The 144,179-nt window shown below is 45.0% G+C and overlaps 3 long non-coding RNA genes and 1 pseudogene across 3 annotated transcripts; 2 read left to right on the top strand and 2 right to left on the bottom strand.

Moving 5' to 3' along the window:
* The first annotated feature begins 49,825 nt into the window (after positions 1-49,825).
* Positions 49,826-50,707, top strand: LOC129146399 (uncharacterized). The gene is made up of 3 exons (XR_008553070.1): positions 49,826-49,905; positions 50,035-50,079; positions 50,245-50,707. It is a non-coding gene; the product is annotated as an uncharacterized LOC129146399 (long non-coding RNA).
* A 2,589-nt stretch (positions 50,708-53,296) lies between these two features.
* Positions 53,297-56,506, bottom strand: LOC119251988 (patr class I histocompatibility antigen, A-126 alpha chain-like; annotated as a pseudogene).
* A 27,715-nt stretch (positions 56,507-84,221) lies between these two features.
* On the top strand, positions 84,222-109,502 carry LOC119251990 (uncharacterized). Its single transcript, XR_005126679.1, has 3 exons — positions 84,222-84,373; positions 93,166-93,276; positions 109,299-109,502. It is a non-coding gene; the product is annotated as an uncharacterized LOC119251990 (long non-coding RNA).
* A 14,343-nt stretch (positions 109,503-123,845) lies between these two features.
* On the bottom strand, positions 123,846-134,330 carry LOC119251989 (uncharacterized). Its single transcript, XR_005126678.2, has 4 exons — positions 133,983-134,330; positions 131,192-131,241; positions 131,028-131,094; positions 123,846-123,970 (listed from the first exon to the last, which is right to left on the bottom strand). It is a non-coding gene; the product is annotated as an uncharacterized LOC119251989 (long non-coding RNA).
* Between the last annotated feature and the right edge of the window lie 9,849 nt (positions 134,331-144,179).

Raw genomic sequence — 144,179 nt, 5'->3', positions numbered from 1 at the left:
ATCAAAAAATGAGCAGAAGAACAAAATAGACACTTCTCCAATTAAGACATACAGATGGCTAACAGACACAGAGGAAAAATGTGGAGGAGTGAGGGTGCCTAGTGGTGGGTGTGGTGTGGTAAAATATACCTAAAGAGGTGTAAACCTATACCTCTGAATCATAGACAGTGTTGTGAGCCAATGTTATTTCAGTGGAAAACTAAACATTGGTTTTTGTTCCCATTCAGTGAAAATACAAAAATGATAGCAGAAGAAGACATCAAAGGAAAAGAATATTCATTGTCACTTATCATCAGGAAAATGCAAATCAAAACTGTAATAAAAAGTTCTTGGAATTATCATTGGATTACAATACCATATAGATTTTTTGAACAATTTTCCACACCTTGATATGAAGATGCCTCACCATACCCACTAACAAAGTTCTAGAGCAAGTCTAAATAATTTGAGTCTATAAATATTTCTAAAACATTTTTAAGAGACTATTTTCTCAGTACCTTCTATTGTATACTTAAAAAAAGGAATTTTTATGAAATAAATTTAAGACAAAACAGTGCTACCTTGCCTAACAAAAGTAGTTATCTTGTGTTCATTTGATTACTTTCTAAATAGTGACCACTTTGGCAACAGCAATAGTCATCTGCTCGAGAACAAATATTATCCACATGTATGAGCATGAATCTCAAACACATATTGCAGCATATCTCTGATGACTCACTTCATTTGTGTTTCACAAACATCTTAAAATGCTTCTGAGGTCATTAGCTTCTGGGTGAAGTCAAACTACATGGACAGTTCATTTACTGCATCCAGCTGTAAGGCAACAAACTGAATTTCAGCTATGAGATCTTTCAGTACAAGGAGTACGATGTTTTTTATGAGATTCTATTTCTACTTTAATTAACTCATGTGAAGAAAAGTTGATTAATTATTACCAGTCTGTAGGAGTTGGAAATAGACTTAATATTACGTTGACACTAAAGTATAATTAAGGAATATTTTTCCCTTTAGCAGATATTATAAATACTAGCATTTGTCCTAAGCATTAATTTTGAAAAAAATTTACAAATTGCAATAACATTTCCTTTTTGTATAGGAGTGAATAAATGATTTAACTTAATTTCACTTTGACTTGGATTTCAAATCCTTCTTACGTGCTTTCATTAAATGACTTAATTTTATCCAAATGAGAACTAGTTCTTCTAACTCCATCTTTGTATCCCTCATAAGCATGTGTTCTTTTGTTAGGCCTACTTAGCCACCTGGTCCTGAATATTTAACTGGAAAAGAATCTCCAGCATTTGTCATTAACTGTTAGTCTCTCTGCATCTGGTTTAGCTATGATCTTTGTATATTTATGTATAGTCTTTTAAGCAGACATTTTAAAAAGAAAAAAAAAAAAGTAGGACAAACTAGGAAAAAAGAATGAGGGAAATTAAGCAAAAATCTTGTACTGTAGCAGAATTTTTATAGTGTCTGGTAAAAAAAAGGGTTTCAAATTAAATTGATAATTACAGAGTTTCTCTAAACTAAAATATATTTTGAATGTTTCTATAACTTTTTGAGGGAACATTGATTTACAACACTGTATATAATTTAGGGATATAGGTTCATGCCTCAAAAGCTTTATGTTTCCTCACCATGCCTACCACACATGTATACCCAGAATCCTCTCCATAGACCACTGAGCCTCCTTCCCACTCATCCCTCTCTAGCCTCTATTCTGCAGCCATATTTCTAGAGTTTGTTTTTATTAGTTTTGTCTGTTCCTTTTGTTTATTTCTCTGTATTTCATATATGAATCAAATCATCCAGTATTTGTCTTTCTTCTTCTCAGTTCCTTAGCATAATCCCCTCCAGTTCTATGCATGTTGTTCTGGCAAATTTTCATGTTTTTAAACTGAATAATATTCACTGTACATATATGCCACAATTTCTTTACCCACTCATCTATCCTTGGGCACTGAGGTTATTTCTATAACCAATGCAAATAGTGCTGTAGCAAACATAGGAGTGCAAATATCCCTTTGAATTAGTCTTTTTGTAATTCTTCTAGGGCATACCTAAGTAACTTCAGATAGATACCTAGGAATGCTGGATCAACCATCAGATCTGTTTTTAATATTTTGAGCAAACTCCATACTGTTTTCTCTAAGGGCTAGCCCTGTCTGCATCCCACCAATATCCTCCCCAACACTTGTTCTGGTCTTATCAATATGGGTCATTCTCACAATGTAAGGTGGTAACCCATTGTGGTTTTGATTCACATATGATGAAAAGTGATGATGAACATTTTTTCATGTTCCTTCTGGTCATCTATATGTTTTCTATGGAGAAGTGTTGATTTTATTGGATAATTTTTGTTGTTGAATTTTGTAGATCTTTTATATTAGTCCCCTGTAAGATATATGATATACAAATATTTTCTTCCACTCAGTGGGGCATCTTTTTGTTTTAATGATAGTTTATTTCACTGTGCAAAAACTTTTCAGTTGGGTGTCATCCCATTTGTTTATTTTTGCTTCTGGTTACCTTGCCGTTGGAGTCAATTCCCCAAATACATCCCTGAAGTCAATGTGGTAGAGTGTTCTGCTTATGTTTTCTTCTATGTATTTTTTACGATTTCAGATCTTACATCCACATCTCTATTCCATTTTGAGTTAACTTTTGTATGTGGTATGAGACAGTGGTCTAGTTTCATTTTTCTGCACGTGACTGTCCAGTTTTCCTAGTACCATTTGTTGAAAAAATTTTCCTTTCTCTAATGTATACTTTTAGCTCCTTTGTCATAGATTAATTGTCCATATAAGTATGGGTTTATTTCTGTAGTCTCTAAACAATGTATGTTAGAATTCAGTGTGATAGATAATATTTTGTTATTTTATAAAGAATATGGAAAGTTGGGCTACTTATCTACTTTGGGTTATGTTCCCCCCACATTCAATCTGATGTTAAGCAGACAACTTAGTAGTTTGTTTTGGAATCTTTATGGAGCAGATAAATTTAAAGATTTGGGGATGTTGATCCATAGTAAAGTAAATAAGTATAACTCCACGTCTTACCTACCTGTGAAAGATGAAATAATTGAATTTACACAACTATGAAATATTAAGACAAGAGACAGTTTTCCTACTATGTAAAACAATGAAAGGACATTCTTCACCACATTCTTCACCACTTCCTGAAAGCACAACAGGAAGTTAATTGAGTAATTAAAACTAAATTAATCATAATGGAAATGGAAGTGCTATAGTTTATACTTATTAAAAATCTGAAAGGTTACAATTTGCTATAGAATTGAGTCAAAATTGAGAACTATCTATTAACTTAAAATATTCCATGTAATGGTAAAATTACAAGTACTTATGACAATTGAAACTAACAGTAGCATCATTCCAGAAATTAGCTTTTGCATTTTAAAAATTGCCACAATATTACCCTTTGTCACAATAGTTGATAAATAATTTTATGGATATGGCAATCCTTATTTCATATGATCATTATAAAGTTTACATGAGTAAATTCATATAAAGCATATGTCAAATACAACAGTTCACGTATTGAAAATTTTCAATAAATTATAAACTAATTATTAATTGCTACCTATTTCAAATTACCAAATAAGTAAATATCCAAATTGTGATGCAGTCTTCCCATTGATGATGGCCTTGATCTTCCACTAGATAATCCATCCATTGTTGGATAACTCTAATGCTGAGAAAGAAAACTTGTATATTATATTCCAGCCTTCAACTTTTGCTGTCAATTTTGTTCATTGGACAACACAGACCAGCTTCTCTGTTTTCCACATGACAACTTTTCATACATTTCTATACAGCTACATCCTCTTCCTTCAGACCTATCCCTTGACAGTCATCTTTAGAAAACTGAACCTAGAAATGACTACTGTAGTCCACCCTAGTATAATCAAGGCAGAGCTTAGATTTAGTACTTTATTAGTACTACCTAGAGATTTAATACTTTATTATTATTTCACCCTTATTCCAGACACTATGTTGGAGGTCAAGTTTAAATATTATTACTGACATTTTGTGTTGCAAATGACAGAAACTTGATTAGCTTGAGTTAAAAGGGAATTTCTAGATTCTGTCAGGTTATTACAGAATGTAATGACACTAAGTAGAATGATACTAAGAGATAAAGATGCACCTCAGCCACAGAAGCAACTGACCCAAAACTAAAATTAGAAACTAAAATTAGAAGAAGCCTCTCCTGTTCCTGTCTATACAGATCAGATCCCTGTGTTGCCCCCATAGTGGAGACATGGCTACATGCCAACCCAAGGTTTTACCTCTTAGACCCCAGACTTCCTAAAAGGGACTGTCTTACCATTCTCAGATATGATTTTGGAATCCTCAGAAACAGATTCTCTTTCTTGGGTCAAGTGTCCACTTCTGGTCTTATCACCTACGTCATGTTGTATGTTAAGTGCTTATGTGGCTACCATTCGGTTTAGGTAGACGGTTAATTTCTAGAAAAGATGTGCTGGAAGGACAGCCCTGCCAGTGTTCACTAGAGAACACATTGTTTTAGATTTCATTTTTTTTTGAATAGCGATTAGTTTAACCCACTTTAACATTTATATTTAAACCTCAGTTTAGTCTCACATGTCCTACTCTATTGTTGTGATTATGACATCAAGTTCTAACTGAACTTCAGAACACCTTTGCAGCCTATATCCGTTGCTTTTGTATTCTAATTATCCAGAGTCTGACTTTCACATCTTGGTGAGTGAATGACAAAGTGTACAGAGTTAACAGATAGAATATTGTTGCAGCCCATTAGAAATTTCTTTGGAGGTCCACAAGGATCCATTAATCAATACCTTTTGGTTACAATCATTCAAACAACCACTATGTCTTAGAAGTGAATCTTTGCAGGAGCTCATGGATGTAAATATCAGAGACATTGAGGTTAGAACACTCAACATCTCCTCATCCCACAGGTAAAAACTATTTGAAGAGCAATGTTCCTGCTACACCAAAAAAAAAAATCTTTTTTTTAATTAATATTTTATTTTATATAATTCTTATATCATTTTTCATTTTTGCACAATGTATGGATTTTCATTTTGGTTATATTCCCCATACAATTGCACCCCCCCCCCTTATTTTGACCTGAGTCCTTCCTTTCCCTGCCTCTTCCCCCACAGTGTGTTTCTGGTTTATAGTTGCTTGTTGATTTTGATTTTTACTTTGTATTAATTAGTCTTTTTCCTGGTCCCTTATTTAGGTTTTCTAACTTCCTGCTATGAGTGAGACCACTTGGTATTTTCCTTTTTCTTTCTGACTTATTTCGCTAAGCATGATCCCATCTAGCTCCATCCAAATTGCTGCAAACTGCATGTGTTTATCTTTTTTGATTGCTGAGTAATAGTCCGTTGTGTATATGTACCACATCTTCTTGATCCAGTCATTTATTTTTGGGCATTTGTGTTGTTTCCATAGCTTAGCTACTGTAAATAGTGCTGCTATAAACATAGGCCCGCAGGTTCCCTTTGGAATTAATGTTTCTGTTTCATTTGGGTAAATACCTAGGAGTGGAATTGCTGGATCATATGGAAGCTCTATGTTTAGTAGGTCCAGAAATCTCCAAACAGCTCTCCATAGTGGTTGGACCAGTTTGCACTTCCACAAGCAATGCAGGACAGTTCCTTTTTCTCCACAACCTCGCCAAAATTTGTTGTTGCTAGTTTTTTTCATATGTGCCGTTCTCACTGGTGTAAGATGGTATCTCATGGTAGTTTTGATTTGCATTTCCCTGATTACAAGTGATGTTGAACATTTTTTGATATGCCTGTTGGCCATTTGCATTTCCTCTTTGAAGAAGTTTCTTTTTAGCTCTTCTGCCCATTTTTTGACTGGATTATTTTCTTTGTTTTTATTGAGTCTCATCAGCTCTTTGTAGATTTTTGTGATCAGTCCTTTATCATTAGTGTTGTGTGCAAAATTTTTCTCCCAGTCAGTGGGGTTTCTCTTTGTTTTTGTTATTGTCTCTTTTGCTGTGCAGAAGCTTTTTAATTTGATGTAGTCCCAGCTGTTTATCTTTGCCTTCACTATCACTGCTTTGGGTGATGCGTCCGTAAAGATGTCTTTGAGGTGCATGTCATGCAGTGTTTCGCCTGTATTTTCTGCTATGTATTTTATGGTTTCAGGTCTTATGTCTAGTTCTTTAATCCATTTTCAGTAGGTTTTTGTGCATGGTGTGAGGTAGTAGTCAGCTTCATTCTTTTGCATATAGTGACCCAGTTTTCCCAGCACCATTTATTGAACAAACTTTCTTTGCTCCAGTGCATATTCTTTGCTCCTTTGTCAAAGATTAGTTGACCATAAATCTGTGGGTTTATTTCTGGGTTTTCTATTTGGTTCCAGTGGTCCGTGTGTCTGTTCTTGTTCCAATACCATGCAGTTCTGATAATTATGGCCTTGTAGTATAGTTTGAAGTCTGAGAGTGTGATGCCTCCATTCCCTTTTTTTTTTTTCAGGAGAGCTTTGGCTATTCGGGGTTTTTGGTGCTTCCATATGAATTTTATCAATAATTGTTCTATTTCTTTGGAGAATGTCATTGAAATTTTTATTGGAATAACATTGAACCTGTAAATTGCTTTTGGTAGGATGGTCATTTTAATAATGTTAATTCTTCCAATCCATGAGCAGGGGATGTCTTTTTTTATTTCAAGATGGGCTTTTCTCATAGGCATGAAGTGGTATCTCATTGTTGTTTTACTTTAAAATTGTTTTTCTCCACTAAAGAGAAAGGCATTATTTAAAAATGAAATCCAAATCAGAGGAAAAATAATTTTTCTACCAATTTTCCCTTGGAAGCAAATTCACTTCCTGATTATATTTCATTCCTTCACTGTTCTGTGTGCTCACTGAGGAACTCATTAGCCACCTCCTGTCTTCCCCCCTTTCTTTCTCAACATCCCCCCCACCCCCACTGCTTTTCTAGGCCTGCTAAGTTGTGGTAGCCAACAAAGGTAAAGCAGGTCCCCACAAGAAATTATTAACAATCTGCCCAGTAATGCCAAATGAAAACAGCGAAAGCAGTCATCACAGATGGCCTACTTGAATAAGCAAGAGCAGGACCCCTGCAAGAATCTCTCCAGGGAGGGAGAGCAATGAATCAGTTTCTCAGCTACCTGGGGTTTCCTCATGCAGGCATGTCTTCCACCAGCAGCCCCATGACACATTCATTATTGAGGAATCCCAATGCCAATCCTTCAGAGGAGTGATATTTTAGGAGTCTTAAAAGGTGAAGCAGATGTTTCTCTAGTGAAGAAGGCAGCGAAAGATGATCCAGGCAAAGGGACTGACATATACTAAGGGACAGAGAAGGCCTGGAAAAGAACGACATTTAGGAAGCGTCTAGAGGTCAGCTAAATTAGAGGGTTCCCAGGTAGGGCACTGCAGGGCATGATGGGAACACACTGCATGGAGGGCCAGGTCAGGTCCAGATGTGAAAAGTGAAGAAATCCCTTTGTTACAGGGCAGGATGGGGGGTACCCCAGGACCCCCAAACCTGTCTGCCCTAAATAGGTTCTGCCACCCATCACATCAAGACAAAACATATTCTAGTGCATAAAAGCTTCAATGGAAAACAACCTTAATACAATTAGTGTGCAATAAAGAGAAGAAAAACAGGAAGAATACAGTTTCCAAATCAAGCACTGAAAGTTACCCATCCGCTTGTGGGTAAATGCCCAGACAAACAGAGATACCTCAAAGCAGGACCTGAGTCCAAGGCATTTCCTGATGGGGCCCATAGGATAGGGGTAAGAGGGGCCAGGAAAGTCTAGAAGGAAAATAACAAAATCAGGGCCTCCCCATGGCACAGTGGTCTGAGCGCAGGGCTGTGAAGCTGTCCGCAGCCTCTGCAGTGTGGGTTTGATTCCCAGCCAGCCAGGGAGATACCCACATGGCGCAGCAAACCTCTCTTGCCTTGCCCACTGCTCCCCTCAGCAAAGTTTGGTCTGTCTGCATGTTCTGCTCCCCACTCTGTCTCTGGTGAATTCTCTCACCCTCCTGCACACCTGGCCTGTACCCCAGCTCTTGCATAAAAATAAAACAAAAAATTATAATATAAATAAATAAATAAATAAAAAGAAAAAGCAAAATCAAAACCCAAATCAATATACAGGCTGCCAGTGTCAGACTCCCCACAGGTCTCTTCCCCACATCTACGTCTCTTTCAATTGTCTCCTTCAGTTGTACTCAGCGTCGACAAGTGCAGCCCCCAAGGACACACAGCCAGCCGATGCAAGAACACAAAGGAGTTTATTTCAGGCTCAAGTCTGGGCTCACGACACACACCGACAAAGCGGCAGAGATCGAGAGCGCTGAACAAAGGGAACAGGGATCTTTTATAGAGTTACAAGCAAATTTAAAAATTAAATCATGTTGGCAACCCTTCATTGGTTATACGGGTGCATTTCCTAACAATGATGGGTGCACGGTTTCAGGTTTTTTGGGGCTGATTGGTCACACCGAGATGCAGCTCTATTTTATGGCTGGTTTGACCCCATTAGTGGTCCGAATTGCTTGGCTCCGCTGTGGCTGACCGTCCGAGATAAGACCAGTGTGGGGTGAGGGTCAAAACCTTCTCTGGAATGCAGGCTATTTAGACTTGAGTAAGCAAAACTTGAAATTCTAAAATGGTGGTTATACACAAGATGGAGGAACAGTGGCTAAGTCTCACACTTCCATGTCTCCCAAGTTCTGGTACAAGCCCAAGGCCAAGGAGCAAGTACAGCTTCTTCACATGTCTCTCTGCTCACTGTCTCCTCCAGGTGGTGCTCTTGGTATCTCCTTCCTTGCTTCTCCTGCCTTCTCTTGCTCCCCGTCCTTGCTCAGCTCCACACTTCCATGACAGGGCAAAAGGAACCTGGAAACTCCCCTTTCCTGGGGGATTGCCTTGTTACACCTTCAGCTCTAAAATCATTCTGTGTATTGGCAGCAAGGTAATTTCTCCCTATTTGGATAATATTAAGTATTCACCTGCAGGAAGGTGGGGGAAGAACTTTCAACAATGCTTAAAGGAAACCCATACCTTGACAATTCACTCTGCTATCTGATGAGCACTAAATTAATTTCCATATGAATGCATGATGTGGAGATAAGACACAGAAACACGAATTACAAGAGACACAGCCGGCTCTTATTAAATTTCCCAGAAATACAGTGTGTGCATTAGTCTAAAGCACCTGGAACCTAATGCAAGAGACATGTGAAGAAGCTCTGCTTGATTTTTGGTTCTGGACGGGCTGAAACAGATGTGGGTGAGAGACCAATGGCAGCATTGATCTTGATTTTGATTTTGCACTTTTCCTCCAGACTTGGATGGCTGTTTCTGACCCTTTTCTATGGGTCCCCACCAGAAGGTGCTTTAGACTTGTGGCAGACTTTTGGGCCTCAGTGGCCCTGCTTTGGTTCAACCCTGTTTGGCTGGGCATTCACCCATGAGGGGATGGGTAACTTTAGGTGCTTGATTTGGAAACTACATCCTTTGTCTTTTCTGTATTGCACACTAATTGTATTAAAGTTACTTTCCATTAAAGGTCTTATATGTTTTGTCTTTGTGTGGCAGACAGCAGAACCTGTTTAGAACGGGCAGGTTTGGGGGTTCTGGGGTGTCCCTCTCTTGCCCTGTAACACTTCAGTGAAGACCTTAATGTCCAGGGTTGGAAAGCGTCACCAGGAAAAATTGCCTCAAATTGCATAAAGCTGTATAGCAGAGTCCCAATGGTGCTCCTCAGTTCCTCCTGAATAAGCAGCCTTCCTGCTAAGCCCCTTCATGGAGTCAGCTTCCGAGAAAGCCCAGCCTGTCAAGGTCACTCCATAGAGTTGTACAGTTTGAGCCTCTGACTGCACGTCCCCCCAGCCTTCCTCCCTCATTGTAGAGGAAATGAAGTCTCAGATAATGACTTGCCAAGTTCATTCTGTAAGCAGGGCTGGGACTAAGTCTTCAGTTTCCTGCATCTCAACCAAGTCCTCCTATCATTCCTCACTGACTTCCCCAACTTAAACCACTTTTCTTCGCATATGGAGAGAGAGAGACGTGTAGGCAGAGAGATAAATAGATTCATCCATCCATCTCCTCTGCGAGGAAGAATAATAAGCAAATGCATGCATTCATGAGCTCATTGCCTCTACTTTATATAAATAAACCATTGGTTTTTGTTTGAGGGAATTTATGTCCTTGAGAAGCCATATCACATAAAGACAATAAGCTGTGGATCAGGAACCAGGAAAAGCTTCTTATTCTCTGTTCCTCATTCTTGTGCTGCAAATATGCTGCCATTTGAGTTTAGGATTTTTTCAGTTTCCCAGACTGATGGCTGGGGGATAAGAGTGGGGAAGGAGTAATCATGTTATGAAATGATGGTTCCACAAAGATCGATGTCACTGGGGAAAGTGTTAAGGAGAAATAGGAAACTTCTGTATACACACAGACATATATTTGTATATATTTATATACATACATTTTTATATACACATTTATATATATTTTTATATATGTATTTTTGACAATATCTTGTGGTCAAAATTATTTCATAAAAATTTGATAACAATAATAATAATAATAACTCTCAATGGTTTCATTTATTCTCACAAAGAGTGGATGACTTGAGGGAAGGGGGAGGGATGCGCAAGATACAGAGCATACTCACAGCACCTGAGTGCAAAGCTAGTGTATTTTGAGTGCCACTCAGTGAGGTAGAGGTGATGAAACTTGTTGCACCAGGCATGTTTTCAAAAAACATGCTCTCTAAGAAAAAGCCAAGGGACAGGCATTCAATTCTTTAAACCAAAGCCCTGAACACTGTCTGCTACAGCACCTGTTTTCCTGTTTGGGTTAAATCTCTCCAGGTAAGTCTCACCAGCAACGTGGGTGTCATCCACTAAGTCAGACCAGCTCCTTCATTTAACACGTGAACAAAAACAGAAACCCTGAGAAGAAAACAGCTTTTGCAGGTCGGCCAAAAGAGTGACTGATTTAACAAAAGCAAACAATCCCATATTGGAAATACATACCTGGTCCGTGGTCTGGAGAGCATCCTCTTCTGTTTCAAGAGCCCAGGGTGCATGGGTGGGGGAGGAGAGCTAAAGTCAGCTACAATGAGACTCCCCGCCACCTGCACTGGCATCGGGACTGCCCCATGCGGGCTGCAGGCTCCAGCCAAGAGTGGCCTGCAGCATGGTCAGCAGGTTGTCCAAGGACGGTCATGGAAGTCACGTGCTAAGAAAGGAGCCAGAAAGCAAGAGCTGTGCACAAATCACTCAAGAATTAAGCATTTCCAGTTTTGTAACTAAATAGCATTCCAAGGCACTATCAACTATAAACCAAATGTGATGTTAAAAAGGAAAAGAAGCGAATCACCTAAACGGAAAAAAAACTGCCTCCTATCAAAATATCTTGCAATTAAATATCCATTTCTTCTCTAAGTTCTAATTTTCTCTTAGAAGAAGTCAATGTTTTTGCAGTGACAGTCCAAAGTCATGAGGAGAACAGTGTGAGGTTTTATCCCTGACACTGAACATTTTAAAGGCATGAATTTTTAGTAACTTTTTAAACTGAAATATATCTTATTTATAATCAAGTGCATGAAAATTGGTTTTTACTTTTTATAAAACTGATAACCACTGCCCCGCTGACCAAGACCAAGAGGACATTTCCTGCTCCCTAGAAGCTTCCTGGAGTGCTTAGATAGCTACATAACATTTAAATAAATATTATGAAAATTGAAGCTTCCACCATCCCTGTGGCTAGCTCATCCCAAACCTGGCATTTATCCTAAAGACAGGCCTCCTAAGACATTCAGGGACCCTAGCTCAGAACGCCCCACCCACTGCCTTCTCAAAACAGGACCATGTCTTGAGAACATCTTATTGACAAGGTAAAGGAGGGCTAAGGCTTAGGGTAAGGCCAAACTTTATTCTTTGCTCCCTCTAAGGAGCCATGTGGAATGGGGGATGGTGAGAACCTGAGGTTTAAGGAAAACCCGGAGTTTGGGGATGACCTGACAGTTTGACTTATAAGTTATGGTTTTCAGGAAAGAATATTGAACTTAAAAGAGTGTTCATAAGTTTGTTTAATCGCCACGGGGTGGTAGAAGCATCCATCTTGCAGTTAAAAAAAAGATGCTTCTGGTGTGTTTAAGTCTCTGAACTGATGTTTGCAGGAAGTTTGCCTTTTCTTTCTTCTGGATTGTAGAATCAAGTGCCGGGTATCAACATTCATTCCAATTTTTTTCCCCAGTGGGAAATTTTCTTCAATTCTCAAGTCAGGATTTAATAATATTTGAAGCTGCTGTCACCTGATGATTTTGGAACTGATTTCACCAACCTTCTTCATTCTAATACATATTTCAAAATTCTTAATACTTAGAATCTTCACCCAGAAGATTTCCTCCATGAAGGGTATGAAATAGAAAGTTGCGGGCCTCCCTGGTGGTGCAGTGGGTGGAGCACTGCCTTGTGAAGCTGTCCGCAGCCTCTACAGTGTGGGTTTGATTCCCGGCCGCCCAGGGAGAAACCCACATGGCACGGCAGACCTCTCCTGCCTTGCCTGCTGCTCCCCTCAGCAGTGTCTGGTCCATCAGCCTGTTCTGCTCCCTGCTCTGTCTCTGGTGAATTCTTTCACCCTCCTATGCCTCCAGTTCTATATAAAATACTCCAGTTCTATATAAATAAAAAAATCTTTAAAAAGAAATAGAAAGTTGCCTATATTTTCCAAAATTCAAATCCTAGTTCATAAAAGGGGTTCAATCACTTCCCCCACCTCTCAAAAACACTGTCTCATTTCCTTCCCACTGCACGTTCTGGTTAGGAACTGAACCAAGCTATATTAAGGACAATTATAAAGAAAAGACTTGAAACTGTGGATCAGAGGGAGGGATAGTGGAGGAAAGAAAATTCTAAATAGATGGCATCATTCCTCATAGGGCCCAAATCAGCCTTTGGAACACATAAGCCAATTTAAATCCTCTTGTTATCTCTCATAAGTGAGAATTTTGAGGAAACACCAAATGCCTAAGAGTTTAGGACATATTTTTTTCTTTTTTTTCCAAGTGGGAGTTGGAGTTATCTGATTTCAGCAAGGTTGGAGGATGGTGTGTGTCTCCCGCAGTGGGGCTGTTTTGATCCTGTCTCCTGGAGGCAGCGTCAAGTTGGGTTTTGTTTTTTGGTACAACCAGTCACTCTGTGTCTTGTTCTTTGGTGAGTTCAATTCATTTCCATAAAGGATGATGACATGATGACTTACTACTGTGCTTTTGTCTTTAGTCAAATCCAGCCAAGAAATGTGTGGTATCTGGAGCGGGTGGTGCGGGCTCCAGGGTCACTGCCTCCTTGGTCCCTGGTCAGTTTGGAGGATGGTGTCGGTCCAGAGGCCCAGACATTAGCCAGGTGGCTGGGGTTCTGAGCTGGGCACTGCCATAACCCCTCAGTCTCCATGTCCTTGTTTCTGAGAGGGTGTGGGGGAGGGGTGTCAGGACAGTATCACTTCCCAGTTCACAGAGTGCTGGGGAGGGATCTCCAAGGTCACACGGAGAAAGTCACTGCTGAGGTCAGGTAGTTGGCCTTTCATCATCTCCCTGAGCGACTTCTGTTCCTGTGCCCACATCTGGCTTTCAAGACCTAGCTCCCATGTCCCCTTCCTGCTGAGGAAGGAACCTCCCTGGCTCTGCCCTTGGCCCCCTCTGAGGCAGCTACTGCAGCCCTTCTCTCCTCACACACCCCAGGCTGCAGGGCCTCCTGGGTGGGGTCATGTGGTTCTCTGTGACCTTAACACCCTGTGGAGTATGTTCTTGGGCACCAGCATGCATTGGGTTAGGGTACCCCAAATGTCCACTGCAGGTCTATGTCAGCAGAGTCACCTGGGATGTGTTTAGAGAGAAGTTCCCAAGCCCATCCCCAGAGGCAGAGAGTGGGCTCTGGCTGCCCAGGGCTGGGGAGGGGAAAGTGGGGGTGGTGCCCATGGGCCCAGGCCCAGGAAACAAGGTTGTTGTGGTGATGGAGATGTTCTCAAGGTAGAGTATGAGATGATAGCTCTGCTCTGCACTTACCAAAAGGACATGACAGGTGAGCCTTCAACAAATGACTCAATGGCCAAAAGTTATCTCTCAATAGATTTGCTTTAAAAACATTAAAAAATGGGTCTACAAGTTGCCTGGTGTCTTTCCTCCACTGTGTCCTCATCGGGGGCTTATGAGAAAACTGCCGTAGCCCATGAGGAGCTGAACACAGATGGCTTCCCTGCACAGATGCTCTCAAGGAGCCTCCTCTGCGTGGTCCTGAATCAGGCGATGAGATGCTGACATCACGCTGCTTCTGCGATGGGAGAGACTTTTAGGGGCCTTGGGTGGGAGGCAGCTTATTTTTTCATGTGGACAGAAAGGGAGTAATAAGTGTCCACACGGTCTTCTGTGTTGGTTTTTGATTTTCCACCAACTCTGTGATAAAAATGAGAGCAGACAACTCCCCCCCCCCCGCCCCGTGAGTGTGTCTGACTCCCTGGCTCTTCCTCGTGAGGAGAATGAAGCAGAAGGGACGCGCCACGTCACAGAGTCAGGCTCACAGGGGCTGAGACTTCCCGCCTGGGCTCCCCGGTCCCTCTCTGGGGTGACTCCCTGCACACGGTGGACCCTCAGCTAAGGGGACGCCCACAGGACAAGGACCTGAGGGTTTTCTCCAGGAGCCACATGCAGGAGCTCTGAGGCAGGTCCTTCCACGCTGATCACGGCCGTTCAGATCCGCCAACATCTTGTCCCCATCACAGCCTCGTGGGACCCAGAGCTGGAGCCTCTGAGGGAGGCCCCTCCTGCCGCCTCCCCCTCAAAGACTGTGGAGACGCCAGATCTTTGTTTTAGGTGCAAAGTAGGAAGAGATTTGGTACAAACCAGTAAAATATTCAGGCGATAAAGTGATCAGTGGCTGTTTTCTCACAAGAAACAGTGGAGGCCAGAGTAGCTCACGTGACGGTCAAGGTCCTGATTGCAATGAGCTGTCAGACAAGGAATCCACGTCCTCTGAAGTGTCCTTCAAAATATGTGATTTTTAAAAATCAGTTCTACCGCTTTTAGATTCCCATTTAATTTTGCTGTTTTGTTTCTTTATACTATTCCCAGAGCGGTGTCTGCAGGGTCACGGCACAGAGGGGCTGTCAGCAGCCTGGAGCTGTGAGCAGGGCTGACTCTGACCTGCCTGCAGGGAGTGGAGCCCTGGAGCCCCAGAATCAGCCACTAGGGCTGGCCCTCCAGGGCAGCACAGGCCTTTCTCCTCTTGATTCCCTGAATCACCTCCTCTTCATTGCAGGAATCTCCCTGCCACCCCAGCATTGGGGAGTTGGGGAGGATGTTGTGGCTCAGGAAATGGGGGCCTCCTCCTAACCATCTGTCCTCTCCTCCTCTCTCTCCTTCATCAGCCTGAGTGTGCGTGTTTGAGTCACACCAGCCCTGCACGGACAGGAGAAGCCCCACCCTTCCTGGTGCCCCCACCACTCCTTTTGGGCCCCATCCCCTAGTCCCCATTTTCATCCTCTTCTCCATTTCCAGGAGCCTCCCTGTCTTCCTAGTCATGCCCTGGGGGCTCTCCTCAACCTCCCCTCATTCAGGGATGGAAAATTTTTAAAAGATGTATATTTATTTATTTATTTCCTTACAGCGTGGGTCATCTTTCTATAGTTATTGTTCCTCTTAGGTGCGGCCCTTCCACCAATGATCTACCCACACACCACCACCAGCTCCCTGGGTCTCTCCCCGGCTCTGATCACTCCTGCTCCCCCCTGCTCAAAGACGTGGATGGGTGATAGGCCCACGGGTCTTGGCCTTATTCTGGAACCTTGTCCTTTTCTTGGGCGAGGACCTGGGCTCCTGGGTAGAATTGAATGTTAATTCCCAGGAAGCAGAAGCAAAAACAAAGTACAGAGACTCTGGAGTGCAAGGATCCATCCGAGACCGAAGGAACCTCTATATCTGGGGATCAGCCCATAATCTGGGAATCAGCTATTAGGACCTGGAAACCTGCTTTTGTCCTTTGTCCATAGGACTAAGAAAATTGGAGGACTTCTGACCTGACACAGCACTTGGGCGCCCCCTTGTGTGCAGATCCCTGTCCTGCCGCTGGGGGCCCAGGGAGCCTGGGGAGGGCCTGGCTGAGCAGGAGAAAGGGCGGCTCTGGGCTCCTGTGCTCAGCCCTGTGGCCACACGGGGGCGCTGCCGCGCTGCTCCGGATTCTGGTGGAGCCGCCAGGACGGGGCGGGGGCTGAGGTGGGCACAGCTGGGGATGCTGGAGGTTGGCGACCTGGGGGTGAGATGCTCTGTGAGGAGTCAGAGCAGCAGGGCTCAGAGGAGAGGAGACTCCGGAGCCTGCCCTTTGTGTGAGGTTTCCAGCTTTTCTCCCAGAACCCCTCTCTCCAGTCCCTGGATGATGATACCTGGGGAAACTGGAAAAGAAAAAAAAAAATTTCCTTCTATAACCTATTAATTATTGACAGTACTTTAAAAAATAACATTTAAAGAATACTGTTCGAGGGCCTCCCCGGTGGCGCAGCGGTTGAGCGCTGGGTTGCGAAGCTGCCCGCGGCCTCTGCGGCGCCCGTTCGATCCCCTGCTGCTCCCCGGCCACCAGAGGAGGGTCCCACATGGCGCGCAGACCTCTCCTGCTGCCCGCTGCTCCCCTCAGCAGTGTACTTTGGTCCCTCTGCCTGCTCTGCTCCCCGCTCTGGCTCTGGTGAATTCTCTCACCCTCCCGTGCTTCTGACTGTACCCAGTGCATGTATAAACAAAACAAACAAACAAACCAGCAAACAAATAAATAAAGCATGCCTCTATAAAAAAAAAAAAAAGTAAAAAAAAAAGAATACTGTTCGATTTACAGAAAAGTTGCAAAGGCAGTACAGGTCTTGTTTATCCCACACCATTTCCATTTTGTTAACATCCTACAGGAATACAGATTTTTTTTACCACTAATGCAGCAATGTTGACATAATAACTAAACGCCATACTTTAATTCGGTTTTGCTAATGTCCATTTTATGCCCAATAATCCCATCCAGTTTGCCTGGATGACAGTTTCTCAGACTTTCCTTGTTTCCTTGGGAGAGGTGTTGGGGTCACAGATGGGGGTTCTTGGGTCACCTCTAAGAAAAACTTCACCAGAGTCCTCCTATCAGTGGGGTGAAGGCACACACACACACACACACAAAGGAAAGGAAAGAAGTCGATGCTTGCACAGACACAAATTGGCAGGAGGACCTGATCCTGGAGGGGGCGGGGGGTGTTGGGGAAGCCTGTTAGTGGAGGCTCATTAGAACTCTGTTGGTGTGTGTGGTGTAGAATTACACATTTTAATAGGTGTGAAGCTGTACTCCAAAAATGTATAGTGTTATAAACTAGTGTAACACAGGCATATATATATTAATTATTGCTTTTGGGTATTTTGCTTACATAACTGCTAAAAGCCATGATCCATTACGGAGGTCTTACTATGTGGGCCTCTTAGTTGAATCATAGTCTCTGGTATACCATCAGCTTTCCAATCCTCAGATATGGAGGAAATTTCTAATTCCGTTTATACCACATCTAGGTCATGGGAAAGAAAATGTTTGCTCCTCAGTTGATCTATGTAGCCAACATCTGCATCAGTAATATAGAAAATCCTTGAATTTCCTCAAATTATGTCTTGGAAAATGTTACTCAAATTTTGTCCCCTGCAGTTATTTCATTGTTTTCCTTTCCTTTCCAGTCTGATTTGGCTAATTTTAATGCCATTCCAATAGGGAACAGTGGTAGAGAAAGAAATAGATGAGATAGTAATACATCACTCCTTAATTCTTGTAGCCCTAGGAAAATCAAGTGTTCTCTATGGTGGTGAAAAGAGGAGATTATTTCCTGATGCAGGAGCACTCACAATGTAATGGAAATGCAGGGTTGTATTGCCATGGTTTCGATCACTAGCACATTTTGGAATAGGGCCCATGTCCTGTTTCATAAACCTAAATAACAAACCTGGACCCAGGTTCCAAGGAGGACCATGGATTTGTGGCTCACGGGTGCACACTTCTCTGCCCCACGGGGGGCATATTGTGGCACCACCCTTGTAGAGACTTTGGGCCCAAGACCTGTTTCCTGTTGTTTCCTGAGGGGAGGTTCCCCAAACTGTGTTTGCATGAAAAGGCTGTGAGCCATCTACAAACTTCCATAATGGAGTTTCCCTTCATATATTTAAGTTGTATTCTGTTGTATAGTGATTTGTGGACCAGACAATGTAGCAGAAGTACACTGAAGCAAGTCGATTAAGAGTTGATAAATGGGGGCTCCTGGGTGGTGCAGCGGTTGAGCGCTGGGTTGCGAAGCTGCCCGCAGCCTCTGCAGCACCGGTTCGATCCCCGGCTGCTCCCCGGCCACCAGAGGAGGGTCCCACATGGCGCGCAGACCTCTCCTGCTGCCCGCTGCTCCCCTCAGCAGTGTACTTTGGTCCTTCTGCCTGCTCTGCTCCCCGCACTGGCTCTGGTGAATTCTCTCACCCTCCCGTGCTTCTGACTGTACCCAGTGCATGTATAAACAAAACAAACAAAAAAACAAACAAATATATAAATAAAAACATGCCTCTATAAAAAATAAAAATAATAAAAAAAGAGTTGATAAATGAATGTAATGTAACAGAATTAGCTGACTACTTTATTCTCAAAATGTTTATAATTCAGTTAGTTTATGTTTTAGTTTGAATTACCATGTTAATCCCTTCATCATATTGCTCTGTACTATTCTCATATAGTTTCTCATTAAAGTCTTTTCTCCTTGATCTGCTTTGCAGACTTTCCAAACAAAGACTGCCACCTTTTTCCAATGTATTTTTTTAAGCATAGAAGAACTGGGGTGTAGACCAGAGGTGCAGTGGTTGAGAGGATTCACCAGAGAGAGTGGGGAGCAGAACAGGCAGATGTACTGAAATACACTGCTCCAGGGAGCAGCAGGCATGACATGAGAAGGCTGCTGCACCCTATGTGGCTTAGCTCCCTCGTGGGGAATTGAACTCAGGCCACAGCAGTTACAGAGCTGAGACTTACTCCCTAAGCCACCAGCAAGGCCCCTTTCCCAATAATTTCTCACTGCAGTATTGGCCATATAGAATTTAATATAAAATGAATGTGTCTTTACTGATCAATGAATCATGTCACAGGCAAGTTTTAGATTTAAATTAATTGGTATGCATGTGTAAGGACTATACACTACATGGTTGATATGAACACCTTTTCTGGTTTTTAAGTGACTCTGAAATTGAAAAGAGTCTTTTTGGTAAATGTCAAAGTAAAAACTAATATGAAAATATTTAACCTTTCATTCTTATTATAACAAAATGGAAAATAACAAATGGCAGGGTTTCGCATGGTAGCCCTGAAGGATAATGCTTTTCAGATCCCTTTTATCCATCTCTTTTAATAAATAGCCCTTCATTACCTTTTTATGTTACAAGTTTGCATACTGAACCAGATTGCAATGAAATAACAGTCTAATGAAAAACACTATGTTTGAAATAGATGTAGGTCATTCTGTGCCCATAAGTTTTTAAGTAGTTGATTAAAAATTGGTCTCTCTAAGTAAGAGATTTTTGTTTTATTTTCAAGTTAGGCTATGGTTTTGGATCTGTGGACAAACCATTTACTCTCCCTGGTATTATCTTTCTTCTAACTAATTCTGTGAGTCATAGTCTCTTCCGGTACCATTGATATTATTGCAAATAGCAAGATTTAATCCGCTGGGGTTTTTTAGTAGCTGAGTAGTATTCGTGTGTTGTGCACCGTATCTTCGTAACCAACTCATCTGTTGTTGTACCCTTAGGTTGCTTCCATCACTTTGGTATTGAAATACCAAATGAACATAAGAGCGCACATATCCCTTCATATTAGTGGTTTTGTATACTTCAGAGAGATATCTAAGAATGGGATTGCTGGATCATCAGGTAGAACTATTTTTAGTATTTTCAGAAATATCTATCCTACTTTTCTAGGAAGGGAAACAGTCTACATTTCCACCAACAGTGGAGTAAAGACATGGATATAAGTTCTGAAATCACAAAATACACAGAAAAACAAAAATGACTGAGTTCCTTAATCAGCCTTAGAGATGACTTTGTCAATCGGATTACATTGGCAAAGGAAACAAAAGCAAATATAAACAAATGGGACAATATTGAACTAAAAAGTGTCTATAGAGTGAAAGAAACCACCATTAAAAAAGCTAATGATTTGGAGAAAATGCTTATATATGTCAGACAAGGGCTTAATATAGAAATTTTATAAAAAAACTCATTAAACTTGTCACCAAAAGAACAAATGTCCCCATTAAAAAGTGGACAGAGATGTTGAAGAGCGACTTGTCCACAGGAGACAGAGATGGCAGCAGGCCCATGAACGTGTGTTCCTCCTCTCCTATTCAGAAAGCAAATCAGAAGCAAAATGAGCTATCGTCTCCTATCTGTTTAGAGGGTTATTATCAAAATAGACAAGAAACAAGTGATGGTAAAGTTGTGGAGAGAAAAAAATCTTTGTAGATTGTTGTTACGAATTTAAACTGTTCCAATCATGGAAATAGTGTGGCAATCCCTCAACAAAATTAAGAATAGAAATATCACATGACCCAGCTAGCTGACTTCTCTTTAGTTGTCAAGCTTTACCACAAAAATATACAAACTTAAATTCAAAGAGATATATGGAACACCATGTTCATCATAACATTATTCACAACACTCAAGACAGAGAAACAAACTCAGAGCCCACTGATAGATGATAAAAAAAAAAAAAAACATGTGATTTATATATACAGTGGGATACTACTCAGCTATAAAGAAGATGAAATCCTGCCGTTTGCAACAACATGGATTGACCTAGAGTATCTATATTTTGCTATCTAAAATAAGTGAGAGGGATAATAAAAGCACCATACGATTTTGTTACAGGGCAAGGAGAGGGGCAGCCCAGATACCACAAACCTACCTGCTCTAAATAGGTTCTGCCATCCGCTGCATCAACACAAAACATACGAGACTTTACTGGGAAGGAACTTCAATACAATTAGGAAACAATACAGGAAAGGCAAAGATTACAGTTTCTTTTTTTTTAATATTTATTTTATATAATTCTTACATAATTTTTCATCTTTGCACAATGTATGCATTTTCGTTTTGCTTATATTCCCAAAACAATTGCACCCCCCCCATTTTGACTCTAGTCCTTCCTCTCCCTGGCCCTCCCTCCCCCCCGCCCCCCCAGCAGTGTGTCTCTATAGTTTCTAAATAAAGTACCCAAAGTTACCAGTCCCCTCATGGGTAAAAGTCCATCCAAAAGGGATTGGCCCAGAATAAGGTCCCAAAGCCTGCCACAGGTCTAAGGCATCTTCCAGTGGGGACCCACAGAAAAGGATCAGAAACCACCAGACAAGTCTGGAAGGAAAAGAGTAAATTATCAAAAGGAAGACAAAAACCGCCATTGCCACCTCCCCACGGGCTCTCGCCCACATCTGTGTCATCCAGTCCACGACCAAAAGGCAAGCGTGGTTTCTTCACGCGTCTCTCTGCTCCACATGCCTCCTCCGGGTATCCTTCTGGCTCCATCCTGCTTCCTTCCTTCTTCAGTTTCCTCTGCAGCTTCTCCTTTCCCTGCTCAGCTCCACCCTCCCTTGGGTGGGGTGGGAACCTGGAACCTCCCCCTTTCCTGGGGACCACCCTGTTACAATTTCACTCCTATATAGATGATAAAGAAACAAAACAAATGAACAAACAAAACAAACCAAAAACAACATCTCAGTCTGTAAGAACCAAATATTTGCTGCCAGAGGGAAACAGGAGAAGGGGCTGAGGAATTTGGGTAGAGGAGTTCTTGTATGGTGAAGAATAGAAACTGTTTATTCAAATGTTAATTTTTAATGTACACCAAAACCTATCACTATATAATGGTACAAACCAGTGGAACTTCAGTAAAAATTAAAAGAAAATGAAGTGAAACACAAAGATGTTTATTAGAGCTCATGAAATTTGTGATAATTCCGAAGCTCCATTTGTATATATATGTAAAAAAGTAAAAGCTATTCTGAGATATTTTGACTTGCTCTCTTAGACGCAATCCTCATACTTTTCCTTTTTTAAATTTTTTCTCCCTCAGCAGTTAATTTTTAAAAACAATGGAATCAACTGATGGCCTATGAAGGGACATTTCAAGGTCTTAATTTCAGAGGACATTTATTGTGATTGCTGTGTGTTCTTTACAGTTTTTGCTCTAATACATGGGAGTCAGAATCTCCAAGATGGATGAGGGTTGCTCAAAGACCCACATTTTGATGCAAATTTCCTAAGTCATCCTAAATTCCAGCCACTTCAAAATTCATGGAGCAAACCCAAAGATGTAGAATTGTGGAGAAAAGGGAAATGATTTCCTTAGAACAAGGAAATGACAACCCTAAGGCTAAGTTCAAACTTGTAAATACAATGAAAAAAAGGCCAATTCATTTGTTAATTGCCCTTGGCTATCTCCTTGCTATAGTGCAGATTTTAGCAGTTGCAATAGAAACTACAATGTATGGTAAGTACAGTTTGAAATTTTAATCCTTGACACTTTAGAAAAAAAAAAAGAGAGAGAGAGAAATTTGTCAATCCATGTTCTACAGTCATGACTTGTAAACATTCAAGTGCAGCTTTTCTGGCATAGAGTGTGAAGAAAGATCTGAACCTGAGTGTACTTCTTCTCTTATCAGGTCTCTCAATCTGCAGAAACTAAGGGAACTTTTTAGAGTTTGAAAATCAGTGAATTTATCTTCAATTGCCCAATCAATATTAGCTTGCTAATGCTGTTAATAACATTTATATCAGAAATAATAATAATTCAGGGTCAGTGATATAAGCAATGATTGGATATTTCGTTAAGTTGAACAAACATTATTAAGCAGTCTTTGTGTGGAACCATAGCTGAGGGAGGCGTGAGGTATGGGGGTGTAAGAGTGCAGCAGAGATGGAGTAGAGAACAGAAAAGGAGGATTTACTAAAATACCCTTCAAGGGAACAGGGGGCAAGAGGGAACAATATACCTGTGTGTGAAGGATTTGAGACTTTTACACTAGGGTTCCATAGGGTTTCTTACTTGGGGAGCCAGTTTGCATGGGTTATCGGCTGGGTGTCTGCTCTTGGGTACAGACCCTTGACACAGACACATGTGCAGGCCCTGCCTCTGCATTCCTGGAGCTGGGCAGGTTTATCTGCCATGGTGGTCAGTCTAGTGGCCCAGTTCCCGTGGCAGCCTTATTGATGCCCTTCTCTGCTCAAGTCTCTCAAACATGACTATGGGGTAAGAGTGAGAGTTTCGTTTTTAACCTTATGAAATGATACCCTGACACCTGTTTTGTGCCAGATGTATACTGCAGGAGTGACAACATAATCCTTTCTCTGGAAATCACAGTATTTTCTTTCTTTTTTCCAGGATTTATACTATTTTTGCTGATTTTGTTACAGGGCAACTCCGATATAAAACGGGTTGCTTGACTGTGGGTCCTCACCCACGCACTTAAAAGGGACTTATTTTACTGAACTCAGGCACACACAAAAGGCTAATAAAAGGTTTATTTACAAGGGAAAGGGAAATGAGGAAATGTACAGCTCAGGGAGAAAATAGGGAGATAAAATCGTAAATGCGTCCTACCCGTTCCACCGACCTAGAATCCCAATGGCACGCTGAGAGCTGGTCGCGAACCATGAAGCCAAGAAGGAGGCCCCCAAGACCCACGTGTCTGCTTTTATATCAAATCTAGCTGCTTAACTCCACCCATAGGTCCCAGCAACCTTCCCTTTGGTGGTGATGGGATTTGTCTTTCCCAATGTCCTGATGGCTTTGGTCTGGAGTGGGGGTGGAGTCCACAAAGCCTGCATGGAATTAGCTCAGGACATCCTTTCTCCCCAACAATCCCCCCTTTCACTTTTTGCCACCATTTCCATGGTGATGAAGATCAAATATATGGATGCTGGGATACAGTCTCAGATGAAAATATTCCAGTGTTCCAGTGTGACGGAAAACCAGTCTCTCCAGGTATTGTCCATTGTGGAAAGCAAAAGTCCTCCATTCCTGGAAAAAAAAATTTCACTGGAGGCATTAGCCAAAACGACAGCAAATATGTCAAAATCACAGGGAAAAAAATCTTAAAATTTGTTGAACTTATGTAAAAAACAAGTTCTTTCAACCTTTATCCCAAATAGTTTCAACAGCATAGCAAAAGTTTGCAAACTAAATCTACTTTTAAACCATATTACCCTTTTTTGCATGAAATCAAAGGGCAGAATAACTAAACAGCAATTTTAGCTGGCTTTGTTGGATACTCCATATAGGATCAGCACAAACTCTTGACATCCGGTCCATGTAGGCTTTAAGAACAAAGTTGGTCCACCTGGGCTTTCCTCCTCTCGAGGGTACCAGGACTTTTTCATTTGCCAGGTTGTCCAGTCCTGCCAATGGAGGCAGCTTCCTCACCTTCTTTGAGGTCCCTGGAACCATTCAAACAAAGCAACAGGTTCTCCTCTACTTAGTTCAGCTTATTTCAATTTCCTGGAAGAACTCCACTCAAAGCTACACAATGAAACTCATGTCCAATTTCTTTAGTTTAAGCAGACAAAATCCCTATGGAAGTTATGCAAAAGCAGACTCTAAGATAAGTAGTAAATATTACTACCACTATTTTATGCCATGTTGGTATCAAGGGGAGAGAAAATGCAAGCAAAAATTAGCTTTGCTGAAAAAAAAATGCAACCTTGCTGCAGATCCCGGTCAGTCAAAACAAGAAAACTTTGTGAATTCAGAACAAAATGCAAAAAAATTACCAGTATTATGTCAAAACGTAGTAAAAATCAGCTGACTCTCCAGGTCTATTCAGTCCTTTGTAGGAAATTTTTACTCTCAACTGTTCCATGAATAGGAATCTGTGGAGGCCTTTTCCCCTATTTTCTCCAGAAACAACTTCTATCAATAAACAATTGAAGTGTACAATATTACAAGGCGACAATCACCATTGACAATGTACATACATATCAGGTCAAGGTGTTACCCATTTTCCCAAGTGACAAAGCTTCCCTTCTAGGTTTACTCCAAACTTCCCTTCTAGTTTTAAGCCAAATAGAACAAATTCATGTAATGCCTTTCCCAGGAGGAAAGGGAGAAACTTTGTGGAGTGTCTCAGAAGCTCTACTGAGGTTCCACAAAATTTCCTTGCATCAGCCAAATGACAGGCTACCAAATTTGTACTTGAATTTAGATTTCTGGGAAGCTTTGCCATAAATATCAGAAAAATAACAGAAACAATATTCAATCTCTATGAAGGCACCGGCTTAGTTCAGTAGTACAATGTTAACAATCAAACCATAACCTTTAGTTTTTTTTTTTTCTCATAACAGGAGACTCTTCTTTTTCTCCCCAATGTCTATGGGCACCATGTACACCAATTTGTCAACCACTAGAGGCCAAGACAAGGACACAGGAAAGGACATACAGACATACAACATATAGATACAGAGAGCTCTTTAGTTGCCATGTATCACACGTGGTTTATCTCATACAACTGCAGTTTCACTCATAGGCCAAAGTAACAAAAACAAGCAGGAAAAAACTCGAAGTTACAGAAAAAAACCACAAAAAGTTAAAAGGAAATACCAAAATCAAGATTAAAAGCATTTCTGTGTAAAAAAAAAAAATACTGCCAGCATATGTGTGATTCTAGATGTTATTTCATGTCTCCTAGACTTTGAAAGGAAGAAGGCTGGTTAGAACATGTTAGTCTTCTCAGGGTTTCTTCAGCAAAGTGAATCCTTGGACATCCTGTAACAATAACTGGAAAAGAGTCAGTAACATTCAATTTCTTGTCTTTTTCTTAAATAAACATCTTCAAGTCCTCAATGGGTTCACAAGACCAGTGGGACTTTGTCTCTGGGTCAGTTCCTCCTGGGGCTTTCTTAACTCTGGAATGATGTACCCAGGGTTTTATGCCTGCAAGTTTCAGAGAAGTATGTGTGCTCAGCAAAACATCATAAGGACCAGTCCATTTTTCTGACAGCTGGTTATGGGCATCCCCACTGCCAGGTCTTCAGTAAGACCTGATCTCAAGGTCTGAAGGGATACAATGGTTGATCAGGAGGCATAGAGATCCTCGAGGTTGCAAAATTGTGGATTACTGCCAGAACCTCCTGGATATGTTTCACATATTGTGTGATCCGGCAATCTTGTGCTATATCCGGACTGGCTTACAGAACTGAGGCCTGGAAGGGTCTTCCGAACACAATTTCAAAGGGGCTTAATTGTAGCCCACTTCTAGGTGCCACTCTTATCCAAAGGAGGGCAAGGGATTGTACCTGGTCCCAATGAAGGTGTGTTTCTTGGCGCAGATTTGCCAAGGTTTTCTTTAAGGTGTGGTTCATTTTTTCTGTCTGTCCAGAAGACTGTGGTCTCCGTGCAGCAATTTCCAGTTGATCTGTAACACACTGCTTACTGCATGAGTAATGTCAGAGAAAAATGCTGGCCCATTATCACTCTGGACAGAGTCGGGCAACCCAAAGCAAGGGATTATCTCCTTCAGTAGCTGTTTTGCCATCTCGGAAGCTTTTTCCGTCTTTGTGGGAAATGCTTCCACCCATCCCAGGAATGTGTCCACAAAAACCAGTAGGTATTTGAAATTGCCTGTTGTTCTAGTCATTTGTGTAAAGTCCACCTGCCAGTCCTCAAAAGGGCACTTGCCCCGATATTGAACCCCAAAGGCTTTAGAGTGGGAGTCAGTCTTGGGGTTATTCCTGGCACATAGTTGACAACCTCGGGTGATCCGTTGTGCTATTTTATGTAAACATGGGTCCTTCAAATATGGGCGCACTGTTTCTAATAAGGCATCTCTCCCATAGTGAGATCCTTCGTAAAGATGTTTTAGCATCGGATATACCAGGGCCTCCGGGAGGAGTATCATCCCATGGGAGTTTACTTTCCAAGTGGAGCTGGTGTCAAACTCAGTGAATCCCCATGCATGAGCTCTCTCCTCATCCTGCTGGGTGTATTCAGGAGCATACTGAGTCAGGTCCACAAGAGGGATGAGTGCATCCTGGAGGGCAGAATGGGCAGTGGCCTTAGCCACCCGATCAGCTGCCCTGTTGCCCTTTGCCATGTCAGACCCCCTCTTTTTGTGGCCAGGACAATGCATCATGGCAACAGCTGATGGTAAAGCTACTGGCTTTAACAAGGCCAGGATTTCTAATGGGTGTTTGACGTCCTTGTTACTGGCAGTAAGAAGTCCCCGCTCCTTCCAAATGGCCCCGTGCATGTGAAGAATCATAAAAGAGTACTTTGAGTCAGTAAATTTATTGACTCTTTTACCTTTTGAGAGTTCCAACACACGGGTCAGGGCTATTAATTCGGCTTTCTGCGCTGATGTACCTGCCGGAAGGGCCTTGGCTTCCACGGTGTTCTGGAGCATCACCACTACGTATCCCATGCATCAACGGCCTTCGTCCATGAAGCTGTTGCCATCTGTAAATAGCTCCCACTCTGGATGTGGCAGAGGCTGGCATACACTGTGTCTATGGTGTAGAAGGTCACAAGTGGCAGCCACAGCACGCAAACATGGAGGCCATCCCTTAGTGGTGTGGTCCAATTGTTTGGACAGACATGCAACAGGCTGCATGTCTGGCCCCCAAAATTGGATTAGCACTCCTAGGCCAACCCCTTGTCTCTCATGTACATAAAGTCTGAATGGCTTCCTAAGAACTGGAAGCCCTAATGCTGGTACTGAGATCAACCTTACTTTTGTTTCATCAAAGTCCTTTTGACATTCTGGAGTCCAAAACAAAGGTTCAGAGTCCAGGCCTTTGGGAGCATCATATAAAGGTTTTGCTATTAATCCAAAGTTGGGAATCCAAATCCTACAAAACCCAGGCATACCTAAAATCCACACAACTGTGGCCGGTTTGCTGGGGACTTAACCTGTTTTCTTTCCGTCATCAGGATCCGTCTGCCTTTCTTAATTTCAAACCCCAAATACATTACAATTTGTTTACATATTTGTGCCTTGTTAGGTGACACCTTATAGCCACATTCTGCCAGGTGGTTCACTATGGTACCACTATACCACTTATGGTATTTTCCAGACAAGATTCATAGTCTGGACGTGCAATCAATAAATCATCTACATATTGCAATAAGACACCCTGGTTTAATTGAACCTTCCTGAGATCCCTGGCCAGTATTTCCCCAAAAATAGTTGGGGAGTTCTTAAACCCCAGTGGAAGAACAGTCCAGCAATACTGGAGAGTGCTCTTGGACTTAGGGTCCTGCCACTCAAAGGCAAAAAGCAGTTGATCCTGGACATCTATTGGGATACAGAAAAAGGCATCCTTCAGGTCATACAGAAAACCAACCAAAGTCACCAGGTATGGCAGTTAATAAGGTATAGGGATTAGGCACGGTAGGATGTAAATCCTGAACAATGGCATTAATGGCCCTTAAATCTTGGACAAAATGGTACTGGCAGGATGGGGTTTCTTCACTGGCAGAATCGGAGTGTTGTACAGTGAGCAGCAGGACCGAATGAGTCCAGATTGAAGGAACCTTCTCAATACTGGCTCAATTCCCCTCAAGGCCTCCTCCTTTAAGGGGTATTGCTTTCTCCTTGGGGTTCTTCTCCCCTCTATCACTTCTGTCTTTACAGGCTCTGTATTTATCACACGTCCTGGGGTGCCATCAGCCCATACCCATTTACTTACTCATTCAACAATTTCTGAAGGCAAAAGTTCACCTTTCGGTTGGAACATCTTGAATAAGTAACATCTGGAATTGCAGAACATGCAGTAGGTGAAGCGTTGAGCTTACTTAAAAGTTCACGACCAAGTAGAGGGATTGGACATCCTTCCATGGACAGGAAGTTGTGCTGGAGCTGTGTGGTGCCCAGCCAGCACTCCAGAGGTTGAAAGAAGGCTTTCTGTTGTAGCTTTCCTGTAATCCCGGTGACTGCTACAGTCTCTTTGCTCACTCCAGTCAATTTAGTATTCAAAACCGAATATGTCGCTCCAGTGTGCACCAAGAAATCAATCAGATGATCCCCCACAGCGAGCGTTACCCAGGGCTCTGAGGGGGTTATTCTAATGGGCTTCTTCAGATCTAATGGAGCCCCAGGAACCCCTATTCTTCTTCTGAACCTTCTCCATGAACTATCATTTGTCTCCTTTCCTCTGCACTTGACTCTAAATTCCTTCTACTCTGTCTATATTCCCTCCTGTCTTCACCTGAGCCTCTACTCTGTGCTAACATTTGTCTTCTTTCCTCTCTCCTTCGTTCCTGATTCTGTGTACTCCTTCTACATTCCCTCCTGTAACCCCTGCATGGATCATAATATGGTGGTGTCCTCAGTCTTCTATCCTGCCTTCTGTAATTATTGTGTCTGTCGCTTCCCTGTAATGTGGGACAGCCGTACTTCCAATGTCCCTCTTCCCTGCAGAAAACACACTGATTTCTTCCTAGGGGTTCAAGTCTCAGCCCATTACTGTTTCCCTGAAATCCTTTCCTGTACTCTCTTTTTACGAAAGCAGTAGCAAGTTTCAGTCTCCTGTCCACTCTATTATTATAAACCCTAAATGCTAAGTCCACTACCTGGGACGGACTCATCTCTGTGATGCCGCCCACCTTTGCTAACTTTTTCTTTATGTCTGTGGCACTATGTGTGATGAACGCCATAGTGATTAGATGAGAATTTTCTGTGACATTGGGTTTATATCCATGTGGCTGGTGTACGTCTGAATAATTCTTTCAAGGAACCCTGATGGATCCTCATTAGCTCCTTGTTCAAGTTGTAATATTTTATTAAAATTTCCCTGTTGCATTCCTACCAATAAATATTTTTTATACAGTTTTAACATTGTCATTCCTCCATTGTTGGGGTCCCATTCAGGATCTACCACTGGGACAACCATCTCTGGCTCTGGAGATTCTCTATCCTATTGGTGTTGATGGTCAGCCTCCTCCCAGGCTTTCCTGAAAACCATTCTCTGCTCATCCAGAGTTAGTGAAGTATGTAACATTGACTGTATGTCTGCCCAGTTAGGGCGGTGGGAGACAAAGATAGAGGCAACCAAGTTTGCCATCCTCTTAGGAACCTGCCGGTACAAGGTGACAGAGCTCCTCCAATTTAGGAGGTCCGCGGTGCTAAAAGGATGGTGCAACCAAAAGTACCCAACAGGTCGCCCATGTTCATTCAAGCCACCAATCAGCATCTGATGAAGAGGAAACTGTCTTGCCTCAGGGTGACCCTTTCTGCCAAAATGAGTGGCATGTCTAGTGTGGGGAGGAGACGCCATTTTAGTTTCCTCCCCAGAGGGCAGTGGAGGCTGTGAAGCCTCAGGAGTCTGCATGGGAGGGGCCTTGTCACATAGAGAAGGACTTTGTCCTGATATATTTAAGGTATTTAACATATGATGCTCCTCCTCTTCTAACTCTGCCCTCTGGCAGTCCTCATGGGAAGGGGAAGGTTTTCCTCTTCTCGGTGCCATCAGCCAAGCCTCCGCCATATCCAATTTATGGAGGGCAGCCTGTATCTGGTTCTGCATACTTTTAAAAGCTTGATCCTGCATGCTTTTAAAAGCTGACTCAAAAATGTTACGGTTTTCATCCCTCATACTCTTAATAGTTAAATCAAGAGCCTGAATTTGTTGTTGCACATTCTCAGTATGTGAAGTATAACATCTACCTCTCATAGAACAAAGAACATAGCAAATAACACTTACAAACATTACCAAAAAAACACCCAGAAGCACGGACTGTAAAGGAATGGCTTGTAAACCACCCATGTATGTATATAGAAGTCAAATCATGTGCCATACACCAGGTTTTATCAAATTATTTACATTTATAAAACTGATAGTAATATTTAACGAAAAAAGGCTACTTAAACTCAAGGCCTGAAAAAACTGAAAGAACTCAAGCTAGGGATAAAACTGTGTAAGCTCATGGTTGAGGCCATGTTTGGGTCAAAAACACACCCACAAGAGCTGTACGCATGGGAAAAAAAAGCAGACTTTTCAAGACTTGAGACAAAGATTACACTGTGAGTCCTGTAGACCTACTCCACTTTTGGTGACCAATGCAAGGAAAATTAGTTTGGGCTGGTCAACCACTGGTGTAGCTTGGAAACCACATTGGGTGCCAAACTGTGCGCCCCAATATAAAATGTGTTGCCTGACTGTGGAGTCCTCACCCATGCGCTTAAAAAGGACTTATCAATGCTCTACTGCAGGCACACACAAAAGGTTAATAAAAGGTTTATTTACAAGGGAAGGGGAAATGAGGAAATGTACAGCTCAGGGAGAAAAGAGGGAAATAAAGTCTGAAATGTGTCCTACCCTTTCCGCTGCCCTGGAATCCCAATGGCACGCTGAGAGCTGGTCGCGAGCCATGAGCAGTGAAGCCAAGAGGAGAGAGAGACCCCAAGGCCCATGTGTCTGGTTTTTATACCCAACTTGGCTGCTTAACTCCACCCTCAGTTCCCAGCCACCTTCCCTTTGGTGGTGATGGGATTTGTCTTTCCCAGTGTCTTCATGGCTTTGGTCTGGAGTAGGAGGTGGAGTCCACAAAGCCTGTATGGAATTAGCTCAGGACATCCTTTCCCCCTAACAATAGGATTTCTCTCACCCCCACTTTGTAACTTCAGGATCCTCTGGTTTATTGAATTTTGTTTTCTAGCTGTCAATGTTTGATAATTTTTTTTATTAAATCTATTCATTTGTTTTCTTACATCATTTTAAAATTTTGTATAATATTTGATTTCTCTTTCAGATGTAGTCCTTACAGTTCTCACCATTATAGCACCCATTATCCATCACTACACCATTGTATTTGGAACCATCTCTCTCCTTTCCCCCTGCTGTAGGCCTCAGATCTATGATCAGGTTGCAAGTTGTCTGAGCAGGATCTGTGATCATAGGGACTCAGACCCCACCTGGGCCTGTCCTGTTTCCAGGATGTGGGTGGAGGCTGCATGTGGCTGGATCGGCCTAGCCTCAGGCCAGGGCTGGGTCTTCAGGTCTCATAGTTTATCTTTTATTCTTTGTGCTTTACTGGAGCACACCTGTTCTTTCTCATGTTTAAAGATCAAGATTCATGTTTTCTGGGAGTCCCTGTCTCTGACAGCAGCAGGAGGTGTTATAGGGCAGGGAGAGGGGCACCCCAGACCCTGCAAATCTGTCTGCTCTAAATAGGTTCTGCCATCCGCCTCATCAACACAAAACATATGAGACTTTAATGAAAAGGAACTTTAATACAATTAGTAAACAACACAGGAAAGGCAAAGAATATAGTTTCTAAATCAAGCACCCAGAGTCACCCATCCCCTCATGGGTAAAAGTCCACACAAGTGGGATTGGCCCAGAGCAAGGCCCCAAAGCCTGTCACAAGTCTAAAGCACCTTCCAGTGGGGACCCACTGAAAGGATCAGAAATAGTCAGACAAGTGTGGAAGGAAAGAGCAAAACCAACATCAAGATAAAAGTTACCATTGTCACCTCCACATGGGTCTCTCACCCACATCTGTGTCACCCAGTCCACGACAAAAAGCCAAGCGCAGTTTCTTTGTGTGTCTCTCTGCTCCTTGTGCCTCCTCCAGGTCTCCTTCTGGCTCCATCCTGCTTCCTTCCTTCTCAATCTCCTCTCCAGTTTCTTCTCTCTCCTGCTCAGCTCCACCCTCCTTTGGTTGGGGCAGGAAACCTAGAACTAACCCCTTTCCTGGGGACCACCCTGTTACAAAGGCATCTGTCATTGTCCCCACAAGGCCCAGCGTGGACCCTGCTCACACAAGCATCTGGTCAGAGAAGAATTTTCAGATTCATCCAGTTTTTGGTAAGAACGGTGGGGAAAGTGACCCAGAGTGCGTGTGTGGGGACAGGTAAGATGGCTATTTCCTGAGTGATCAGCGTGGGCCTAAGAAGGTGACCTTTGAGAAGAGACTTGATGGACACTACGTGCCCATGAAGATGTGTGGGGATGTCCAGGCATGGCGACCTCCAGCCCAGACACAGCAGGACAGAAATGTCTGTGTGTCTGAGATGAGGCTGTGCACCTACATCATGTAGGTCTTGATATTGGAAGGGTTTTGCCTCTTTGCTGAGTAAGATGCGGGGCTACACGACCTTTCTGGACACAGACTCAGCTATGAAACATCCACTTGGGAGCATCAGTCATAAGACACAGGCTTGTTGGAGGAGAGAGCACTTGGAGAGAGGCCACGGGGACGACACAGGAGAGGGCATGTGGAGAAGCCCCCTTTCTGGTGTGTGTATGTGCATGTGTATATATATATATATATATATATATATATATATATATATATATATGTACAGCTGTGAGAACATGTCACATTTTGTTATTCCATTCATCTGCCCTCCATCACCTGGGGTGTTCTATACTTTGACGATTGTAAATAGTGCTATAGTGAAAACAGGGGGCTTGTCTCATTTTGAATCTGTGTTTTCATATTCTTCATATAAATGCCAAAATGTGGAATTACTAGATAACCTGGAAATTCTATTTTATTTTTTTGAACCCACCTTATTATTTCCCAAAATGGTGGCACCAATTACATTCTCACCAATAGTGCACAAGGGTCCTTTATACCCTGATCCTCAGTAACATTTATTATTTTGTGACTTATTCATAATAGATGTTCTAGCTTGTATGAGCAGAAATCTCACTGATTGATTTTAAAGTGTGGAAACGGCAGACCAGTCTATCCTGCCAATCCCACTCTGGGCCCCTTTCAACTGGGGCCTTGTGTTGCTGGGATAAATCCCACTTGATAATGGTGTGTGATCCTTTTCATGTATTTTTTAATTTAGTTTGTAAGATAGCGTTGATTTTTGTGTTTATGTTCATTAGGGATATTGTTCTCTTTGGTGATGTCTTTCTTTTTGTTGGTATCAAGATAGTGTTGGCCTCATAAAATGTATGGGGAAGGATTCCCTCGGCCGCCATTTTTTTTTTTTTTTTTTTTTTTTTTAAGATTTATTTATTTATTTATACAAGCACGGGGTACAGTCAGAAGCGCGGGAGGGTGAGAGAACTCACCAGAGCCAGAGCGGGGAGCAGAGCAGGCAGAAGGACCGAAGCACACTGCTGAGGGGAGCAGAGGAGAGGTCTGCGCACCATGTGGGAAGCAATCGTTCGTCAACCGCTGCTCCTTTTTTTTTTAAGAGTTGAGAACAGGCGATGGCTGGGCAGAACTCATTAGTGAAAATGTCTGCTCCTGGGCTTAGTTTTTTGGGGAATTTTTTGATTACTATTTCAATGTCCTTACTTGGAATTGGTCTGTTCAGGTTTTCTATTTCTTTCTGATTCAGCCTCACCAGGTTATGTACTTCTAAGACTGGGGACTCTCCTGGATGGGGAGGGTTGGAGGGGTGGGGGAGATTCTTTCATCCTTGAAAACCCAAGCAGGAACAAGTTACAGGGACATTGGAGTCCAAGTTTCCATCCCAAGAGAGAGACTGAGGGAACCTGTATATTTGGGCATCTGGGATTCCCAGAACCGAAGAACCAGCTGTTTTGCCTGAAGGCCTGGTTGTGTCCCAAGTCCAAAGTCACTCAATGGAAACCCAAAATGAGGACCCTGAAACTGACGCAGACTTGGGCGCCCCCTTGTGTGCAGATCCCTGTCCTGCCGCTGGGGGCCCAGGGAGCCTGGGGAGGGCCTGGCTGAGCAGGAGAAAGGGCGGCTCTGGGCGCCTGTGCTCAGCCCTGTGGCCACACGGGGGCGCTGCCGCGCTGCTCCGGATTCTGGTGGAACCGCCAGGACGGGGCGGGGGCTGAGGTGGGCAGAGTTGGGGGTCCTGGAGGGCGGCATCCTGGGGTGAGATGCTCTGTGAGGAGCCAGAGCAGCAGGGCTCAGAGGAGAGGAGACTCCGGAGCCTGCCCTGGGTGTGAGGTTTCCAGCTTTTCTCCCAGAACCCTTCTCTCCAGTCCCTAGATTACAAACCTTGGGAAAACTGGAAAGTAGATTATTTTTTCCTTCTACAACCTATTAATTATTGAGAGCATTTAAACAATAACATTTAAAAACAATGTTACATTTACAGATATGTTGCAAAGGTAGTAGAAGTCTTGTTACCCCACACCATTTCCACTTGGGTAATATCTTACACAACTAACATATTTTTTACAGGTCATGAAGCAATGTTCACACAACTGCTAAACCCCATAGTTAATTCATGACTTCTTCCTAATGCCATTTTATGGTGAACCCCATGCAGGTGCCTGCTCAGTTCCCAGCATGTCCCCTCACCTCTCTGGCTGATGCTCCTCTCACCATCGCCATTGCTGAGAAGTCATGCTGTTTTGGAAAGGGGTTGGGTTCAGGGGTGTTGGGCCACCTCAGAGTAAAGTCTCATGAGAGCTTCCCTTTCAGTTGCACGTAGTGGGTTACCACATGAGCCAGAGATCTTTAGTTATAGCCAAAAGTACAGGTTTATAACTGAAAAAAAAAAGGGGGGGGGAAGAAGATGCTTGCACAGACACCAGCAGGCAGGAGGAGCTGCCCCTGGAGAGGGCGGGTGTGTGAGGAGAAGCCTGCAGGCCCCAGGTGGAGCCATGGGAGCAGAGCTGCCTCTTCCCGGTGCAGAAGGGGCACTGAGGTAGTGCTCTAGTTGGGAGGGCTCATTCCTTTGTGGGACTGTATCTATCATTAACTACTTCTATGGTGTGACTGGGTTCATTTGTAAGGACAGGTGAGTCTTCTCAGTGGCCTCCACCCCCATACCCCACCTGTGGTCTGAGCCACCAGATACTTTCTCTAGCGGTTGGTGCTCATTCTTGCTATAGCAGTTGATGCCTAAGGATTTTTTCAAATTTCTATAGCTGCCTTAACAAGAATGTTCATCATTTCTACACCACCTCCAGGTTCTGGTCTTGTGACCTCTCCATCCTATATTTTGTGCTCTTAGCCTTCATCAAGGAGTACTCTCAGATATATTGTCCCTCAGGTTCAGATTTTTTTTTTTGAATGGGACTGTGGGATTGGGAAAGAAGACCACAGAGGTGAGTGACAGTCTCCATTCAGCACATCAAGTGCACGTAATGTCTATTGTGGGAGAAAATCAGGGTAAGGCTGGAGGCACTGAGGTGAAAGATTTCACCAGAGACAGAGTGGAGAACAGACAGGGGGATTTATTGAAATTCACTGCTAAGGGGAGCAGGGGGAGACAGGAGAGGTCTGCATGTGAAGGAGGATTTGAGACTCTCTTCTATACCCTGTGTGTGCGGGCTAACTTGGGGTGCACTTTGCACCAGCTGTCTGCTGGGATGTCTGGGCGGGCATTGGTCTTTAACACAGAATGAATCCTGCCTCTGTGTTTGCCTTCCTGGAGCTGGGCTGGTTTTTCTGGCCATGGTGGACAGTTTTATGGCCTATCCCCAAGGCAGCCTTATCCATTCCCTCACCTATCCCCGCCTCTGACACCTCCCTGCTGGGCCAGGAGCAGGGACTTGGCTTTTAACCTTACTGAACTGTACCTGACAATGTCCACCTGATGGATCACTGATGGTGTTGGCCTTCCACTACCTAAAGTGGAGTTTCCCAGATTTCTCACTGCTAACATTGGTTTGGAGAGCTGTTGGGTTCAGATAGTGGGGCCCGTGGGTTACCTCTGAGCAAGTTTCCTCAGATTTCCCCTTTCAGTGGCACAGGAGGAGTTTCCCCAGGAGGCAGCGCCATTTAGTTCTATTCAAAAGGGCAGGTTTATTACAGAAGGGAAGGAGAGGACACTTGCACAGATACTCGCGGGCAGAAGGAGCAACCCGTAAGGGACAGGTTTGCTGAGGGAGGCCTGCGGGGTCACAGGGGGGCGGCATTGAGGAGAGCTGCTCCTGCTGAGAGGTCAGTGAGGAGAAGCTCTGGCAGGTGCAGGTCACAGGCAGGCAGGAGGCTGCTGCCCTGAGGGGGGAGAGAGAGGGTGAAAAGCCTTACCTGCATAGGCACAGGTGGGCAGAGGGAGGGCTGCCTCTTGCCAGTGCAGAGACTGCGCTCATCTAGTCTTCTCTTTGGGAGGGCTCACTCCTTTGTGGAGTTATCTTAGCTTTTTAAAATTTGAATAACTAGGAGGAATTTGAAAGAACCTGAGATTCTTTAATTGTTCAGTCCCCATTCCCCGCCTGCAATCTTTGTTTCCCCTCCTCTGATCTGTTTCCCCTCCTCCTATCTGGGCTTTGAAATTACAGCAGTCTGGCACTTGCTATCAGTAGGAGCTTTAGAGATTTCTTCAGTTGGTTCGCCTAAGCGGATGGCTTTGGGATTTATAGCAGTCTGAAGTTGGCTATCAGTTGGCAACTAAAGAATTTCTTTAATTGGCTTTACTGAGTGGATTGGAAAAGATAGGAGATTTTATTTTTTTACAATGGCCCTCAATTTTCATATCCCTTCCCACAATCTGTGCTCTGGATATTATCTATTGCTAGTTTACCAACTCTGTTGATCACTTTTACCCCCACCTCTAGCTTTTGGCCGTGTGTGATCCAGTTTCTGGTCTTGTGATGCCTCCTTTCCAAATTTTCTACTCTTAGCCTCCATCATTATCATCATGTATCATCAGGAAAATGCCAATTAAATCCACAATGAGATACCCTGTCATACTGGGACAATGGCTTCTATCAAAAAGACCAGAAACAAAAGGTATTGCAAGGGTGTGGGAAAAAGGACTCTGCTGCATTATGGTGGGAATAGAGACTGGTCCTGTGACCCGTGGCTGACAAGCAAGACTGTTACAGGTGCTGGTGAGGATGGGTGGCCCAGGCACAATGCATACCAAGTATGGGTGGGGGTGGAGACTCTGATAAGGAACATCAGGGACTGCAGAAGCAGCCCTGGGCAGTCAGTGTTCCAGGACAACAACTGGGATTTCAGTGTTCTTGGATCATTAGCTATTCTAGGGTCAGTGATTTCTGCTCCCACATATCGATCATCCAGAAGTCTCTGAAGAATGTTGGAGAAGCTTTCTGCAGCCAACCTCAGAGAGGAAATATTTGGAGGCTTTGCAAGTAGCCAAGTGACTGAAACTATTCCTGGTTTTGCTGCTGTTGCAGCCTGGCAGGGAAGGAGAGGCCTGAAGCCGGGCGTCTTGCTGAGATTTGAGTGTGGAGATTTGTCAGGTCTTTTGGCTGCTGCAGCAGCTGTTTTGAGTGTTGCTTGTCTGGTGCTGTGCTGGGGCATCTCGGCAGCTCCACTGAGCATCTCCTGTTGTATCTTCTGCTGTCTTCATGTGTTGGATCCCAGCCTATAGCGTGGCGGCCACGTTCTCCAGGCCCTCAGTGTCAAGAAGATGCCATCTTCGGAACATTTGTGTTTAGGACTTTAAAAACCTGGACACTGCTTCAGGTGAAGTAAATGGCCATTTGTGGTCTCAATAACTCTTTGTTTTTCCCTGGTTTTTAAATAAACCCCATTATTGTTGTCCTCTGAACTTGGGTGGTCTTGTAATTGTGTGCATGGGGGAAGAACTCAGACTGGTAAACTATTTGGGCAGTGTCCTTGGCCAGGTTTAGTGCCCCTTGCTGCCCGTATCAGTCCAGCTAGTGAGCTGCATGAGAGGCACCCAAGACCTTCACACCTGCACATTTAAATGGATTCTGCCACCCATTGCTTAAAGACATACTCTAATGCATAAGATCTTCAAGAAAAAGACTTTAATACACTTAGTGAGCAATAAAGAGAACAGAAAGACTGTAGTTAAAGAGTTACTAAATGAAACACCCAAAGTCACCATCGCATCTGGTGTAAATGCCCAACCAAAGAGGGTTGGCCCAGAGCAGGACCACCAAGGCCTGAAAGCTTACAATAAGACTAAGGCACCTTTTGGTGGAGCCCCATAAGAAAGGGCAGAAGGGGACAGGCAAGTCTGGAAGGAAAAGAGGCAAATAAAAATGACACTGGGTGGTAAGGGGCACTAAAACTGGCCAAGGACAGTACTCACAGAGTTTACAGGTCACTGTGTGAGTTCTTCACCTGCATGTACAATTGCAACATCACTCACGTTCAAAGAACAACAATAACAGGATTTATTTAACAAACAGGCAAAACAAAGAATCGCTGAGGACACAAGGGCTGTTTATCTCACCCCAAGCAGTGTCCAGGGTTTTGAAGTCCTAAAAAAAAGCATCTAAGATGGCGTCCAGCTGTGTTCTAAGATGTTCAAACCTATGCTGAAAAAAGGCATTGCTCCCAAAAGGACATCTTCTTGCCACTGATGGCATGGAGCTTGTGGCATCCAGACAATAGGCCAGTATCCAGCTCGCTAAGGCAGCAGAAAACACAACATGAGATGCTCCATGGAGCTGCTGAGAGGGGCCAGCACAGCACCAGACAATCAGCATTGAAACAGCAGCTGCAGTAGCCAAATGGCCTGATCAACTGCCCATATCACACACAGCTCAGGAGGCACCCAGTTCCAGGTCTTCACCTTCCCTTCCAGGCTCCAACAGCAGCAAAGCTGGGAGCAGGTGAAGAAGCTGTGATTGCTTCTCAGCCTTGGGCTTGTGCCAGAGACTTGGGGGACATGGAAGGAGACACTGGGAACAGATGTGGGTGAGAGACCTGTAGGGAGATTAGAGTGGCAACATTTATCTTGAATTTTGTTTTGCTCTTTTCCTTCCAGACTTGTCTGGCTCTTTCTGCCCCTTTCCCACGGGTCCCCGCCAGAAGGTGCCTTAGACTTTTGACAGGTTTTTGGGCCTCAGTGTCCTTGTTTTGGGTCAAACTGTTTGGCTGAGGTACCCACAAGGGGATGGGTAACTTTGGGTGCTTGATTGGGAAACCATGTTCTCTATTCTTTCCCTTCGTTCTATTCTTACACAGTGATTGTATTAAAGTTCCTTCCCATTAAATATCTTATACACTAGAGTATGTTTTGTTTTTGCGGCAGCCTCTGCCGCTGAACGCCAGTGAACTTACTGGAAAGAGGGAGGCTTTCACTCAGACACATCAGAGTGAGTAAGACCCCCTTCCCCTGTGCGCTGGACTGGACAGTCAATGACGGGTAAGATCGGGGGCAGACTAAAGAAGGCATTGGCCAGCCTCATGTCTGTGACTCCTGACGACCTAAGACAGGCGCAGTCCCCGAGGGGCTTCATCATGATAAACTTTGGCGTTCAGATCAAACAAGGCACACATGCCTATATGCCTAATTTAGGCAACAAGCCCGCAGTAAATAACCCCTCCTTTGATGGAAACAAGGCTGCTAAGAACGTCACCTGCAAACAAGCCTGATGGAATTACCTACAAAGCAGTTTTACCATTAATCAGATAGCCATTGTTTCAGAATAAGTAGCAACCTAGCAACCTGCCTATAATCATACTACTTTTTCACTTACTTTGCTTTTTCCTTATATGTGTACAATCACTTTCAGGAAATGCATGATAAAGAAAATAGTGTGTGGCAATGGTAGTTTTATAATAATCATAATACTTCTCACATGAGACAACACCATAAAAATCAAAATGTTTACGTAGAGAACATATTGCTCGTGATTACTAAAAGTAGGAGGTGCCAGTAGGTAAATATTAATGCCTTTTGATCATTGTGGTTTTGGGATACGAATCAAGAAAAGCTAGCTTAAAGTATGCTGTTCGGTGTAGGCAAAAGTGATTGTGTAGATTCAGTACCTGGAGATTGTTTACTGTGCCATGTCATGGATCAGCGATCACATGCACGTGAATAATAAAGTAAATGTCTTATGCCTTACAAAGTATTTTATGCTGAGAAAGAATTAAATTGTATGAAATCATCTATTGTTGGAAATGGTATAAAAGTGTATGATGATTTTGAGCAAATTACATTCAGATCTTCACTCTTGAAGTGTGTCTGTCTGTCATTTGTGTGTCTGTCTGTCATTTATGCGCCGATTCCTTGAGCATCCTCACAGTTTCTCAAATCCTGAGACAGTCCTGCAAGTCTACCGCTGCGCTGGTCCGCGGCATGTTTTCATGTGGCTGATGGCAGAACCCATTTAGAGTGGCAGGTTTGGGGGTCCTGGTTTCCCTTACCCTGCCTGGTAGCAGAACCTTTCTTTACTGTGAATACCACACTGCCACAGTCCTGCCCCTAAGCAAAAAAAAAAAAAAAAAAAAGAAGGTTTCTCAAAATATCGAAAATACACCTTCCATATGGTCAAGTATTCCATTCCTTGGTATTTATCCAAAGAAGGTAAAAACACTAATTCCAAAGGATATGCGCCTCCTGTGCTCACTGCAGCCTGTGCACAATAACCAACTATGGAAACACCTCAGTGCCCAACGACAGATGAGTGGGTTAAGAAGAGGTGGTAGACAGACACAATGGAATACTACTCAGCTGTGAAAAAGTTGAATTTGGAACAACATTGGTAGAGGTAGAGGGAATTATGCTAAGTTAAATATATTAGAATGAGAAAGTCAAATACTGAGTGATTTCACTCATTAGTGGAATATAATGAAACCAAGCAGGGACAGATGAAACTAAACCAAAACATACTCTAGAAACATGACTGCAGAACTGAGGCTATGTGGGAGGGGAGGGAGTGGGTGTGATGTAGGAAACAAAGTGGGAAAAGGGCCCCGCGCTGGTGGTGGTGAGGACTGTGGTGCCCTTAGGTGGGTGTGATGTGGTAACAAACACCTGAAGAGGTGTGACCTTGTGCCTCTGCACACATACAGTGTGTATACCCATGTTACCTCAGTAGAAATAATAGAGTCATGGGGGAGGGGAGAAACTATCTTGAGCAAAAGAAAAATTATCTTTTCCATCACTCACTGACCTCAGGACTTTGCCTTCGCTTCCTCACTGCCATGCAGGGTGAGGGGCTGGTTTCCCACAAGGGCAGAGGCAGGAGGTGCAGGGACTCCTGGGGCTGCTCAGACACTGCTGAGTAGAGACACTGCAGAGAGGGCGGTTCTGAGGGGACCAGAGACAGAGGGTCAGAGTAACCCCAGTGCTGAGTGAGGGTCTGGTTCCCAAGGAGAGGGGAGTGTGTGTGTGTGTGTGTGTGTGTGTGTAACAGGAGAGACAAGACACACAACATAAGAAAATGGGGGAGAATTATACATTAAGCCCCAGCATAAATAAATTCAAATCTCACAGAGTGGGAGAATGTCAGCACAACACCTCAGTAAGTACAGTTCCATGAAGAAGCTGTCTTTGAGCAAGATGTGAAGAAGCACTGGGTCTCAGGATAGAAGGAAGTTTAGAAATATGTTGTGGTTGGACTGAGCTGAAGTTGCTGGGTAGGACTCCGTCGAGGCCTCTGCTAGGATGTCGTTGCATCTGACAGCTCGTTCCCCAAACCCCCAGTGTTCATTTCAAGCTCTTCTTCTTTGGGGTCACTGTAGAAAACACACAGGCCTTAGAGTCAGGATGCTCCAGCATGGCATCCCCTCTGTTTCCCAGGGGTCACTGCCTGCATGGGCTGTAGCTACTTTCTCTCTTGACCAGAGCTGGAGGGAGTCATACAGAGGGAGGGGGGAGTGTGTGCCCTGCTGGCCTGGCCCAGGGGCAGGATTAGACCAGGTCACTCCAGTTACTGAGCTGAGCCTTTGTCCACAGTCCAGGAAGGGAGGGAGAGATGGGGCAGGGTCCATTAGGTCCTGGAAGATGTAATGTTACCCCAGGTAACCCTCCATGTGCAGAAGGGAGAGGGTCTCAGATAAACCCAGGCTGCTTCCCCCACTTCCCTCCACACTATAGTGTTCAGGATGAATCTCCTTGTGCTCATGGCCACACTGGAGGAGAGCACAGAGAGACAAGCACTGTTACTGTATTTGTTACCAGGATTGGAGATAAGACTTTTATTTTTGCTGTATAAGCTCTTTTATTTTTATTTTTAAAAATAAATTATTTATGTATATTTTATATCATTGTTCCTTTTTAAACAATGTTTGCTTTTTTTTTTCCTCCTCAGGTGTAGTCCCCATAGAAGTTCCTCCACCAATGCAGCCGTGCACCATCCCCACAGCCCCCTGTGTGCCTCCCTCCTTCCCATCCCTCTCCCTCAGGCTCCCCTGCAGGATGTCTCTGGTTTATAATTGTCTTTTTTGTTTTGTTTTGTTTTGCTTTGCTTTGTTGTGCTTTGTACTGTTGTTATTTTCCCCCTATGTCTTATTTGTTTCCCCTATATTCCTCCTATATGTGAAGCCACCTGTTATTTTTCTTTTTCCTTCTGACTTATTTCACTGAGCATAATTCCTTCCAGCTCCTTCCACATTGCTGCAAATCGGATGAGTTTGTCTTTTTTTCATCACTTAGTGATATTCTATTGTCTAAATATACCAAAACCTTTTGACTCATTTGTTGATTTGGGGGCATTAGTTTGTTTCCATAGCTTGGCTACTGTAAATATTGCTGAAATAAACTTAACAGTGAAGTTTTCCTTTTGAATTACTGTTTCTGTGTCCTTTGGGTAGATTCCTAGGAATGGAATTGCTGGATCATTAGGTAGATCTATTTTTAGTAATTTGAGAGTCCTCCACACAGCTCTGAATAATGGTTGGACCAGTGTGCATTCCCACCAGCCATGCAGGAGAGTTCCTTTTTCTCCACATCCTCTCCAGCATTTGTTGTCTCTGTTTTTTTCATTTTTAACGTGGGCATTCTCATTGGAGTAAGTATACCCCATCTTCTTGATCCATTCAAGATCCCCTGATTTAAAACACAATGAGAAACCACTTCACACCTGTGAGAATGGCCCATATCAAAAAGACCAGTCACAAAAAGAGCTGGCAGGACATGGAGACAAGGGACGGTCCTGCACTGATTTGGGGAATATAGACTGGTTCATCCCTCATGGAAAACAGTGTCCAGGTTTCTTAGAAAATTAACTGACCATCTGCCATAGGACCCAGCAGTCCCATTCCAAGGTATCTACCCTCCTCAGACGGCCCATGAGAAGTTCTCAGCTTTGAACTGGACTCGAAGTCTAAATGAATTAGCAGCAGGGTAGGCTGGGGAGAGCCCTCTAGAGAAGCTCTGCCTCTCACTCTCCTGGCCCAAGCTCTTATTAAAGATATGAACAAAGGGATAAGGAAATAGCGTGCAATTGTGTTCATGCTTATACACATTAGTAAGTTACTGCTGGAACAAGTTTTTCTAATTAGGGATCATGCGCACAAGTCAGCATGTCCTCAGGGAACAGGAGTTAATTTGGGGAAGAAGTTCTGTTTGCAGCACTTCTAACCTCCTGGACCCCCCTTGTAGAGTAAGCAGGTGCTCTTAGAGACTCTGACTTCTTTTAGGGCGGCAGGACACCCGCAGAGGATTTTACACTACTTCGAAGGAAAGCAGCACTCCAGTGATAACTGCAGCACTGTTTATAATAGCCAAGCTGTGGGAGAGGTGGAACATAGATGATAGAATATTATTTATGAAGAAACATAAACTCATGCCATCTGGGGCAGCATAGACGGAGCTAATTGAAATAAGCTTAAAGGAGAAAGACAAATGTGTCACTTAGGTATAGATATAGAGAAATTAAACAAAGGGCTAGATTAAGCCAAACTTAAAAGCTATCCCTTGAGTCTCCCAGGCAGTGCCTGACTGCTGACTGGGGCCGCAGACCAGCCCAGACTTCATGGCCCAGCAGTGCTGGGTGGTGGACGGACCCTCTCTAATTTGGCATCAAACTCATTTGAAGACAAAGCCTTACTCCCACTGACTGAGTCCCTCATATTGTCTTGTTGCAGCTACTCCACCACTGGGTCCCCAGCCTCTGCTGTTTGCTGGGTCTGAGATGGATCTTGTACTTGATGCTGCAGGTTATTATTTTGTTTTTATAAGATTTTCTTCATTTATGCATACAAGAACTGAGGTGCGGGCCAGAGGTGCAGAGGGTGAGAGGATTCACCAGAGACAGAGTACGGAGCAGAACAGACCAATCCACTGAAATCCACTGCTGAGGGGAGTTGTGGGTGAGACAGGAGAGGTCTGCTGCGCCATGTGGGTTGCTCCCTGGCAGGGTGTCAAACTCAGTCCTACCCAGTGATAACACCGATACTTAACCCTTATACCACCAGGGAGGTCCTGTTTTTAATATATTTTGTACATCTTTTGATATTATTTAAAATAATAGAAGGGAACCTGTTAGGGCTCCTGCTTCTCTGCTTTCACAGTAAACATGCTCCTTCCTCCCAGCATGGGGCTCAGGTTGGGTTTTCACGTGTCTTTGTCACCTTTACTCAGTGTCCATCTCTCATGACAGTGCAAGCTCCACATCTCCAGAGTCTTCTATCTGCTCTCCATTGCATCTGCAAGGGGTGCAGCTTTGGGATGCAGGAGCCAGCCAAGGAGAGGGATGCTGGGAAGTGAAGAGGAGGCAAAGGCAGAAAACATTTAGGAGATGCTCCCTGGTTCACTGAGAAAAGCATTTCTCAAAGTGTGGTTGTGGAATCCTTGAAGTCACCCAGAACCTGTCACAGGAACCTTGAGGTAAAACTATTTTCAAAACGTCACTTAGACACCATTGGCCTTTTCACTATTTTGACATTTGCTGAGGTAAAACTTCGTAAAAATGGAGCTTATATTACTAACTATAGCAGTAATTATTCTTCACCACTTCTTACCTCAGAAACAAAATTCCAAGCCAGTTTCATTTCAATGTGTCTTGGCTGAGGCATTGAAAATTATTTTCATTATTTTATTAACCTCAAATCCACATTTTACAGTTCCTGACATGATGACACACAAGTACACACAGAGCACTTCTATTGTGTCCCAACTACCATGTACCATGGATAATATTTGCATGAGATGAGTTAGACTGTTTCTCTTTTTTTGTAGGCAATACCATCTTCACATGAAGGAAGGAATGACAAAAACTGTGGCTATTTGATTTGGTTAATTAGCAGACATCGTCCTGAAAATGAATGTGTGCTCCTTTAAAAAAATCAACTGACAATTGATAATTGACAGTAACTTTTTTTTAAAGATTTATTTATTTGTTTATTTATTTGTTTGTTTGTTTATAGAAGCACTGGGTACAGTCAGAAGTGCAGGAGGGTGAGAGAATTCACCAGAGCCAGAGCAGAGATCAGAACAGGCAGACTAACGAAGTACACTGCTGAGGGGAGCAGGGGGCTGCAGGAGAGGTCTGCACACCATGTGGGACCCGCCATGTGGGACCCTCGCCCCGGCAGCTGGAGATAGAACCGCCAGTGATCCAAAGGGCTCTGCAGAGGCTGCAGGCAGCTTTGCAACCCAGCGGTCAACCACTGCGCCACCAGGGAGGCCCAACTGATGGTAACTTTGCCTTGACAACACGTAAGTGCTCAGAAAAAAACAGAATTATGGAAAATTGTGTCCCATCATTAACTTGACAATTTCCAGCACTACCTTTACTTTTGGGATTTGTGGTGAAAAATAAAATGAATTTTTTAAAATAATTTGATTCCAGTGTAATGAACACTGAGGAGCTTTATAACTTAGTGGAACAATATATTTCTTTAAAAAAAAATCACACATTAGCACAAGACCCCATCAATATGCAAGAGAGAACTATGGAAATATAACAGAATAAGAAATATTCAATGATATTGTTTCAGATTTCACTTTGCAAATAACCTTCCAGAAAATACCGCCTGTATAGTTTTAATTTAGTATCAAAGTGGAAAATTCATAATTATGTGAAAATACTACTACAACATATTTGTGTGAAGCTGTATACATTTTTCATAGACGTCAACCAGAATCACAAACTAAATACAGGAGGGCCTCCCTGGTGACACAGGGGGTTAAGCACTGCTCTGTGAAGCAGTCCGCAGCTTCTGCAGCACAGAGTTCGATTCCAGGCCAGCCAGAAAGCAACCATCATGGCTCAGCAGACCTCTCCTGACTTGCCTGCTGCTCCCCTTGGCAGTGTATTTCAGTCAGTCCGCCTGTTCTGTTCCCCACTCTGTCTCTGGTGAATCCTCTCACACCCTGCATCTCTGCACTGTACCCCAGCTCTTGTATGCATAAAAAAAAATCTTAAAAAAAAATAAATGCAGAAGGAAACATGAAAATCCTACTGTCTTCTAATGAGACAGACAAGAAAGACAATTGCAAAAATAAAAAAAAAATGTAAAATATCCACTCTTCTTATTGCCATGATTATTTTAAGATATAAGTTATTTTTCTTAAGAACACTTCTATTACCATGCATTGGATTATTACTATTATTCTAAATGAAATAGCTACATGATTAAACACAGCTTTATTCCCAGTGTGGTAAATATGGGTAGCGATACCTCCTAAACAAGATTATACTTGGAGTCCTCCCAAATTTGTAAGACCGGACACGGATCTGGAAAGGAAAATAACTGAGAATCACTGACCCAGTCCTTGGGCCTGGAATCAGGGAGACAGGGTGACAAAGCTTTGGGTGAGGAGAGGAGGGGCCAGAGCAAAGCCCCAGGTCCCTAGTCTGGTTCTCATAGTTCTAGGCCCCAGGGCTGTGTCTAGGGCAGGAAGGTTACTGTTGGGGATACCCCACTGCCCCCTTAGCCTCCCTTCTTTCTCTACCACCTGTGCTGGGCCCTGGACACTTGTGACTCCTCCCCAGTTCTCAGTCCCCAGTGCCTGGAGGTTCCCAGAGAACCAGTCAGCATCACTGCCTGCCCAGGTAAGTCTCCACCCACCAGCCTGGAGTCAGAAGCTCCCCAGACCCCAGCAGTGCTGGTCATGGGGCCCCCAACCCTCCTCCTGCTGCTTCTCTCCAGGGCTCTGGCCCAGACAGACACCTGGGCTGGTGAGTGCAGGGTGGAGGGAAAAGGCTTCTGCAGAGGAAGCTGCTGCCTTAGGGCCTCTGTCACCCCCGTGTCCCCCTCAGTCCTGGTCCCTTTCTGCCCCCCCACCCTGCCTCCTCCTTTGTCCCCTGAGTCTTTCCCCTTCTGGACCCGCTGCCCATGTTCAGTCTCTGGAGCTCCCTCCCTCCTGGACACTTTCTCCCCTGCCCCATCTCCCCGGGACTCAGGACCTGCCCCGGGAGGAGGGTCCGCCCGGCTTTCACCCCTCCCCGCCCCAGGCTCCCCTCTCTGAGGGTGTTAGAAATGGTGTTGTCCCGCCCGGCCTCGGGGAGCCCCGGTGCATCGCGGGGGCTACGTGGACGACACGCAGTTCGGGGTTCGACAGCGACTCCCCGGGCCAGAGCGCGGAGCCGCGGGCCCCTGGGCGGGCGGGCGGGGCGGGAGGGTCGGGCGAGGAGACGCGGCTCCGCAGACACTCGGCGCGGAGGCTCCAAGCGCTCCTGGAGGCCCCGCGCGGCCGCCGCAGCCAGAGCCGGGCCGGGGAGCAGCGCGGGCCGGGGCGGGTCACCGCTCCCGCCCCACTCCCCGCCCCGAGTCTCGGGGCCCCGTGACCCCGAGGCCGTGGCCCCTGCCAGGCCCCTTGACCAGGGAGGAGCCCGCGGGACTTTCACCCTTTAGGTTTTATTTAAGTTCAGGATTATTCAGGGCGGGAGATCGGGTGCGGGCGGAGACCACGGGGTGACTGAAGGGCGGGCCTAAGAGGGGCTGCGGGGCCTTTGATCTCCCTGAGGCGCGCACCCCGCAGGGAATGGAATCATGGTGAGGAAGCGCCCCCTTCTGGCCAGAGAGGGAGCTGTCGGCCACGTTTTCCAGCTCTGGGATGGAGACTGGCCAGGAGGCTCCTAATTTTTCTGTAGGACAGTTAAGGAATCGAATTTCTCCTGAGAAAGAGGGGAGACCATCCTGAAATCACCCTTCACGGGATCCTTTTGACCAGCAGCCATCGTAGGAACAATGAGTTTCTCTCTCAAGATGTTGTTTTTTGGTCAGAGAGCATTTTTGGAGATCTCACTCCTGCCTGTCTGTGTCATCACCCTCCACCCAAGTCAGCAGCAAAATGCTCAGAGACCTGCATCCCACCCTGGGCTCTCACCTGCTATCCCGGACTCCCAGACCAGGCTGGTTTCTGGGGTTTGTGCTTCCTCCCTCCAAGCACACTGTTCTGTCCACTGGAGGATGGTCACACGAGGCTGCTTCAGTGTCCATGGAGGAAACACATGTTATGAAATTTCCGATTCTTCCAACTCAGGCCCCCAAAGGGCACATGTGACCCATCACCCCATTTCTGAGCATGAGGTCACCCTGAGGTGCTGGGCTCTGGACTTCTACCCTGTGGACATAACCCTGGCCTAGGCGAGATGGGGAGGACCTGACCCAGGTCATGGAGCTGGTGGAGACCAGGCCTGGGGGAGATGGAACCTTCCAGAAGTGGGCGGCTGTGGTGGTGCCTTCTGGAGAGGAGCAGAGATACACGTGCCATGTGCAGCATGAGGGGCTGATAGCACCCCGAGTACTGAGATGGTGTAAGGAGGGGGATGTGGGCACATGGCTAACTCAGGGGCATCAGAAGCCCTTCTGGAGACCCTCAGAGGGGTCAGACTGAGGCCTCAGGTTCAGGGTCTGACCTTCCCTTACCTTCCAGTGCCACCTCCTCAGTTCTCCATCCTTGCCGTGGTCCTCATTTCCGGCTCGGCTTTCTTTGGAGGTGCTCATTGGACAAAAGGTGGCTTCATGTGTGAGGGGGTAGGGAAGGGAGTGGGGGATCTTGTCCACTAGGAGCTTTCATGTCCCAGGGAGAACGTGCCCTGCCTGGTTAATGGGAAGTACCATCCACACACACGTGTGTTGCCCAGAGGGCATTTGGTACAGTCCCCCCTCACCTCCTTTCTTCATTTTTCTGAGTCCTGAGCTGGGTCTTTACTCACAGTTCTGGAAACTTCCCTGTTCTGCAGGACTAAAAGATTCCTTTAGGCTTCTCACCTGACTGCTCCCTGGTCTCACATGATGTTTCTTCCCACAGGAGGACAAGGAGGAAGCTACACTCAGGCTGCAGGTAGGTGTGGAACATGGGTTTGGTCCCTGAGCCCCTGGGGACAGTGTAGATGGAACCCATGGGGGAGTCACTTTCATTAGTTCCTCCCCGGTGTCATCTCTGACCAAGTTTTGTTGTGTTCTCCCCCAGGCAGCCACAGTCCCAGTGCTCCGAAGTGTATCTCAGTCCCTAAAGGTGAGACCCTGGAGGACTGCAGTGGGGTGGGGGTTGAGACAGAGAGGCTGGGACTAGGAGATGGGGATGCTTTCAGGAGGACATCTTGAGAATGCAGTGGACCATTGATAATGTTAACACTCAGGTCGTTCACCTGAATTTCTTCATCATTATTTTTTTTCACAGTGTGATACAGCCTTGTGTTGGCCTGAGTGTTACAGGATTTCTTTTTGCCCACATTTTCTGGCTTTATGATCTCCTGGTTTAAACCTTCACACCTGTGAGAATGGCCCATATCCAAAAGACCAGAAACTCAAGTGCTGGCAAGGATGTGGAAAAAAGGGGGCAGTCCTGCATTGTGTTTGGATATAGACTGAGCCAGCCCTTATGGAAACAGTACGGAGGTTTCTTAAAAGAGTGAATGTGGTTCTGCCATTGGACCCAGCAATTCTACACTGAGGATCTCCTCACAGAGGATAAATACTCTCCTGTGAAGGGACCTGCACTCCCGTCACCACTGCAGCACTTTTTACAGTAGCCAAGCTATGGGAACCTCCTACATGCCTCCAAAGAGGTGGGAAATTAAGAAGAAGCTGGGATTACGTGCATACATATATGTACATATACAGGTGATGCCAAAGGAGATGAACGTTGGGTTTTGGGGGAGGGAGCTGTCAGGGGTGAAGCTGTCAGCTGTCAGGATGTGCCACCACATCCTAGCAGGGGTGAGGGTGGGGGAAGGGTTACTACCCAGCTCCTTACACTTCAAGCCAACCATGAGATGTTTCTAAACCTCCTCCTCTTCTTTAGGGCCAATGCTTTTTCAGTCCTGCTCAGAAGCTGCTTCTCCATGGAACTGTATTTATTGAGGTGTTGTTCTGACACTCTTTACTCTGTGTGCGATTTGAATTATTCTGGGGCTTGACGTTAATTGACTTTCCATCATCTTATGTTGTATATACTGTCATTCCTGTGTCACACACACACACACACACACACACACACACACACACACACTCTCCTCTCCTTGGGAACCAGATCCTCACTCAGCACTGAGGTTACTCTGATCCTCTGTCTCTGGTCCCCTCAGAGCCACCCTCTCTGCAGTGTCTCTACTCAGCAGTATCTGAGCAGCCCCAGGAGTCCCTGCACCTCCTGCCTCTGCCCTTGTGGGAAACCAGCTCCTCAGCCTAAATGACAGTGAGGAGGTGAAGGCAAAGTCCTGAGGTCAGTGACTGATGGAGGAGATAATTTACTTTTTTCTTTTCTTTTTCCCTCTTTGTATTATTCAATTAAGGCTAGCATTGGTTTACACACTGCATGTGTTCAGAGGCAAGGGTCACACCTCTTCAAATGTTTCTTACCACATCACACCCACCCTAAGGGCACCACAGTCTTCATCACAGTCCATTGAGCCCTCGTCCTACTTTGTTCATACTCTTACTCCCAGCCCATAACTTCAATTCTGCAGTCATATATATAGAGTCTGTTTTGGTTTAGTTTCATCTGTCCCTGCTTTGTTTCTTTATATTCCAAATATGATCAAATCATCCAGTATTTAACTTTCTCCTTCAAACTTATTTCACTTAGAATAATCCCATCCATATCTATCCTTGTTGCAAAGTCAGTATTTTTCTTTTTCATGGCTGAGTAGTATTCCACTGTGTATATAGCTTGTATTCTTTATCCCCTCATCTGCCATTGGGCACTTAGGTTGTCTCCATTGCTTGGTTATGGTGACAGTGCTACAGTGACTGTAGGAGGTGCATATTCCTCACAATTAGTGTTTTTACTTTCTTTGGATAAATACCAAGGAATGGGATGCTTGACCATGGGACAGGTCTATTTTGAGGAACCTTCTTTTTTTTCCATAGGGGCAGCACCAATGTGCTATCCATAGAAAAGAGAGGTTCCAGGTTACTTGCCCACCCAAGGAAAGGTGGAGATGAGCAGGGATGAGAAGCTAAGGAAGAGGAGGAAGACGTGGAGCAAGATGGGGAGAGGAGACTGGAGGAGGTGCATGGAGCAGAGAGACTTGTGAAGAAACCACACTTGCTTCTCACTTGGACTTGTGCCGGGGAATTGGGGACATGGAAAGAAACATGTGAAAGAGACAAAAACATGGATGAGAGATTCATGGGGAGGCTGACAATGGCAGCTGTTATCTTGATGTGGATTTTGATTTTGTTCTTTTCCTTCCAGACTCACCTGGCCCCTCCTGCCCCTTTCCCATGGGTCTCTACCAGTAGGTGCCTTAGCCTTGTGGCAGGCCTTCGGGTCCCAGTGGGTCTACTTTGGGCCAAGCCTGTTTGGCTGGGCATTTACCCATGAGGGGATGGGTAACTTTGGGTGCTTCACTTGGGAACTATTCTAACTATATTCTTTCTCTTCTCTTTCTCTATTGCACACTGATTCTCTATTTTATAGTAATTGTATTAAAGTTCTTTTCTATTGAAGGTCTTATGCTTTAGAGTATGTTTTGTCTTTATGCAGCTGATGGCAGATCCCATGTAGAGTGTGCAGGTTTGGGGGTCCTGGGAACCTCTTCTTCTGCCTGCTAACAGGACCAGTCTCCATTCCCACCCATCATGTACCAGAATTCCTTTTCCTTCATACCCTTCAACGGGTCATTGTCACAGGTCTAAGGTGGTAACTTACTGTGGTTTTAATTGGCATTTTCCTGACAGCACATGACAAACATTTATCCATGTACCTATTGGCCACATGTGTGTCTTCTTTAGAAAAGTACCTATTTAGCTCCTCTGCCCCTGTTTTGAGTTGTTCTCTTGTATTGGAGTACTTTGTAGATTTTGGATATTAACTCCTTGTTGGATTGATGATGTGCAAATTTGATATTGTCCAATTTGATACTGTCTTTTCATTTTAACGATAGCTTCCCTCACTATGTAGAAGCTTTTTAGTCTGATGTGATTCCATTGGTTTCTTTTTGCTTTTGCTTCCTTGGAGCACAGAAGACATTAGGGGCAGTGAAAATACTCTGCATGATATTCTCATGATGGACACAGGTCATTATACATCTGTCTAACACCCACAGAGTGGACAGTACCAGAGTGACCCCTGAGAGAAGCCATGACTGTGCGACTATGACATGCGGGTCCCTCACCTGTAGCCCACGTGCCAGTCTGGTCTTATGACGTGATGTGTGAAGAGTTTTACAAATTGAGGAATGAAGTGTAATTTACTTTACAAGGCATATTTCATGCTCATACAAGGACATTTAAATAACACTCAAGGATACGCATAAATCATTCCCTTCCACCCCCAACACCCCAGTCAGATATATATCTCCATGCTCCTGTCTGGGCAGTAGTGTTTGTTTTCCCATCAGTAAAGGAGTTCAGGTCACAGAGTAGGGGGGAAACATTTGCAAATCACAAATCTGATAAAGGATTTAAACTACAAATAATGCCTAAAGCTCAATGATCAGAAAGAAAGAACCCAATTTTAATAAGGATAAAAATAATGTAATAAATGAACAGTACTTCAGCTGTAAAAATGTACAAAACTTCCATACAAACAGCAACTGTAGTGATAGAAAAGTAAAAATATGAACAAATGCTCAATATCACAGTTAAGAACAGTGATACCTTCACACCTAGGAGAGACTGAAAATGCAAATTCTGCACAATACAGGTGCTGTCCACGGTGTGCACAACAGGAGCCTCATCAGATTCACTGTAAAACATGCTTAGGGGCTGAGAGACACGTCAGAGCCCTGGGCACTGCTGCTGCCTGGTTGGGAACAAAACAGAAACTGGTCAGAGATGAGACCAAAGGAAGGACAAATGAGGGTGACTCCCCCACGGAGTCCATTTATACTGGTCCCAGGGGCTCAGTGATTAAACCACTGATCCACAATTACCTCAGTCTGAGTGTAGCTTCCTCCTTGTCCTTCTGTGGGAAGAAACATCATGTGAGTCCAGGGAGCAGTCAGGTCAGAAGACCTAAAGGAATATTTTAATCCTACAGAAGAGGGGAGTTTCTAGAACTGTGAGTAAAGACCCAGGTCAGGACTCAGAAAAATGAAGAAAGGAGGTGAGGGGGGACTGGACCAAATGCCCTCTGGGCAACACACATGTGTGTGGATGGTACTTCCCATTAACCAGGCAGGACAAGTTCTCCCTGGGACATGAAAGCCCCCAGTGGACAAGATCCCCCACTCCCTTCCCTACCTGAGCACTTCTTCCTCCACATCACAGCTGCAGCCACTGCAGCTCCAGTGAGCACAGCTCCAAGGAGAACCAGGCCAGCAATGATGCTCATGGTGGTGATGGAGGACTGAGGAGGGGGCCCTGGAAGGGAAGGGAAGATCATACCCTGAGACCCAGACCTTATCCTGACACTCCGAAGGTCTCCAGAAGTGCTCCTAATGGCCCTGAGAACAGCCTCTGTGCCCACATCCTCCTCCTCACCCCATCTCAGGACTTGGGGCTCCAGCAGCCCCTTATGCTGCACATGGCACGTGTATCTCTGCTCCTCTCCAGAAGGCACCTCCACAGCTGCCCACTTCTGGAAGGTTCCATCTCCCCCAGGCCTGGTCTCCACCAGCTCCATCTCCTGGGTCAGGTTCTCCCCATCTCGCTGCCAGGTCAGGGTGATGTCCGCTGGGTAGAAGTCCAGGGCCCAGCACCTCAGGGTGACCTCATCCTCAGAGGTGGGGTGGTGGGTCATGCGTGTCTTTGGGGGATCTGAGGTGGTAAATCAGAAAACTAACTTTGTGTTTCCTCCACGGACACTGAAGAATCCTCATGAGACCATCCTCCCAATGGACAAGACAACTGGTGTGGCAGGAAGAAGCATAAAATGTAAAAAACAGGCTAATCTGGGGGAATCTATGAGCTTCTCCTATTCCCTAGAAAGTTCTAGAATGAGGATGAAAGCCCAGGGTAGGATGAAGCAGCGGGAGTGGAACACAGACTTTTTATTCCTGACCTGGGGGGAAGGTGAATGACACAGAAAAGCAGGAATCACATAACTGAAAATGTTCTCAGACCAGAAACAAGACTGAGAGAGAAACTCGTGGTTCTCAAACAGGCCCCTGGTCAAAAGGACCCGGTGACCTGTGATGTCAGGGACTGTCTGTCTTTCTCAGGAGAGACGGGATCCCTTCACTGTCCTTCAGGAGAAGCCGGAGTCTCTGGGAGTCTCTCTCGTGCAGAACATGAAACCCAGGGGAGTCCCCCTCTCGGGACTAGAGAGAGGACTCATTTCCCGCAGTGACTCCAGGCAGGGGGGGACCGGGAGGCCTCCAGGCCCCTCTTACCCGTGCGCTGCAGAGTCTCCTTCCCGTACTCCAGGAATGTGCCCAGCAACCTCAAGCACTTGCCCTCCGCATAGTTTCTGAATCTCTCTGCCCGACCTTCCTCCTCCCACTGGCGCCGGGAGATTTGAGCGGCCGTGTCCACCGCGGTCCAGGAGCGCAGGTCCCGGTTCAGGGCCAGGTAATCGGCGCCGTCGTAGGCGAACTGACTGTACCCGCGGAGGAGGCGCCCGTCGGGCCCCACTTCGCAGCCAAACATCCCCTGGAGGGTGTGAGAGCCTGTCCCAGGCCCCTGTCACCCCGTGATCACCCCGCGGTCACCCCGACCTCCCGCCCCCCGCCGGGAATAAACTAAACAGAATGAAACGGGGTGAAAGTCCTGTGGCTGTTCCCGGGCAGGTTGCAGAGAAGCCTGGAGGGGGAGACCCTGAGCGACCCCCGTCCGTGGGGATGGGGGTGCTGACCCGGCCCGGCCCCGCGCCAGCTCACCGGTCTCGCTCTGGTTGTAGAGGCCGCGCAGGGAGTCCAGCTGCGCTCGGGACCACAGTGCTTGGTCCCTTAGGATCCGCGTCTCCTCGTCCCACACCTCCTGCCCCAGCTGCTCCGCCCAGGGCGCCCGCGGCTGGGCGCTCTGACCCGGGAGTCGCTGTCGAACCGCGCGAACTGCGTGTCGTCCACGTAGCCCACCGCGATGAAGCGGGGCTCCCCGAGGCCGGGCCGGGACATTGTGGTGTCGAAAGTCCTCATGGAGTGGGGGCCTGGGGGCGGGAGGGGAGACCCGGGCTATTCTTCTCCCCTTCGGGGGCTCGAGTCCCAGGGGGCGCCCACGAGACAGAAAGTGGGTGAAAGACGAGCGAGAGTGAAAAGCGGCTGCGGGACGAAAATGGCCGGGACTCTGGGGGCCAGAGGAGGCTGGGGTCTCGGGGGGACGGAAAGGGGCCAGGACGGGTGGGGCCGAGGTGGGGGGACAACTAGGGCGGCGGCGAGGTCGCGCCTTTCCCACGCCCGCTCGCGCCCTCGCTCCCGCCTCTGGGAGCGCCCTGTCCCCTCCCGACCCGCACTCACCCTCCCGGGTCTCCCCCGGGGCCGCGGCCACCGCGAGCAGGAGCAGGAGGGCTGCGCCCCCCATCCCCCAGGACGCGCCTCCACCCGGGCTGGGGAGACGGAGTCCCGGCGGGCGGGCGAGGGCTTTGGAACGGGAGCCGCGGGGCTGCTGATTGGCTGCTCCGGAGACCTCCAGGCAATGGGGAGTGAGCCCTGGGGTGAGTCACCAGTATCCAGGAGGGAGGACCCGCCCAGGCTGTGACAGGTGAAACTGGGGAGGTGAGGAAGCCCCGACAGTCACCTTCCCGCCACAGACAGCGCCTGGGGTACTGAGACTTTGAAAGCCACACCCCGACACCCCTCCTCTCCTGCACCAAAACCTTTGTCACACGGTCTCCCAGAGTCCTGGCCCAGAAACTGGGTCAGCGATTCTCAAAACATTTTTCTTTCAGGATGTCTCTACAGTCTCACAAATTATTACGGATCCCATGCATAATTTTTACGTGGGTTATAGCTTTAAATATTTACTTTACTAGAATAAAGGCTTTTTAAGATGGTATTACTTCTTTACTTTAGAATATTAATAACCAATGTATGCTAACAAAGCATTTTTTAAAAAAGATTTATTTATGCATACAAGAGCTGCGGTGCAGGACAGAGATGCTTGGGGTGAGATAATTCACCAGAGACAGAGTGGGGAGCACATCAGGCAGATGTACTGAAACACACTGCTGAGGGGAGCAGGGGGCTAGACTGCAGAGGTCTGCTGCACCATGTGAGTAACTTCCTGGCCAGGGATTGAACTCATGCTGCAGTGGCTGCAGGTAGCTTCATAGGTTGAGTCTTAACCCCTTGCACCACCAGGAGACCCTAACAAAGCATTTTTAAGAAAATAACTTTCTGTCAATATAAGGATAATTAAAAGAGGGGAAATTTTACATTTTATATTGTTGTGTCATTTTTGCCTCATTAGAAGATCTTTTATTTTCATAGTTTCTTCTACATTTAATGTTTTGTTTGAAATCTATGAAAAATATACAATCTCATGGAAATATGTAGGAATTTTAATATTTTAATAACCTTTTTAATATTAGCGTATTTTAATAACCTTTTCAGATTATGAATATTCAACTTTGTTACAACTTTCATACAAAATCATAACTATATAAGCAATATTTTCTCAAAGGTTATTTGCAAAGTGAAACCTGAAACCATGTCATTGAATATTTCCTATTCTGTTATATTAACTCCATAGGCTTCTCTTGTATATTAATGGATCTTTTACAATTGTATGATTTTTTAAAAAAAAGTTACCTATTGTTTCACTGCGTGTGATACAGCTATATAGTGTTAATAACACTGGGGTCAAGTTATCAAAAATCACATGTTTTATTTTTTACCACAGATCCCAAAAGAAAAATTAGTCCATACTGTAAGTTGTCAAGTTTATAGTGATAGGACACAATTTTCCATAATTCTGATTTTCTCTGGGAGTTTACATTTTATCAAGGCAACAAGTGGCATCAGTTGATTTTTAAAAGGGACAGACTCACCTTCATGTTCAGGAAAGTGTCTGCCAATTCAACTAGTCTAAGTAACCGTGGTTTTAGCCATTCCTTCCTTCAATTAAAAATGATATTGCCTAAAAGAAGAGGCAAATTCACTTCATACATTTTTCCCTCTGGGACACGGCCCTTTGGACTGTAGCAGACATGCCTTATGTGCACTTCCTTGTCATCATTTCAGACCTTTAAAAAATGTGGATTTCATCAACAAAAAACTATGAACCAGAGACACTTTTAGGGGGGTGGGTGCGGGAGGGGAGGGATTGGGGTCAGAATCGGGGGCTGCAATGGTATGGGGAATATAAAAATAAAATTTATTATTTAAAAAAATAAATAAATAATGTGGATTTCAGGATGATAAATAGAAAATACGCTTTTGTGATTTAACCAGGACATTTTGAAGTGACACTGGTCTGGATTTTTTTTCCTGCAAGAAAGTGGTGGTGAACAATAACTACTATTGCTGTTGGTACTATAATTTCCATTTTTACTAAGTTTTACCTTAGCAAATGTCAAAATAGTGAAAGGTGAATGGTGTCTAAGAGATGTTATAAAAATAGTTTTGACCTCCTGGATCCCGTGAAAGGTTCTGGGTGACCTCAACAGCTCCACAGACCTACTTTGGAAATGCTTTTCTCAGTGAACCAGGGAGAGTCTCTGCCATCTCCTTGGTTTGGATTTCCAGTTTCCTAAGTTTTTCTTAGAGCTTTGCCCCTGGACTCCCTGGAAGAGCACTCATTTCTCAGAGATGATGAGAAAGTGCTCAGTCTGAGAAGGGAGGTGGAGAGACAGGTGCTTCTTTTTGGAACTGGGACAGTTAGTGTCTGGAGGCACCAGACCCACTGATAATCTTTTTTTATTTTGTTTTTCACCTGCTTAATATGTATTTCCATCCAGGGACCTCACCTCATCTTTAAGAGAGATAATATTGGCCCCTTGATTTTATATGTGTTTAATGCATCTGACTTGATGCTCCCAAAGCATGAAGAGCTGTGCTGTCCAATAGAATGTTCAGGAAGAAAGAAATGTTCTACATATGCACTGATCAATATGGTGCCTCTAACTGTTGAACACTTGAAGTGTGGCACAGGGTGCAGCAGGCTGCACCTCCCATACTGTCTCTTGACAAGGTCTGGGCATTGGGGAGTCCCACTGAGACCCTCAGTAGGAGATACTTGTACGAACTAAAGTGTTTGTGTCTTCCTCACTTCTACCTCGCTCCACTTCCCTTCAGCCCTGCAAGAGAAACTTGGCCGATGCCGTCCTCTCCTCTCTGAGACCCCTGACACAATTTCTAGCTGGGGCTGGTCTCCAGCAACAGGGAGTGGAAAGGAAAAGCATCTGCTTTACAGTCTCCAGGGTGTGGTCAAGTGGCTGCAGAGAGAGGCTGTGGGGAGAGAAGATGGTGCCTCAGACGCAGGGCAGCTCCAAGGCCTCCTCTCCTCTCCTTCACTCCCCCACCCCAGCCTGCAGCCAGGGCTGCTCACAGGGCATCTCATCCCCTCCCCGGTGATGCTCAGACAAGGAAAGTGGCTACTATAAGCTCGCTAGACACTGGGAATGGGTGCCCTTTGTAGAAAGACAGGGTCGGGGTCACCAGTAGAGTCCCACAAAGTCCAGGACCCCTCCCATTGTGTTCGGTGTGAGACAGATAGGTCCATATATTGTGTTCCAGTCACGCTGGCAAGGGAGTGATTAAGCCCAATAGACCCCTGTGAGCAAGGAGACTGTTCATCACCCACGGCTAGAGTTTAAGAGGAGGGACGCCTCCTGTAGATAGGGGTTGGTGTTGGACACCACCTTCCTGTTGTGGATGGGAACTTCCTCTTTGTCTTGCAAAAGGGTGCACCTCTCTCCTGCATGCTAAAGTTGAAACCAATTTTCAGGTGCAGTCTTCTCTGGTTGCACCTGTTGCTTCTCTTACTTAGTAAGTTACTTAGACTTGAGTCTTGACATAGCCAATCAAGAGGCCACGGTGCATGGTCCTGGTCTGACTGGAGGGCCTCCGACTTAGCTACGGGGATGCCCCTGCTTCGTCTCTGCACCGTTCTTACGGGTACTTTTCTTTTATTGCTGCAGAAATCATAAAATGCTCTATCTCAATTCCATGGGACATGCCCTTGAGCTGCATTTTTGAAAACTAGCCCAATTGGCTCAGGCTCTAAAAAAAAAAAAAAAGCACCTATTGTGTCTGTAAATACTTCCTGGCCCCAGTACAAAAGTACAAAACATCCAGCCCAGCATCCTGAGCTGTGACACTCCTCTCCAGCTAAACTGAACTCTCCCTTTGTCCACCTTGAGATACTATTTTGGTTCATTCTGTGGGGAAAAAAATCTATTTCCTTGTATCTTCCTAATCTTGGTCATGCTGATAGACCAAGAGAAACCAACCTCTTGCATAAATACCAGGGGTGACATAAGAGGTGACTGTGTCTTTCCGGACAGTGAATCTATAACTTATATTGTCTCATCAATAATTTTTAAGGGTCTGAAATTCTCGGGATGCAAGGAACATACCTCAACATCATAAAGCCATATATGACAAGCCAACAGCCAGTATCATTCTCAATGGTGAAAAGCTGAAAGCATTTCCATTAAGATCTGGAACAAGACAAGGATGTCCACTCTCACCACTGCTTTTCAATATAATACTGGAAGTCCTAGCCAGAGCAATAAGACAAGAGAAAGACATGCAAGAAATACAAATAGGAAAAGAAGAAGTCAAACTGTCACTATTTGCAGATGATATGATAATATACATAGAGAACCCCAAAAATTGACAGAAAAACTAATTCAACTAATCAATTAGCTCAGTAAAGTGGCAGGATACAAAATCAACACGCAAAGTCAGTAGCCTTCCTATACACACACAATAAATCTGAACAAGAAGAAATCAAAAAAACCATCCCTTTTATTATTGAAACAAAAAAAATCAAATACTTGGGAATAAATCTAACAAAAGAGGCAAAGAACCTATACAAAGAAAACTATAAAATACTGTTAAAAGAAACAGAAGAAGACACAAAGAAATGGAAACACATCCCCTGCTCATGGATTGGAAGAATAAACATTATTAAAATGGCCATCCTACCAAAAGCAATACACAGATTCAATGGTATTCCAATAAAAATTTCAATGTCATTCTTCAAAGAAATAGAACAATTGTTGATGAAATTCATATGGAATCATCAAAAACCCCAAATAGCCAAAGCTCTCCTGAAAAAAAAAAAAAAAAAGAAAGGAATGGAGGCATCACACTCCCAGACTTCAAACTATACTACAAAGCCATAATCATCAAAACTGCATGGTATTGGAACAAGAACAGACACACAGACCAATGGAATCGAATAGAAAATACAGAAGTAAATCCACAGATTTGTGGTCTACTAATCTTTGACAAAGGAGCAAAGAATATGCATTGGAGCAAAGAAAATTTGTTCAATAAATGGTGCTGGGAAAACTGGGTCGCTACATGCAAAAAAATGAAGCTTGACCACTACCTCACACCATATACAAAATCAACTCAAAATGGATTAAAGAACTAGACATAAGACCTGAGACCATAAAATACATAGAAGGAAATATAGGCGAAACACTACGTGATATGCACATCAAAGACATCTTTACAGACACATCACCCAAAGCAGTGATAGTGAAGGCAAAGATCAACAGCTGGGACTACATCAAATTAAAGAGCTTCTGCACAGCAAAAGAGACAATAACAAAAACAAAGAGAAACCCCACCGACTGGGAGAACGTTTTTGCACACAACACTAATGATAAAGGACTCATCACAAAAATCTACAAAGAGCTGATGAGACTCAACAAAAACAAAGAAAATGATCCAGTCAAAAGATGGTCAGAAGAGCTAAAAAGAAACCTCTCTGAAGAGGAAATGCAAATGGCCAACAGGCATATGAAAAAATCTTCAACATCACTTGTAATCAGGGAACTGCAAATCAAAACTACAATGAGGTACCATCTTACACCAGTGAGAATGGCACATATTAAAAAAACTAGCAACAACAAATGTTGGCGAGGTTGTGCAGAAAAAGGAACTCTTTTGCACTGTTGGTGGGAGTGCAAACTGGTCCAACCACTATAGAGAGCTGTGTGGAGATTTCTGGACCTGCTAAACATAGAGCTTCCATATGATCCAGCAATTCCACTCCTAGGTATTTACCCAAAGGACACAGAAACATCAATTCCAAAGAGCACCTGCACCCCTATGTTTATAGCAGCACTATTTATAATAGCTAAGCTTTGGAAACAACCCAAATGCCCAAAAATAGATGACTGGATCAAGAAGATGTGGTACATATACACCATGGAATATTACTCAGCACTCAAAAAAGATAAACACATGCAATTTGCAGCAACATGGATGGAGCTGGAAGGGATCATGCTCAGCGAAATAAGCCAGAAAGAAAAACAAAAATACCGGATGTTCTCACTCATAGCAGGAATCGAGAAAACTTAAATAAGGGACCAGGAAAAAGAATAACTATAAGAAAGAAAATATCAAAATCGACAAACAGCTATGAACCAGAGACACTCTATGGCGGGTGGGGGGCAGGGAAAGGAGGGCTTGGGGTCAAAATAAGGGGGTTGTAATTGTATGGGGAATATAAAAAATAAAATTAAAAAAATAATAATTTTTAAGGGTCTCCCTGGTGGCACAGGCGGTTGAGCACACAGCACTGTGAAGCTGTCCACAGCCTCTGCAGTGCGGGTTAGATCCCCATCGGCCTTGGAGCAACCCACATGGCATGGCAGACCTCTCCTGTCTCGCCCGCTGCTCCCCTCAGCTGTGTATTTTGTCAGTCTGCCTGTTCTGTTCCCCGCTCTGTCTTTGGTGAATCCTCTCACCCTCTCACGCATCTGGCCTGTTCCCCGGTTCTTGTATAAATAAAATAAATATTTAAAAATAATAATAAGAGGGCCTCCCCAGTGGCGCAGCGGTTGAGCACTGAATTGCGAAGCTGCCTACAGCCTCTGCAGTGCTGGTTCTATCCCTGGCTGCTCTCCGGCCACCAGAGGAGGGCCCCACATGGCGCGCAGACCTCTCCTGACGCCTGCTGCTCCCCTCAGCAGTGTGCTTCAGTCCTTCTGCCTGCTCTGCTCCCGGCTCTGGATCTGGTGAATTCTCTTACCCTCCCATGCTTCTGACTATGCCCAGTGCTTGTGTAAATAAATAAATAAATAAAATCTTTTAAAAAAATAATAATTTTTTAAAAGGTGGAGGGAAAGTAAATGATTGAGGGGACCTTTTGTTTCAACCTACCACATTCATTAAGAAAAACTCCTTGTGCTTAATAGCACCAAGTCTCAACACCCTAACATGGAAACATAAATACAGGATTCAGGTGGTGCCTGGTGTCAGGAGTGAGCTCCGTGTTCCATACTGGTCTGGAAATGACCGCTTGTCATACTTTGTTCACGGGGAAGCCTTAGTATGAGAGCAGTTCTGCCATAATCTAGTAGTGACTGTGCAAATGACCCACTTCATAGCAGGTGTGATGACACTGTCATCGCCCTACACACAGGAAGCTTCTTCTCTGGTAATATTGTCAAATATTACATTTTACCAATGAATAAATAAACTGGAATTTATAAAAAATATCCATACTACCATGATTCAGTCCAGATGTGGTATTATTTAACTAAAGATTTTGATGGTTTTTATTTTTAAAAGCATTATGTAATAAGCATAGAATTATGTGAATATAAGTGAATTTAGAAAGGGAAACCTGATGGCCAAGTAGTATTTTTGGCTGCTGGATTTTTAACTAAACTGCCCTTTTGCTATGTTTCAAAGTGAAAAACCTATCCTTTTCTATAAAAGGAAATAATTGACAAATATTTAGGCTTGTCACTGAAGTTTGGTTTGGATTTCATAATCTTTTCTCTGAGTAAGATGTGTTATCAATGGACCTTTTTGGACAGAGTGACATGGTGCAACTTCTCTTCAGAAGCCTCAGTCTGGCTGCTGTGTAGAATCAAGAGGTGAAGGTGAGAGGTGGAAGATAAATGTCGGAAACTAGCACAGATTCTAGGATGGAAAATTTGGTAGCTTTTTGGGGTGTGATCAGGAAAATAATAGGAAGTCATTGGAGCTGCATATTTTTAGAGACAGACTTTACAGCATTTCCTAATGTAACATCTGGGGTGTGAGAAAGGGGTCAGGAGGCCACCCAACATTTCAGACTGTGAAGTAGAGATATGAAGGGCTTGACACTATCCCTGGATGGATTTCTCACTCATTTGATACAAATTTACAACAGAAATTATTCAAGTAAAATTTACTAAAGGCATTAATAGATATGTGTGAATGTGTGTATGTTTGTATTTAATAGTATAGTGTGTGACACTGACTCCAGACCCCTGTGGCTTACCCAGCTCTTTCCTGCCCCCTGAGTGCTGGGAAAATGCGGGCTTTGTTGGTGGAGCTGCCCCAGGGGGCACAGCCAGAGGCCAGTGGGAGCAGGAGTCTGAAAGGACTGGCAGCAGCAGTGGTGGTTTCCTGCCCTGGCAACCTGAGTGTGCAAGTGGGAGCTGGTGGGCACAGCTCTAGAGAGAGTGGCAGAGGGGGGTTTCCTGCCAGGGGCCAGGCACACTTCAGATGGCCCCTCCCCCTGAGCAAGCCAGGTTTAAGCAAAGAACCCCTAGGGTTTAGCTCCTCCTCCCCTGCCCCCCCAGAGGAGCTGCTTCTGGGCAGCCCCAAAGCTGCCCTGCAGTGGGTGCCACAAGACAGCTTCACTGAGGCCACCTCCCTGGGCTAGGCATGAGAGCTGGGGGGCATCAGCTGGGTTTGAATGGAACCCCACCCACTCTGGCAGGCTGCAGGAGGCCACTGTTGAGGACAGGGCCCAGTCCTCCCTGACAGCTGTGCCCACTGTGCAACCAGCAGCGGGAATGGCAGTGGTTGACAGTATGTGGGCACTTTACCACCAGCCACCATCAGTGTCTTCGACAAAGGTGGCAGCCAATCTGACAGCAGAGCCTTTCTGTCCCCACCACACCACCCCAGGGCATGTTGCCCACTGGGGTACAGCAGCAAGGTCACCTTTGAGACCTGTCATTGCTGCTGACTGTCCGGCACCACCTCATGGTGCTGTTGCCTCCTTCTTGTCCCGTGGTGTTAAGACGGTGGCTGTGCCTGCTGGGGTGTCTCCTCAGAGGTGAGCACCTCCTGGGAGCACCTCCCGCTGCCACTGTGAGTTGGAGCCTGGCCCAATGCTTGCAGCTATGCCACCAGCTCCAGGCCCTCCCTGACGGGACTGTACCACCCTACATGGGCAGCCTTAATTTAGGACTATTGGACACTGCGGACACTAACTGGGGTGACATAGCTGGTCACGGAAGCCTTAGAAACTCTTTATTTCCCTGTTCTCCTGTATGTTAAAGAAACCTCATTGTTGTTCTCTGAGCCTGAGTGGTTGCAATTGAGCATGGGTGAGAACCACAGACAGTGCCCTGTGCTTTACCTCAGCTCTGTCCTTCTGAGAGGGGGTCAGGGAGGAGGGGCCCATACCTAGGACAGGAACCTGCACACACACAGGCTGCACGCACACGCTATATGACTCATGATCTGTTTTCTTTGAACTAAAGCTCTTGTTTGACACTGAGATTCCCGCCCTGCTGATGCCCCAAAGAGGAGGAGGCTGGACACTGATTGCCTCTGATGTACCAGGGTCAGTATTACCGGGAGGCTGACGACAAGTTCTGGGGCTGAACAGGACGGACACTGGGAGTGTCAGCTGTGTCGGGCTGTTCTGATGGACTGTTTGCTCAGAACATGAAGGTTTCTCAGAGCAGAGAGCACCAGGAGGACACACAGGAGAGACGTGTGGAGAAACTGCCTTGCTTCTTGGCTTTGTACTTGGAACTGGGAACTTACGTTATAGGGCAGCCCCAATACAAAACGGGGTGCCTGACTGTGGGTCCTCACCCGCGCGCTTAAAAGGACTTATCAATGCTCTACTGCAGGCACACACGAAAGGTTAATAAAAGGTTTATTTACAAGGGAAGGGGAAATGAGGAAATGTACAGCTCAGGGAGAAAAGTGGGAGACAAAGTTTTAAATGCGTCCTACCCGATCCGCCAATCTGGAATCCCAACTGGCACTCTGAGAGCTGGCCATGAGCCAGCAGCCAAGAAGCCAGGAGGCGAGTGACAGAGCAAGAGACCCCAAGGCCCACGTGTTTGGTTTTTCTACCCAACCTGGCTGCTTAACTCCACCCTCAGGTCGCAGCCACCTTCCCTTTGGTGGTGACAGGATTTGTCTTTCCCAATGTCCTGATGACTTTGGTCTGGAGTAGGGGTGGAGTCCACAAAGCCTGTGTGGGATTAGCTCAGAACATCCTTTCCCCCTAACACTTAGAGATATAGAAGGAGACGCCTGGAAGAGACACCGTGATGGCCTGAGCTGGATCCCTAGCCAGGTAGCTGACCCCCGTGGCACGGCAGACCTCTCCTGTCTTGCCTGGTGCTCCCCTCAGCAGTGTATTTCAGTAGATCTGCCTGTTCTGTTCCCTACTTTGTCTCTGATGAGTCCTCTCACCATCGCAACCCCCACCACCTCTGGCCTTCACTCCAGCTCTTCTACACATAAATAAATATATCTTAAAAAAGTGTTTGTTTTCACAAATCCAATAAAGTTCTGTTTCCCCTTTTCTTTAATAGATAATTGGAAATATGGGTATTTTACCAAGGTTTTGTCTGGGATGATGTGTTTTCAGAAGCGAGACTGATCTCAGAGTCTACAAGGAAACAATAACCTGGCACTTGTTTTAGAGATACAAAAGGTCTGTCATGAGTGTAAAGAACAATCCCTTGTGAGGCCCAGAAACCCCAGATGTCTTGGGAACCTCAAGAGGGATTTCCCCTAAAATACAGGTACTGCAGGTCACGTCTGATGGTGAGACCTTGGCGTGGTCCTGAGCCCTGACTCCTGGCTCTTAGGAGCTCTCAGTCTGAGGATTCTTATAAGTTCCAACAAATCAAAATTAAAAGGTCTGCATAATAATTTCTGTTCCTGTTGAATTCATGCAAACTGACTGTGGCGGTGTAGTGTCTGGGTGAGGCTGGGGGCTGATAACAGTCTGGAGGCCTGAACATGCTGAATACCAGGAGCAGCAACTGTGACAGGCTGTTCTGATGGCTGTTTGCTGTGACTGTCTGTGTGTAACTGATTATAACAAGGCCAGCTGGAGATGAGATGGGGGGATGGGCCCTTCAGGGTGCGATGCCCCCCATTCTCTCAGATCAATGGCCAGTGATCTGAAAAGTGAAAGTGTTTGTAGATTCCATTCCTGGCTCTGCTTGTGGCTTTCTGGTGCTGATGGCAGCAGCGCCCAGGCCTATTTCACCAACAGTTGTAGATATTTGCTGTCTGTGCTGTCAGGGGTGTGGTGTGCAAGTAATTCCTCCCGCCCCCTGCAGGGGTCTATGCATTGTGCGTTATGCCTTCCTGTGCAGCAGCTGTTGAGTGTGCTGGGGCCCCTGCTGTTTGAAAGGTCAATACAGGGGCAAGAATGAGGAAGCCCACCTAGGGGCGGGAGACAATGAGGACCTGCTGATACCATCAGAAAACAGCTCTGTTCTTCCTCAAACCAGTTCCCCCAACTGCAAGCCTGGCTTCCCTCTCCCTATCCTGCCTTCCCCTGACAATGGGTGCAGCTTCACTGACCCACCCCCACCTTGGGTCCATGAAGCTTCCCTGGGAGCACAACAAATTTTCCCCGTCTTTGAGAAAAGAAGAGCCTGGCTCTTCTTTACCGCGCTGAACTTTTCAATATGATTTAAGTCATCATGAATTTATGACACTTGCGTAACCAAACAAATGGTGTATTCTGGAGACTATTCCAGGTGCACCTGACAAGAATATGTATTCAGCTTTTTTGGAGTGTAGCGCCCTGTGAATATCTATTCAGCCTGTTAGGGAGAAATGATGTCCCGAGTTAATCCCATACAGGCTTTGTGGACTCCACCCCCACTCCAGACTAAAGCCATCAGGACATTGGGAAAGACAAATCCCATCACCACCAAAGGGAAGGTGGCTGGGACCTGAGGGTGGATTTCAGCAGCCAGGTTGGGTATAAAAACCAAACATGTGGGCCTTGGGGGGCTCGGTGTTGCTCGCCTCCTGGCTTCAGGGCTCCTGGTTGGCGGCCAGCTCTCAGAGTGCCATTTGGGATTCCAGATCGGCAGATCGGGTAGGGCTTATTTAAAACTTTGTCTCCCACTTTTCTCCCTGAGCTGTACATTTCTTCATTTCCCCTTCCCTTGTAACTGAACCTTTTATTAACCTTTCGCGTGTGCCTGCAGTAGAGCATTGATAAGTCCTTTTAAGCGCACGGGTGAGGACCCACAGTCAGGCACCCCGTTTTGTATCGGGGTTGCTCTACAACAGTTTGGTCTAATTCCTCACTTAAAGCTATAGTTTTCCTTAGTTCTGTCAGGTGGTGTGTCCTTGATGAAAGTGGGGTCTTGAATTTCTTTACCACCATTGTGTTGCTGCTGATACCTGTTTTCAGATGTGTTAATAGTTGCCTTATCTATTTTGCTGCTCCTTTGTTAGGTACATGTGTATTAATGAGTGTTATGTCTTCCTGATGTAGGATTCCTTAATCAGATGATGGTCATCCCTGTCTCTTGTTACCCTTTTTAGCTGGAAGTTTATTTTATCTTATAGAGCAGCCCCTGCAATTTTGGGGATGCCCCAATTAAATTGTGTTTTTTCCTAAGAACTTTTCAATCCTGTTTGTTTATCTTAGTAGCTCCAATGGGTCTCCTGGAGAGGCATAAAGTTGGGTTTTATTTTTTGGTACAATCAGGCACTGTGCCTTTTTGTTAAGTATGTTCAATTCATTTACAAAAAGGTGATTAAATGATGAGCTACTATTGCCATTTTGTCTTTAGTCAAATCCAGGCAAGAAATGTGTGGTATCTGGAGCGGGTGGTGAGGGCTCCAGGGTCACTGCCTCCTTGTCCCCTGGTCAGTTTGGAGGATGGTGTCGGTCCAGAGGCCCAGTCATTAGCCAGGTGGCTGGGGTTCAGACCTGGGCACTGCCATAACCCCTCAGTCTCCATGTCCTTGTTTCTGAGAGGGTGTGGGGGAGGGGTGTCAGGACAGTATCACTTCCCAGTTCACAGAGTGCTGGGGAGGAATCTCCAAGGTCACACGGAGAAAGTAACTGCTGAGGTCACATAGTCGGTCTTCCCTCAGCACCTGAGCCACTTCTGTTCCTGTGCCCACATCTGGCTTTCAAGGCCCAGCTCCCATGTCCCCTTCCTGCTGAGGAAGGAACCTCCCTGGCTCTGTCCTTGGCCCCCTCTGAGGCAGCTACTGAAGCCCTTCTCTCCTCACACACCCCAGGCAGCAGGGCCTCCATGGTGGGGTCATGTGGTTCTCTGTGACCCCAGCACCCATTGGTGTATGTTACTGGGCACAAGTATGTGTTGGGCTAGGGGACTCCAAATGCCCAACTGCAAGTCCGTGTCAGTAGAGTCACCTGGGATGTGTTTAGAGAGAAGTTCTCCAGTCTGTCCCCAGAGGCAGAGAGTGGGCTCCTGGGTGCCCAGGGCTGGGGAGGGAAAGGTAGGGGTGGTGACCATGGGTCCAGGCCCAGGAAACAAGGTTATTGTGGTGACGGAGATGTTCTCAAGATAGAGAACGTGATGGTTGCCCTGTTTTGTGTTTACCAAAAGGACATGAGAGGTTGGGCCTTTAACAAGTGACTCGATGGTCATAAGTCATATCTCAAATTCCTTTAGAAACATATTTAAAAATGTGTCTGCAAGGTATCCTGTGTCTGTCCTCCACTGTATCCACATCCAGGGCTTGTGGGGCAGGAAACTGCCTCAGCCCACGAGGAGCTGAGCACAGACGGCTTCACTGCACAGATGCTCTCAAGGCACCTCCTCTGCGTGGTCCTGAGTCACGTGATGAGATGCTGACGTCACGCTGCTTCTGTGATGGGAGAGACTTTTAGGGACCTTGGGTGGGAGGCAGTTTATTTTTCATGTGGGCAGAATGGAAATAATGAGTGTCCAGAAGGTCTACTGTGTTGGTTTTCAATTTTCCACCAATTCTCTGATACACAGGAGGGGAGACAGCTCCCCCGTGAGTGTGTCTGACTTGCTGTCTCTTCCTCGTGAGGAGAATGAAGCAGAAGGGACGCGCCACATCACAGAGTTAGGCTCACAGGGTCTGAGACTTCCCGACCAGGCTCCCCCCCACCCCGGTCCCTCTCTGGGGTGACTCCCAGCACACGGTGGACCCTCAGCTAAGGGTCGCCCACAGGACAAGGACCTGAGGGTTTTCTCCAGGAGCCACATGCAGGAGCTCTGAGGCAGGTCCTTCCACGCTGATCACGGCCATTCAGATCCGCCAACATCTCGTCCCCATCGCAGCCTCGTGGGACCCGGAGCTGGAGCCTCTGAGGGAGGCCCCTCCTGCTGCCTCCCCCTCAGAGACTGTGGAGACGCCAGATCTTTGTTTTAGGTGCAAAGTAGGAAGTGATTTGGTACAAACCATTCAAAAATTAAGCAATAAAGTGATTAGTGGCTGTTTTCTCACAAGAAACACCGGAGATCAGAGTAGCTCATGTCACAGTCAAGTCTTGATAGCAATGAGCTGTCAGAGGAAATTCCACATTCCCTGAAGTGTTCTTCAAAATGAATGTGATTTTAAAAAATTATTTCTACTGTTTTCAGATTCCATTTAATTTTGCTGTTCATTTATTTTTCACACTGTCTCCAGAGCAGTGTCTGCAGGGTCACGGCACAGAGGGGCTGTCAGCAGCCTAGAGCTGTGAGCGGGGCTGACTCTGACCCACCTGCAGGGAGGGGGGCCCTGGAGGCCCAGAATCAGCCCCTAGGGCTGGTCCTCCAGGGCGGCACAGGCCTAGCTCTGCCCTCCTCTTGGCTCCCTGAATCTCCCTGATGACCCAGCATTCAGGAGCTGAGTGGGGATATTCTGGATAAGGAGGGGTACTCCCCTTAACCATCTATCTCCCCCATCTCTCTGCCATCCCCCGCATCAAGACAAAATATGTAAGACCTTTAATGGAAAGGATCTTAACTACAATTAGTGTACAACAAAGAAAAAGGAAAGAATAAAGTTTCCAAATCAAGCACCAAAGTCACCATCCCCTTGTGGGTAAATGTTCAGCCAAACAGGGTTGGCCCAAGCAGGGCCTGAAAGCCTGTCACAGTCTAAAGCACCTCCTGGCGGGACCCATAGGAAAGGGGTGGACGAGGCTGACAAGTCTGGAAGGAAAAGAGCAAAATCAAGATAGAAGCTGCCATTGTCACCTCCACATGGATTTCTTACCCATGTCTGTGTCACCCAGTCCAAGGTCAAGAAGCAAGTGCAGCTTCTTCACGTGTCTCTGCCCCATGCGCCTCCCCCAGGTCTCCTTCTGGCTCCATCCTGCTTCCTCCCTCCTCAGCCTCCTTTCCAGCTGCTTCTCCCTGCTCAGCTTCACCCTCCTTGGGTGGTGCAGGAACCCAGATCCTCCCCTGGGGACCCCCCGTTACAGTCCTCTCCGTCACCAGCCCTGCAAGGACAGGCAAGGCCCCGGATGTGCGTAGTTCCCTGGGCAGTTACAGGCCAGCACTGCTGCGTCCCCCAAGGTGAGACAGAGGCTCCAGCCCCCCAGTGAGAGCCCATGTCACCCAGACAGACCTTCCCCCCACAGCGTCCCCTATGCTGCCCCTTCCCTGCCCGGTCCTCTCTGGCTCCCCCTGCACCCCTTTCCACCTCTGTCCCCTAAAGTCCCCATTTCCATCCTCTGCTCTCTTTCTAGGAGTCTCTGCTAGGCCCCTCCCCTCCTCCAAGGATGGAGAATGTCAGGTGATTCCCAGGAGGAGGGGCTTTGGTCCTTGGAAGCAGAAGCAGAAACAAATTACAGGGACCCTGGGATCTAAGTTTCCATCCCAAGAGACTGAGGAGACCTATATATTTGGTACTTGCCCAGAACCTAGGGGCCAGTTGTTATGTCCCGGAGACCACTGGAGGCTAAAAATGAGGACACTTAAACTGACACTGGACTTGGGCGCCCCCTTGTGTGCAGATCCCTGTCCTGCCGCTGGGGGCCCAGGGAGCCTGGGGAGGGCCTGGCTGAGCAGGAGAAAGGGCGGCTCTGGGCTCCTGTGCTCAGCCCTGTGGCCACACGGGGGCGCTGCCGCGCTGCTCCGGATTCTGGTGGCGCCGCCAGGACGGGGCGGGGGCTGAGGTGGGCAGAGTTGGGGGTCCTGGAGGACGGCGTCCTGTCCTGAGGTGAGATGCTCTGTGAGGAGTCTGAGCAGCAGGGCTCAGCGGAGAGGAGACTCCGGAGCCTGCCCTGGGTGTGAGGTTTCCAGCTTTTCTCCCCAGGTCCTCTCTCTCCTGTCCCTGGATAACAAAACCTGGGGAACCAGGAAAATAGATCGTTTTTTCCTTCTACAACCTATTTAGTATTGAGGACATTAAAAAATAACATTTAAAGAATACTGTTAAATTTACAGAAAAGTTGCAAAGGTAGTGCAGTTCTTGTTTATCCCACACCATTTCCACTTTGTTAACATCCTACATGACTAAAGTTGTCATTTTTTTTTTTACAGCTGATGAAGCAATGTTGACACAATCACCAAACTCCATGCTTAATTTCATTAGTTTTCCTAATGTCCATTTTATGTTCCAGAATCCCATCTAGTTTGCCTCATTCAGTTCCAACCAGGTCTCCTTGATGTGGCTCTGGCTGACAGTTTCTCTGACTTTCCTTGTTTTTATATAACATTGACAGTGGTGAGGAGTGATGTTTGGGAGAGGTGCTGAGGTCACAGTTGGGGGTTCTTGGGTCACCTCTGAGAAAAGTTTCACCAGATTCCCCCTTTCACATACACAGTGTGTTTCCCTTTTTAGTCTCTGCAAAAAGAAGGTTATTATATTTTAAAAAAAGGAGGGGGGAGAAGTAGCTGCTTGTGCAGACACCAGCAGGCAGGAGGAGCTGCCCCTGGGGAGGGCGGGTGTGTGAGGAGAAGCCTGCAGGCCCCAGGCGGAGCCTTGGGAGCAGAGCTGCGTCTTCCCGGGGCAGAAAGGGCACTGAGGTAGTGTTCTAGTTGGGAGGGCTCCTTCCTTTGTGCAATTGTCATTTGTCGTTAAATTAATTACTTCTGTGGTGCAATAAGGTTCCTTTGGTTCATTTGTAAGGACGTGTGATTCTTTGCAATGGCTCCATCCCCACATCCCACCTCTGGTCTGTGCCTCTGGATCTTTTCCAGAGCAGTTGGTGCTCCCTCGAGCAGCTGCCCTAAGCATCATTCCTTTCTATACCGGGTTTAATTACTATGTTAATCCCTTCTACCCCCACCTCCACTTTCTGGTCTTGTGACCCCTCCATCCTCAATTTTCTGCTCTTAGCCTCTATCAAGGAGCACTGCTCAGGAATGTTGTCCCTCAACTTAAGTGTTTTTGTTTTTTTTTTTTTTTTTTGACTGGGACTGTGGCTTGGGAAAGCAGACCACAGAGATGCAGGCCACTGTCCACTCAACACGTCAGTCACGTCAGTCACCACGCAGTCATGCCCCCCTGACTGATCACTGAGGGTGTTCACCTTCAACACCAGGCTTAGGTAGAGTCTCCCAGCTTTCTTCCTGCAAAGCTTCTTTTTGTTTCATTTCTTTAGTTACCGTTGTCTTTTGAAATTAGTCACTGTGGGCAGCTCACACTTATGGGTGTTCTGCTATAAACATTTACATGCATACAGGGTTTAATGCAAATATAAGTTTTAAATTAGGTAACTAGTGGGTAACTAGTGGGGCCGGGATCACAGGGCTGTATAATCAGGTTTTTGGTTTTCAAAGAAACTGTCTAGTATCTTCCACAGTGACGGTCCGTTTTGTATTCCTCCAGTGGTGATGAGGCTCCTTTTGTCCACACCCGGGGCAGCACCTGGTATTGTGCAGGGTTTGCGTTTTCAGCCTCTCCTCGGTGTGATGGCATCACTGTATTTCTTTTTGTCTTTCCCTGGTGCCCTGTGATGCTGAGCATCTGTTCATGTTCTTTCTTGTCGTCTGTGTCTCTTCTTGGTGAAATGTCTGTTAAGGCCTTTTGTCCACATTTTTACTGCGGAAACATTGATTTACTTCACTGTCTTTTTTTAAATTGGGTTATTTCTTTCTGATACTGAATTTTAAGGGCTATTTTGTAAATTCTAGATCTAGTCCTTTATCAGATTCATGATTTGCAATTTTTTCTCCCACTTTGTGTCCTGAACTCCAGTGGTGACAGGAAAACAAACACTGTTGTCTAGACAGAAGCATGGATATACTGTTTTAAGAAGAAATGTGATAAATTGTGAACTAGTTTTGAGCAGATACTACCTGATTGGGGAAGGGGAATGACTTATCTTTGTGAATCCTTGAGTGTGATTTAAATGTTTCTGCATGCACTAGAAGTAACGTTTTCAAAAGTAAATTATGCTAGGGCCTCCCCTGGTGGTGCAGGTGGTTGAGCATAGCACTGTGAAGCTGTCCTGAGCCTCTGCAGCTCTGGTTAGATCCCGGCCAGCTGGTAAGGGTCTCACATGGCGCAGCAGACCTCTCCTGCCTTGCTCACTGCTCCCCTCAGCAGTGTACTTCGTCAAGTCTGCCTGTTCTGTTCTCCACTCTGTCTCTGGTGAATCCTCTCATCCTCCCACACATCTGGCCTGTACCCCAGTTCTTATATAAATAAATAAATAAATCTTTTTTTTAAAAAAGTAAATTACGCTAAATTCCTCAACTTATAAAACACTTCACAAGTCACGTCCAAACCACGTGTTAACACCAGAGTGGCACGTGTGTTACAAGTGAGGGGCCCGCACGTCATCCCCTCTCAGAGTCCGTGGTTTCCCTTTGGGTTCACTCTAGTGTTGTCCGTTCTCGGGGTGTTGGACAAATGTATAATGACCTGTGTCCATCGTGAGAACTTCATGCAGAGTATTTTCACTGCCCATAATGTCCTCTGTGCTCCAAGGAAACAAAAGCACAAAAAAAAAAAAATCACCAGTGGAGTCACATCAGAATAAAAAATAGTGAGGGAAAGTAGTGAGGGAAAGTATCGTTTAAATCAAAAGACAGTATTGAGTGGGAGAAAATATTTGTACATCCTATATCCAACAAGGTGTTAATAGCCAAGATCTACAAATGACTCCAAAACAAGAAAGCAAACAACCCAATCAAAACAAGAGCTAAAAAAGCACTTCTCTAAAGAAGACACACATGTGGCCAATAAGTACATGGATCAGTGTTACCATGTGCTGTCAGGAAAATGCCAATTAAAACCATAATGAGATACCACCTCACACCTGTGACAATGACCCATTGTGGGGGGGGGGAGGAACTCTGGGACATAGTGGGTGGGGTGGAGACTGCTCCTGTTAGCGGGCAGAACAAGGGGTTCCCCAGATCCTCAAGCCGGATCAATCTAAGTGGGAACTGTCATCGGTTGCATAAAGATAAAACATACTGTAGTGTGTAAATGCAGCAACATGGATGGCGCTGGAAGGGATCATGCTCAGTGAAATAAGCCAGAAAGAAAAAGAAAAATACCGGATGGTCTCACTCATAGCAGGAATCTAGAAAACTTAAATAAGGGACCAGGAAAATGAATAACTATAAGAAAGTGAAAATCAAAATCAACAAAAAACTATGAACCAGAGACACTTTTTGGGGGGCGGGGGCGGGAGGGGAGGGATTGGGGTCAGAATGGGGGGACTGCAATTGTATGGGGAATATAAAAATAAAATTTATTATTAAAAAAAAAGAACCTTAATAGAAAAGAATGATAATATAATTAGTGTGCAATAGAGAATTGGGGTGAGAATTAGGGTGAGAATTAGGGTGAAAAAGAGAAGAGAAAGAATATAGTTAAAATAGTTTCCAAATTACCAAAGTTACCTGTCCCCTCATGGGAAATGCCCAGACAAACAGGGTTCACCGAAAGCAGGACTGCTGAGGCCCAAAAGCCTGCCACAGTCTAAGGCGCCTCTGGTTGGGACTCCCCGGAAAGGGGCAGGAGGGGCCAGACAAGTCTGGAAGGACAAGAGTAAAATCAAAATCCACATCAAGATAAAGGCTGCCATTGTCAGCCTCCCCTGGGTCTCTCACCCACGTCTTTGTCTCTCTCACGTGTCTCTTTTCATGTCCCCCAGGTCCCCAGCCCCAGCCCAAAGCTCAGAAGCGAGCATGGTTTCTTCTTTCCACGTCCCTCTGCTCCATGTGCCTCCTCCAGTCTCCTTTCCCCACCTCGTTGCTTCTACCTCCCCTTTAGCTTCCCATTCCTGGTGGGCTCCACCCTTCCTGGGGTGGGGCAGGAAAAGTGGAACCTTCCTTTTCTATGGATGCCACACTGTTACAGTCCTGCCCCTGTGGAGAACAGAATGAAGGTTCCTCAAAATATTCAAAATACACCTTCCACATGGTCAAGCATTCCACCCCTTGGTATTTATTCAAAGGAGGTAAAAACACTAATTCCAAAGGATATGTGCCTGCTGTGTTCACTGTGCACAATAACCAACTGTGGAAACAACCTAAGTGCCCAACAACAGATGAATGGACAAAGAAGAGGCGGTAGATAGACACAATGGAATACTACTCAGTTGTGAAAAAGTACCAGCTCAGGGCTCCTATCATGTTTGTCCCACATTGGATGAGTGTAGGGACAGGTGTGTCATCCTCCCTGTATCACCTCTGTGTGGTTCATGAGGATGGAAGGTCTGTGTCATCTGGTGTCAGTGGATCTGCCCACTGATGAAAGTAGGATCCATGGCAGGTGCTCCAGGTCCTAATCATCGTCCAAACAGATCTCACCCCGATTCCCCACCATCTAAAGTGGTTCTGAAACCTGAGGTTTCAGAAAATTTAGGATGATTGTCAAAATGCAGATTCCTGGACCTCCCCAACCAGATGCAGCACCTCTGGACAGAGCATGAGAATCTTCTCTCTGAGATGAGCTCCAGGTGTCTGGGGATCCCACTTTAGAGAATCATGGTCCTAGAGCAGAGCTTCTGAAACTCTAGCAGGTACACAAATAAGAAGGATCTTGTTAAAATGTAAACCCTGATCGTGTGATTTGGGGGCTGGTCCTGAAATCCATTTTCATGGCATGAAAGTTGTATCAAAAAGATTAAGTCTTATTCTAGTTCATTTAGCTTCCTTCTTTCTTTTTAAGACTTATTTATGCATACAAGAGCTGGGGTGTAGGCCAGAGGTGTGGAGAGTGAGAGGATTCATCAGAGACAGAGTGGGGAGCAGAACAGGCAGATCTACTGAAATACACTGCTGAGGGGAGCAGCAGGAGAGACAGAAGAGGTCTGCTGCACCATGTGGGTCATCTCCTTGGCTGGGGATCAAACTTGTGCTGCAGTGGCCAAGGACTGCTTCATAGTGCTGAGGTTTACCCTTTTGTGCCACCAGGGAGACCCCATTTAACCTTCTTTATAAAGGGGTTCACTTTATAATGTGTCCTTCAAAATCCAGTGTGGAGAGTCCAATGGTGTGAAGGTTGGGAAGCCCTGAACAGTTAAGTAGCCAAAAAGATGCTAAAGAAGGCAGGGGGGCCTCTTAAAATCACCTGTGGGTGATGCCCTATTTGTTTTGAATAAGGGGGAGGAGCTGAAGAACCGTCCTGTCCTTGGGGGATGGGTGGGGAACATGGCTGTGGTGGAGTCCATGGCCGAAGAACTGTGGCTCCAAGAGAGGTTGCATGTGGAGCTTGTATACATGGATCCCCGACCCATGTGCTTGTGCAATGGGCGGGCCTTAGTGCAGGGTCTGCGTGTCACTCTGGTGGCTATGAAGGCCGAGTGTTGGAGTGACAGCAGCGAGTACCCCTGGGGATTTGTGGTTACCCACAAAAGAGTACAGATTGTGTCACCAGTCTCAGAATAAGTGCATCTTTGGGGTGGATGTGGTGTGTGGCTTGTGGCTGAGACCACAGTCAGAGAAGGCCAGGAAGCTGATGGCTCCTGGAGTGTGATGGCAGATGCCATGAATGAAGAGTGGTTCCCCATCACATAAGCAGCACCTTCTGTTGGGAGCCTGCTGCCCTAAAGGGAGCCTGAGTATTTGGAGAGCACCTGTGTACTCTGCGCATGGAGCTCCAGGACGTTAGAAGTGCTGCAAATGGAACTTCCCATGATTGACTCCTATTCTCTGAGGACGTGCTGGCATGTGTGCATGATCCCCACTAACCAGGAAAGCTTGTTCCAGCAGTAACTTATTCACCTGTATAAGCACAAACACAATTGTGTGCTGGTTTATCGTTCCTTTGTATCTTTAATGAAAGCTTGGGCTGGGAGAGTGAAAGGTAGAGCTGCTCTCGATGGCTCTCCCCAGGTCCCCCCACTGCAAATTCATTTGGACTCTGAGTCTTTGTTAATGACAGAGAACTTCATCAGCTGTCCTGTCTGCAGCAGTGGTGTCTGAACAGGGTCACGAACCCTGGAACCTCAAGAAAGGTGCTTGTGGTAAGTGTGTTCTCTAGCTCCTCTATAGTCATGGGCTGCGACTGACTGCGAGGGGATTATCTAAGGTTGGGTAACAAATGGGGCAGAATTCGGCTCATCATCATTATATAATCCTTTTAAAATGCCTATTAGAACAGCGTGGAGCCACTGTCTCCACCGATAGCTTAAATGAGCTGTTAGATTGGGTCCTTCAGACCCCTCCGTGATTCCCGGTTCCCCGGTGAAGGTGTTTTGGATGTAGAACTTGGCAACGAATTGGTGAAACTTTGAAAAGGCATCATGAACAAGGTATGAAAATCCCTACTGTAGATTTTTCAACATGGGTGTTGGTATGAACGGCTCTGGAACCCTTCTAGGAAACTTTAAAAAAGGAAACTAAAAATAAACATGAGGTACCTGGTATTTCTCAGCCTTCCACACCTTCAGCACCACTAAATGAAAGGGAAACTTGCTCTGAAAGCAAAAGCCCTAGAAATAAATGGTCCCACAATCATCCTTTTCAGAAGGAATAAGTTGTTGGTTTAACTTCCTTAGCCAAAGCGATGAAAGAACAAAAGACAATTTTTGCAAATGATCCAAAAATGGCTTCTGTATTGATGACTTTTCCAGTATTAAAAAAAAAAATAGTGCGAGTTGACCACCAGGCATATCAACAGGTCGCTTTAGCAGCATGTAGAGATGGACAGAGCTTGCCTCAACCCAGAACACCAGATTGGTCTTTCGTGCGTATATTGCAGGAGCCCAGGCAGTTCCCTTGGTAGACGCAGGCTAAAACTTTAATAATAAATCTCACATGTTCTTGCAAATTCAAAAAAAAAGGGGCGAGAGTCCCGTGGTGATCTTGGATCCACCGGGAGGCACTGTGTAAATACACAAACGTAGACCCAGAGTCCTCGGAGGGCCAGACTTTACTAAAAGATAATTTATCTACAGGCAGCCCCGAATATCAGGAAAAAAATAACAAAAAATGGCTGTAGGCCCACAACAATAAAATAAACAACAATAAAACAATAAAATCTCCCGACTGTTGTCACCCAAGTCTTTCACAGCAGGGATCAGGAGGAGGCACAGAAAAGACCCAAAAGGCCCATATCAAGGTGGAGGCTCCGGTGGCCGCTCTCAGACCTTCAGGGGTGCTTCACGAGCGGGGCAAGAGCTGTCAGTGCGGCTGCTCAGGGCGTGTCCAGAGAGCGCCCGGCCAAGCGGTGGCTTCCGGAGAGCGGGCAGTTGCCTCTCAGACACGCCCGAGTGTCAGGGTCATCACTGGGGAAGACACTGGCCCAGGCTGCTCTGAACGCAGACGGCCCTGGAGGCTCTGACGGCCCCGCCCTCTCGGTTTCTTCCTCCGTGCCCAGGCCCGCCCTGCGGTGGAGACCGTGCAGCAGCCTTTCTGCCGGCTCCTGGGCCACGTCCTCCGCCCTCCAACCTTGTCCCTTGTCATTAACATCTAATGGGGTGACAGTTAAGGAGGCAGCCAAAAAAACTATTACTAGGTGTTTTACCCCTGTGGGGTGCCTCTGGGACTCCTTTTGTTTTCCGCATGCCTTCCTAGTGATCCCCAAATGTCCAACAAAATATCTTGGCCAGGGCCTCCCTGATGGCACAGCGGTTGAGCGCTGGGTTGCGAAGCTGCCCGCGGCCTCTGCGGCGCTGGTTCGATCCCCGGCTGCTCCCCGGCCACCGGAGGAGGGTCCCGCATGGCGCGCAGACCTCTCCTGCCGCCCATTGCTCCCCTCAGCAGTGTACTTCGGTCCTTCTGCCTGCTCTGCTCCCCGCTCTGGCTCTGGTGAATTCTCTCACCCTCCCCAGTACTTGCATAAACAAACAAACAAACAAATAAAAATAACTAACTAAATAAATAAATCTTAAAAAAAAAAATATCTTGGCCAGGGGGGTGCTTCACTTTCTGTTCACCAGCCAGCACAGCGGGCTGCTCCCTTATGCACCCTTATTTTGCCAGTAAGTGTAGAAATTGACCCATCAGTCTGGTCTGACAGGTCACAGCTGGGGAGAGCAGTTTCCAGCATTCCCATTAAAATCAAGTTAGGCAGCTGTTCCAGGTACCAGGAGATTCAAAGTTCTTTTCAGTCCTGGACCTAAACGATGTATTTTTTTTTTATTCCCTTACATCCAGATTCATGGTTTCTTTTTGCCTTGGAGGACCCTCCAAAATTTACTCCCAACTTGCTTGGCCCCTTGCCATACTCCTGCTGGCCTTCTCTTTAGTCTGTGCATTCTGAACCTCTTGGTTAGTTTTGTCTCCCGCAGGTTAAACGCTGCAAACCTTCAGCTTGCAGGTATCTCCAGTCCACTGATTATGCACCAGCCCCCTGGACAGACCCCCTCTGACACCGCTGTCCTGCCCTACTCTGCCCCTTCAGCAGGAAGTAGCCAGATAGACTCAACGCCCCCTACCCTATGGCTGCTCGGTGTCTTGCTCTCTCTGGGGGACTGAGAAAATCTGAAACCAGGAGAACTTGGGCAACCATAAAGGCTGAAATATAGGCCTATGCAAAAGTCCATCAAAGCTGGATCTGGTACAACCACCCCTACATGTGTGGGAGGCTTACAGTATATGGGAACTCATATGAACATGACCTTCCAAACAGAAAATTTTTGATTCTGCCTGTGTGCTTAATCCATATTTTGTTGTCAGGAAATGTTCATGTTAGTTATAATGCATCCTATTTCATGTATCATGTTACTTGTAATGACTCTTATCTGCAACAATGTATTATTGGGAAATTACCACATTCTTTTTTTTTTTTTAGATTTATTTATTTATTTAGACAAGCACTGGGTACAGTCAGAAGCACGGGAGGGTGAGAGAATTCACCAGAGCCAGAGCGGGGAGCAGAGCAGGCAGAAGGACCGAAGTACACTGCTGAGGGGAGCAGCGGGCGGCAGGAGAGGTCTGCGTGCCATGTGGGACCCTCCTCCGGTGGCCGGGGAGCAGCCGGGGATTGAACCAGCGCTGCAGAGGCTGCGGGCAGCTTCGCAACCCAGCGCTCAACCACTGCGCCACCAGGGAGGCCCAATGATCACATTCTTAATACTAAAACAGCTGGAAGCCACTTGGGTTCCAGTTGAATTCCAGGATCCGTGGCAAGAGACCCTTCTGTCACATTCATACAAGAGTTGCTGCATCACTTAAAACACCACACCAAAAGATTCATACAGGTTATGCCAAAACTAGTTATGCTCACTCTGCTTTGAAAACAAAAAGAGGGATATGTTAAGAGCCTGCTGCCCTAAAGGGAGCTGGAGTTTTTGGAGAGAGAGTTTTGCTTACTCCGCATATGGAGCTCCAGGACATTAGAAGTTCCGCAAACAGAACTTCTCCCCAGAACTGACTTCTGTTCTCTGAGGACGTGCTGGAGTGTGTGCATGTTTCCCGTTAACCAGGAAAGTTTGTTCCAGCAGTAACTTATTCATCTGTATAAGCACACACACAACTGCATGCTATTTTCTTGTTCCTTTTTTCCTATCTTCAATAAAAGCTTGGGCTGGAGAGTGAGAAGCAGGGCTGCTCTCGATGGTTCTCCCCAGTCTCCCCACTGCAAATTCATTTAGACTCTTGAGTCTCCATCAATGGCAGAGAACTTCATTGGCTGTCCTATCTGCAGCAACCTTCGGCGACAGAATTGGTGGATCATCTGCTGGCAACAATAATCTTGTCTTGTTACCCCTAGGTTGGTGCCCTCCCTGGGCTTAGTTGCATATTGTTGCATTTTGTTGCATTGCTACATTCAGTTGTATTGTTTACTTTGTGGGTCATGGCTGCAGTGTTCATACTCGCTGAGGGAAACTATTGTGTAGATTGTACGGCGGAAACCCTCTGGGGTGGATTGTAGGGTGATTGAGAGTGATCAGGTTTTCTCCGCCCTCCCATTAGCATCTGTGATCCACACCTGTGGGCTTACACGCGTGCCTGATGGTAGCACTTGGAGTGTGGTGTGGGTGTGCGTGAGCACCTGAGCTGAGACTGAGCATGTAAAGGCAGAGTCACAGAGGACCATGCAGCAGAGTGCAGTAGAGAGCAGCCAAGAGACCACAAGAGAACGCCAGAGAGCCCAGAAACAGTAAAGATTCACCAGAGGCTGGGACTCCTGCCAGTCTCCTGGCCCCCGGGCTCCCCTGCCTTCCCTGCACCTGGTCACCTCACTGCAAATGGTGTAGAAAGTTCAGTAAAAGCCTGAGAAACCCCTGAGGGCTCCAGACTCCTCCTCTACCCATCTGCCTGGGTCATAGAGAAACTACTCTGTGCCTTCCTGGTGCAACAGTATTCATTAAACTCCTGACCCGTGGGATTATCCAGTCATATCTCAAAATGCCTGTGCTCCTCAGAGGTGAAGGGTCCCTATTCAAGAGGCCCAGAACCCATGGGTAATGGGGGCTCTCGCTGTCGGAGCCCACAAGCATCTGTCAGATTGATGAGACGCCTGTGATCTCATGGTTTGGGGAGGATGAGACAAATGCAGAGACAGTTTCAGATGTGAGCTAACCACTTCCAGGGCTCCTTTCAAATACAACTGTTTTTCTGGTGATCTAGATAATGCAGGAGCATCCTCAGTGTGCAGGTGCTGCCTCCAAACTACAGCGAGGCCAGAGAGACCAACCTCTGTTGTCGTGGTGGCTGTGCACAGTCAGTGGTTCCTGAGGGGTTCTGCGCTTCCCAGACCCCGATCTAGTCTCATGTCAGTTTGAGAACCTGAGAAGGGATCCTAAGGCCTGGATGCACATTAGTCTCACATGATCAAATTGTGGGCTGTGACCTTCTCCCCCAAATCCTCTGTCAGGTGGAACTGCTGATGGCCAGGTGGAGAGGTTCAGCAAGTGTGGGAATGTAAACTGGTGCAGCCACTACGGAGGTGTGTGGAATTTCCTCCAAACACTAAAAATGGATCTACCATATGATCCAGTAATTCCACTCTTAGGAATTTATGCTAATACCTAGGGCATACTACTGTGAAAGGAAACCTGCACTCCTATGTTTATTGCATCATTATTTATCATTCTCAAGATATGGAAACAATCCAAATGCCCCAAGCAGACAAATGGATCAAAAAGGTATGGTATATATATATATATATACACACACACACACACACACACACACACACACACACACACACACACACAATGGAATACTACTCAGCAATGAAAAATGACAAAGTCATGTTATTTGAGGCAAAAGGGATGACACTGGACGTGATTATGCAAGGCACAATCAGTGGAAAGGACAAAGATAAATGTAAGATGGCTTCATTTATATGTGGCATATAGAGAAACTGAACAAAACATCAAGAAAAGGCAAAAGTTGCAAGATGACTGTAGACCAGAGTTACACAACAGGAGAAGGAAGAGCACACGGCTATGGTGAGCGTTCCCAGGTGCTGGGGTGGTGGGAGAGCTATGGGGAATACACCTGAGGGGAGAAGCTGCACAAAAATGAACAACAATATATGAAATAAATTTTAAAAATTGATATGTGAAAGTATAAAACAATAGTTTGAGCAAGTCTTTGGCAGAAGGTAATTACAACAATTGAACAAAAGTATAAAAATAAATATTTGAAGTAACCAGAAGAATAAACCAAGGCAGCAGAAACATGGGAAGAAATTTCATCTTGAAAGCTCCTGTAATGAGTAGAATCTGCAATGCGCAGCCTTCTCACTCGCGGGTGCTCTTCTCCCCAGCAGACACTGCAGCCCAGTGTCTCAGGGGCAGAGCAGAGCAGCCGGACATTCCAGGGGAAATATAAACCTGAGAGAGCAGAAGGGTTGAAATCAAATCTGAATACAAACTGTGCACAGGTGTGGGGCGCTCAAGAAAACTGCTAGAAAAGCCACAATACCACGATACCAAGCCACAACACCAAGAGGTATTTTTGCTTTGAAAGAGACAGACTGATCCTGGTGAAATCGGTGAGTCTCCACCTTTCACTGACGACTTGTCCACTCCCCGCAAAGCTCAGGCTGTCAAACACAAAAAATTTACTGGATTGAGCTATTGAGGGTGGGACTTTATAGCTGGACAGACATTTGGAAATTTGGGGTATAAGCTAGGAGCAAGGCAACCACTGATAGCATGATCGACAAAATTGGAGTAGAAACTACCCAAATCTTGGTTGACCTTTAAATCTCACAGATGCAGGTTAAATCCTTCAAACCCAGGATAAAACCCATGTGGGTGCTGGAGGAGAAAGCACAGCAGCTGTGCATACTGCAGGCTTCCCTGTGGTCCAGGCAATGGCCCATGGGAGGGAAAGGTACCCCAGGAAAGTAACATAGATTCCAGATGTGCTAAAGCTTATCTTTCATGTATTTGGAATTAAACCTGATTTCTCCAAGGGGCTCATTGAAGTCAAGCCAAGGTTTGTCCTTAGAGAGAGTTCATGGGGGAGCCTGTCTCACCTCTGGCTCCTTTAGAGAAGGTTTTTCCCTCCTGCACTGGAGTCTTCACTGTCAGAGACAGCTTGTGGTCCCTTTGGCCTCCAGTCTGGCCTGTGGTTTGGGCTGCCCTTCCCTCTGTAGAGAGAGGGACAGTCCCTCTTCCAATGCCCTGTGTGATGGCACAGAGGGCATGGCCCTGGGCGGTCTCTTTGGACACTTGTGGCTGAAATGTCCCGGTTCCTTCAGGCCCTTTAAGCAGCTGAGGTCCCGAGCACCCTGGGCACACATGGGGTCTCGGATGTCTATGGTGGCAGCACTGCCAATGGCTGCCGACATATACTGGGTCTTTCTTCCTCTTCTTTTTAGTCTGGCCGGTCTCCCTGTCACTGTTGACCTTGAAGGTCATACCCAAAAGTGTGAGAAAGGGGTTTGAGGCTCTTGATCCAGGGCAAGACTGGCTAATGAAGGGGCTTCTAGAATGGCTTCATTTTTTACTGTCCCTGGGGCCAGATTAGTATATATTTTTTATGACCTCAGCAAGTCTAGCCTGAAATAATGCAGGATTTTTTTCGGGCTCCTGAGTAAACTTGCTCCGTTTGTTATAATTGAAGAGCTTAACAATTGTTTTTAAAGTAGCATTTATTATTATTATTTTTTAATCTTATATATTTTTACATCATTTTTCATTTTTGTACAATGTATGCATTTTCATCTTGGTTATAGTCCCCATTCAATTCCCACCCACCCCCTTGTTCTGATCCTAGTCCCTCCTCCCTGTAGTGTGTCTCTGGTTTATAGTTGCTTGTTGATTTATGGAAACAACCCAAAAGCCCCAAAATATATGACTGGATCAAGAAGATGTGGTACATATACACAATAGAATATTACTCAGCAATCAAAAAGATAAACTCATGCAATATGCAGCAACATGGATGGAGCTGGAAGGGATCATGCTCAGCGAAATAAGCCAGAAAGAAAAAGAAAAATACTGGATGGTCTCACTCATAGCTGGAATCTAGAAAACCTAAATAAGAAAACCTAAAAAGACTTTACTAATTACAATAAAGTAAAAATCAAAATTAACAATTGTTTTTGTGTCCCCTGAAGGAGGCAGGTGATCACTTGGTCACAGCTTTAAGGCCAGTTCTAGGGACCACCCACCAGAACGTACGAAGTTTTAAGAACTCGTAAATTTTAGAATCACTTATATTGGTATATTTTTATGCTGAAAAGGTGTAACCATTTTTTTTAAAAAGATTTATTTATTTATACAAAAACTGGGGTACAGGCCAGAGGCGTGGGAGGGTGAGAGCATTCACCAGAGACAGAGAGGAGAGCAGAACCGGCAGATGGACCAAAAACACTGCTGAGGGGAGCAGCGGGAGAGAAAGGAGAGGTCTGCTGCACCATGTGAGTATCTCCCTGGCCAGTGGGGAATCGAACCCAAACTGGAGAGGCTGCGGACAACTTCACAGCACTGAGCTCAACCCGTTGCGCCACTGAGGAGGCCCATGTAACCATTTTTTTTTCCCAAGATTTATTTATTTATACAAGCACTGGGTACAGTCAGAAGCGTGAGGGTAAGGGAATTCACCAGAGCCAGAGGGGGAGAGCAGAGTAGGCAGACTGACGAAGTACACTGCTGAGGGGAGCAGCGGGCGGCAAGAGAAGTCTGCGCACCATGTGGGACCCTCGCCCGGTGGCCGGGGATCGAACAAGCGCTGCAGAGACTGCGGGCCGCTTCGCCACCCAGCGCTCAACCACTGCGCCACTGGGGAGGCCATGTAACCATTTTTTTAACGGCAAAAAAATGTTTCTTAATTTTAATACACTGAAATTGACCCAATTTGTTTTTCACAAGAAAAACAACTTTATCAGATGTCTTAAGAGTCCTTTCAAGACTTTCAAAGAAAAATCTTTACTATTTTAGAATATTTGATATCCTGGAAGTTTGCATAGGATTAAGAAATGTACAGATTTTTATAAAATACTTAATTACCTGGAATGACAAAGATTTTTCAGAGTAGATGTTATTTTTCTCACAAGGCTTAGCAATGCTGGCCGGATTATTAAAAATTAATAAAGACAGTCCAAGAATACTTTAGTTCTTCTTGCAAATCAAAAATTTAAGTTTGGTATCATATAAGCACACTAGAAATATTAAAGTTTAATTTAAATGCTATTATAGTGAGTTGGAGGACCATATAAAATTTTTTTTAAGATGCCTTTAACTTTAAATATTTTCTTTTTCTTTTCTGTTTTATAGTACTTTATTTCAAAGATAACCAGTTTTAATTTGATATTAAACCCTTTTTAAAAACACGCATTTTACTTTACCTCTGTTCAGATTTATAACACCCTAGTTTTTTTTCTAGATTGTAAAATATTGAAGCAATTATTGTACTATCATCCCTTTGCACTAATGTCTTACACTTAAACACATTATTGACTTTTTTTCCTTTCAGTTACATGACATCAGAATTTCAGCTTCTTTAAAATAAGGAGCAAAATGTAAACCTGAAAGTTCAGCGATTTTAAATAAAATAACTTTAGATATTTAACAAATTTTATAACTCAATAAAACTTTAAGTAATGATAAGTGGATTTGTCTTTTGGAATATAATTTCATAAAGAGAAGTTTTGGTATTAACATCAAAAGGCAAATTTATCTTTGTCGACATAGGTGGATTAATCACTTTTTTTTTTTGCTGAATAACATGAGCTTTTTTTTTTAAGTAATCACATTTAAATACAGAATCAAGTGCTAATTCCCAACATCGTAACTGTAAGGCAAATATGTTTTAAATTAAACTACTAAATTTTGAATTGGTTTTTACTTGTGAAGAGATGGAGAGCTTTTATTAATTTAACTATAAGCAATTTTTACTGACTTGAGGATTTACTTAGGTCTAGGATACGGGACGGCCTCCAAGATGATGAGTGAGGTCAGGAGTAGCAGAGCCCTGGGCCTGTGGTTAAGTGGTGCAAGAGAGGACAACTTCCTGCCTCCAAAGACCCCAGGAGTCTCTACTCTAGAGCACACAGCCTACCATGAGACTTTTCTGCCTACAGTCACCGTAGGTTTTTTTTTTTTTTTTTATTCAGGCTTACAAGAATTGGGGTGTAGGCCAGAGGTGTGGGGAGTGAGAGGAATCACCCATGACAGTGTGGGGAGCAGAGCAGGCAGACTGACTGAAATACACTGCTGAGGGGAGCAGCGGGCGAGACTGGAGAGGTCTGCTGTGCCATGTGGGTCAGTTCCCTGACTGGGGATTGAACTCATGCTGCAGTGGCTCATGATAGCTTGATAGTGCTGAGACTTTAACCCTTTTGCCACCAGGGAGGCCCCCACCCTAGTGGTCTTTTTTAAAAATAATTTATATATATATGTATATGTATTTTACATCATTGTTAATTTTTGTACAATGTTTGCTTTCTTTTCTCAGGGATGGTCCCCATAGAACTCCCACCACCAATTCACCTGTGCACCATCACCATAGTCCCTTGTGCTCTTCCCATCCTTGTTTTGATCCCTTGTCCTCCCCTCCCCTGCAGAATGTCTCTGATTTATAGTTGCCTGTTTGTTTTTTTATTATTGTTATTATTTTTTCCCTGATCCCTTATTTGGTTACCCTATATTCTTCCTATAAGTGAAAGCATGTGATATTTTTTTTTTCCTTCTGACTTGTTTCACTGAGCATAATCCCTTCTAGTTCCATCCACATTGCTGTGAATGGCATGAGTTTATCTTTTTTGGTTGCTGAATAGTATTCCATTGTGTATATATACCACCTCTTCTTTTTCTTTGTTTTTTTAAAGATTTATTTATTTTATTTTTTTAGCATATTCACATAAGGTTTTTATTTACAAGCAAAGCTCAGCCCCATTAAAGAAAAAAAAAAAAAAACAAATGCGTAGTCAAAAAAAAAAATCAAATGGATAAATTGGATTTCATGAAAATTAAGAAATTCTGCTTTGGGAAAGAAAGGAACAGAAAAATCAAAGCCACAGACTAAGAAAATACTGATAAAGTATATATATCAAGTATAAAAATCTTGAATCCAGAATACAGCAGGTCCCTGAGCAACACAGCTCTGCTGTAGTGGGTCACTGAATAAAAGCAGTCACTGTACCTCATTCTGTTTAACAACAGTTTCAAGAGCCTATCAACGGTGGTGAGGACGTACCCTATCAAGAAACTGCAAAATAAGTAAGAAACCAACTTATTTTTAAGTAGGCAAAAGAAAAACTGAAGCGATAACTCATTACAATTATCTGGATGGCAAATACCTCTCTCCCGGATGGAAAAATGCTTAATACTGAGTCACTGAAGAAGTACCAATTAAAACCACAACAAAATCCCACACACACCTGCTAGAACAGTTAACATGAACGGCTCACGCCACAGAGGTCAGCGAGGACGTGAAGAAACAAGATCTAATATTCACCAGAAGGACACGGGAAGTGGCATAACCATTTAGAACACAATTTGGCAGATTCTTTAAAAGCTAAGTATTTGGACCAACTCCAAGCAGGACAGACTGAGGAGCTTGGCAAGCCTGCTTCCCAGGAAAACTAGTGAAATTATGAAACACAATTTACAACTCTGGAAATGGTCCGAAGGGTTTGCAGCAGATGAAGAAACATTTCTTTAAGAAAACCTTGATACTCCGCAATCACAGCAAAAGCCAGTCAAAAAAGAACCAAGACTGTTTCCTCTTACTTCCCTGCAAACTCGAGAGATGTAGGCAGATTTCCAGGCAGCTGCAGACAAGAACACAGGGCCCCTCGCCCGGGAGCGCCCAGGCAGGGCCATCTCCTCTCATCCTGCGCCCTGCCCCTGTGCATACTGACTGGAGGAGGTTCCACTGCAGGGGAGGCTACTCACAGGATGTGCTGATGAGGAGGCAGCCCGTGCCCTGTGCTCAGAAGGCTTTCTCCAGTTGTGCCTCCCTGGTGCCAGTATCTTTCTGCACATTCACCGTTTTCCTAAGGCCTGTCGGGGCTGTGAGTCCTGTTGCTGAATCAGAGCAGACTTTTGGTTCAAATCCTTTCCACATCCGTTGTGTGTATTCAAGACGTCGCTCCGCTGTGAACTTTCTGGTGTTGAGTGAGGTTGAAACGCTGACTGAAGGCTTTCCCACACTCACTGCACTCATAAGGCATCTCTCCAGTGTGAATCCTCTGGTGTTTAACAAGGCTGGAGCTGTGGCGAAAAAATTTCCCACATTCCCTGCACTCATGAGGTCTTGCTCCAGTGTGTACCCTCTGATGTTTAACCAGGCTGGAATTCTTGCTGAAAAACCTTCCACATTCGTTGCACTTAAAAGGCTTTTCTCCAGTGTGAACTTTTTTTCGGTGTTGCATGAGGCTGGAGCTTTGACTAAAAAGTTTCCCACACTCGCTGCACTCTCTCCATTGTGAACTTGCCAGTGATTAATAAGGCTTGACTTGTGGCTATAGAATTTTCCACATTCACTGCACTTATAATGTCTCTCTCCAGTGTGGACTCTCTGATGTTTCATGAGACTTGAGTTGAAACTGAAGAACTTCCCGCATTCACTGCACTGGTAAGGCCTGATGCAGGTGTAGATTCTGTGGTGCTGCACCAGCATGGAGTTATGCCTGAAGGCTTTTCCGCATTTGCTGCAAATGAAAGGTTTTTCTCCAGTGTGCACCCTCCGGTTCTGAATGAGGTTGGCGTTGGGGCACTCGTGACACCCGTAAGGCCTTTCCCCAGTGTGCACTATTTGGTGGATGAAAAGATTGGATTTATGGCTAAACAATTTCCCACATTCGCTGCACTCATAGGGCTTCTCACGGGTGTGCAGTCCCTGATGCTGAACAAGCAAGTATTTCTGACCAAAAGCTTTCTTTCCCACACTCGCTGCATCTGTACTGTCTTTTCCCGGAATCTCAGGTGGTGCCACTCCGGGTGCTCCTGGGTGGCCCCCTTCCACCGGGAGCCACCTGCGGCTGAGAGGACCCGAGCCAGCTGGGAAATCCTTTCCGGCCTCTTCTCTCCTCAAGGGATTGTCCACAAAGGGCAGCTTGTGGTGGTGACGGTTTGCCACCGGAGCTCCTTCTAGAGATGCGCTCTGCTCACCAGGCGCCATCCCGCCTCTGTTTCTAGCCAACGCCCTCAGCCGGGGCCCTGGGAGCAGCCGCCATCATCGGGCCATGGCGGGTGGGGGGCCTCGGGTCTGGCGCTGCTCTGAGGGCGTCCCAACGCCGGGCCCAGTCAGCCGATTTATTTATACACAAGAGCTGGGGTATAGGCCAGAGGTGCGGGAGGGTTAGAGGATTCACCAGAGACAGAGCGGGGAGCAGAACAGGCAGACGATAGAAATACACTGCCAAGGGGAGCAGCAGGTGCCACAGGAGAAGTCTGCTGCACCATGTGGGATTCTTGCCGGCTGGGATTGAACCTGCTCTGCAGAGGCTGCGGACAGCTTCAGAGCATGGTGCTCAACCCTCTGTGCCACAGGGAGGTCCTATACCACATCTTCTTGATCCAGTCATCTCTTTGGGTATTTTGGTTGTTTCCGAATCTTACCTATTATAAATAGTGCTCCCATAAACATGGGGGTTAAGATATACTCACCAAATGAAGGAGCACCAACATACGATCAGCTCTGAAAACAGACATTAGAGAAAATGCATATATAGTAGGAAATTTTAATACCCCACTTACCAATGGACAGATCAACGAGACAAAAAATGAGCAAGGACATTAGAACCCTAAATAAAGACCTAGACCTTATGGGTTTAACAGACATCTATAGGATACTGCACCCAAAAAAATACCCGAGTACACATATCATTTTCCAGAATCGATCACATACTGGGCTACAAGACAAGAATCAACAGATACATTAAGATCTAAATCATTCCAACTATCTTCTCTGATCATAAAGGCATCAAACCAGAAATAATCCATGAAAAGCAAGCAAGGAAACTCCCACTTCATGGAGATTGAAACCCACACTATGGGAAGACCATTGGATTAAAGAGGAGATAAAAGAAGAAATTAAAAAATACTTTGAGTTGAACGACAATGAGGACACAACTTTCCAGAATGTACAGACACCCTAATGGATTTTAACTGGCCCACAGGGCCCTGGTAATTTTGGGGTCCTAGTAATTTTCTTTAATACAAAAACATTTGCTTTAAGTTAACATTTAAAGGAAATAATTGTTTTATGGCTTTAAATTGAGACAAAAGATTTACATTAGTTTCCCAAAGTGCTTGTTCTCACTTGGTCTCATGAGAACAAAGGCAGCTTCCCCAGCAGCTGCCATGAGTCTCTCACTTTAGTCTCCAGCATTTTACCTCCTGCCTCAATTGTGGTGTAAGAATCGAAATTTATATTCCCAATGTCAGCCAGGATATCTTTGTTCTCTCGTTTGTTAGCTGGCCAGGCAGGGGTTCAAAAGAAGATCTGAGGACACAGCCCAGGGATGAGTAGGCAGTGGAGGCCTCGTTACCCACCTGGATGAGAATGACAGGAAAAGCCCCCCCTTTTAGGTCAACTCTGACCTGTAGCCAAAAGGTACCCCCTTTTGGATCTCAGAATTGTTGGGGGAGGGTGACCTGCACCCACAAGTTGGAGGGGAGAGATCCCATGGATTAGTCACCCTTACCCACGCCCAGCAATCTTTTGTCCTGCCCCTACTGCTTTCCAGGAGTGTGAACACACAGTCGGGCACCCTGCCTGGAGGGCAGGTCTCAGGGGCTGGTGAGAAGCCAAGACATGGAGAGGAAGCCTTTCCCAGCTTCCAGGACAATATCTGTGGTGACTGAGTGGAGGAGCAGGGAAACCAAAGAGGGGACTCAGAGGCCAGTCCATGGGGGACAGAAAATCTGTGAGGACAGACTCTGGGGCTGGCTAGGACCACAATAATTTCCAGGGTTATGTACCAAGTGGTGCGTGGGGAAAGGTGGGTGGGACTCAGGGCTTGAGACAGATTTAAGAGTCACAGATTATTGATGCAAAACCATGACCCGAGTCAGGGATGTGGACAGAGACCACCCTGTCCAGTGTGAAGAGCTGTGGGGTCCTGGACAGGGAGGCTCAGGAAAGCAGGGAGCATCTCCTAAACCTGAGAGAAAGAATCTCGAGAAAAAGGAAACTCATTTGTTTTTCTAGAAGGTGCAGTAACAAACCACAGACCACAGGAAATGACATGGAAAAGACCGCTCATGCTCAGTCATTCTACAGGGGGTGTTTTGTTTCCATTTGAGGCCTAAAGACCCAGACTCCCATTTACACCTCAGTGTCAGTGGGGATCATTTATGGATTTTAATATTGTCCTCTGCTTAGGCTCAAGGAGGCAAACTGCCCAAAAACGAGGTGGATACAATCTGAACACTTTTGATGGTCATTTCAGCTAAAACCTAGGAAATAGTTTGACTGTCCCACCACTTTACAAAGGTATGTCGTTTGCATGCTATTATATGAAATGATTTTTATTTTTATATCTTCAAATACCTAAGAAAAGTTGATGGTTGATTTGAAGTTTAAGGCTATAAAGTTTCTGGCTTGTGTATTTTCTGTTAATAACTTGTTATGTAATGTTAAAGTAGTACTCATGTAAAGGAATTGATGTGACTTGGGTGACTACATACAGGCTAATTATAAAATTAAATCATTATTTCCTTCTCTTTTTTTAAAGATTAATTTTTATTTATTTATGTATACAAGAACTGGCCAGAGGTATGTGTGTGGGGGGAGGGAGGTGACAAGATTCACCAGAGACAGAGTGGGGAGCAGAACAGGTGCATCTATTGAAATACACTGCTGAGGGGAGCAGCGGGTGAGACAGGAGAGGTCTGCTGCTTCACGTGGGTCATCTCCCTGGCCGGAATCCAATTCATGCTGCAGTGGCTGGTGATAGCTTGATAGCACCTACATTTTAACTCCTGGCCACCAGGGAGGCCTTATTTCCTTGTCTTTTCATCTAACTTCAGACATTCGTTTTTCTAGTAAAAATGACCATCTCTTGCTCTAATGAAATTATGCTTCAGGTATTGCTTATAAATACAAGTTTGTATAATAAAACTGATAATAAAATAATAAAAATGATAATAAAAACTTACCATAGATATATAGGGTAATATATAGCTGTGCAGATATGAAAACAGCTAAGCTGCTCTTATGATTGACTAATAGTCTTGTGGATGAAAAGAAAAGGGAGAATTAGATAACTTATCTGTTGAAAGATCAAAGATGAATAACATCATATATTGATATATCAATTTATATGGGGTGATAACATATATTTTGGAGTTTTATACCTATAACCCCTAAAAAATGTATGTATGGTTGAAAAATAAGTTATCCAAATAAATAGAATAAGAATAAATAACTATGAAGATGACTCAGGCATGGACTCTGTTCCAAGGAGAGTGTGGTCACAGGGACGTGCTGAGAATGGAGGGGCAAAGAAGGCTTCAGATTGGACTGTGGTAGTTACTCAAAAGATGGGGGGACTGATAAATTATATTTTTAAGTGTGACACATCATTAAACTATTCAAATGTTAATTATTTCCAAGAGAAGGAAAGAATAATATACATAATGTTCTTGACAAAGGTCAAAATACCTTTAACACTATACTTAAGGTTTGTGCATTTCACCAAATAAAGTTTTAGCTCAAAGAAAAATCTTTTTTTTTTTTTTATAAATTTTATTGTTATATTCCCCATACTATTGCAGCCCCCCCATTCTGACCCCAATCCCTCCCCTCCCGCCCCCGCCCCCCTAAAAGTGTCTCTGGTTCATAGTTTTTTGTTGATTTTGATTTTCACTTTCTTATAGTTATTCATTTTCCTGGTCCCTTATTTAAGTTTTCTAGATTCCTGCTATGAATGAGACCATCCGGTATTTTTCTTTTTCTTTTTGGCTTATTTCGCTGAGCATGATCCCTTCCAGCGCCATCCATGTTGCTGCAAATTGCATGTGTTTATCTTTTTTGAATGCTGAGTAATATTCCATGGTATATATGTACCACATCTTCTTGATCCAGTCATCTATTTTTGGGCATTTGGGCTGTTTCCAAAGCTTAGCTATTGTAAACAGTGCTGCTATAAACATAGGGGTGCAGGTGTTCTTTGGAATGGATGTTTCTGTGTCCTACACTCCTGTGTAAATACCTAGGAGTGGAATTGCTGGATCATATGGAAGCTCTATGTTTAGTAGGTCCAGAAATCTCCACACAGCTTTCCCCAGTGGTTGGACCAGTTTGCACTCCCACCAACAGTGCAGAAGAGTTCCTTTTTCTCCACATCCTCGCCAACATTTGTTGTTGCTAGTTTTTTTAATATGTGCCATTCTCACTGGTGTAAGATGGTATCTCATGGTAGTTTTGATTTGCATTTCCCTGATGACAAGTGATGTTGAACATTTTTTCATATGCCTGTTGGCCATTTGCATTTCCTCTTCAGAGAAGTTTCTTTTTAGCTCTTCTGCCCATTTTTTGACTGGATTATTTTCTTTGTTGTTGTTGAGTCTCATCAGCTCTTTGCAGATTTTTGTGATCAGTCCTTTATCATTAGTGTTGGGTGCAAAAATGTTCTCCCAGTGGGTGGGGTTTCTCTTTGTTCTTGTTATTGTCTCTTTTGCTGTGCAAAAGCTCTTTAATTTGATGTAGTCCCAGCTGTTTATCTTTGCCTTCACTATCACTGCTTTGGGTGATGTGTCTGTAAAGATGTCTTTGATGTGCAAATCCCGTAGTGTTTCGCCTATATTTCCTTCTATATATTTTATGGTTTCAGGTCTTATGTCTAGTTCTTTAATCCATTTTGAGTTGATTTTTGTGTATGGTGTGAGGTAGTGGTCAAGCTTCATTCTTTTGCATGTAGCGACCCAGTTTTCCCAGCACCATTTATTGAACAAACTTTCTTTGCTCCAATGCATATTCTTTGCTCCTTTGTCAAAGATTAGTTGACCATAAATCTGTGGGTTTATTTCTGGATTTTCTATTCTATTCCATTGGTCTGTATGTCTGTTCTTGTTCCAATACCATGCAGTTTTGATGATTATGGCTTTGTAGTATAGTTTGAAGTCTGGGAGTGTGATGCCTCCATTCCCTTCTTTTTTTTTCAGGAGAGCTTTGGCTATTCGGGGTTTTTTGTGATTCCATATGAATTTCATCAATAATTGTTCTATTTCTTTGAAGAATGACATTGAAATTTTGATTGGAATAGCATTGAATCTGTATATTGCTTTTGGAAGGATGGTCATTTTAATAATGTTTATTCTTCCAATCCATGAGCAGGGGATGTCTCTCCATTTCTCAAAGAAAAATCTTAACCTAATTTGAGCTCTATTTGTTAATTGGAATGCTCAATTGTTGAGAAATGAAAGGTACTGACATGTGCAACAAACTTTGAAATACATCAGAAAAATAAGATAGATGAATAGAGAGATGGATCTGTGGATAAAGATAAGTGATAAAGCAAATGTGGCAAATGCTAATGCTGGGATCCAGGTGGTGTGATCATTTAGATGGCTTAAGGTGCTCTGCACTGTTATTTCAATTTTTCTGTGTGCTTGAAAATATTCATAAAAGATCAGACTGAGCAGTGAATGTGTATTGTTACGACGTGTGGCAGTGGCATGAAAGGATTACTCAGAGTCCATGTGCAGAGGGACCACACCATGAAGGGGCAGCCCAGCTCCAAGGGTATTTTTATTTAGAATCAAACAGAAAATTAAAAAAATCAAAGAAGCAGCAGGCAAATGGGGAATGCACAAAGTGTGGGGGGACTTGTAACCAGCTGGCCCCAGCCAAGGCTGGAATATCAGGGAGAGAGTCAGTGGTTTGCTTCTCTAAGCACAACATGTATTGCTGTTTTCAGCACATGCTGAGACAGGCCTCTCAGGACTTTTGCCCTGATAGGTTCCTTATCTCAAACTCTTCCTTTTCATATTCTGAGAGGCACAAAATAGTCAAGGCAAAGAATAATCTAAGCTCCCACATTTCCTTCCCTTTTTTTTAATGGCGGGTCAGAATCAAGAGAGGAGTCAGCAGGAGGCACAGGAAGGGGCTGATATGGTGATGGCTGTAGAAGGGCCAGCCTGGCCTCCGCTTGTCTGGGGTCTGCCAGAACAAGGGACAGTGGGCCTTTAGCACTGAAAGAAAACACGAAATACATAATATACCCAATATGGTCATAACCCAGATTTTGATATTGAGACCTGAAAACCAATTTGTTGGGTTTAGCCAGTGGGCTGGATCATTTAGATGGCTTAAGGTGGCATTTTTTACCTCTTGTTGCAGCTGAGCCATTTGTTGCCGAATTTTGTTTCTGAGATGAAGAGTATTTCGTCACAGATGATCATGGAAGGCACCGTGAAGGCGCCATTGGACGTCTTCCCAAGAGGAAGTGGTAGTAAAAGGAACAGGAGTAACGCACATTAAGTGGTACTGGGCATCACAACTAAGTCTGGTGCGTGTCCTGAGGGCTTGTTGATGTTCACCAAACCAGGACACTGCAGCCTCGAGGACATCTGGTCGCTGTAAGATTTCCTGATCACTGGTGGTTTGAGTCAGGAGTTCCGAAGCAACATTTTGAAAATACTGATTCATTTGCTGTGCAGTGTGAATGGAGTGAGAAAGGGCGACTATAGCAGTAGCAGCAGCAGCGACCATAGCAGGGGCAGCAATAATAGCAGCTATGAGGACACCCGAAAAGAGTATGTTCTAAAGCATCGGTAATTTGTTCAAGAGCAGATTCTCAATCCACTCACGGGTAAGATTACCTGGCAGCCTTTGTTTTAGAATGAACAGATGAGTAATGTTAAGGCTAGTGATGTTATGGTGAGTGATGAGAGAGGTTAACCATGTGGCATTGGCATGAAAGGTGGTGTTAAAACATTTAACCCAGGGCCTCCCTGGTGGCGCAGGGGTTAAGATGCAACCTATGAAGCAATCTGCAACCGCTGCAGCATGAGTTCGATTCCCGGCCGGCCAGGGAGAAACCCACATGGTTGGACAGACCTCTCCTGTCTCGCCAACTGCTCCCCTCAGCAGTGTACTTTGGTCTGTCTGCCTGTTCTGTTCCCCATTCTGTCTCTGGTGAATCTTTTCACTGCCCCCCACACGCATCTCCGGCCTGTACCCCAATTCTTGTATAAAAATAAATAAATCTTTTTAAAAAAAAAAAACAAAAACAAAAAAACATTTAACCCTTTGCTGGCTAGAGGCAGAATGAGTGGTCACCATAATGTTAGGTGTTCTGGAGGTCATAATAAAAATATAGGGTCAGAAATACAGATCATGACCTGAGCTGTGGTGTCATTACTGGACCATACAAGGCATCTAGCCTCAATATGACCCTTAACAGATCACTTGGTGAGGGGGGGTGTAGGGGGGAAGGTTAAGGCGATGCACCAAAATGCTTTTTTAAGGGAGACATTTGAGAGTGATGTCTGACTCTTCATAAATGCCCAGCTAAACCTCGATTCCAGTGTCCAGGATAGCCATAATAATTAAATGCAAGGGCCCAGTCCCAGGTTGTGTTAGTTTCCTGGACCAATAAATTTCAGGATCCCCAGTTTCCAGGGACGGGTTAGCAAAGAAAGAATTTACTTTAAGATTAGTTGATCTAAAGATGACCGAATTTAGGTCCAGGTCTTCTCCAAGCGGTACCCAGCAGGAGAACAGATGGGGACATTAGGTTTATGCAAGCTTTCCCTCAATATTGATGTACCTCTGTAGGGTAAGGTAAAAAGTATCAGGCTTTTCTGCCCTCCTGCCATTTGGAGAGATGACGGAACCCTGTGGTCCTGAATGCATGCCTGATGGCGGGCACCTGAAGTAGGGTGTGGGCATAGGTAGATGGGATTCACCTGGGCTAAGACTGGGCTTTTAAGGGCGGTGTCACAGTAGAAGCTGAAAGAGAAGCCAAGAGAAGCCAGAAAGCCCAGATAGAATGAAGACTTGTTGGGGGCTGGGAGGCCTGCCAGCCTCCCAGCTCCCCAGCACCCTTGCCTGCTGTGTACCGGGTAAATCCCAATAAAAGCCTGCAAAAGCCACTGAGGACTCTGACTCCTCCTTTACCTGGTCTGTTGGATCAGAAAACCTGCCCTGTGTCATTCCTGCCCCTACAACCTCCTACTCCTGCTATTTGAATGAAAATTTGATGTTTCAATGTTTTTCTATGATTTTCACCATCTATACCTAGATAAATGTGATTCATGTACCATTGAGGTTGAAAAGGGATGCAATAATGACCAGAGCTGTAGGTAGCAAGGGCACAAATGGGCAGATCTACTGTGAGGAAAAACCAATCATGAACAAGGTAATACCATCCACCCTGAAAACCTCCCTGGTTACATTTAGCACTGCGATTTCTTAGTGGACCCACAGGCGGAAGCCAATTCCCTCCAGTAAATTAATTAATGCAGAATAGGTGCTTTTACCTCCCTCAAACCTTCAACATGGAAGTTAACTAAACACAGTGTATTTAATATATGCATTCAATAGGTGATACTGTTACAGGGCAGGGAAAGAGGTACCTTAGAACCCCCAAATGTGCCTGCTCTAAAGAGGTTCTGCCTTCCATCGCATCAACACAAAACATAGAAGACCTTTAATGGAAAGGAACTTTAATACAACTAGGAAACAATACAGAAAAAACAAAGAATATAGTTTCTAAATCAAGCACCCACAGTTACCCGTCCCCTTGTGAGAAAAAGTCCACCCAAATGGAATTGGCCCAGAGCAAGGCCTGAAAACCTGACACAAGTCTAAGGCACCTTCCAGTGGGGACCCACAGTAAAGGATCAGAAACAACCAGACAAGTCTGGGAAGAAAAGAACAAAATCAAAATCAAGATAAAAGCTGCCATTTGTTCACCTCCCCACGGGTCTCACCCACATCTGTTTTAACCAGTCCATGACCAAAAGGCAAGCATAGTTTCTTGACATGTCTCTCTGTTCCATGTGCCACCTCCAGGTCTCCTTCTGGCTCCCCATCCTAATTCCTACCTTCTCCAGTCTCTTCTCCAGCCATTCTCCTCCCTACTCAGCTCCACTCTCCTTTGGTTGGGGCAGGGAATCTGGAACTTACTCTTTTCCTGGGGACCACCCTGTTATAATATTACTTACAATAGATGGAATGGAACATAATAGTCCTGAGAGCAAGAGCAGCCTGTTACTGAGTCCCAGGGCAAGTTAGGGATAATTAGGCAACCTCAAGGGCAGTGCGGGGACTTCAGGAGAGTTAAGGAAGGCTCCAGAGATAAGGGCAACAAATCCAAAGGGGACTAACCACATATCCCAGGAGTAGGGGCAACAGGACATTCCTGGACAAGGATGATAAAGAAAATAGATAAGGGCTGGGATACAGACACTCAGTTCTGGGCACAGAGACATTCAGGCAGTGAGTGAGACACTGAGAACTAACCAGTAACAAAGAGACTGGTGGAGCTTTAGGGTAATCAGGGAAAGAAGGTCTCTATTCCCTGAGGCCCAACTCCACTTGGGCTTCCTTGCCCCTCCCTGGCCTGGTTCTGTAACAGGGTGGTCACCAGGAAAAAGGGAAGTTCCAGGTTCCCTGCCCCACCCAAAGGAGGGTGAGGCTGAGCAGGGAGAAAAAGGAAGCTAGAGGAGACTGAGGAAGGAAGGAGGCAGGATGGAGTCAGTAGGAGACCTGGAGGGGGCACATGGAGCAGAGAGACAAGTGAAGAAGTACAAAAGTACTTGCCCTTTGGTTGTGGACTTGGTGAAACAGATGTGGGTGAGAGGACTGCGGGGAGGTGAACAATGGCAGCTTTCATCTTGATTTTGATTTTGCTCTTTTCTTCCCAGACTTGTCTGGTTGTTTCTGATCCTTTACTGTGGGTCCCCACTGGAAGATGCCTTAGACTTGTGTCACACTATCGGGCCTTGCTCTGGGCCAATCCCATTTGGGTGGACTTTAACCCACAGGGGGATGGGTAACTGTGGGTGCTTGATTTAGAAACTGTTTTCTTTGTTTTTTCTGTATTGTTTCCTAATTGTATTAAAGTTCCTTTCCATTAAATATCTTCTATGTTTTGTCTTGATGTGGCAGATGGCAGAACCTATTTAGAGCAGGCAGGTTTGGGGATTCTGGGGTACCCCGATCCCTGTCCTGTAACAGAAGGATAACTGGTACCAGACCACATAAGGGGATTAGCCCATGTGCCAGTTGGAAAAATAAAAGTCTGGTGGTCATCGTTGTCATATGAGGGACTACAGTCTCCGAAGAGCTGGGCACATACATCATCTAGAGGCCATGAGGGAGCTGCACATAAGGCTGATCTCCCAGCAGCTCAGACCATCATCATACCCTCAGCAGTGGAGGAGTTGCCGAGACCCAGTAGAGAATGGATGATCCCAATGTGGGATCATTCCTCACTAAGCACTACACAGGATCCAACACAGAACCCCACTCTAGCCTCAGATCCCCGTTAGGATTATTTAAATGGCTCCCCTTATCTTCCCTTGCTCCCTTTCTCTCTCTCTCCTCCCCATTCTTCCTTCTATTCTGGTGTAACTGATTTATTTCTCTGCTACCCACAGGGTTTCAGACAGGCTGTTGACATTTCACAAACTTTCTGTCTGTCCTTTATGTGGATGCAAAATTAATGGGCACCTGTCGGCCTGGTAAAAGCCAATTCTTAAAGTCTAGGGTGACAGGTTTCTCAGTTGACAAGGCGTCCTGATCCTCCACTTGCTGAGTGGGAATGTCAGGATTCTCCTGTCACTGACTCCTTGCTTTTCTCTATCATCTGTGGATTTTGAGGGTGATCAGTACGGCCAAACTACGGTCCTTAGAACCCTGGACATCCAGGAGATCTGATGGTGCAGGCAAGGTGTTCTGCTAGGCTGGCACCCGGGCGACAGTCACAGAGGTCTAACTGTCTAAAACGGGACTTTTACCTTCTTGGTCCTCCCCTATAGGGCAAACTTTTTTCAGTTTCTATTAAGACAACTTATAAGTCATAAGGTACAAATATTCTTATAAAAATCTTGGGACACCCCTGGGAGGCTATCCCCTGGTGTCTGCTTTGACCCTGCCAGTAGACACAGGTTGAAGAAGTTGAGTTTCCTATTATGACAGGGATGCATGTACAGGTTTGCCTCAAATTCGAGGTCCAGCTCATTGATTACATCTTTGGTATAGTAAATGTGCCTCATGGAAGTTTTCCCAAAGGGAGTTTAAGCAAGTAGATATCAGGCCCTGGGCTACTGCTGGTTCAAGGGCTATGACTCTGAAAATCACTTTTGTTGTCTGGTAAATGGGCATCACTGGAAATTAGGTCCCAGGACCCTGACTGTGGCTTGTGTTGAGTCTCTACTCTTCAGGTGTGTTCAGGGTCTCTTTCATCAGATGCGGAGAATGGCTACTATAAGCTGCTAGACGCTTGGAATGGGTGCCCTTTGTAGAAAGACAGGGTCGGGGTCTCCCAATGTCCGGTACCCCTCGCCTTCTGTTTGGTGGGAGACATAGGCCTATAAACAATGTGTGTGGGCATATATATGTTTTTAAGGATTATAGGTACAAAACTCCAAAATATATTTTTGTGTTTAAAAAAAAAAAAAAGGAATGTATTGAAAATGAGGTATTCTAGAGGTACTTAAAATAATTTAAAGATGGGTATCTTTAAAATGAAATGGTATTAAAAAAGTAAGACAGCAAAAGATAGTGATGAAGGCCTGAGAGAGGGCTTTTAGTTAAAAAATTTTGTGTGTTCAAATGACTTACTATAAAATATTTTAGGACCTCCCTGGTGGCGCAAGGGGTTAAGCACCACACTGTGAAGCAATCTGAGGCCTCTGCAGCACAAGTTCAATACCTGCCTGTCAGGGAGAAACCCACATTGTGCAGCAGACCTCTCCTGTCTTGCCCACAGCTCCACTGAGCAGTGTATTTCACTCAGCCTGCCTGTTCTGTTCCCCACTCTGTCTCTGTTGGATCCTCTCACCTTCCTACCCCCCGCATCTCCAGCCTGTACCCCAGCTCTTGTATGCATAAATAAAAAAACTACTCAAAAGCCCAAAAATTCCACATCATTTCAGGCTAAATTTGTTGAGTCTATAAAAAGGTATACTAATCTAAACCCAGAGAAGGAGAAGCATTTTAGCGGTCTCCTTCATTTGCCAGCTGCGCTCTGACGTCAGGTGCAGGCTCCAGAGACTAAACCAAGGGCCTAAGATCCTTTTAACACTTTTGGACATGGCCTTCAAGGTTACAGTGACATGGAAGGGACTAGCTAGATTGAAAAAAATAGGGAAAAAGACAAGAGAAGGGGCAGTATATATGGCAGTTGCCTTGTCAGTTGCCTTGTCAGTGCCCTGCCACCTCAGACTCCCCCAAGGCCCCATGTGCTACCTCTGACTATGGAGAACCTGGTGCAGGAGAAAACCTTCTCTGAAGAAGCCCAGAGGTGAGACAGGGTCCCCTGTTTACTGTTTATATGGCTAAACATTGGATCGCCCTAGAAGTGGCAGACAAAAAAATCACCTTCTTAGTAAATAAGGGGCCACTTACTCTGCCTTACTCCAATTCTTTGGACTGACCTACTGTTTGATTGTCTCCCTCAAGGTACTGATGGCCAGCCTGAGCCAGAATACTCTACAGCACTGCTTCCTTGTTCGCTACAAGGCCACATGTTTATGTTTTCATCTTGCTTTCCTAGCTTCCTCTATTAGGACAGGACCTGATGACTAAATTCCAAACTAACAGCCTCTGCAGCCACGAATGGCTCTCCCAGCTGCTTCTATACAAGACAGGAATAACATGGAAGCCCTAATTCTCACTGATGCTGCCACTTTGGCTACAACCCCTCAGGTGCTTGGGACACTATGGTGCCAGGCTGAGGTATCTTTGCCACCCTCTTAGGGTGCAGTAAAGGAACCTCCTCTCTTCCTGATGGAACAACAACACCCCTCAAGCCAAAGCCCAAAATGCTCCTTGAATTCCCTAGTCTCAGTGGTAATGTAACAACATAGAGTTCTGGGCTTACAAGTCTGTGCCCTCCTTACTTTTAAATCCTTAAACAACAACAACAACAAAACAACTACTGTCCTGGACGGTCCCCTGTTCAATTTTCTTACTAAAGCTTTTTTTTTTCCATTTTTCTCTTGCTTGGGCCGTGTATCCTCAATACCCTCATTGGGATCATCTCTCGCCTGGAGGCCATCAAACTCCATATGGTCCATCAAAACAGAACCCACTATGAAGCCTCCACCTTCTTTCTTCTGAGGTCTCTTAGATCATCACCCTGCGGTGGAGACCTGACTGCCTCCCCACATCACCCACATTCATCAGGAGGCAGTCATTGAGCAGATGGATGTCCTTTGTCCCAACAGCAGTTAGGGGCTCCATCCATAGAGGGGGAATGAGTCCTAGGTAAGTTAGGGTAATCAGGTAGCTTTAGGGGCATTGTAGATGGGGACTGCAACAGAGTTAAGGAAGGCTCCAGAGATTATTCCTAAGGGGATAATCAAACACCCCAGGACTAGGACCAACAGGACATTCCTGGTCAAGGACGATAAAGAAAAAAGATAAGGGCTGGGACACAGACACTCAGTTCTGGGCACAGAGACATTCAGGCTGTGAGTGAGATACCGAGAACTAACCAATCACAAAGACACAGGTGGAGCTTTAGAGTAATCAAGGAAAGAAGGTCTCTATTCCCTGAGGTCCGACTCCACTTGGGCTTCCTTGCCCCTCCCTGGCCTGGTTCCACCGGCCTGGGAGTCCCACTTTATTTCTGCTCCTTTTCTGCTCAATAAAGTTTTTCTTTCTCTAAACAAATCTGCCTCTTCTTGCTTGCTTGCCTGAGTGTCAAGCGAAGTTCCTGTTGCGGGTTCATGAGACACCAATGATACCGAATGCGGGTGGAAATTGCAAGAGATGGGAGAAGACAAACTTGTTAATTCTTATCTGACAGACACATCATTTGTAACCATATCACCATCCCGTGGTGGTGTAGTGGCTGGGACTCAGTGCTGCCCCTGCAGCCTGGGATCTGTTCCTGGCTGGGAGACTAGGCCTGAACACCTGCAAGTTCGGTGTCATTACCTAAATGTTGTTGTTTTCTGAGTCAGTGGGTTTGGAGTGTGGGGTCCTTGTGTTCACTCTGGGAAAGGTTTCACCAGAGCTCCCATTTCAGTGACACACAGAGTTCCTCAGGTGAGTTTCTTCACGAAACAGAGACATTAGTTATATTTAAAGGGCAGGTTTATTAGGGAAGGGATAAAACAGTGAAAGACACTTGCACAGACACAAGCAGGCAGGAAGAGCTGCCCCACAAGGGACAGGTTTGCTGAGAGAAGCCTGCAATGTTTGCAGGCGGGTGACTTTGAGGAGAGCTGCCTCCGCTGAGGGAGGTCAGTGAAGAAAAGTCCAGCATGGTACAGGTCACGGGCAGGCAGGAAGTTGCTGCCCTGCGGAGGGAGAGAGTTGGTGAAGAGGCACCTGCGTAGTCACAGGTGGGCAGAGGGAGTGCTGCCCTGGGTCTGTGCAGACTGCACTGATATAGTCTTGTTCTGTTGGGAGGGGGCACTCCTTGTGATATGAAATGGGGGCAATGTGAAATGTAGCAGACCACGCAAGGCCTAACCTTGAGCTATTTCAGGAGGACAAGTTAGGGCTCTGGGGAAATTCCAGGCCAAAACAATAGAGGTCGGGTTTCCGTCAAAAATAAGAAGTATTCACCCTTTGTACCTGAAACATGGATGTGGTGAAATGCTCCGCTGCTTGTAACAGCAGTTTGGCTTCTGTACTCCTGCTTGCTGTGGCAACTGCAAACTTCCAGGTACAGTTTTCGGCTTTAAAAATGCTTAATGATGGAGGACAAGAATAGAAAGACTGGAAAGGAGGTGCCCCAAGACCAGAGCCTGACTCACAAGGAAGGAGTCAGTCACAAGAGGGAAATAGCATGACCATTAACCCAGCTGTAGAGGTTGGACCCTTAGGCACCAGGGCCTTACCACAAGGCATGAGACCCAAGCAGGATCAAATGCTACAGGGAGTGCAGCACAGACCTGAGGGGAAAAATACAGAGATTGGGCCCATCCTGGAATCTCCACTCCCCATCCTGGCGTCTTTGGTCGCTTTTGGATTCTGCGTGGTTATCCAAAATCAGCAACCAACTGACGGCTCACAAGGAGTGACCCCTCCCAAACAGAAAAGGGCTATATCAGTGCAGTCTCTGCACAGGCTCGGGGCAGCACTCCCTCTGCCCACCTGTGACTCTGTGGGTGCCTCTTTTCACCAACTCTCTCCCTCTGCAGGGCAACAGCTTTCTGGCTGCCCGTGACCTGTACCTGCAGGGGCTTCTTCTCACTGACCTCCCTCAGCAGAGGCAGCTGTCCTCAAGGCTGCCCACCTGCAACCATGCAGGCCTCTCTCAGCAAACCTTTCCCTAATAAAGCTGTTCTTTAAATATAACTAATGTCTCTGTCTCATGGAGAAACTCGCCTGGGGAACTCACTGCGTGCCGCTGAAATGGGAGCTCTGGTGAAACCTTTCCCAGAGTAAACCCAAGGACCACGCAACTCCAAAACCCCATCATTTTGGCACCCAATGTTCGGTTTTTCACGGCATCAGTAAGATTTCTCCAGTTTTCTCTATCTCCATGCTATTACAACCCCCTTTTCTGAGAGGAGCCGGTGTTCAGCTACTGCTTGGCTGTCCTACACGGACTGAGGGGTCCAAGCCAAGGCTACTCTTTGGCAGGCCCTAAAACGTGGAGTAACGGCCTTCCAGTTGCCCTTGGTCTGACCAGGTGAATGCCTCATGTCTCTCTCTTTGCCTCACTGCCTTGCTTATCAATCTCAGTAAGCGGCCATTCCCTCTCTGCCTTGGGAAAAGAGCTGGCTCCTGAGTTCTGTCTTCAAACCAGGTCTTGCTCTCGCCGCAAAAAAATAGTGGGCACAGGTCAGCCATGTAAGAGGCCACTAAGGCCGGCTGCCACTTTCTAGAAGATTCCTGTGAAAGTGTTAGGGGGAAAGGAAGTCCTGAGCAAGCTCCATACAGGCTTTGTGGACTCCACCCCCACTCCAGACCAAAGCCAGCAAGACACTGGGAATGACAAATCCCATCATCACTAAAGGGAGGCTTGCTGGGGCCTGAGGGTGGAGTTAAGCAGCCAGGTTTGGTATAAAACCAGACATGTGGGCCTTGGGTCGCTCTCTTGGCTTCTAGGCTCTTGGCTCTTCGCCAGCTTGATACAGTTAACAAATTTGTCTTTCCCCCATTTCTTGCAATTCCCCCTTATCTAGTATTAACAGGATTAGAAGCTTATCTTTCCCCATTGGTTGCAGCTTCCCCTCCCCTTGAGAAGAAAAACAAGTTGGGGCCCACTGGTTTCCGGTTTCCATGCAGACACTTTCCCCCTCCCTTTAATGAAAACAACCTGGCAATCGATCACCTGTCTCTGTGCTGACACCTTCCCTTTCCCTTAAGAAGATGAATGAGCTGACACCCATGGGTCTCTGTGCAGACCCCTTCCCCTTCCCCATCTCTGTGCTGACACTTTCCCCTCCCCTTAATGAAAACCAGCGGGCACTCATCCATCTCCCTGTTGAGCTGGCGCCCACTTGTCTCTGTGCAGAATCCTTCCCCCTCCCCATAGCAGCCCCCTGTCCATCTCCCCCTTGTATAAATACCCCGCACTCTGCCAATAGCAGGACAGTGGTCTTTCGGGCATGAGTCTGCCGCCCTCCTCATTTGTCGACAAATAAAACCACTTTCCTTTTCCTCACACTCGGTTTCCTTTTATTGGCTGAGGGAAACTGAGGCTGGCGTACAGTAACAAGCTGTCAGCATGACATTGGGATTCCAGGTCAGTGGAACAGGTAGGACGTGCAGAGGGTCAGACTGGGCACTGAGCAGGTTTTCTGATCCCATGCAGACCAGGTAAAGGAGGAGTCAGAATCCTCAGTGGTTTTGCAGGTTTTTATTGGGGTTCAGCGGGTACGTGACAGGCAGGGGTGCTGGGGGGCTGGGAGGCTGGCAGTCCTCCCAGCCCCCAGCAAATCTTCACTCTGTCTAGACTCTCTGGCATTCTCTGCTTCTTTCTATGGCTCTGCTTCTCTCTCGGCTTCTCTTTCGGCTTCTATTTCAGCTGCTGCCGCTGCTGGCGTCCCCATGATGCTGCCCTTAAAAAGCCCAGTCTCAGCCCAGGTGAATCCCATCTACCTATGCCCACACCCTACTCCAGGTGCCCGCCATCAGGCATGCATTCAGGACAGCAAGGATTCATCATCTATCCTGATGGCGGGAGGGCAGAAAAGCCTGACATTTTCCTTACCCTACAGACGCATTCATGAGTTTATCTCCCTCTTTTTCTCCCTGAGTTATTAATTTCTTCATTTTCCCTTTCTTTTGTACATAAACCTTCTATTAACCTTTTGTGTGTGCCTGCAGTTTAGTATTAATAAGTCTCTTAAGCACGCGGGTGAGGACCCACATTCAGGCAACCCATTTTTTATCGGGGTTGCTCTGTAACAAAAGGATAAGTTGGTGTGCGCCAGGTTAGCTCTAGTCCCGCCAACTGCAAGACAAGGGGTGCGGCAACAGGTCCTACATTGAAAATCATCTTATTAAATGCCAATGGGTTTCCTTGTTAACTGGTATTAAGATAAGCCATACATGGGCCAAGTACCAGCTATCTTTCTTAAAACATTTCTAAATAAAAAAGGAGCCCGAGACAGCCTTCCTTTCCACCCAGAGAAGAGAGAATGGCAGGGAGAGATAGTAAGTCGAGGCCTGGGGACGCTCAGGCCTGGGGAGTTCTTCCTCAGCATGGGGACGCCCACAAAAATAGGACTACTCCCCTGGAGAGTATACCCGTGGCTACTCCCCACCCTGTGGGGGAACACCAATGGCTGCCCCCACTGTAATCGGTCTGGGACAGGTTCAAGCTCTCTTCCAGCTTCTCATACGCTGGGGTCTGCTCCCTCCATTCCCGTGGACTCTACTCTGGGTTCTCTCTTAAAACACCTTAATTCAGCCTGACATTCTTACAAAACTAACCCTCGGCTATAACACCATTCTCTAAACCGTCACTTTGGCTGAGGCAAAAGAGAAAAAATACTGAAAAATAAGATGGGGAACACTACCCTGGCTGACATGTGTGGGGTGCCCCATTGTTCTCAGCTAGCAGCTGCCTGGACCTTTGCTCCAGTGTTGAGATCATTGGTATGTCCCCCACCACACAGCAGTGGGGGACTGGGTTTCTTCTTTCCATCTTGATATATTCCTCTGGTCTAGGTAGGAATTTCTGCCATGCCTTCCACTCTTAAGGTATGTTTGGTTGGTTTAAGGAAAAAAAAAAAAAACTATCAACTTACTTTGGTCTTACTAGCAGGTTATGTAGGATGCTTTATTGATTAAAAGAGAAGATAAAAGAACTTAATCTGCTGCCTCTCTTGTCCTCACAGTCTGTAAATAAGGTGCTCTCTTGTCTTAAGGAAACTGGAAAAGGGATTGTCCTGTTCTCCGAAGGGAGGAGGGACCAGACTCTCAGCTGCCACCCTAAGCTTCCTGGTTGATGACTGATGCCTTCTGGACAAGTGACGCCTCCTGGATGGAAAGTGACAGGGCAAAAGGACATCGACAGCTCCCCAGCTGACCATCTCCATGGCTGAGCCTGGGGTAACCCTGGATGTCATAGGTAAGAGTATTAATTTTCTGATTGATACAGGAGCCACTTACTCTGTACTCACCCGACATTCTGGACCCACCTTCCCTTCCTCACAGAATATAATAGGAATGGCCTGAACACAATCAAAGATCACTAAATCTGCTTACTGCCACCCAAGGAAAACATGTGTTTATTAACAGGATAAAACACATGTTTGAGTAACTTAATTTCTGGTCCTCTTTGACCTACAGATAGAACTAGCACTTTCTATATCTGTTTTATATAAGTTTGCTCTAGCAGACTCCCCTTTATGTGACTGGTGCTCCTGAACACGTGGAATTGTCCTCACCTGGAGCCCGAAAAGGGTCTGACACCATCTTTCTAATACCTGCTCTGCCTCAAAATTGGAGGATATAAAACCATGAAGTCATCATACTCAGGCAAAATCTAAACATTAAAAAAGTGGGCTGCGGTCCTCACTCAAACTTAACTTTAAAGCTCACCCACATTCCTGACTAGCCTCACAGTGATCATGCTCATGACACTTGGTGTCCCTAACAAAGCTAAATAACTAGTAGTTTTCACTGGGCTTGCAGCTCTGCACACACACAAGCCAGCCCTCCTGCTGAGTCCCTGGCTATCTGCATCACTCCAGCACCTCAGGGCTACTCTGGCAGGTGTTGCCCTAACAAAAGATTTTGGGCCACATATGGTGGGGGGGAGGGAGGGAAATGACAGAGGACAAAAATAGAAAGACTGGAAAAGAGGTGCCCCAAGACCAGAACCTGACTCACAAGGAGGTGGGGGTTGAGGTGAATAACATGACCATTAACCCAGCTGTAGAGGTCGGGCCCTTAGGCACCAGGGCCTTATCACAAGGCAGGAGACCCAAGCAGGATCAGATGCTACAGGGAGTAGAACACAGCCCTGAGGGGAAAGATACAGAGATTGGGCCCATCCTGGAATCTCCACTCCCCATCCTGGTGTCTCTGGTCCCTTTTGGATTCTGCGTGGTTATCCAAAATCAGCAACCAACTGACGGCTCACAAGGAGTGACCCCCCCCCAAACAGAAGAGGACTGTATCAGTGCAGTCTCTGCACAGGCTGGGGCAGCACTCCCTCTGCCCACCTGTGACTATGCAGGTGCCTCTTTTCACCAACTCTCTCCCCCCCGCAGGGCAGCAGCCTCCTGCCTGCCCATGACCTGTATCTGCCAGAGTTTCTCCTCACTGACCTCCCTCAGCAGGGACCGCTCTCCTCAAGGCTGCCTGCCTGTGACCCCACAGGCCTCTCAGCAAACCTGTCCCTTTCCCTTTCCCTTATAAACCTGTTCTTTAAATATAATTAACTTCTCTGTCTCGTGGAGAAACTCACCTGGGGAACTCGCTGCGTGGCGCTGAAACTGGAGCTCTGGTGAAACTTTTCCCAGAGTGAACCCCAGGACCCCGCAACTCCAAAAACCCCATCATTATCACCCCCTGCTGGGGCTGCTCCCTACAAGAGGGACAGTCGCTGGCAGACTAATTAAGGCTTTTTTTTAATCTGCTTCAGACTTGGGTCTTAGTCTCGGGGAGACGCTACAATAGTGAGCCTTCTGATGAGTTGCTGATTTTGGATAACTGCAGAATCTGGAAGGTGCCAGAGACTCCACAATGGGCTCATCTCCATATCTTTACCTTTGGATGTGCACTCTCATACCTGCTTGGATGATATTCTTTGTAATCTAGGTGTCCCCTGCCCCAAGTATCTTGGTTTCCATGGCTGTGTGGATGGCTATGCTAATCTTGTTATAGGACAGGGAGAGGGGCAGCTCAAAACCCTGCAAACCTGCCTGTTTTAAATGGGTTCTGCCATCCGTCGCATCAACACAAAACATATGAGACTTTAATGGGAAGGAACTTTAATAAAACTAGGAAATAATACAGGTAAGGCAAAGAGTCTAGTTTCTAAATGAAGCACCCAAAGTTACCCGTCCCCTCGTGGGTAAAAGTCCATCCATATGGGAATGGCCCAGAACAAGGCCCCAAAGCCTGCCACAAGTCTAAAGCATCTTCCAGTGGGGACCCACAGAAAAGGGTCACAAACTACCAGACAAGCCCGGAAGGAAAAGAGCAAAATCAACATCAAGATAAAAGCTGCCATTGTCACCTCCCCACAGGTCTCACCCACATCTGTGTCACCCAGTCCACGACCAAAAGACAAGCGCAGTTTCTTCACGTGTCTCTCGGCTCCATGCGCCTCCTCCAGGTCTCCTGGCTCCATCCTGCTTCCTTCCTTCCTCAGTTTCTTCTGTAGCTTCTCCTCTCCCTGCTCAGCTCCACCCTCCCTTGGGTGGGGTAGGGAACCTCCCCCTTTCCTGGGGACCACCCTGTTACAACCTCGCCTACCCCCACCTCCTGTGTGAGCCAGGCTTCCGGTCTTATGGTGCCTCCTTTTCAGTTTTTTCTATTCCTGCCTTCCATCACTAAGGTCTTTAGAAATTATGGTGATGTGAGCTAACATTGAGAACAGATTTTCTGGGGTCTCAGGCGTCCCCATGACCTTTAAAGTATTTTGTGCTTCACTCAGTTAACTTTTTAAAGTCACCCCAGGAGGGTCGAGGTGATGCTCCATTGAGTCCACAAGATCCACCTGCTTCCTTTTCTGGCCCCTCCTGGGAAGCGGATATGACTCAGCCTTTGGATTTCGGGAACAGCCAGCGTATCAACATGGCTGGAGAACCCGGGCAGATAAGGTAAAGTGGCCACGCTGGCAAACTGCCAGGAGAGGAAAGGTACAATTGTTACAGGGCAGGGAGAGGGGCAGCCCAGACCCCGCAAACCTGCATGTTCTACATAGGTTCTGCCATCCGCCGCATCAATACAAAACATATGAGACTTTAATGGGAAGGAACTTTAATAAAACTAGTAAACAATACAGGAAAGACAAAGAATCTAGTTTCTAAATCAAGCACCCAAAGTTATCCGTCCTCTCGTGGGTAAAACTCCATCCAAATGGGATTGGCCCAGAGCAAGGCCCCAAAGCCTGCCACAAGTCTAAAGCATCTTCCAGGGGGGACCCACAAAAAAGGGTTAGAAACAACCAGACAAGCCCGGAAGGAAAAGAGCAAAATCAAAATCAAGATAAAAGCTGCCATGGTCACCTCCCCTCGGGTCTCACCCACATCTGTGTCACCCAGTCCAGGACCAAAAGGCAAGTGCAGTTTCTACAAGTGTCTCTCGGCTCCATGCGCCTCCTCCAGGTCTCCTTCTGGCTCCATCCTGCTTCCTTCCTTCCTCCGTCTCCTCTGCATCCTCTTCTCTCCCTGCTCAGCTCCACCCTCCCTTGGGTGGGGCAGGAAACCTGGAACCTCCCCCTTTCCTGGGGACCACCCTGTTACACAATAACAGGAGAAGAAAGGAAAGCAGCCAATCCCTGCGCCCTCCCCCATCCACAAAACCGGCTCACCCCTCCCTACACAAGGGAGAAAAAAAAAGAACTAGAGATCCAGCAGGAGAGGGAGTGCAAAGGAACTGCGGACTGCAGGTACCTCGCCTCGCAACTGTGGAAACCAGAGGAAACCACCCCCGAGGTGAGCGAAAGGCACCAGGGAATCGCAAGGCAGGGACCCCGCGGAGAGACCCGCAAACAGCCTAGGGCAGCCGGGAGCGCGGAAAGCACGGGCGGTTGCGGCGGCCCAGGTCCCCGCCCGCGCCCTGGGGCTGTGGGGAGATGTAGGAGCTGGTGCTGGGGTGAGTCTCCGTAGCGGGATTTTGTCATCAAAACTAGTCCTTGTTACGGATGAAAATTAAAGTTTGGTTTTGTTGCAGAAATAAATTCTAGCCTTTTACCCAGGCAAGGCAAGAACAAGTGGTACTTCAGAAATGGTGAAAGTCAGGAGAAGCTTTATTACTCATGTGTGAGGTCTCAGACCTGGGCAGTTCCATAAGGTCTGAGCACCTGTCTAGAGACAAAGGGTTTCTTTTATACACAACCATCTTACACTGACAACAGTGGTTAGCGAGCACAACTATTTGCTGTAAAACTCCTAAACAAAGGGGGAAAGATGGACATTTGGGGACGTCCTTCGAGAGAAAAATCAGCTTGACCAGCTGTCAGACCTTGTTAAACTATAACCTCGTTTAGATAAGCTAAAACTTAGATGGAAAGGTTGCTAAGGAAAGGTTTATCAAGTAAGCAAACTTATTATTTACAATGCATTGGATTATTTATGCACCAGGCCTCAGACCCTTTAGCAGGAAAGATTTATTTGCTTAGCAGTTCCTTTTCTTTTTTTTTAAGATTTATTTTATTTATGCAAGAGCCGGGGTACAGGCCAGATGTGTGGGAGGGTAAGAGGATTGATTCATCAGAGACAGAGAGGGGAACAGAACAGGCAGACTGATGAAACACACTGCTGAGGGGAGCAGCGGGCCAGATAGGAGAAGTCTGCTCGTCATATGGCTTGCTGGAGGCTGAGGCTGGCAGGGATCGAACTAGCACTGCAGAGGCTGTGGATAACTTCACAGCCCTCTGCTCAACCGCCTGTGCCGCCAGGAAGGCCCTGCAGTTCCTTTTCATTTACCCCCCTTTTCTGCCTTTGTTGTTATATCGTAAGGCATCATCCTCCAAGGTGTCCAGCTCAGTATCAATAGGCCGGTAGGGGATGAGGAACAACTGGAGCTTACATATGAAATTTGTAAGCATACATTTACAACAAAGCATGATTGTTTGTGTGAAGTAGCACATTGATACACTCCCTGAGCACAGGCAGGTAAGTGCCATCTGTGTAGCACAGATCTTAAAAGTGGGAGTCAAAGGGTTTGTAGCATTTCCCGCAGAGACACAGGACCTAGTGATATCTTTGGAGGGACAAACCTGGGTCAGAGAGGGTGAGGGGCAAGTGTAGGAGGATACTGGCCAGCAGGCTTATTTTAGCAAACATCTGTAAACAGTTACATCCACACACAGTTTCGGGTAACCTAAGGCAAGAGGGCGTGCTTCCCTATCCCAGTGGTCAGGGGCCACTGTGGCTAGGCCACTGCAAGACAGTCACTACAAGAACAGTAAAAATTACAAGCAAGAGGTCACACATGTAGAAGGTCTTCATGCTTCTGCCCTGCATAGACCGACCAGTTTCCAGAGTGTGGCCAGAGCAGGGCTTGATGTCTAAGGCCGCCTTGATGGGTTGATCCATTTGTAGCCTCAAGCGAAGGGGATTCTCTGGATCAGGGGCTCTTCTGGTTTCACTTTCGAGTGATGCACCCAAGGCGGTGGAACCTGAGACTTTTACAAAGGAAAAAAAAGAGGATGGGTAAGGGTCTGCAAAGGGGAGTGGGAGGGGTCAGCACAGAGATGGGTGGGCGCCAGCTGGCTCTGCTGTTTAACTCCCTTCTCCTTGGCCATCATTCCCCCCTTTAATGCCCTTGTGGGTTTCTCACAGGGCATCACTTATATCAAACAAGGCGGGAATTGCAAGAAATACAGGAAAGACAAACTTGTTAATGCTTATCTAAGAGACCAGTCATTTGTGACTGCGTCATGATCCCCACTCTCTGTTATGACCTTGCATTTCTGTGGGAGAAAGGGGTATTACATCTTCTGGCTGCTTCCTGCTGAATGGGTTCCTGGTGGTGGGGGTGGGGGGTTACTATGGAAGGCCTGCACTTGCTGGTGCCACAGTTCCCGACATGATGTTAAGGCTTTGGTGGTGGTGTGGCAGCAATAAGGTATACAACATATCATAGTCCTAAATGTACATGAGATTACTTTTTTCCTTCCTCAAGATGATGACATTTAGGATACAGCCCTCACTGAAGAGGACAGAGACTAATATAGTTACTGAAACATATTTTTTTTTTTACCCTCATCCCAATTTTGTAAAATAGTAAACCAAATCTAATTTTAAACAATTTTACCGATATTTGCATACACTCATAGGACAGAATAACCAAGCAGAATGTTGTAGGCTTTGTTGAAAACTCCACAGGGAGTGAGCTTTTTAATATCCAGACCATGCAGGCTTTATATAAGTCAGTCTTACCAGACTTGACCTGAGATTTCCTCACCTTTCATGGAGGTCTGTGGAACCCGGTAAGCAGGTGACAGGCTCTTCTTGGCTCGCTCTTCTCAGCTCAGCTCAAATTTTACTCCCAGAAGAATTTCAATCAAAGCTTTGTAACAAAACATGTTTTTAATTTTCTAGTTTAAGGAGAAATAAATAAAATTTCCTATTGAGATTATGCAGATAGACATTGTCCTGAGAAGAACAAATATTGCCTACACATTTTGGTGATAAGAGAAAAGCAAATGTTCCAGTTTGCTCATGAAAAGATGCAAATTGCCACTGCTAAGATCATAGCCCAGTTTAAAAACAAGTTTTCTAGAGATAAAAAAAATATATATATATATTAAAGACCAATATTTTTAAAAAGTCATTAAATATTACACAAATCCTCCTCAGTCTACTATTTCCATATATTAAGTCTCGATCCTCTGTTGGTAATTTTTATAAATCCACTTTTTTTATACGTGTGGTAGGTCTTTTCAGTTCCAAAACACATCTATATTGTCAGTCTTTTTTTGTGAATTTTCTGAAGACAAAGCTCAGCAAGTAACCTTTAGAAACAGCAAAAACTTGAAAATGACCATACCTAAAATTATGGCTTAAGGCAAAAGACAAGAATGTTTGCTCAATTTTGTGAGGTGCACACACACACACACATATATATTTCAGAATAATCAGAATTGTCCAATAATATAATGCCAGAACATTTTAAAAATCTCATATTTTAGAACACTTTAATCAACTTTCTTTTATATATGCTGAAAAGGTATAACTTTCCCCCTCAATGACAATATTTTTTTCTATGAAATTTTAACATATCTAGATTGGTCCAATGTAGTTTAGCATTTTCCTATAAGGAGAAATAATTTATTAAGAGTACTAAGACACATCAAATTGTTTTACTGATCAAAAACTTTACTATTTTTGAAATTTGAATTTAAGAAAAATTTTGTCACAGGCTTAATAAATATATACAGATTTCTATAAAACAACACTAAATTACTCAGAGTGATAACTGGTGGGTTTTTTAAGTAGTTCTATTTTTACAGTGCTCGACAATGCTGACACAACTATATTTTTTAGTTATCCATGTCTGAGGTTAAATGAGAACCAAGATTTTAGATACCCTAGACAGTTTTTTTTTTTTTTTCCCCAAGAACCAGTAATAGCAGTTTAAGAATACTTGAGTCTTTACTGCAAATGAAAAAGAAATTCAAGTTTGGTTGTTCATAAGTACACTACTGATAATAAACTTAAATTTTTTTTTAAAGATTTATTTATTTATTTATACAAGCACAGGGTACAGTCAGAAGCGCGGGAGGGTGAGAGAATTCACCAGAGCCAGAGCTGGGAACAGAGAAGGCAGAAGGACCGAAGTACACTGCTGAGGGGAGCAGCGAGCAGCAGGAGAGGTCTGCGCGCCATGCAGGACCCTCCTCCAGTGGCCAGGGAGCAGCCGGGGATCGAACTGGTGCTGCAGAGGCTGCGGCAGCTTTGCAACCCAGTGCTCAACCGCTGCACCACCAGGGAGGCCCTAAACTTAAATATTTTTAAAGCAAGTCATTCTGTCACATAGCATTTTTTAAATAATATTTTATTTATGTATTCTAACTTTCAACCAACTACCACAGAATTTTTTTTTTTTAAGATTTATTTATTTATTTATACAAGCACTGGGTACAGTCAGAAGTGTGGGAGGGTGACAGAATTCGCCAGAGCAGGGAGCAGAGCAGGCAGAAGGACTGAAGCACACTGCTGAGGAGAGCAGCGGGCAGCAGGAGAGATCTACCCGCAATGTGGGACCCTCCTCTGGTGGCCGGGGAGCTGCAGGGGATCGAACCGGCGCTGCAGAGGCTGCGGGCAGCTTCGCAACCCAGTGCTCAACGCTGCGCCACCAGGGAGCCCCTACATAGCATTTTTTAAGATATCTCTCTCAGACCTTTAAGCTTTTTTTCTTCCTATTGCACCATTTTTTCAAAGATAGCCATTTTTTTGGACATGAAATTTTTCAAGACCTTTAACATATCTGTCTTAAATACATTTCTTAACACACCTCACTTTATTTGCATTTAGAGTTACAACATTCTAGGTTTTAATATTTAGATTGTAAGACTGTTATGGCAGAAATTCATCTTTGTTTATGCCCACAGGCCCAGAAGAGACCTTTTTCCAAAGTCTGAGCTCATCCTTCTCCGCTTCCCCCCCAAGCAATTAGGCAACAGAGCATCCATTGTCCCAGCAGGGGCACATTCACACTGTGAAGCAAGCAGAGAGTATAGAAGCAGGAGGCTCCCAAGAGGTCATCTGGTCATCTGGGGCACACAGGTCAGGCGCCTGGCCAGAGAAAGTCCATCAGTCACTCCCTGAAACTTTTAGTCCACAATGAGGCTTATCCCAACATGACTTTTGCTAAGTTACAGGTCAGCCTCACATTTTTCACTTCAAAACATTATAAGAGTTGTTGTGTGATTATTCCTTTGTACTGGATAATTCATACATCAACACATTTTTTTAGGTGATGACAATAAAGTTTAGTTTTCCTACAATACGAAGCAAAAATACACCAAAAGCTCATTAAGCAGTCAACAAATTTTCATTATTAAACTTAGTAGATCCTTAGTTTTATAGGAGAAATATACCACCATTTAAATAATGATAAAAAGAACAGATTTAAGATAGAGATACCAACTGTAGCTTTAGTTTTTCTTAGAATAGGAAGTTCAGAGTTACAAATGAAACAATTTCATATACCAGAGGTTTTTTTTGGCTAGGGCAAGGGAAGGAAAAATCAATTAAGGTGTTTACCAGGGGAACAAAGGTACTTCATTTAAGGGAAGAAGTAGTGGAATAGTCTTTTTAGAAAACAATTTTATCAAAAGAAGTCTGGGTATAAACAAAACCACATTTATCCACATTTATCTCTGTTGACATAGACCAGGTCAATAATTCTTTTTGACTACTCCAAGTTGTTTTTTTCCCCCCAAATAAACACATTTAAACATACAATAGAACTATTAACTCCCAACATTACAAATTTAAGACATGAAATGCTTTCATTAAACCATTACATTTTGAACTAATTTATGTTTACCAAAAATTTTAGATCGTGATCTCAACATTTGGGTTCTTTCCTATTAGAATTTACATAGGCGCCATTTATAATAATTTTCACACAGCAACCCTCCAGAGACAAAAGACACAAAGGCGAAGACACACAGACACAGAGATCTCTTCCATTTAGAATTTTGGCCATTTGCACTCATTTGTAGAGAGAGTTATTTTACCAGTATTTCTGACAACGCTGACAACAATTATTAATTTACTTTTAAATGTTTCTTTTTAACTAACTCCTTCAGATAAGAAAGCATTTCTCAAGTTGTATTTGTAAGAATGCCCCTTAGGTCCTAAAGAAAGGGGGGCAGAAAATTCTCTATCAGTTTCCTTTTTTTTTTTATTTTAAGCATGGTCTGGAGGACCTTCTGTCTGCTCCAATTTCCTCCTATTGTATTTAATGTTGCTGCAGGAAAGGGGTAGCACACAGATGCTTTCCTGGCCTTCATGGCTCAGAGATTTTGACAAGTCTAGTCACGGATCAGCCATATGACTTGTCGACAGAACCACAGGTAAAGCCCAATCTATCCGTGTAGCTGCAGCTGTGGAGATTTCATAACACACCCTCTCTCTCTCACACTCACACGGGAGGTTATAACCCTCCCATCGAGTTCCAAGGTTTCTGGAGTTCCAAGGTTCCCAACCAAAACCACATGAGACCCTCGAGGTGTCCCTGAGAGGTGATCAGCCTTTCCTTCCACCATTCTGGTTAGGCCACATGGGAACCAGGGCCCTGGAACCTTGCCTGATCTGATGTTGGCACCAAGTCCTGGCCTCACGTAGCCCTTTGGAAGTTAGGCACCAGATGGCCTTGTGGGGGCTGGGCAGGAGCAGCCAAGTCAGAGACCCTGAAAGGAAAGTCCTCAGCCAAGCATGCTTCCTTTTCCTTGGCTTTCCTTCCCCTCCTGCACCACGCGCGTCCTCCTAAGCTGATGGCTCAAAGGGCCAAGGTGCTTGTTTTTCCCTGCTGATACCAAACGCAGCCCTCAGTTTCCCTCAGCCAATAAAAGGAAACTGAGGAAAAAGAAAGTGGTTTAATGTGTCGACAAATGAGGAGGGCAGCAGACTCCTGTCTGAAAGACAACCGTCCTGCTCTTTGGCAGACGGCAGGGGGATTTATACAAAGGAAAAAAAAAATGGAGATGGGCTGGGGTCTGCAAAGGGGAAGGGGAAGGGGTCTGCCCCGAGATGGGTGGGCGCCAGCTTGTTTTTCTTCCATAGCTGATGTTTGTTTAACTTTCTCTACCTTGAAATACAGGAGTGCTCATCTGGGAAACTGGGTTATAAAGATAAATCTGTCAAACAAGGGGGAAATTGCAACAGATGGGGGAAAGACAAACTGTTCATCTTGTTAATGCCCATCAAAGACAAACCTGTCAGGAAATAGGAGAAGACAAATATGTCAATGCCTGTCTAAGAGACTGGTACCTGTCATTGGTACCTGAATCACTGTCAGGGAAAGGAAAAATGTTGCAGAAATAAATTCTAGCCTTTTACCCAAGCAAAGGAAGAACAAGCTGTACTTCAGGAATGGTGAGGTCAGGAGAAGCTTTATTACTTGTGCTTGAGGTCTCAGACCTGGGCAGTTCCTTAAGGTCCGAGCACCTGTCTAGAGACACTGATAACAGCAGTGAGCAAGCACAACTATTTTCTGTAAAAGTCCTAGACAAAAGGGGAAAGATGGACATTTGGGGATGTCCTTTGAGAGATAAATCAGCTTGGCCTTAGGGGCCTCCCTGGTAGTGCAAGGGGTTAAGCACCGCACTATGGAGCAATTTGCAGCCTCTGCAATCCCGGGTTGACCAGGGAGCTACCCACATGGCACAGCAGACCTCTTCTGACTCACCTGCTGCTCCTCTCAGCAGTGTACTTAGGTCCATCTGACTGTTCTGTTCTCCACTCTGTCTCTGGTGAATCCTCTCACCCCCCCACCCATCTCTGGCCTGTACCCTAGCTCTTGCATAAATAAATAAATCTTTAAAAAAAAAATCAGCTTGGCCAGCTATCTGACCTTGTTACAATGTAACCTCATTTAGATAAGCTAAAACTTAGATGGAAAGGTCCCTAAGGAAAGGTTTATCAAGAAAGCAAACTTGTTATTTACAATGGCATTTGGATTATTTACTGCACCAGGCCTAAGACCCTTTAGCAGGAAAGATTTATTTGCTTAGTAGTTCCTTTTCAGATTTCACCTAAGTACACTGATGCTAAACTTAAATATTTCTATAGCAAGTCATTTGACCACATAACATTTTTTTCAGATACCTCTCTCAGACCTTCAACTCTTTTGCCTTCCTATTTTTATACCATTTCTTTTTAAAGCTAGCCATTCTGTTTTGACACTCAGTGTTTCCCAATATCCTCAACATAGCCATTTCAAATACATTCCTTAACACAACTCACTTTATTTACATTTAGAGTTATGATGATGTTGTTTTTGGATTTGGAGTGCTGGGTCCTTGGGTTCACTCTGGGAAAGGTTTCACCAGAGTTCCCCTTTCAGAGGCCGGCGGCGAGTTTCCCGGGTGAGTTTCTCCAGCAGGCAGAGACATTAGTTTTATTTAAGGAGCAGGTTTATTAGCAAAGGGGACAGAAGAGTAAAAGACACTTGCATAGACACAAGTGGGCAGGAAGAGCTGTCCCCAAAGGGGCAGGTTTGCTGAGAGAGGCCTGTGTGGTTGCAGGCGGGTGGCCTTGAGGAGAGCTGCCTCTGCTGAGGGAGGTCAGTGAGGAGAAGTCCCAGCAGGTACAGGTCACAGGCAGGCAGGAGGCTGCTGCTATGTGGAGGGAGAGATTTGGTGGAAGGAAGCACCTGAATAGTCACAGGTGGGCAGAGGGAGTGCTGCCCCTTTGTGGGGGCAGCATAAGGTTTTATCCTCTTCAGGGAGGGGCTCACCCTTGTGGATGGATAGTTTGTGCTCTTTACACTCCCTATAGCAGTCTCATAGTTTCTGGGTGTTGTGCCTCCTGATCTGGGCATTGATGCCTAAGGGTCTTGCTTTCTATAACTGGGTTAATGGTTTACGCTAATCCCCTCTACCCCTACCTCCTTGTGCGCATTAGGTTCTTTTTTTTTTTTTTAAGATTTATTCATGCTTACAAGAACTAGGGTACAGGCCAGAGGCATGGGAGGATGAGAGGATTCACAAGACAGAGTGGGGAGCAGAACAGGCAGACAGACTGAAAACACTGTTGAAGAGAATAGCGGGCAAGACAGGACAGGTCTGCCACGCCATGTAGGTATCTCCTTGGTCAGCCAGGAATCAAACCCACACTGCAGAGACTGTGGACACTGCTACTTTTTTTTTTTTCCTTTCACATCTTTATTTTTTTTTAATTCAAATTTTATTTTTATATTCCCCATACAATTACAACCCCCTTATTTTGACCTCAAGCCCTCCTTTCCCCACCCCCCACCCCCCCATATAATGTCTCTGGTTCATAGTTGTTTGTTGATTTTGATATTTTCTTTCTTATAGTTATTCTTTTTCCTGGTCCCTTATTTAAGTTTTCTAGATTCTTGCTATGAGTGAGACCATTGGGTATTTTTCTTTTTCTTTCTGGCTTATTTCGCTGAGCATGATCCCTTCTAGCTCCATCCATGTTGCTGCAAATTGCATGTATTTATCTTTTTTGAATGCTGAGTAATATTACATGGTGTATATGTACCACATCTTCTTGATCCAGTCATCTATTTTTGAGCATTTGGGTTGTTTCCAAAGCTTAGCTATTGTAAACAGTGCTGCTATAAACATAGGGGAGCAGGTGCTCTTTGGAATTGATGTTTGTGTGTCCTTTGGGTAAATACCTAGGAATGGAATTGCTGGATCATATGGAAGCTCTATCTTTTGTAGGTTGGGGAATCTCCACATAGCTCTCCATAGTGGTTGGACCAGTTTGCACTCCCACCAGCAGTGCAGGAGAGTTCTGTTTTCTTTACATCCTCGCCAACATTTGTTGTTGCTAGTTTTTTTAATATGTGCCGTTCTCACTGGTGTGAGATGATATCTTGCTAGAGACCAGCTCCAGCTAAAAGTTGTGTCAGGGGCCTCAGAGAGGAGAGGACGGCGTCGGCCAAGTTTTCTCTCGGAGGACTGAGGGGAAGTGGAACGAGGTAGAAGTGAAGTAGACACAGACACCCTCTCTGGTGCAAGTATCTCCTACTGAGGGTCTCAGCAGATCTTTATACCTTAAGGCGAGCGGTGAGATTACATCAGCGTAAGCATTGAAGCACAGCAAAGACAATCATTACATATTTTCTCATGAACATACAGAGACCCTCTTGATCTCATACTACAAAAGGACACTTCTTTAATCTGATTAAGAAAATCAACAGGTACAATTACTCTCCTAGGTACAACTCTTTTTCTAACATAATCAATTGTCTAAGGCAGTACAATGTTCAGTAACAATCAATCATCCTGTCAAGCCTTCCTAATTTTGGGGTGGACATGAAAGTCCATTGTTATGCTATATTACTAAAATCAACCCATTCTCTAGTACTCAATTCATCTAGCCTATTATCAATTACTTCAAAGTGATCTAAAACAACTCATCAAATCTATGTAAGTTCTACTGAAGTCTAACTCTTAACTAGAAATTCCTAACCTCCACACACCCTGCAAACTGTTGGCCTTTCGCATACACCAGGAGATGTATTGTTGGGCAAACAGGTACCCCCAAGTTAGGCTAAGGTTTCCAAGCACAGCTGGTTCAGGGCAGCTTGTTCTCCATAGTTCTCAGGGCCGAAACATTTCTTTCCTAACTATATCTTTAACAATTTTTACTTCTTTTGTGATAGTTCATGCGTAAGAACAATAAGCCAGTTGTCACCTGGGTCCGAATTAGGTTTTCACGGGCCAATTAATAACTAACTTACTTCAGCATTAACCAAGAACAAAGAGGAGAGCATTAGCAGGCATTGCCATGGAGACTCCCTAGTTCAGATCTTCTTTGGGAAGTGCAAGAACTTCCTTCTTCTGGGAAGTGCAACTTTCCCTCTTCAGGGGAGCACAGGGACTCCCCTCTTCTCAGGAGTCTCCCCCAATGCCCAAACCATGTTAGGAGACAGCATGGGAGGCGCAGCCTGCCTGCTGCAGAGCTGGGCTCCGCAAGAGCAGCCTCAGCGAGTCCTCTGCTCCCAGCCAAGGACTGGAACGCTGAGTCGGCTTCAGGTGGCGGCTCCTTTTATCCCCCCCCCCCCGCCCCCCCCTTAGGCCCAGGCACAGTCTGCTGTATCAGTCTTTACCGCTCACCATGTGCCTCAGCCTCTTTCACTCACAGCGCTCGCAGCCACCTTCATGTTTTCAATTTTACTTGTAAGCGTCATATGTTCGTCACACCTGCAAACAGCCAGAGGGCAGCCGGTGAGCTGGGGAGAAAAGGCAGGCGAGGGAAGCACCGGAGGGTGCAGCTGCCCAGGTCCCCGCCCGCGCCCTGGGGCTCTGGGGAGACGCGGAGCCAGCGCTGGGGTGAGTCTCCGGAGCGGGGTTCACCCCTGGTGGACCCAACTCCTGGTCAGGGCGCACAGCCCGTGCCTGCGGGGACAGACAGCAGCGCCCCCATCCCGGGTCAGGGATGGGACAGGCCCGGCCTGTCTGGTCCTGGCTGCGGGGTCGGTGCCAACCGCAGGTCTCGTCCAGACTCAGCAGGAGTGAGATGCCTGCACAGCTGTTAGGGCGGAGGGATGGCGATTTAGGGAGTTTACAGTAAATAGAGCTTTATATATTTGTTCCCGTGGGGGCAACTTGCTCTGTAGATTCCCGCTTTTTGTTTAATAAGTTGTGTGTTAAGGAGCCTATTGGCTCTTTTAACTGTAGCTGGTCTTGTAGGGCTACAAGGGACGCCAGCACATGTTTAATATAGTTTGTAGCAGGAAAGAGTTACGGGCTTTGGAGATGTAAGCAGGTCCATTATCAGCTTTTATTTGTGATGGGATTCCCATGCCGCAATGGCAGTGAGTTTTTAACATGCTTCACAATTTACCCTGTTTGGGCCGAGGCTTGAATTAATGCCTAATAGGTGTATTTAGAGACATGAATGTAAGGTCTATTAGTCAAATATAACGTTTGACAACTTGGGCTTCTGTATTATTTCTACCTTTTGTAGCAGTGGTTAGAAGAGCCGGTGGGCTGTTATTTTGGAATTTGGTTATGATGTCCTGTCCCAAGAGAGGAACAGGAAGGAAGACTCATTTAATGTGTTATGAATTTTATCAGTATATCTGTAACAAGGTGGTCCCCAGGAAAGGGGGAGGTTCCCTGCCCCTCCCAAGGGAGGGTGGAGCTGAGCAGGGAGAGGAGAATCTGCAGAAGAGACTGAGGAAGGAAGCAGGATGGAGCCAGGAGACCTGGAGGAGGCACATGGAGCCTAGAGACACATGAGAAACTGCGCTTGTCTTTTGGTCGTGGACTGGGTGACACAGATGTGGGTGAGACCCGAGGGGAGGTGACCATGGCAGCTTTTATCTTGATTTTGATTTTGCTCTTTTCCTTCCGGGCTTGTCTGGTTGTTTCTGACCCTTTTCTGTGGGTCCCCACTGGAAGATGCTTTAGACTTGTGGCAGGCTTTGGGGCCTTGTTCTGGGCTGATCCCATATGGATGGACTTTTACCCACGAGGGGATGGGTAACTTTAGGTGCTTCATTTAGAAACTAGACTCTTTGCCTTACCTGTATTGTTTCCTAGTTTTATTAAAGTTCCTTCCCATTAAAGTCTCATATGTTTTGTGTTGATGCGGCGGATGGCAGAACCCATTTAGAATAGGCAGGTTTGTGGGGTTTAGGCTGCCCCTCTCCCTGTCCTATAACAGATTGGGCGTCCAACGTGATTTAGGACAGAGCCATCCGTGGTTATGTTGTAGAGCAACCCCGATACAAAACGGGGTGCCTGACTGTGGGTCCTCACCCACGCGCTTAAAAGGACTTATCAATGCTCTACTGCAGGCACACGTGAAAGGTTAATAAAAGGTTTATTTACAAGGGAAGGGGAAATGAGGAAATGTACAGCTCTGGGAGAAAAGTGGGAGACAAAGTTTTAAATGAGTCCTACCCGATCCGCCGATCAGGAATCCCAAAATGGCGCTCTGAGAGCTGGCCGCCAGCCAGGAGCGGTGAAGCCAGGAGGCGAGTGATCGTGAGCCAGAGAGACCCCAAGGCCCACGTGTTTGGTTTTTATATCCAACCTGGCTGCCCAACTCCACCCTCAGGTCCCAGCCACCCTCCCTTTGGTGGTGATGGGATTTGTCTTTCCCAATGTCTTGATGGCTTTAGTCTGGAGTGGGGGTGGAGTCCACAAAGCCTGTATGGGATTAACTCAGGACATCATTTCCCCCTAACAGTTTTACTCAAAAGATTAGGCAGTACATTGGACCATGTGGCCAGATCAAAGATGGCGTCTGAGGCCACTTGGCATGCTCTTGTAAAATTCAGAGGTTCTTGTTGCTAGGACTTTGGAACTTTTTTTTTCTTTCTTTTTGTAATCTCTGCTGTCTCATTAGCATTTCTAAAGGCAATAATGGTTCTTCAGTGGTATGTTGCTTTGTCTTTGCCTACTTCCTGATCTCTGCCTGATGGATTTTGCAAGCCAATTGTGGAGCAGTGGTGTTTAAATTAGCAAATGTTTGCCTGGGTGTTAAGGAAAGAGTAGCCTTAAGCAGTAACTGGTAATTGCTGGTAGCCTTGATGGATTCTTGGAGATAACTTGAATTTTTGCAAAGTCTGGATCAGAAAAATTAACAAGATTTTGTCTGAGTCTGAAAGGATTTGCTGCTGTGAATTCTGTCTACACAATTTGTTTTGGGCATGTTTGCCATTTTGAATACTGGATTTGTTCAATTGCTGGTGTAAGACAAGATTCTAAGTTTCTGCTTCCTACTGAGGAAGGTCTGTTGTGGAAAGCACTCTTTAGGATGCATCATGTAACTGTACCAGGTTTTCATACCTGTGTTGTTGTTGTCCCTCCCTAGTGTGGGGAAGGTGTAATCTATGCTTAGATGTTAAATCTGCTCTTTCAGCTTCTGTCCCAGAGTGGCTAACAGAAGTAAGGAGATGACTCCTTTTAATTGAAAGTTAATTACTGATATTTTGATTTTGCTTTTTCAGGTTCTATTCCAGGAAACCCAAGGAGTGCCTGCTTGGTGGCTAACAAGACATGACTCCTTTTGCTTAAAAGTTAACTGTTACTTTTATTCTTTCAGTTGCTGTACAGAATACCCCAGGATTGACTTCTAATAAAAAGTCTTCAACACTGAAAACCCTAAGGTGATAAACAAGGTCATGTAACTCTTGTGATTAATAAAACTTTTCCTTCCTATTTCCAAAGTCTTAGGTTTGTAGGATGACAACTGGAAATTTTTCTGCCAGCAACACTCCACATTTTTTTTTGGACTTTGACTTTTTTTTTCCGAGCCTATGGAGTAAAACTGCAGTTACCTAACATATTCCACGTGGCATAACTTAAAAAAAAAAAGTCTTTGTCTATATGTTGTCTGTCTGTATGTCCTTGTGTCTAACTGTCTTGACCTCCAGTGATTGACAAATTGGTACACATGGTGCCCATAGACGTTGGAAAGGAGGAAAAAAAAAAAAAGAGTCTCCAGTTATGAGAAAAACAAAAAGTTATTGTTTGATTGTCAACATTGTGCTACTGAACTAAGCCGGTGCCTTCATAGAGATTGAATATTGTTGTTTCTGTTAATTTTTCTGATATTTATGGCAAAGCTTCCCAGAAATCTAAATTCAAGTACAAATTTGGTAGCCTGTCATTTGGCTGATGCAAGGAAATTTTGTGGAACCTCAGTAGATCTCCTGAGACACTCCACAAAGTTTCTCCCTCTCCTGGGAAGGCATTAGATGAATTTATTCTATTTGGCTTTTACCTAATGAAGTAAAACTGGAAGGGAAGCATTGTCACTTGGGAAAATGGTAAAACTTTGGTATGTACAAAATGTTAACAGTAGTTTTCTAAAATGGGTATAAAAATACCTCTCAGTATCTGGTATGTATGTAAATTGTCAATGGTGATTGTCACCTTGTAATATTGTGTAATTCAATTGTTTCATATCTACAGAAATTGTTTCCGGAAATATAGGGAGAAAAGGTCTCAACAGATTCCTATTGATGGAACTGTTGAGAGTAAAAAACTTTCCTACAAAGGACTGAATAGACCTGGAAATACACCTGACATTGACTAAGTTTTTTTTTGACATGATACTGGTAATTTTTTATGCATTCTGTCCTGAATCCACAAAGTTTTTGTTTTGTTTTGTTTTGTTTTGAGTAACCAGGATCTGCAGCAAGGTTGCAATTTTTTCCAGCAAAGCTAACTTGTCACATTTTCTCTCCCCTTGATACCAACACAGCATACAAATAGTGGTAGTAATTTTTGCTACGTATCTCAGAGTCTGTTTTTGCATAATTTCCATAGGGATTTTGTCTGTTTAAACAAAAATTGGACGTCAGTTTGATTGTGTGGCTTTGTGTGGAGTTCTTCCAGAAAGTTGAAAAAGAGCTGAACCAAGAAGAGGAGAACCTGTTTGCCTTGTTTGTAGGGTTCCAGAGACCTCCAAAGAAGGTGAGGAAGCTTGCCTCCATTGGCAGGACTGGACAACCTGGCCAACGAAAATGCCCTGGTACCCTCGAGAAGAGGAAAGCCCAGGTGGAGTCTGATGACCAACTTTGTACCTGAAGCCTACATCGACCGGATGCCACCGGTTCGCTCTGATCCTATATGGAGTATTTCAACAAAGCCAGCTAAAAATTGCTGTTAGTTATTTCTGCCCTGTGATTTTATGCAAAAATAGGAAAAATGGTTTAAAAGTAGATTTAATTTGCAAACTTTTGCTATGCTGTTAAAGTTTGGGATCAAGGTTGAGAGAATTCGTTTTTGCATAAGTTGAACCATTTTAACATTTTTTCCCTGTGATTTTGATATATTTGCTATCTTGTTTTGGCCAATGCTCCAAATTTTTTTCTTTTGGCTTGGATAATGGACTATTTTTAAGTAATGAAACTGTCATACTGGACATTCATGGACAATGCTGCTGACTAATTGTTGCTTCTCTTACACACATTGTAACCCTGAAAAAAGACTGTCTCCTAAGATTACACCATGAGATCTGTGCCACCATAGATATGGTGGAATAAAAACTAAAAGGGGGGATTGTAACAGGGTGGTCCCCAGGAAAGGGGGAGGTTCCCTGCCCCTCCCAAGGGAGGGTGGAGCTGAGCAGGGAGAGGAGAATCTGCAGAAGAGACTGAGGAAAGAAGCAGGATGGAGCCAGGAGACCTGGAGGAGGAGGCACATGGAGCCTAGAGACACATGAGAAACTGCGCTTGTCTTTTGGTCGTGGTCTGGGTGACACAGATGTGGGTGAGACCCGAGGGGAGGTGACCATGGCAGCTTTTATCTTGATTTTGATTTTGCTCTTTTCCTTCCGGGCTTGTCTGGTTGTTTCTGACCCTTTTCTGTGGGTCCCCACTGGAAGATGCTTTAGACTTGTGGCAGGCTTTGGGGCCTTGTTCTGGGCCGATCCCATATGGATGGACTTTTACCCACGAGGGGACGGGTAACTTTAGGTGCTTCATTTAGAAACTAGACTCTTTGCCTTACCTGTATTGTTTCCTAGTTTTATTAAAGTTCCTTCCCGTTAAAGTCTCATATGTTTTGTGTTGATGCGGCGGATGGCAGAACCCATTTAGAATAGGCAGGTTTGTGGGGTTTAGGCTGCCCCTCTCCCTGTCCTATAACATATCCAGATTGACTCAATTTGTTTTTTTAAAAAAGGAAAACCCTTTTATCGGCTGTCTTAGGAGTCCTTTTAGGACAAAAACTTTAATTTTTTAGAATTTTTGGTATCAAGGAAGTTGTCATAGGATTCACAGATTTACAGATTTTTATAAAATACTTAATTACTCAGTGATAAGGATTTTTAAGAACAGAGCTATTTCTTTGACAAGGGTTAGCAGTGCTGATAGGAAAAGATTTTTTCTCATAGCCTGAGGGTAAAAAAGCACCAAGATTTTAGATTACGTAAACAGTCCTTAATTTGTTATCAAAAATAGTGAGAACAGTTTAAGAATACTTGAGTCCTTATTTCAGATGAAAATTAAAGTTTGGTTTTACATAAGTACACTACTGATACCAAACTTAAATATTTCTCTAGCAAGTCATTTGCGCACCTAGCATTTTTTTCAGATACCTCTCTCAGACCTTCAACACTTTCTTTTGCCTTCCTATTTTTATACCATTTCTTTTTAAAGCTAGCCATTTTATTTTGAGACCAATGTTTCCCAATACCCTCAACATATCCATTTCAAATACATTCCTTAACACAACTCACTTTATTTACATTCACAGTTAGGACATCCTGTTTTTAATTTTTAGATTGTAACATATTGTAAGAGCTGTTATGCTATCATTTCTTTGTACTGGATAACTCATACATAAACACATTTTAATAGGTTTAATTTTTTTAGGTGAGATGACATTAAATTTTAGTTTTCTTATAAGAAGCAAAAAGTAAACCTGCAAGCTCAATGATTTTAGAGAAAGTGATTTTAATTATTTAACAAATTCTCATTGTTAAACTTAGTAAAACCTTAGTTTTATATGAAATTTGTCCACTATTTTTAAAAAATTTTTATTTATTCATACAAGCACTGGGTACAGTCAGAAGCATGTGAGGGTGAGAGAATTCACCAGAGCCAGAGTGGGAAGAAGAACAGGCAGACTGACGAAATACACTGCTGAGGGAGCAGTGAGCGCCACAGGAGAGGTCTGCATGCCATGTGGGACCCTCACCAGTGGCCTGGGATCGAACCAGTGCTGCAGAGGCTGCGGGCAGCTTCGCAGGCCAGCACGCAACCTCTGAGTCACCGGGGAGGCCCAAAATTTGGCCGCTATTTACAAAATGATAAGAGAACAAATTTAAGAGAGAGATGCCAATTGTAGTTTTGGGTTTTTTTAAAAAAGATTTGTTTATTTATTTATACAAGCACTGGGTACAGTCAGAAGCACGGGAAGGTGAGAGAATTCACCAGAGCCAGAGAGGGGAACAGAACAGGCAGAGTGAAGAAATACACTGCTGAGGGGAGCAGTGGGCGGGACAGGAGAGGTCTGTGTGCCATGTGGGACCCTCACCGGTGGCCAGGGATTGAACTGGCGCTGCAGAGGCTGAGGGCAGCTTTGCAGCCCAGCGTTCAACTGCTGCACCACCAGGGGAGGCCCACCAATTGTAGTTTTCAGGTTTTTTTAGGACTGGAATTTTAAATTAAAATTCCAGAGTTGCAAATTGTAACAATCCCATAAACCAAATTTCATTCTTAGGCAAGCACTAGTTAGATTGATGAAAAGCAAGAAAAATCAGAGAGACTTAACATCATGTACATTTCCTACATACCTGTGAGGAACTCAGTACTGCTAAGTAACTTGCAGTTGAGGCTATAGACGTCATCTTGAAATTTTTGCTAGGACAAGGGGAAAGAGAGAAGTCAATTGGGGCTTTTCCTGGAAAAGAATTTTATCAATAGAACGTTAGGTATAATCATCAAAATGCAAACTTACCTTCTTTGATGTAGACTCAATTACTCTTTTTTCTGAATACTGTGCACTTCCTTTTTAAAATGAAGACATTGAAACATAAGTATTGATACCCAACATTATAACCTTAAAGCATGCATGCTTTATATTCAACCATTAAGTTTTGAACTAGTTTTTAATTACCAAAATTTTACATCGCAATCTCAAAATTGGGAATTTTTTTATTAGAATTTATATAGGTGCTATTTATAATCAACCCTCTGGAGGACAAAGACGGTAATAGACACTAAAATTTTTTGATTCTCATTTTAAAACTTTGGCCATGTGTATTCGCTTTTTCTTTTTTTTTTTTTAAGATTTATTTATTTTGCATACAAGAACTGGGGTACAGACCAGACGTGCAGGGGGTGAGAGTGCTGGGGAGCAGTACAGGCAGGCAGATTGAAATACACTGCTGAGGGGAGCAGCAGGCAAGACAGGAGAGGTCTGGTGTGACATGTGGGTAGCTCCCTGGCCAGGGATTGAAGTCGTGCTGTAGAGGCTGTGGATAGCTTTGTAGTGATGGGTTTTTGGGAGTCAATGGGTTTGGAGTGCGGGGGCCCTTGGGTTTGATAGAGGCCAAGAATAGAAAGACTGGAAAGGAGGTACCTCAAGCCTAGAACCTGACTCACAAGGAGATGGGGGTAGAGGGAAATAACATGACCATTAACCCAGCTGTAGAGGTCGTGACCCTTTGGCACTGGGGCCTTATCACAAGGCATGAGACCCAAGCAGGATCAGATGCTATAGGGAGTGCAGCACAGACCTGAGGGGAAAGATATAGAAATTGGGCCCATTCGGGAATCTCCACTGCCCATCCTGGTATCTCTGGTCCCTTTTGGATTCTGCGTGGTTATCCAAAATCAGCAACCAACTGACGGCTCACAAGGAGTGACCCCTCCAAACAGAAAAGGACTACATGGGTACAGTCTCTGCACAGGCTCGGGGCAGCACTCCCACTGCCCACCTGTGCCTATGCAGGTGCCTCTTCACCCACTCTCACCCAGGCTTCCTGCCTGCCCGTGACCTGTCCCATGACGGGGGCTCTCCTCACTGACCTCCCTCAGCGGAGGCCGCTCTCAAGGCCGCCCACCTGCAACCACGCAGGCCTCTCTCAGCAAAGCTACCCCTTTCCCTAATAAACCTGTTCTTTAAATATAACTACCGTCTCTGTCTCGTGGAGAAACTCGCCCTGGGAAACTCGCCGCGTGCCACTGATAGGGGAGCTCTGCTGACACCTTTCCCAGAGTGAACCCCAGGACCCAGCACTAACTCCAAAAACCTCATCAGGTTCACTCTGGGAAAGTTTTCACCAGAGCCCCCCTTTCAGCAGCATGCGGTGAGTTTCCCAGGCGAATTTCTCCACGTGGCAGAGACATTAGTTATATTTAAAGAGCAGGTTTATTAGGGAAAGGGATGGAGGAATAAAGGAAACTTGCATAGACACAAGCAAGAGCTGCCCAGAGAGGGACAGGTTTTCTGAGAGAGGCCTGCGTAGTTGCAGGCGGGTGGCTTTGAGGAGAGCGGCCTCCTCTGAGGGAGGTCAGTGAGGAGAAGCCCCGGCATGGGACAGGTCACGGGTGAGAAACCTGGGTTTCTCACCTGGGTGAGAAAACCTGGGTGAGAGTGGGTGAAGAGTCACCTGCATAGGCACAGGTGGGCAGAGGGAGTGCTGCCCCAAGCCTGTGCAGAGACTGTACTGATATAGTCTTCAGTTTGGGAGGGGTCACTCCTTGTGAGCCTTCAGGTTAGTTGCTGATTTTGGATAACTGTGCAGAATCTGAAAGGGACAGGAGATTCCACAAGGGCTCAATCTCCCTATCTTTACCCTTGGGCCTGTGCTCCAGACACTCCCTACAGCAGTCTGATCCCTGCTTGGGATTTATGCTTTGTAATCTAGGCTTTGGGACCTAAGGATCTTGGTTTCCATAGCTGTGTCCATGGCTATGCTAATCTCTTCTACTCCCCCCCTCGTTCTGGTTTTGTGGTGCCTCCTTTTCAGTTTTTTTCTATTCCTGTCCCCCATCATCCCCCCACCCCCACTCCACCATATCTGGCCCGAAATCTTTTGGGGAATTGAAGGGAGGAGGTCCATTTTCTGTAGCTGCTTCCTGCTGCAGTGGGACACATTGCTGGCCCTACCTACATGGGTCTGGGATATGGTCTCCCTAACACTAGTCCCTGAGCTGCCCATTGTTGCTGGTTTCAGAAGGAGGCAAGGGGTAGGGCATCTGGACAGGCTGTTTCTCTTGTGTGGATCAGCTATTTTTTGCTTGGAGGAGGAGTTTAAACTTGAAGAGCTCCCCCAGGTTAGAAGAAACACATTTAATTAGGAGATTGTGTGTGTTAAGGTTTAAAGAGAAGAGTGAGAAGTATAAGGGCCCTCAGTAACAAAGACAGTCATTTGGCCCTTTTTGGGCTACAGGATGAAGACAATTCCAAGTGTTCAGGAGCACCAGTCATGTAAAGGGGAGTTTGCAGGAAACTGTCGTCCCTTAAAAGCAAAACTATATAAAATAGTTAAATATAAAAAGTGCTAGTCCTATCTGTAGGTTGAAGAGGATCAGAAATAAAAAAAAAAATAGTTACTGAATCATGTGCTCTGTCCTGTAAATAGACATGTTTTTCCTTGGGCAGCAGTAAGCAGATCCAGTGCCCTTTGATTTTGCTAAGGCCATTCCTATTATATTTTGTGAGGAGGGGAAGGTGGGTCCGGAATGCTGGGTGAGTACAGAGAAAGTGGCTCCTGTAGCAATTAGAAAATTAATATTCTTACCTGGGACTTCCAGGGTTACCCCAGGCTCAGCCATGGAGATGGTCAGCTGGGGAGCTGGCGACATCCTTGGGCCCCATCATTTGTCATCCAGGAGGTGTCACTGGTCATCCAGGAGGAACAGGCTGGGGTCTGGTGGCTCCTCCCTTCAGAGAAGGGGACAATCCCTTTTCCAGTGGCCGTCCTTTTTGTACCTCAGGCACGGCCTAGGTGGATTTCTGAGTTGTGTGTGAAAGGTTTGGTGAGGTAAAGAAGAGCCAGGCCAAGCTTTCTCAAAGGAAGGGAAAATTTATTGCGCCCCAGGTGGAATTAATGGACCCAAGGTGGGGGGTCCTTGAAGCCAGGCATGTTGTCAGGGGGAGGCAGGCTTTTATAGGGTAAGGAGAAGTCAGGTGGGAGACTGGATTTGCAAGGCAGGGAAAAGATTCAAGGGCTGGGAGAAGTTCATTGTCTGAATTTTCCAGGCAGGCTTCTGCATTCCTGCCCCCAGGTGGGCCCCCTGGTGGGCTTTTGCATTCTGGCCTCCTGCATCTTCCTTTTGAGACAGGGCAAGCTAGGGTTATTAGGCAGTTTTAGGGACAGTGCAGGAGGGGACCTCTGAAAAAATTCAGGAAGGCTTCAGAGATAAGGACGAGCAAGGAAATGAAACCAATTCCACTGGGAAAAACAAACATCCTAGCACCACAGATAATCTTGTTAAGGATGGTCCTGGTTTTCTTCAGATGATAAGATAAAGTGTAAAGATGCTCACCGGGAGGGCTAGACCATAAAGATAAAGATATAACAAATGGGGAAAGACAGACCTGTTAGATAAGGAATGTGAAGATCTCCCACTCAGTAGCAAATTAAGTGAGACAGCCAAAAACTGACCAATCACAAAGAGACTGGTAGAGCTTTAGAATAATGAGGGAAAGAAGGTCTATATTCCCTGAGACACGACTCCACTTTGGCTTCCTTGCCCCTCCCAGGCCTGGTTCCCTGGCCTGGGAGTCCCACTTTATTTCTGCTCTTTTTCTCCTCAATAAACTTTTTTTTTCTTCTAAACAAACCTGCGCTTCTCGCTTGCTTGCCTGAGCGTCTGTGAAGTTCCTGCTTCTCGCTTGCTTGCCTGAGCGTCTGTGAAGTTCCTGCTGAAGTTCCTGCTGAGGCTTCATGAGACACCAACCCGTGGGGGGTCTACCTGCTGGGGCTCAGCACTGCCCTGCAGCCTGGAATCCATTCCTGGCTGGGAGACTAGGCCTGACAATTCCGGTATCACTTTCAGTGTGCCTTTCCTGCTCCAGTGCCCAGATGTTGTACCTGTCTCATGGGGCCATTGAAGCTCCTCCATTCTTTCTTCCAGGCTGGTTAGTGTGAGACTTAGCCACTATTCCTCCATCTTGTGTAGAACCGCCATCATAGTATTTCAAGTTTTGCTTACTCAAGACTAATTAGCCTGCATTCCAAAGAGAGTTTATGACCCCCACCCCACTCTGGTCTTATCTCTGATGGCCAGCCACAGTGGAGCCGAGTAATGGGTCTAATTGGCCATAAAATAGAACTGAGCAATGCAGGCCACTGATGGGGTCAAACTAGCCATAAAATAACTGTGTACCCACCATTATTAAGAAATGCACCTGTGTAATCAACGAATGATGCACCTATGTAACTAATGAATGACTGCCAACATGATTTAATTTTTAGAAATCTACTTGTATTCCTATATAAGATCCCTATCTCCTTTGTTCAGGGCTCCCAACCTCCACCGTTACGTCGGTGGGTGTCGAGGGCCCGGTCTCGAGCCCGTAATAAACTCCTTTGTGTTCTTACAGCGGTTGTCTATGTGTCCTTGGGGGCTGCACTGGTCGACGCTGGGCACAATAGTTAGTCTTCTGTTTCTCTGAGCCTGGGGAAGCCTGGGTCTGCAGGGTGCTGGCAATGGCGGCGCCTATTAATGGAGCCTGCCTGTACACCCTCGTCACAACTTACTTTCCCTTTTTAACACTTTACTTTTGTCCCTGTTATTAAAGATTTTAAAAGCCACTTCTAAAAGCTGGTGTGGCAGAGTTTGGGGTCCCATGCCTAAGTTTTTGCAGCTTTCTGCGTATATCTGGTGTAAACTCATGGAATGAATCCCCAGAGTCACCTTGCCCTCTCTTGTATTAGGCTCAAGGTTTGTGAACTTGTGAATGGCTTTCACTAGTCGCCCTTGATTTAGTCTTTGGAGCCTGCACCTGATGTCAGAGCAAGGCTGGCTAATGAAGGAGTCTGCTAAAATGCTTGGCTTCTTCTGGGCTAGATTAGTATACCTTTTCATAGCCTCAGCAAATTTAGTCTGAAATGATGTGGGATTTTTTTGGCTTTTGAGTAACTTCTTTTTAGCCCTTTTATAATTGACTGGCTTTTTAGGTTTTAGAAAGTGTTCTGTATTTTATTTTTATTTATTTTTTAAGATTTACTTATTTATGCATACAAGAACTGGGGTACAGGCCAGATGCGTGTGAGGGTGAGAGGACTCACCAGAGACAGAGCAGGGAACAGAACAGGCAGACTGACGAAATATACTGCTGAGGGGAGCAGTGGTCGAGTCAGGAGAGGTCTGCCGCGCCATGTGGGATTCTCACCAGCCAGACAGCTTCACAGCGCTGTGCTCAACCACCTGTGCCACCAGGGGAGGCCCTCTTATGTATTTTAGAACAACCTCATTAGTTACATTTATGTTGAAAAGGTGTAACAATCCTATGAGAATACTTCCTATGAGTTATCAATATACTCAAATTGACATGTTTGTTTCTCACAATGAAAAACAATTTTATTAGGTATCTTAAGAGCCCCCTTAAGACAAAAACTTTACTATTTCAGAATGAATAGTCATAGAACAAACTTATAGATCTTTACAAAACAATTACTCAGAGTGACAAGGATTTTTAGGAGTAGATCTGTAACAGGGTGGTCCCCAGGAAAGGGGGAGGTTCCCTGTCCCACCCAAGGGAGGGTGGAGCTGAGCAGGAAGAGAAGTGGCAGAAGAGACTGAGGAAGGAAGCAGGATGGAGCTAGGAGACCTGGAGGAGGTGCATGGAGCCTAGAGACACGTGAAGAAACTGCACTTGTCTTTTGGTCATGGACTAGGTGACAATGGCAGCTTTTATCTTGATGTTGATTTTGCTCTTTTCCTTCCGGGCTTGTCTGGTAGTTTTGTTATAGAGCAACCCCGATATTAAACGGGTTCCTGGCTGTGGGTCCTCACCCGCGTGCTTTAAAGGGACTTATGAATACTACAGACACACGCAAAAGGGTTAATAAAAGGTTTATTTACAAGAGAAAAAGAAATAAGGAAAATGTACAACTCAGGGAGAAAATAGGGAAATAAAGTCTTTAATGCATCCTACCTGATTCGACGACCTGGAAACCCAAAGTCACTCTCAGAGCTGACCGGAGCTGCGAGCTGGCCGAGAGCCAAAAATGGGGGATTCCCAAAGCCCACGTGTCTGCCTTTTGTATCCACCTGGCTGCTTAACCCCACCCTCAGGTCCCAGCCACCTTCCCTTTGGTGGTGATGGGATTTGGAGTTCCCAGTGTCTTTGGCTTTGACCTGGGGTGGGGGTGGAGTCCTCAAAGCCTATATGGAATTTGCTTTGGGACATCCTTTTCCCCCTAACAGTTTCTGACCCTTTTCTGTGGGTCCCCACTGGAAGATGCTTTAGACTTGCAGCAGGCTTTGGGGCCTTGTTCTGGGCCATTCCCATATGGATGGACTTTTACCCACGAGGGCACGGGTAACTTTGGGTGCTTCATTTAGAAACTAGACTCTTTGCCTTACCTGTATTGTTTCCTAGTTTTATTAAAGTTCCTTCCCATTAAAGTCATATGTTTTGTGTTGATGCGGCGGATGGCAGAACCCATTTAGAATAAGCAGGTTTGCAGGGTTTGGGCTGCCCCTCTCCCTGTCCTATAACAGATTTGGCGTGATTTAGGACAGAGCCATCCGTGGTTAGTCAGCCCCCTGGGGAAATTGGGCTTCTCTATGGCACTGGCTACCATAAGCGCAAATGTGATTTTTGGTTTCTCCAGTGTGTTTGTTTCATATGTCGATTTGCTGTTGAAAAACTGGCTTGGGCTTTGTTAAGATTCTGTGTGCTTGTGTGTAATTTGTTTGTAGTGATTTGCTAAGAGATTTTAATTTGTGGAAATTTTTTCTGTGCCAGTTTTACTCAAAAGATAAGGCAGTACATTGGACCATGTGGCCAGATCAAAGATGGCATCTGAGGCCACTTGGCAGGCTCTTGTAAAATTCAGAGGTTCTTGTTGGAACTTTGGAACTTTTTTTTTCTTTCTTTTTGTAATCTCTGCTGTCTCATTAGCATTTCTAAAGGCAATAATTGTTCTTCAGTGGTATGTTGCTTTGTCTTTGGCTACTTCCTGCTCTCTGCCTGATGGATTTTGCAAGCCAATTGTGGAGCAGTGGTGTTTAAATTAGCAAATGTATGCCTGGGTGTTAAGGAAAGAGTAGCCTTAAGCAGTAACTGGTAATTGCTGGTAGCCTTGATGGATTCTTGGAGATAACTTGAATTTTTGCAAAGTCTGGATCAGAAAAATTAACAAGATTTTGTCTGAGCCTGAAAGGATTTGCTACTGTGAATTTTGTCTACACAATTTGTTTTGGGCATGTTTGCCATTTTGAATACTGGATTTGTTCAATTGCTGGTGTAAGACAAGATTCTAAGTTTCTGCTTCCTACGGAGGAAGGTTATGGAAAGCACTCTTTAGGGTGCATCATGTAACTGTACCAGGTTTTCATACCTGTGTTGTTGTTGTCCCTCCCTAGTGTGGGGGAGGTGTAATCTATGCTTAGATGTTGAATCTGCTCTTTCAGCTTCTGTCCCAGAGTGGCTAACAGAAGTAAGGAGATGACTCCTTTTAATTGAAAGTTAATTACTGATATTTTGATTTTGCTTTTTCAGGTTCTATTCCAGGAAACCCAAGGAGTGCCTGCTTGGTGGCTAACAAGAGATGACTCCTTTTGCTTAAAAGTTAACTTTTATTCTTTCAGGTTGGTGTACAGAATACCCCAGGATTGACTTCTAACAAAAAGTCTTCAACACTGAAAACCCTAAAGTGATAAACAAGGTCATGTAACTCTTGTGATTAATAAAACTTTTCCTTCCTATTTCCAAAGTCTTAGGTTTGTAGGATTGACAACTGGAATTTTTTCTGCCAGCAACACTCCACATTTTTTTGGACTTTGACATTTTTTTTCTGAGCCTATGGAGTAAAACTGCAGTTACATAACATATTCTACGTGGCATAACTAAAAAAACCTGTCTTTGTCATTATGTTGTATGTCTGTATGTCCTTGTGTCTGTCTTGGCCTAGAGAGGTTGAAAAATTGGTATACGTGGTGCCCATAGACGTTGAAAAAAAAAAAGAGTCTCCAGTTATGAGAAAAATTAAAGGTTATGGTTTGATTGTCAACATTGTGCTACTGAACTAAGCCGGTGCCTTCATAGAGATTGAATATTGTTTCTGTTAATTTTCTGATATTTATGGCAAAGCTTCCCAGAAATCAAAATTCAAGTACAAATTTGGTAGCCTGTCATTTGGCTGATGCAAGGAAATTTTGTGGAACCTCAGTAGAGCTCCTGAGACACTCCACAAAGTTTCTCCCTTTCCTCCTGGGAAGGCATTAGATGAATTTGTTCTATTTGGCTTTTACCTAATGAAGTAACACTGGAAGGGAAGCATTGTCACTTGAGGAAATGGTAAAACTTTGGTATGTACACAAATGTTAACAGTGGTTTTCTAAATTGTGTATAAAAAAACCTCTCAGTATCTGGTATGTATGTAAATTGTCAATGGTGATTGTCACCTTGTAATATTGTATAATTCAATTGTTTCACATCTACAGAAATTGTTTCTGGAAATATAGGGAGAAAAGGTCTCAACAGATTCCTATTGACTGAACTGTTGAGAGTAAAAAACTTTCCTACAAAGGACTGAATAGACCTGGAAATACACCTGACATTTACTAAGTTTTCTTTGACATGATACTGGTAATTTTTTATGCATTTTGTCCTGAATCCACAAAGTTTTTGTTTTGTTTTATTTTGTTTTGTTTTGTTTTGTTTTGAGTAACCAGGATCTGCAGCAAGGTTGCAATTTTTTTTTCCAGCAAAGTTAACTTGTCACATTTTCTCTCCCCTTGATACCAACACAGCATACAAATAGTGGTAGTAATTTTTGCTACTTATCTCAGAGTCTGTTTTTGCATAACTTCCATAGGGATTTTGTCTGTTTTAACAAAAATTGGACGTGAGTTTGATTGTGTGGCTTTGTGTGGAATTCTTCCGGAAAGTTGAAAAAGAGCTGAACCAAGAAGAGGAGAACCTGTTTGCTTTGTTCGTAGGGTTCCAGAGACCTTCAAAGAAGGTGAGGAAGCTTGCCTCCATTGGCAGGACTGGACAACCTGGCCAACGAAAAAGCCCTAGTACCCTCGAGAAGAGGAAGCCCAGGTGGAGTCTGATGAGACCAACTTTGTACCTGAAGCCTACATCGACCGGATGCCAATGGTTTGCTCTAATCCTATATGGAGTATTTCAACAAAGCCAGCTAAAAATTGCTGTTAGTTATTTCTGCCCTGTGATTTTATGCAAAAATAGGAAAAATGGTTTAAAAGTAGATTTAATTTGCAAACTTTTGCTATGCTGTTAAAGTTTGGGATCAAGGTTGAGAGAATTCGTTTTTGCATAAGTTGAACCATTTTAACATTTTTTCCCTGTGATTTTGATAGATTTGCTATCTTGTTTTAGCCAATGCTCCAAATTTTTTTCTTTTGGCTTTGATAATGGACTATTTTTAAGTAATGAAACTGTCATACTGGACATTCATGGACAATGCTGCTGACTAATTGTTGCTTCTCTTACACACATTGGAACCCTGAAAAATGACTGTCTCATAAGACTATACCCTGAGATTGTGCCACCATAGATCTGGTGGAATAAAAATTAAAAGGGGGGATTGTAACAGGGTGGTCCCCAGGAAAGGAGGAGGTTCCCTGCCCCACCCAAGGGAGGGTGAAGCTGAGCAGGAAGAGGAGAAGTGGCAGAAGAGACTGAGGAAGGAAGCAGGATGGAGCTAGGAGACCTGGAGGAGGTGCATGGAGCCTAGAGACACGTAAAGAAACTGCACTTGTTTTTTGGTCATGGACTAGGTGACAATGGCAGCTTTTATCTTGATGTTGATTTTGCTCTTTTCCTTCCGGGCTTGTCTGGTAGTTTCTGACCCTTTTCTGTGGGTCCCCACTGGAAGATGCTTTAGACTTGTGGCAGGCTTTGGGGCCTTGTTCTGGGCCATTCCCATATGGATGGACTTTTACCCACGAGGGCACGGGTAACTTTGGGTGCTTCATTTAGAAACTAGACTCTTTGCCTTACCTGTATTGTTTCCTAGTTTTATTAAAGTTCCTTCCCATTAAAGTCATATGTTTTGTTTTGATGCGGCGGATGGCAGAACCCATTTAGAATAAGCAGGTTTGCAGGGTTTGGGCTGCCTCTCTCCCTGTCCTATAACAGATCTATTGCTTTGACAAGGCTCAGCAATGCTGATATGATAAGGGTTTTTGCAGGTGACCTGAGGGTAGAAGAGCACCAAGATTTTTAGATTACCTGAACAGTCTTTAATTTGTTATAAGAAACTAGTGAAAGCAGTTTTAGAATACCTTAATTTTTATATATAAAAAGGACTAATGCTTGGTGTTACATAGGTGCACTGCTGATATTCAAGTTATCAGAATCTTTCATAGTAATTCACCTGAGCACACAAATTTTTTTACCAAAATCTCTCTGGGAGGGAGGAGGGAGCAGCGGGGAAAGGAAGGACTAGAGTCAAAATAAGGGGGTGGTGCAATTGTAAGGGGAATATAACCAAAATGAAAATGCATACATTGTGCAAAGATGAAAAAGAGGTAAGAATTATATAAAATAAAATATTTTTAAAAAATCTCTCTCAGACCTTCAATACTTTCCTTTGCTTTCTTTTTAATACCATTTCATTTACCCTTCCTACATTAAATTATCTTAAGGACCTTCAGAATACCCACCTTCAATACATTTTTCATTCCCAAACCCACACACACCTTACCTTACTTGCATTTAGAGTTACTACATCCTAGTTTTTAACCTGTACGTTGTAAGATATTATAATGGCTGTTACACTATCATCTCTTTTGACTAGACAACTTACACAAACACATCTTTTAATTTTTTTTTTTTTGAGATGACATCAAAACTTTAGTTCCCTTACAATAAGAAGCAAAAAGTAGACTGGAGGGCCTCCCCAGTGGCGCAGCGGTTGAGTGCTGGGCTGTGAGGCTGCTCGCAGCCTCTGCAGTGCCGGTTGCATCCCTGGCCGCCGCCGAGGGTCCCACATGGTGCGCAGACCTCTTCTGCTGCGCCCGCTGCTCCCCTCAGCAGTGTACTTCGTCAGTCTGCCTGTTCTGCTCCACGCTCTGGCTCTGGTGGATTCTCTCACCCTCCTGCGCTTCTGACTGTACCCAGTACTTATATAAGTAAATAAATCTTTATTTTAAAAAAAAGTAGACTGGAAATGTGTCTCCTTCCAATAAGGAGCAAAATGTACACCTGAAAATTGTTTGTTACAATAGGGAAAGTAATTTTAGATATTTAACAAGTTATTATTAGTTTTTTGCCAAACAATGAAAAGGACAGATTTAAGAATGAGTTACCAGGAAATGAAATGTTCTTTCAATACTGTCTTCAGAAGAGTGATGTCTTCAAAGATCAAAATTCAGTGAACTTTTAGTAGGTAGGTAAATCTAACATTTAATAGGTAGATTTTTCAATGTTTATTAACTGGAATGAGCCAGTATTTGATGATTAGGTGGCCTATAGATACTTACAGTTTTCCCTCCAAATACCAAATAGAAGCATAAAACCTATTCCCAAAACTTCTCCTCACTGTTTTTGGTGGTTTCTGAAGTACTTTTAAAAAATTCTGGCTTCAGTGTATAGTTTGAAATATGTATCAACCATTAAATTAAGATCATCTTTTTTATAGATAATTTATATATATATATTTTTACATCATTGTTCATTTTTATACAATGTATGCTTTCTCCTCTAAGGTGTAGTCCCCGTAAAAATTCCCACCACCAATTCACCAGTGCACCATCACCACAGTCCCTGTGTTTCCCTCCCTGTTTTGATCCCCTCCCTCCCCCATCCCTGCAGACTCTCTGTCATCTTTTATGTCAAGGTTTGTGTTAAGGGCCTCCCTGGTGGCGCAAGGTGTTAAGCACCGCACTGTGAAGCTATATGCAGCCTCCGAAGGACTAGTTCGATCCCCAGCTGGCCAGGGAGCTACCAACATGGCACAGCAGAACTCTCCTGACTCGCCCACTGCTCCCCTCAGCAGTGTATTTCAGTTAGTCTGCCTGTTCTGTTCCCCACTCTGTCTCTGGTGAATCCTCTCACCCTCCCTGTATCTCTGGCCTGTATCCCAGTTCTTGTATCATAAATAAGTAAATCTTTAAGAAAAAGATTGTGTTAAGCAAAGTTATTGGTCTTTTGAAATATTTCATAATTATACTTAAGGTATTTTAATGCAATTTCAGAGCTTTCCTTATGAAACAAGGAAGAACAGGATCATTACTTGAAATGGAACACCAGAGCTATGTGGGAGGGGGGTCTTGTACCTGCTGGATGGGAACTCTATGTCTCTCCCTTTGCATTCTGGCTTGAATCTCCAATAACAAAGATTGGCAAAGAGCGTGTTGTGACCAGATAAGTCTCTTTGGTCCATGTTAGCATGGTTTTACCTCTCAGCTATTCTATGAGAGGTTACCAGAGATGAACATTTTAGAACTGTGTGGTACTGTTCTGAGAAAATAGTCTTCAAGTCCTAAATAATATGCTTCATCACTGGAACACTAAGTATTTCTTGATAGTAGTTTGCAATGGTTAGTTGAGATTCTAGATTATCTACTGAGCCCTGTGGAATGTCACAGGAAATATCATTTAAATATCAAATTTGCTTGCCAAATTCCTTGCTTCCTCAAGTAAATATTTCTAATAAACATAAAATATTTTCCATCCTTTCATGTAACACAACTCTGCAGTTGTTAGTTTGTGATCAAGGGACACCAGAGACACCAACCCATGAGGGTGCACTCGCTAAAACAGGGTACTGCCATCCAACACATAAAAA

The sequence above is a fragment of the Talpa occidentalis genome, unplaced genomic scaffold (genome assembly GCF_014898055.3).
Source record: "Talpa occidentalis isolate TD23 unplaced genomic scaffold, MPIMG_talOcc4v2.1 talOcc4.2, whole genome shotgun sequence".
NCBI classification, from domain to species: Eukaryota; Metazoa; Chordata; class Mammalia; order Eulipotyphla; family Talpidae; genus Talpa; species Talpa occidentalis.
The sequence above is the reverse complement of the archived record's forward strand: the minus strand, read 5'-3'. Positions and strand labels throughout refer to the sequence as shown.